Source organism: Cupressus sempervirens, chromosome 9 (genome assembly GCF_028749045.1).
Source record: "Cupressus sempervirens isolate cs-2001-9-10 chromosome 9, ASM2874904v1, whole genome shotgun sequence".
NCBI lineage: Eukaryota > Viridiplantae > Streptophyta > Pinopsida > Cupressales > Cupressaceae > Cupressus > Cupressus sempervirens.
In genome coordinates, this window is record NC_143126.1 from 131,989,590 (window position 1) to 132,133,768 (window position 144,179).

The 144,179-nt window shown below is 36.1% G+C and overlaps 1 protein-coding gene and 1 long non-coding RNA gene across 2 annotated transcripts; one reads left to right on the plus strand and one right to left on the minus strand.

Annotated features, from left to right (window-relative positions):
- The first annotated feature begins 11,221 nt into the window (after positions 1-11,221).
- Positions 11,222-74,786, plus strand: LOC149537878 (uncharacterized). The gene is made up of 2 exons (XR_016356500.1): positions 11,222-11,722; positions 74,456-74,786. It is a non-coding gene; the product is annotated as an uncharacterized LOC149537878 (long non-coding RNA).
- A 63,422-nt stretch (positions 74,787-138,208) lies between these two features.
- Positions 138,209-139,315, minus strand: LOC149537879 (uncharacterized). Its single transcript, XM_089802393.1, has 2 exons — positions 139,202-139,315; positions 138,209-139,018 (listed from the first exon to the last, which is right to left on the minus strand). The coding sequence occupies exons 1-2, from the start codon at positions 139,313-139,315 to the stop codon at positions 138,209-138,211; spliced, it is 924 nt and encodes a 307-aa protein (XP_089658519.1).
- Positions 139,316-144,179: the final 4,864 nt, after the last annotated feature.

Sequence of the window (144,179 nt, forward strand, 5' to 3'; positions counted from 1 at the left end):
TCATAGAATCAAGAGTTACATATTACAACATCTCTCTCTCTCTCTCTCTCTCTCTCACACACACACACACACACACACACACACTCAAACAAGGGGTTTTTCTTTGTTTTTCCCCTTTCGAAACCTCTTGTCTTCTCTTGTTGGCTTTTGGAGGCTTGCTCTTAGTTGTGATTTTTTCATGGAAATAAATATTCTTCATCTAAATCTCTTGGATATATTTTTCCTTTTTCTATTTATTATTCCTTTCATGGTATCAACGCTTGTTGACTATTCTTTGTTTGAGTGAAAGTTGATGAAGGTTGTCATCTTGTGGAGATTACTCTGTTTTGGAAGCATTATTTGAGAAGAGATTTTGGAACCTCATTTCTTTAACTCATTGTGAATCAGAGGTTTTTTAATTTAAATCTATTTTTCTTTTAATCCTCTTTGAAAGACTTGTACAAAGAGTTTATTTCTGATTTAATCTTTTTTGTTTGAATGATTTTCCACCAAACCCATTTTATTTTTCTAGTTTTGGAAGGTTTGCCACCAAAATTGATTTATTATTGCATACTAATCTTCTTTGTGCATGACATTCAAACTTAGTTTGCATTAGTTTTTGGTTTCAATCATCATTAAATTTTGTAAATGGATTAACCTTTGTCATGTCAAGCACAAGATTGCATGTATTTTTAAAAATAATTTTTAGTATTCAGTCACTTTTTACTCACACATTTATGGAAGTTTTAAAAATATTCTAATATTTTTATTTAGTTGATAGATTTATTTGCCAAAAGTGATTTACATTTTGCTTGAGGTTTAGAAAAATCTAACTTCTCATTCAATTCTCTTTACATATAGCTTTGTGCTTGCAGGTTTTTAAAAATGTTATATTAATATATGTATAAGTTTTCAATGAGCTTCTTAAAAAAATAATTAAACAATCTTAGACATTATCTATACTGCTTTCAATTTAATATTTCAATCTACAATGTCTTAATGTTTCAAATTTAATCAGTTTAAAATTAAATTAAAAAAAATTTACTTTATTTTTTTAATATTTGTCTATCAATTTTTTTCAAGTCATTATGTTCCTTCTGCAAGTCCTTCCTATAACCAATCATCATTTTTCCCATTTTTGTTTAAAATCTTCTATACTATTTTTTGGCTTCATTTATCCCCTTTTATTTACACTGCAAGTTTTTCATTTAAATATTTTTTATTTCCTTCTATTATCATGTGGATGTCATAAATTTCATGGAAATATTTTCTTGTCTTAAATCTCTTTCTAATTTTAAGTTGCATTTTAAAATCAGCTTTATAATTTCATCCTTTTTTTATATATCTCTTTCTCATCCGATGTATAATAAATATATGATATTAATTAACATTTTATATTTACATTAATTTTACTCTTAAAATGTTTTTTATTTTTTTTAAAAATAAAAAAAACTCTTTAGTCCTTCATTTCTATATATATATAACCTTCACATTCATTTACCAATTGGTTATTATATACTTTAATTTCCTATTATTATTTTCAATCTTTTGCTCTTTAATTTTGATTTCTTAAGAAGTATTCTAAAACTAACTAATTACATTAAAGAATCTTAACTCTTCTCGCTAAAGAGGGGGATTAATTATTTTTAATTCACATTTCAATTTCATTTTAATAGGGGGATACATTTTTTTGGGTTGTTTTAATTTCTTTGCAATCATGTCAACTTTAGTTACAAAAATAAAATTGAATAGCTTTAACTATCACTCGTAGAAAACCCACATTTCTTTTATTTATTTTTTGCTTTGAACATTTATTAGATGTTGCTACTAACCCATTCATTGAACTAACTGTCTCTACTCCATAAGCTGCCAAAGATCATGGAAGGCTAAAAATGAGAAAGTTTTAGGTTTAATTGGAATCTCTAGCATTCTTGATTTATATGTACTCTTATTGGACAATGCACAAAAGCCATGAAACGTGGGCCATTTAAAGAATACATGTGATAGTACAATTAAATCATTTAAATGCATATTTAAGATCAACTTGAAGATCTCAGGAATACTGAATTTAAAATTATGGATGAATTTTTATCAAAATTTGATTATCTTAAAAGTCAATTAATTGGTAATTGTTCTAAAACAAGTCAATCTTCAAACCTTAAGGAATAACAATAATATATACAATGATAATAATAACATTTTCATAAACACTAAACACATAAGCATCAAAAGTCCAATAACAGAAACTCTAATGGAACAATGTTAAAACACTCCAAACATCAAGCATGTTAAAAGTATTCCTATTTCTCAAACTAAAAAAAGTTAAAATACAAAAGCTCAAAATTCAAATTTAACAGATTTTAATTTACAATTTAGCAACAACCTTATATATATATATATATATATACTCATTGCTAAGTTATGGTTTTCTGGAAACTACAATCTTGGTCAAGATGAGCCATTTTTTGTAGCTAATCTTAAACCAAGCAAAGGATGGAAATGCTTTCTATGGCCACAAATATCTATGTCAAGGAAATAAAGCAGAAAGATATCTTCAAATCTAGAAAATCAATGAAGGATAAAGCAAGAAGGTAAAGGCCTTGTAATGTATAAATATATATCTTGTAAAGGAAGGGATGCCTTCCTGAATAATCCTAAAAGCAAGGGAAGAAATGATGAAAGGGAGGGTATGCCCTCTCAAAGCTCTTTGAGAATAATCAAAGGTGAGTGCACTACAACATATATAGGACATTAAATGTCTCAAGCTACAATGGTGGTTTTCTTCCCCGTTCTTTTTCCCACAGTGCTTGCACTCTGAATGAGGACACAATTTTTGCAAATAAATTTTTAACATAAATAATATATAGGGAAGTATGTCTTTTACTAATAAAAAAAATTCAGTTAATTAGTTTAAGTGTTACATTAGCATATATTTGTTTAATCCATATTGTTCTTTAAAAGTGTCTTCCAAGGTCATTTCAATAATTTATTACTAATTTCATGCTCAACTTTTTATTGCTAGTTTAGCTACTCAATTAATTTATATATGCAATTTTTCAAAATTTGTTACGTCAAAGGAAGCTAAGTTAATTCAGTTTGGTACTCTTAAATGAAATGAATAGGCTTTCAGATCTAAGAATCAAACTAATACTTCTAGATCAAATAATCATCATTGTAGTCATAATAATCATCATAATAACTCTCATATAATAATAATTCATATAAAAAATCTTATTTTAAGTCTTATAATCATAATAACAATAACTTTAATAATCATAAGCATAATTCAAATACAAAGATCCATTGCACATATTATAGGAAAGATGGTCATGTACTGCTACTTGTTTTATAAAGTAATTTATGATAAGAAGCCTATGAATTCAAATAATCACAATAATAAAATTCAATCATAAGAAACATAATGATAATGGTTTTCAATCTCTTCATGCTTTTACATGTAGCTATAATGTTTCTAGACCTTCAGAATGGATGGTTGATAGTGATGCGTCTCAACATATTACATATAATAATGAAGAATCTGATTCTTTGCACCTTATTATATCTAATATTCATATTCAATTAGAAAATAATCATACTTATAAAGTTGAAGGTTTAGGTAATGTGAGTGTTCACGATGGAAAATTGCATGCTATGTTTTATATTTCTAATTTGAAAACTAATCTTATTTCTATGACTAAGTTATGTCAAGATTATAAGATTGAGTTTTCTAAGGATGTGCTATGTTATTAATCCTAAAACTAATCAAGTTATTGCTAATGCCAAAATGGATCATGATAACTTATTTAAATTCTATGAATTTTTTAGTTCAATGTATTATTTATATACACCTATTGGTTTTAATGTATGACATGAAAGAATTATCCATTTGAATTCTGATTATATTACTTTGATGGAAAAGTCACACATAGTTAATGGATTGCTTCATATAATTCCTTCCAACATTGTTTGCAATAGGTATGAGTGATGAGATTCATAGGGAACCCTTTCCACATTGACAATCTTGGAGGCAACTCATAAGTTGCACCTTGTCCATAGTGACCTTTTGGGGCCTATCAAGAACAACACCATCCAAGGATCAATGTATGTTCTCCCCTTTCTTGATGACTTTTCAAGAAGAACTTGGATATATTATTTGTATTCTAAAGATCAAGTTCTTGATAAATTTTTAAATTTTATTTTTTGTTGAGAGGCAATCTAGATTTAGGATTAAGATTCTTAGAAGTGATAATGGGAATGAATTAGTAGGTAAAAGCACATATCCGTGTCATCATTTAGGATACCAAAACCAATTTTGGTCAAATTTCATTTCTCTATCAAAAAACATTTTTTTTTCAAAAACTAAAAATACCCTTTTATAGATCTCAGATTCAATATCATCATTACATAAATTTGTGAGAGTTGTGATTAGTTATAAGATGTTATAATTTCAAAATATTATAAATCGATATTTCAACATTTTAGAAGATGCTCCCTCAAAAAGGGAAAAAAAAATCATATCAAAAAAATTATAAAACTATATTTATCTCTAGAGGAGAGAGTCCTCTTTACGAATATGTAATTTATTTCAAGAAGGTGTAGATTTGATAAGGAAGTTTTAACGAGAGGAATAAACTGTTGGATTATGATAATGTCGAGCTTGAGTACTTATAAAAAAGAAAATATACATAAAAAATAATTATTTCTTTATTTTCCCTATCTATACATGTCATCTATAAGATATTTTCAAATCAGAACAAAAATAGATGATTTGCATATACTTGTTTGATGAGAACTACACCCTATATTTTTTATAGTTAAAAATGAGACTTCAAAATAAAATAAAATGAATAAATTCTTACTCAAAAAATTTATTAAAGTTATAGGCATAAAATATATCCAATTCTTACATCATTTGCAAATTCTAAACACAAATACCATTCTTTTGTCATTAATGTTGAATTGTCATATTTTGATATCCTATTTCTTTATAAAAGGTGACACAAGTTTGTGCTTTAACCCTAGTTAATAATGTTTTTCATTCTTATTTTAAATCATTTGGATTTAAGCATGTGCTTTCCATTCGTTATACACCACAACAAAATGGTGTGGCAAAAAGGAAGCATATAACAATTGTGGAAATGGATAGATGTATGTTATATAGAAAAAATATGGATAATAAGTTTTGGGTTGAGACCATGGGTTGAGACCATGGCTTGTGAAACTTATCTTATTTTTAAGACTCCCAATAAAGCTCTCAAGCATATAACTCTCAAAGAAGCTTGAAAAGACCAATTTCTTGATATATTTGTTGAGAAACCATCTTGATTTAATATTAAGATTCTTAGAAATAATAATCGGAATGATTAATTTAACAATGGTTTTCATTCTTATTTGAAATCATTTGGAACTAAACATGAGCATATAATTCCTTATAAACCACAACAAAATGGCATGGTGGAAAGGAAGCATATAAAAATTGTGGAAATGGCTAGATATATGCTATATGAAAAAAATATGGATTATAATTTTTGGGTTGAGGTCATGACTTGTGCAACTTATCTTATTAATAGAAATCCTAGTAAAGCTCTCAAGGATATAACTCTCAAAGAAGTTTGGTCAAATAGGAAGCCCAATCTTAAGAATTTGAGAATACTTGGTTTCATTGCTTTTGTTCATATACTTAAGCAAAAAAGGCAAAAACTAGATGCTAAATATGTTCTTGATATATTTTTGTTGGGTGTGATAAACACACTAAAGGTTATAAATCTTATAATCATATTTCTAACAAAGTGAAAGCTAAAAGAGATGTGTATTGCAGAAAATGGAATCCATGATTGTTCTAATGTGCAAGATGCAAAATTTAGTGCAATTAACATTGTGGTAGTGAAGGCCCAACTTCCTTCTCTAAACCCTACTGCTAGTGCATTTTCTTTTATTCCTCTTTCTTCTAGTGGTAGTGATGATGAGAATGACAATGGTACTTCCATTCCTAATGACTCTCTTTCTAGTGATGCTTCAGTTCCTCTAAAAGACTTCCTAAATGGTTTAAGGATTTACTGCAAGAAAGTGGTGACTATTTAACTAGAGTGGTTGGAATTCGACCTAGGATATTTAATTATTGCAACTATGCAAAAATGTCTTCTATTATGAATGGTAATGATCTTAAGTCTTTTGAACAAGCTCACTCAACCTCATTAGCAAAAGGTTATGAAAGAGGAATATGATTATTTAATTACTAATCAAACTTGGGATTTAGTTCTGTAGACTCATGGTAAAAATTTGGTTTCATGCAAATGGTTATGCAAAAAAAAATTAAATGCCTATAATGAAATTAGTAAGTTTAAAGCTAGATTGCCTATTAAAGGTTTTTTTTTTCCTAAATTGAAGAATTAGATTACAATGAAACTTTTGCACCCATTGCTAAGATGTTTACTATCAAACTTTTTCTTTATTTAGCTTCTAAAATGAATTGGCCCATTCATGAAATGAATGTTAAAAGTGCATTTAAAAAAAATGGTGATTTCCATGAAGCTACGTATATGGATCAACTACTTAGTTTTGTTAAAGAAGGTAGCAAATAGTTAATTTATAAATTGAAAAAATCTATTTATAGTCTCATACGATCTCCTAGAGAATGGCATTCAAAGATTAATTATTTCATTATAATGTCTCAAGGAAAGATTCATTATTATGTGTTGTGATCAATTATTATTATTATTTGTTAAGCTTGTGTAGACTCGAACTCGAACCCAAGACCTCCCAGATAACAGGGTCACAATTTACCGTTGTGTTGTAGGCTCTTGCCTCATTATTTCTCAAGGTGTTGCTAGAAGTAAGAATGATCCTAATTTATATATTAACCATACTCAAGATGATATTGTCATTATTATTCTCTATGTAGGCAATTTGATTCCCACTTCAAGTTCAAATTCTTAAATTTATGGCATTAAGCTTCAAACTTAATAAAAAAAATCAAATGATTGATTTAGGAATTTTATATTATTTCTTAGCAATGCAAATTTGGCAAACCTCTAAGGATAGTTTTATCTCATGAAGAAACTATGCTAATGATCTTCTAGATAAGTTTAAGATGAATGATGTTAACCATGTGAATTAGGAACCAAGTTAATGGTTCATATGCAAAATCCTTTTATTGATGCTACTTTGAATAGACAACTAGTAGGAAGTTTGAATTATCTCACTCTTACAAGCCCTGATATTGCATATAGTGTTGATTTAGTTCCAAAGTTTATGTCCAAACCTCAACAAACACACTTTCAAGTTCCCAAAAGAATATTACGATATATCAAAGGAACTATCAATGTAGGATTATCTTACAATCCAAAATTCTAATTTTCCTTTAAAATGCATTATTGATTCCCAATGATGGACAACCTATTTGTGGTTATTGTTTCTTTATTTCTTTAGGTGCAATATCTTGGAAAACTAAAACAGAGCATTATATTTCTCTTTTCCCTACTGAAGCTGAATATAAAGGTTATTCTAATGAATCTAAAGAAGCCTTATGACTTACAAGATTTTTAGAAAGTTTCTGGATTCAATTGTGTTAATGCTTTTGCTTCAACAGTTTTGTTCACACTCTATGATCGATCACTAGGCTGAAAGAGAGAGAATATTAATGATGAAAATAGAAGACTTGGCCAATAAAAAGGTTTGGGGAGGGGGAGTTGCTAGAAAGATAAGAGCGAAGAGAGAAAACCAAGTATAGAAAGACAAGTGGCCAAGGAGAGAGAAGACATAAAACAAGGGAAATACATCAAATACAAAAAATAATAATAAGAGAGTTAACAAAAGAGCAATTCAAAGAAAGAGAGATCAAACACTTAAAATAGTAACAACGATAATAAAAAATAATAATAAAAACAAAAATGATGCTAATAATAAAAAGGAAATAACCATAAAATGGAAAATTCAAGCTAATAATTATTAAAGAAATAAAAACCACAAAGGAAAGAATAAAGAGACAAAATGAGAAAAAAGGAATAGAAAAAACAATTTAAAAAAATGAGGAAATAATAATATGATAAAGAAAAAAAAAAGAAATTAAACAAAAGTTCTCCCATGAAGCCATCGACGACTTCTCCAATGAACCAAAAGATCAAAAATAAAATGAATAAATGAATAAAATGAGGAAAAGGAACCTACACAAATACAAAATAACAAAAGCTAAATAAGAAAGCAACCACTTAAATTTTATTTTATTATATATATATATATATATATATATATATATATAGATATATATATATAAAATTAAATAAGAAACTACCTTAATATATACGTAAAGCGAAAACATATAAATAATAATAATGAAATCATAAACTACAAATAAAATAGTCTATAAACAAAATACATTAAACAACAATCCAAAAAGAATATAGAGAAATAAAGAAATATAAATCAATAGCCAGGGTAAGAAAAATAATCTAAAATTAGAAAATAAAAGGCACATCTATATTTGTATATAGATGCCAGTTTATCTAAATTATAGATATTGTTTTATGTGTGTGTGTGTGTGTGTGTGTGTGTGTGTGTGTGTATGTGCACGCCCACACACACACACATATGTATATGTATCTATATATATACACACACGTATGTATATGTATATAAATATACATATACATATGTGTGTGTGTGTGTGTGTAGATTCACACCCACACTAAATGTTAGGACAAAAAGCAAGATCACAATCTAGAGAAGGGGGAAATGCCAATAAGAAAAGGAATAACCTATAAAAAGGACAACATTAATGCATGAAAAGGACCAAGAGAAAGAATAAGGGATGTAAGAATGTCTAAAACATTTCCCTCAAGGTGTCATCTCAATTGATGGAGACTTAAATGTCAAAATTAAAAGGCCAACCCCCTTATTTTGATACCCTTCCTTCATGGAAAATTATTGAATGAAAATACATATTGGTTTATTTAAAACAAATTCTTTGTGATGGACATTTATACTAGGCAAACAAGATTAAACAATGAAACATAATTATATGTTGTTTGGGCCAACCTAGTTGGAAGGTTTCATCTCTTGGTGGAAGAGACATTTTGCAAGGTATATAAAAAGAAGACTTTAGGTTTATTTTCCAAACAACTAAGGGATATATTTCATAATCATAGTCTAGTGAAGAGCATATATATCAAGAGTAGATACAAAACATGCTTATGATTAGATCTAAAGGGATTTTATGAGAAGATTCTCAAAGCATTTTAGAACATATATTTTGGAGCATGTTATAGTATACCTTTAGGCATATTAGAGTATACTTACATGAAAATCTATAGTAAATTTTCAAATTTGATTCAAATACATAATTTGTGAAGATTTTGATTAGATTTATAAGAAGGCTTATGAACATATTCGAGGCAAAATTATGAAGCATTGCTAGTAGGTTTATGAAGCATTTTTTTTACAAACATATGCACCATATTAGAGCACATCAAAATCAAAACTAATCAACAAGTATGAAGAAAAATTACCGTTAGAAATTATAAAAAAATTGTGTGTAGAATGCAAAGAGCAAGAAGAGTTTATGAAGACAAACCAAACACACATAATCCATTAAAGAAGAAACATCTTGAAACATGTGGAACTTACATGTTTGGAAGTTAGTGGTTCCCAAATGAAGAGATTGGTATCTCTTGTTGAGTTGGTGCTCAACAATGGGGATCAATACCTACAAACTATATAAGAGGGAATGCGAGTCTCCTATAGTTAGTTCCTACAAAGATTGTGTTCTTGTTCTTGAGAGATTTATATTAAAAAAATAAAAAAAATTGCTATGGTTTTCCCCTATAATGGTTTCCATATGCATTGTGTTCTTGTGTTACTCTTGTGTTACATAAATTCAATTAATTTCCCTCTTAGTACAATCACTTACTCTTCAAATAGTTGTATGTGACATGTATCCTCTCGTGAGACACCCCATTTGTCAATAAGCTAGATATACAAGTTAGTTACATGTAATATACTATGTTGATAAGTATTTGTAATATATTTGTTAAAGTAGCTATACTTATGAATGAAAAGAATAAAAAGGATTATTTAAGAACATTTATGTAATACTCATACAATATGGAACATAATATAATTTAAAAATAAATTTTTTGGAAAGGGATTTGAGGAATTTAAATTATTCACATGGATTTCTTGAAAGAATAGTTTGCAAAATATATATTATATTTTTAGTGAACCAAAGGGGAATATTTCTTGATAGATGGAGATTCCAAAATATTATCCAATTAGATTAGATTTATACCCAAAGAGAATATCATGTAATTATTACTTCTTCAAGCAAAACATTTTTTTCTTCATGGGTAGATTATATATTTTGTGATACTTTTGACAATGAGATTAGGAGGTGCTTCCACATAGTTTGGGGTATTAATATATGAATATTGTTCCACAAAATGAAGAGGAAGGGCAATATATAAAAGAGAGATTCCCACATAGGTCAAATCAAACACGTGAACAACCATGCAATAAATACTAGATGGAAATGATTTCCTTTACCTTTGTGAGACTCTTCATGTCCAAGCTATCCAAGGGTGGGAAACTCATTGCTAAGGAAGTGAAACCTAGGTGATGCTCAAGAAATAAGTTTATTTTATAGAGATCATGAATAATCTTTATATATCATTAGTTGAGTTGGGAAAACACATAAAACCTCTTAAAAGGCATCTACTTATGAAAAGGGTCACAACCTTGGCTAGTTCTATCACAAACAATTGTTGATTATTTAAGGGTAGAATCTTGAATATTACTAACAATTGCCTTCAATATTGGTCAATTCCTAAACAACCTTAGCTATTATAATGAAAAATAGATAAAAATATCTCAAAATATATATAAGAATGATAAAAAAATATAGAACTAGGAAATTTTATAAATATAAATTAAAAAATACTCCTCATAATTGTAGTGAAGATAAAAACTTGATGTTGGTTCTTATATATTCAATCTCATTTCCTTGCCATAACATTGACCAATTGTTTAAAATATATATTTATCAATTATCCCTAAATAAATTGTTTAAAAAACTAAAACAAAATGATCTATTTGTATATTTTAAAATTGTAGCCGTTGAGAGAACGACAACGACAAAGAAACCAGTTTGGGAAGAAGCAGTTCGGTTAGAGTACGGGAAAAAAAAATTACGTTAGAGACGTCTATAAACAAGTCATTGCTCATTTCAAATTTAAATTGTGTTACAGGATCTTTCTTTTTGTTCTATACTTTCTTGTTGCTTTTTCTTTCCGTTCCAATTTTTTTCAGTGTTTGTTTCGCTTGATTGTGTTTAGCGTCCACGGTGGTCTTTCTGCACATCGCATTCTTGTTCAATCTTCCTTTTCTTCATTTTTTTTGGGGTTTCATGTTACATAATTGTGGTAGGGCAAAGGAAGAAGCCAAACAATCGAGGGCAACTTCTTTCAGATATGTGAAATTTAACATCATTTCTATTCTATCATATATTTCAATATCAAATATTGGAATTATCTATATCTGATTCATATTTTCTAAACCATCACTGAAATTTGTGGTCAGGAGCAGATACATGACTGGTGTGAATGCTTCAATGCAGAGGGCTTCATTTCCTGAGACATTAAATCCCTTTGCAGTGATTACGCTCGCAGGGTCAAAAACAGGGTAATTACACTCGCTGGGTAATAATACATCCAAGATTACACTTGGCATTTCCCAAATCATCAACATGGCTCAGGTGGGTTTCAGTCCTCAGTTAGTCTTTGTATATTTGATGTTTTAAAGTAAGGATTCCTAACAATAATCTTTCATAATGAGGACTTTCATTTCCTGAAACAATGAATTTATTTTTTTCTTTCATTATTTTGTTTTTCTCTGTCAGATCAATTTCTTTTTCTAGTATTTGTTTTGTCTGGTTGTGTTTTTCTCTGTCAATTCAATTTCTTTTTCCAGTGAAAGTTGGGTTTTCTGTCATTCATATTTTTGTTCAATTTTTTCGGTTCGGTTGTTACATTTTTGTGGCAGAGAAAAGAAGAGGCAAATTACACTTGCCCAATATGGATAAGTTTCAGTATTTTATAGTCATGCTAAATCTGTGAACAGAAACTTAGCAAACTACAACATTTGTAATAAAAATTTGGTTTGGCATAATAATAAAAAACCAGGTAAAAGCATTGAAACACATTTACGATGTGACAAGTTTTGACATATAAAGATTTTGGGAATAAAACACATTGGCTCACACCTCACTTGAGGATAAGAGGATTAAATTAGTATAATAATTTCCTCTTCAGACATTTTAGTATTCAACAAACAAATAGTGAATCACAGATCAAACGGGAAAGTATTACAAAGCAACGAGGTTTAAGAAGATACATCCAAAGTTTCCTTCCGAAAAGACATAAAATCATAAATGAGGTTATTGATTTATTTCCATTATTAGTATAACATAGGAAACAAATCTTCAAAACAATTTGTGGAATTTAGTGAGAGGCTTAATTCAACAAACCTCTGTTACTGTTTCAGGTTATTTAACTTAAAAAATAGGAGGTTTTAGATACACGGATGAGCATTAAGAGCTTTGAATCTAGAAAATCCCAGGATTATTAATCCATCAACATATTTTAACTGAAAATCAGACTCAATAAAAGATATTCATTTTATGATGCACAATAGAGAACAGTCTTCCTAGGCTACATAAACTTTAATAATAGAGTTCCAAGGTAAATGAATGCCATGATTAAATATTTCACAGAAAAAAATGAAAAGGTCTTACTGTTGTGCAGAAGATTTGACATCAGAGCAAATTTGCAATCAATATGTTCAACTACCCATGTATAGAACAAAGCAAAGAACAACCATTCTTCTTGACCAAGTGCAAAGTAATGAAATATGAAACATGCAAACACCAAATTGCTTGGGTTCCAAACTGTCTCAGCAAAGAAAGATAACCAACAAAGGGTCATCACTAAAACCCCTAACCATCAGCAGCTGCAATCTTCATCTCAAAATGGCTTGTTCTAAAACCAATTTAATGTGATGTTGCAAAGCCAATACCGAGGATAACCAAGTCCTCAAACAACTCTAGGAACAATAAAAAGGACCAAATAACATACAATAACATACTCATGTTGAAAAAACATAGGAAAACCTAGAGTAAGTTGGACTGGTGATGTAGAGATAAAGTTTGGCTTGATAGCAATAACATCTATGACACCTTCATTTGCCTAATTTGGAAAGATTTCTCTACTTCATTCATTGTATCCTCTATAATCTTTTTTTTTTTTTTTTTGATTAGACTGCAAGAATCGGGTGCAGCATGGCCCCCCCTATAAACTGCAGTGCGCCGGGTAAATTTTTTAACGTGACCGGTAGTGCTAGCGCGACATGCCCACCGGTACCATGGGAACGAGGGAGACTAGAACCCGTGACCAACCCCCTGCAACAGGGAAGATTTAGCCAACCGAGCTAGGGCCCTCGCCCTCCTCTATAATCTATTTACCCAGAATATTTAGTTGTAGTTTCCCACATGTAGTGAACTGGAATATATTATCTATGTTTTTGTCTGAAGTTAAATGTTTGTTAGCATGGAATTGGGGGCATGAACGATGAGAATCCATACCATTGTTGGGTAGAAGCTATTTATTCCCCATTGATTTACTATATGGCTTTCTGTCATTACTATCAGCAAACAGGGTAGTGCTTGCCCTACATTTCACCATCAATCTCCTATGAGATGAAGCTGCCACTCTTGATATCATGAAACCTTATAATGTCACCCATGAGTTTGATCATGCACCAAAAATGAATCAAGCCTTTTACAAGTATCTATCAGGACAATCAAATGCAATGCAGACTCATATTGCATGTAAACAAGATTACATGCATGGATAATAAGACTAGACCACGTATTGACAAAGCAATTCCAAGAATTTCATTAGATTGGTAGTTTCTCAGCCTCACTAGTCAAGGGCAAATTACACTTGCCATTTCCCAAATCATCAACATGGCTCAGGCGGGTTTCAGTCCTCAGTTAGTCTTTGCATATTTGATGTTTTATGGTAATGGTTGATATGATGTCTTTGTTATTATTAGCCAATTGAGATGAGAAATAATGGAAGTTTTCATTGATTGCATATTTCTTTTTGATTTCAATATGACATGTTATCAACTTTCAACAAGGAATGCTCTGTGTCAGATTATTTCTTTGTTCTTGGCATTTACTTGTGTTGGTCCAGCAACAACGGCAACAAAAATCAGGTTCTTATTGCTTACCCTTGTATTGTTGTGCATTGGTTTTATTTTATTTTTGTCCATGGATTTTATTAAAAACTCTTAAAATACACTTAGTAAGTGTAGTTTTTCTAAATAAATTTGAGAAATATTGCACAAGTGAGTTTGTGAAGCCTGGGACAAAGGGCATGTAATTACATGATAAGTAGACTTAGAATTGCTAGAATAAATGAATGAGGAAGTGATACATTTTGTTGGATTTCACCCATATCAACTAGATCTTGTTAGACCACCAGATTTGTCTTGTATGGTCTAGATTTTTCAATTCTTGTAAAAATTTTACCCATTTTTGCTGGATAGATTTCTGAAACGTTTTACCTCCACATTGAATTGAATTTTTTGCACTTGGCAACTATTTACAAACCACAAACATTTGGAGATGTAGGGGATATTGATATAAAGAGTCCAATTTGAAATATGGGATGGGAGTAAATGAATACTGGTAACTGAATAATGATATTAGCTTCATTTATAGTGTGGAAGATAGATAAATATAATAACCAGACATTATTTATTGCTAAACAATGGAGTCTTAATGAATATTAGGGTCAAAAGGCATGAAAGTATGTGATATATAATCTTCCTACATCTCATTTTTTGAATAAAACAATAGTTTGATAGATAAATATAATAACTGCTTGGATTCTTCATGAATATTAGGGTGAAAAGGCATGAAAGTATGTGAACATTTATATAATCCTCCTACATTTCATTTTTGTTATAAAATAATAGTTTGGAACTTGTCATCCATTTTTCAACAATTGACTTTCTTTTATCTTCATTTGTTTAGATGGTATAAAGTTCCATAGACTATTTGAGACCATTTAATAGAGGAATTACCAGAATCCTTACAATAGCATAACAAAGACATGAAAGTTTGACATGGAAAAAGCATATTTTAATTGGAACTATAGATATAGTACAAATTGGGGAACATTTCAAATAGCATTCCTAATTTTATACACGAGAACACAAGTTTAGGGGTACATAGAATATAGGATAACTCTTCGTATGAAATTTTGGGGTTGCAACCTATGACTAGATGCAAGGCTTGAAAAACTATTAGCCCTTGTAAGGGTGAAAATTCCTCACCAGTATCAAGATTAATATATTGCAAAACATGATGTAACATGCAAATCATGAAATAACCTATAAATCATGATTCACACTTTATAGTGATTAAGCCACCTTGTTGGCATATAAGTTGTCACCCCAACTCTAATGTCCCCAATTAGGCTATGCTTGATTTTCGCCTAAAGTAACAACACCACAACATAATTTGTTTACAACTAGCATTCTACGATTATTTATATAATATCTATTTAACTTTTAAAATAAATAAGCAATCTAAGGCATAAACAATCACCTATAGAAGTGGAATAAGTATAAAACTTGGCACACTTCTTACCATACTCTTTTAAGCATAAAACATTCAAAATTTTGAGAATTTTGGCTGCTGAAATCATAAAGTAAGCCCCTGCCTTTATTTGATGCCCTAAACCACAAAAGCAGGCCTAAAAATCACCAGACTAAGTGTAAGGTCCTCAAATAATTTTTTTGGTCTTATTTTTGTCCTTTGGTCAGAGTCTAGAACTTCACAAGGTGAAGGGATTTCTATAGATTGCTTCTGTTCAAATCAAGGTTGCTGTCCTGTAAATCACAACATGACAGTTTTGTGGAAAAATGAACAAAACAGAATAAAATACACCCCAAACTTGACACACTTTATTGTCGTAATACATCTATACATGCACAATTCTTACAAATTAATTAAAAAAGGTTATTTTTTTATTCTAATCTCATCAAAATCCTCTCCTCAATTAACTCATTTGACCCTAAAGAAGCTCGACAACATGATAGAAAGGGAAAAGCTAACTATCACTTCCACATGCCTATCTAACTCCATTTCAACCTTATTTGCATGATGAAAAGGCTTTATGGCCTTATTTAGTTTATAACCATTCAAAACTGAGTTTTGCAACTTGTTTACAAGTCCTTAGTTGCCTCTTCCATGACATTTACACAAATTTGAAATTTGAACTACATACAAATGGAATGAAAACAAACTTAAAACATATCTAGGATCCTAGTCCTTATCAAAATGTTATTACCTATCTCCTAGCTAGTAATAATGCTCTTGCACATACTACCAAGGAGCAAAAAGGGCTTCCATCATTTTTTGTTATTGTGCTTTAGTTCTTCCTCACCTAGACTTAGTTTGATTATTTTACTTGCAGCTATCCATGTGGAATCTTCAGCTGATTAATTCCTCCATTTGATAAAAAATTAGAAGTACCCCTCTCTTGTTTTCTTGATTACTTGCTAGTCCAAGATTGCCTTCGGTTGCTCTTTGGGCAATTGATGCTCAAGTCAGTTATCTATTTTCACCCATTTCAAGAATTTAGACTGTTTACCTTCACCTTTGTAAGGGTAAAGATCAATGGCATTGAAGTTAGGATGAATTACAAAGCCTTTTGGAAGTTCTATCTCAATGCATTGCTAAGAAACCTCCTTAGAACCTTAGAGGGAACAATTTTTTTCCTTTTGAAGACCTTTCCTTAATGAGATGACCAAAAAAAAGATCACCAATATTAAAAATGACCGTTTTCCTCTTTTCATCAGCTCTCATCTTGTACCTGATTTTATTCTCTTCAAACTTGTTTTTCTCTTGTTCATTCATTGTATGCAAATTTTGACCATTAGTCTAAGGATGGGAAGATGAATTGAAACTTAAATTACTGCCCAACCTATTCCTTAGGTCCTCCAATAGTGTGACAAATTTAATGCCACAATTAGAGAAAATGCCCCAAGTTCATTTAGTCCAACTCTCTCCTTCAAGAACAAATTGGCATTGTTGATAGCATCACTTGTGTTTGTATATGATATAAATGATCCATCTTAGAGTATCTATCAGCTACCACAAAGATTGAATGATGCCCTTTCTAAGTTTTTAAAGGTCAAGTACTAAGTCCATACTTATTGAATCTCATAGCATGTTGGGTATCTACAATGATTAATACAATCCTGCATTTTGTTGCTCCCATTGCAATGTTGATGCATTTTACACCTCTCTACAAATATTTGGTTATCATTATGCATACCTAACCAATAATAGTGTGCAATCAAATGAGCGTCTTGTTTTGCTCAAAATGCATTGCCAAGCTGTCACTATGTTTCTCCTTCAAAAAGTTCTCTCATGTTCATCTTAGAGTGCAAAGCTGGCTGCCCTTGAATAATAAATCCTCTTGTATCATCCAAGGACTTCTATCTTGGTTAAAAGGATTCATGCAAGCTTCATATGCCACTATGAAGTCTACATTTTCCTTGTACATTTACCTATGTCATCAAATCCCAATATGCTTTGTTGAGACTCCTAGACAATACAATCAAGCTCCTACTCTAAGAATTTGCAATTTTGTTAGGTTAACCACTCTTATGCTCTAACAAAAATAAATATTTTAAAAAATTCAATCGATTTGACATGTCTTTGGCTCAACTTATGTTGACTACTTGTAAGCTGTTAAGTTCTTTCAAGTTTTCTTCTTTTTTACTGTTGTTCCCTTTCAACACTGTCCCCTAACTATAACTGATTTATCTTCGCAACTCTAACAAAAATAAATATTTTAAATAATTCAATCGATTTGACATGTCTTTGGCTCAACTTATGTTGACTACTTGTAAGCTGTTAAGTTCTTTCAAAATTTCTTCTTTTTTACCGTTGTTCCCTTTCAACATTGTCCCCTAACTATAACTGATTTATCTTCGCAGAACTATACCTTAGTTCTTCTACATTGCAATCCTTTGGACTGTCCAACTATCATTTTCACCTTTCTACTTGGCATTGATGGTCTTGAAAGTGTTTACTATTCTTTTTCCTTCTTCATGCTTTCAAGGGAACTATCACTGTGCATTGCAGGACTCTTTAAACTTCATTCACAGGTTTGTCTTAGTTCATTTCAATGTGTATTCAAAAGCTACCAATATCATTCATTACCCATCTAAATCAAAAGTTTTGGAACTTTCCCATATCTCTTTGGTCATCCCTTTTAGCTAAAAAATGAGACAAAGCACTAGCATAGGACTGCTCTCTTTTTACCTCTCAAACTATTACTCATCTTTTAATTACCATAATTATCCTCTTACATTTTGACCAATTTCTATATTGACCATCATACATGGTTTGAATGGTTACTCTAAATCTTGTTATTTACTGATTTTGGCTGCCTTTAGATGGTAAGCTCAAAATATTTGGAACTTTACCATATCTTTTTTGGTCATCTCATTTAGCTATTATGAATAGACAAAGCACTAGCATAGGTCTGCTCCCCTTTTACCTCTTAAGCTATTACTCATCTTGTAATTACCATAAGTATCCTCTTGCATTTTGACTAATCTCTATACTAACTATCATAAATGGTTTGAATGGTGCCTCTAAATCTTGTTACATTTTGTCTTCCTTTAGCTAGTAAATTATTGTCATGTGTTTGTCTCTTGTACGAGCTTATGATTATCAATTGCATGAAGATTATAAAATCCTCTATTTTGGTTGTCTTCCTGTCATGAATGCCATGACTATAGGGATACAATGTCATAACCATATAAAACCATAGTCAGTCAAAATATGTATTCCACTGCCAATGCTTCAAGCTTAGTATATCATCCTCTCCTCTTCACTGTCACATTCTTCCTCTTCATTATCTTACGTTGTTTGTATGGCCAGCAATATTCAGAACATGATTACACAATTTATTTGATACTTTCTTTTGGTTTTCTTTCATTCTTAATTCCAGAATTCTCAAGTGATACCACAACTGTAAGAGATGCATCTTCTCTTGTTAGTATCTCCCTTGTATTTTCCAATTTTACATGGCCAAATCCAATGGTAGAGCCTTGAATTTGGATCACTCCAACAATTTGATTATAACTGGTCTTATAAACTAAACTGACACCTCCTAAAAATTATGCTCTAACCCATACAGATTTTGCTTCTTGTCCATATGAAATAACCACCTTGAAATTCATGTCTTTTTAATACTATTTTGCTACCTCCATGGGTCTTTCTATCTGCTTTTGTAATTAAACTTGTCATCAAATGTTTTAAGATGCTCTGTCCATTGACATGGAAGCATCATCACTGTCACTTCATCTAACCATCATCTTAAATGTTAATTACCACTTTGATTCAGGCTATTATGATTTCTTTTTCTTTGTAATCCATAAGAGCTTCTCATAGTGGAGTACCTCTCTATAGTCCTTTTGAACTATCCACTCTTGGCTAATATTATGTGCATCTTGATCTCTATTCATGCAATCTTAAACTCTAAAACCATTTGTTACTGTAGATATATGTCTTCTTCCTCACAAAAGATCCTAATCCAAACAAAAAGCTCCTTTGACCTTGTGAATCAAAGGCTATAATGTTGTTAATCTTTCAATCTACACTCTTAGAATGGTAGTGAGCTGAAACACCCTTCTTCTTTGAATGCATGTTAGGATCTCCCTCATGATGCTTAATATTAGAACATTCTGTAGCAAGTCAGCTTCCACTTGGATGGATCCCAAATTGATATTGTACATTTTTTATGAAAGAATCTTCACAAATTTAGCATTGAATAGATGCAATTTCTGCTATCCCCGACTCCTTGGCTTCCAAATTTGCCTTCGATTTTTCAGTTTTGTCTCAAGACAATTTTGACAAACATGGCATATGAGGTCTGATATTGCTTCAAAGTTTTTTTAGATGTTTTGGATACTTTTTTTGAAGAACAAATGCCAGTATAATTCAGGAAAAATTAAAGTACAATGCAACATAATATGAACAGCCAACTAACTTAAGGAAAGACCATTGTATTGCAAGTATTTAGGATTAAAACCAATTTTTATAGTTTTAATAATAGTCATGAATTAGATTGATACAAACTAATGACTATGGCATAGATCTTTATCATACCCTTATTGCAAGCTGATGTAACCAAAATAGATGCCAACTTGTGCCAATAACCTTAATGCGAAAATCAATATAATTTGAAAATGCACCTAAATGCTAGCCATCCCAAGCTTAAAAAATAAAATAAAATCAAAGACTTCTTAGAAAAATCTGAAACCCCCTTTGAAGAGCATCATAATGACCCTAGAAGCTAATCAGCCTATTAAAAAAATGTCCAAAAATACTAGAGAATGCAACCTGTTCCGAAGTGATTGAAAAAATCCTTAAAAGTCTTCTATAACTGAAATCCTCAGCCAGAAAAGAGTAATACCAAGAAAATATTTTCTCTATAATCACCTTTCCATGAGGTGGACATTTTTTTAGATCAGGAATCTGATATAGCACCCCCTATAAATTGGAGTGCATTGGGTAAGCTTTTTAATGTGACTGGTAATGCTAACATGGCATATTCTCTAGTATCACATGGGTTGGGGGGAGACTAGACCTCGTGCTTTAGAAAAATGTCTTGCCAATCAAGCCATGCCCCTAACCCACAAGAGGTGGATTTCAAATCCCATTAGATTATTTTTAATAAGTGGGCCGCCAAAATCTAGAAAATAATATTTTTAATAATATATTTTTTCACTTGATTTTCTCCAAATAAAATCATTTAAATAATTCATTTGATTATTTTGTATTTTAAGTCATTTTATTTTCTATAATACCATTTAATAACAAAATGTGACTTTATCTTATAACATTACTTTAGGAGCTATCTTTTGAACATGTTAATAAGAGGACCAATTTTTTAAAATTTTTTTTTTAATAAGAGTAAAACACAATTCCTACAATACTAAGGAGGCCTTGGCTATTGTTAGACCATTGGATGTCACTGTTGTGAATTTGGCGCACTTTAATTTAAAGAATCAAAATGGGGCTTAGAAGAATGCGTTTATAGGTTAGCCTAGTGGTGTCTTGGATTTTATATATCCTTAGGTATCAATTTACCGGATCGGATTATGGATAACATTGCTATCTCCTTGCATTTATCTTTGGTCAAAAGACTCCTTCCTTTTAGGCCAACCATTAATCTGATGAGAAGATGGATGAATTCCAGATGGAATCTTAAAGGGAATGTTGGAGTCTCAACAATGTCTGGGGGATTATAAAGAAGATCTCACTCATGTCATCTTGAGTTCTTGGAGCAACGGTAAGCACTCTCTAGCCCTATCAAAGTGGAAATTGTGCTTTAAGCCTAATGGTTAACTTAATTGATTGGATCTGGTCTAGGTGTGGCTGCCTAGTCTATAGTTAGAATTTTGGCACGAGAGGCTGTTTAGATAGATTGGTAACTCCTTTAGACACTATGCCTTTGCCAAATTTGTCATGTTGTAGAAGTCTACATTGGTTTATGCACATTTTTGTGTTAATGTAGAACAAATCTCTCCCCAACTTTATTTATCTTAGATTGAAGTGGGCCAAATGATCGAAGCCATTATGTAGGGAAATTCTTCTTTATACTATCAGATGTGTACTAAACATGGTCATGTTGTCTTTGATTGTAGTAAAGTCCCACCTCTAAATAAAATAGAGTTAAAGGATAGTTAATACACCTATTATGGATAAGGAGAAGGATGTCCAAACTAGAATAGACACTTCAGGAGGGTGTAAGCTACAAGTTGTTAACCAAGATAAAATGAGGGAAAGGGCAGTGAGCTCTCTTGTGATGGTTCATGCTCAGATTGATGCCAATAATATTACCTGAATTTGGAAGGAATTATGTACATCATGAAAAATCCTAAAACTAAGGAGAAGGTTGGGTTGAAGGATTCCCGTTCCTATTGGGTCTAGGTGCCCTTGGAAGATGCCTTAGAGAGCTACAAACCACCCCTCCCAAAGATCATTGTTTCTACCCCTCACAGGGAAACTTGCATTGGCCCTTCGTTGTGGGCTACCTCCACTATTGATGATTTTGGCCACAAGGGTTACTAAATCTATTATATGCTGATAAGGTTGTGGCTATAATTCTACTATGACATCCCCTTCAAAGACATATAATGGAGAATAGAAAATTCCAAAGATGAAGACCAAAAATAACTAAGAAGATTGAAATGGGGACAAGTGGTAAACTTGGGGGGCCATTAGAGAGGTCACTAAGAACAAAAGAAATGGGAAGAAAAATTGCTAATGATAGGCAATTGACTCTAGAGGCGATCCAACAAAGAAAGAAATGAAGTTCATTTTTTGGAACTTGAGTACTTGAATAGCCCTCTAAAACAATTTTCCCTAAGTATAAAAGATCTCAAGGTGGATGCCTTGTTGAGTGGTGAAGATTGTGTGGAAAATTGCTAATGATAGGCAATTGACTCTAGAGGCAATCCAACAAAGAAAGAAATGAAGTTATTTTTTGGAACTTGAGTGCTTGAATAGCCCTCTAAAACAATTTTCCCTAAGTATAAAAGATCTCAAGGTGGATGACTTGTTGAGTGGTGAAGATTGTGTTCCAAAATTTTAAAGCTTTGTGGATGGATTATGGCTAGAAGTTGCTTTGTATTATAGTGAAGCTGATGGTGTTTTTGGAGGAAACACCACAATATCTAATCCTACTAGTTTGGATGGTGAGACCATTTTCTCACAACTTCATGGCTAATTTTTTAAAAATGAATAGATTTTCTTGGTATGTGTCTAAAATCTATGCCCCGAATTCTTGAGGAGGTCATGTGCAAGTGTGGAAGGAAATCTCCTCCCTTATATTTGAGAATGGTGAAGCATCGTATATGGTGGCAGGAAACTTCAATTCCATATTGTAACCATTAGGGAAGTTGGTTGGGCTACATGACTATAATGAGAGAATGAAGGACTTGTCTGATTTTATTAGTAGGAATGATCTTTTTGACTTGGATATCCAAGTAATTATTTTACATGGTCTAATAATAGGAAAGCCAACACTTGATTCAAGTTCATGTTACCTAATTTCCTCTACCAACTCAATCAGGTAGAGCCTTTGTATTTCACGCCAATGAGGTACATTCCAATCTATTCTAAATCATTTTCTATGCAGTAATTTGAATTATTATTTGCAAGACTGACTATTGCATTCTATCAAGGAAATAATACAATGAGATAGAGCATATATTGAAGATTTTTTTCTAAAAGTGTAATTTGCTTTATTGGTCAATATATAAATTTTTGTTCATAGAAGCTGTGAAACTAGCTAGAAATGAATTCATCATTTTGAATTCAAAATATACATACACATGTGTAATAGGCTAATGTTTAGTTGGTACTCTTGTAGGTCTGCATCCTCACTTCTTTGGTACTTTGTATCATGAAAGTAAACAACACAAAATGATTAGATTCAATGGATTTAAGCAATGACCGGTCCTGCTTCACAAATATACCCCACACGTGCATCCATACTTCAAAATCAAAATGCAGATTTATTTCTAACATGTTTGCTTCTTGTGTAGTTACAAGTGTTTATCAACAACATGTGAATGCAAATGTGGCTCCCACAAGGGTTTGAGCCTAGCATGCTATTGAGAGACAAGTGCAGTTGAAGAGTTCAAGGAAGAAGGGTAATAAAAATTAAAGGGACATGCAATCACAATACATGCTTATGTTGTACTGCAGTGCAAGATAATGCAAGTAATAAAAAAACAATTTAAGGGACAAATTCATTTAATTTGAAAACTTAATGTTTGACAAGTTCAAAGTCCCATGCAATTAGTATAATCAGCATTCATTTGATCGATGGTAAGAACTAGCAAGAACATGAGGTACAATGTAAGCAATAAAAAGACAATAAGTTTTAGAGGACTTGCTGTTACAAAAGAGATTTTTGCCAAGATGCTACAGAAGACAGGTTTATTACAGTCATGAAAGTGACTATATCAAAGAGCAATCACAAATTTTGTGCCAAGGTTTTATATAAAAGCATGCTATGGGAGCCCAGGATGAAGCCACAGAAGGATGCCAATGTAATCAGAGATGCAATCAGCACTAATGTTTTTTCATAATCATAACACAGTGTTATTACAAAGCAAAATCAATATCATCAAAGGATTCTCATGTATAAAGAAGGGACAAGTACAATGTTGCTGAAGAAACACAAGATAATTGCATTTTAAGATTGTATTGACGAAGGGTGTTAAGGATAATATTGTTGAAGTATGACTTATGAGCCACTTTTATGCCTTTTTGAAGTCATTTGAAGGGCTCAAAAAGGGCTTCTAGATAAAAGAACATAAGTATGAGTTGAAGGCTTATTTGTAGGGAGTTCTTTTTCAGTTTGGCTTCTTGTTTCGGTAACTCATTTTGAGTTCTTGGTAGAGGAAAAGTGTTCTTTGCAGGTTGGAAGTTGTGTTGAATCAGTCTTAAACTATGAGGAAGTTTTCCTCCTTTTAAGGACTGTTATTTTAGCCTTCTTACAAATTGTTGATGCAAGGATTATCTGTTACATAGTTTTTTAGGGAAGCTTTTTTGTTATTGATTCTATTATGTCCCATGAGATCATCCACTCTCTGGACCACAAAAAACTCCCCGAAACATCACACAAGTTAGATATCTCTAAAACTTATGATAAAGTCGATTGGGCTTTTCTCTACAAGGTGCTGGAAACCATTGTGTTCAATCAAAAATTCATCTCCATTATCAAAGAGTGTGGAAACTGTCAGATTTATGGTCATTGTGTTCAATCAGAAATTCATCTCCCTTATCCCCTTACCTCTTCATTCTGGTTGCTTATGTCCTTGGTTGCAACATGACCCACTTGGCCAATATTGGAGCTATCAAGGGAATCAAACCTACTTCCACTTTCCCCTAGGAAGTTATTCAACAATTCATTGATGATACTTTCTTCTTTGGAGCCTCCTCCTTTTTTGAAGCTAGAGAATGGAAAACTCTTCTTTTTAACTACGCCACTGCCTTAGGTCAGTTCATTAACTATCAGAAAAGCATAACTTTCTTGTTTAACATTGACCTTAAACTACAGGGAAAGATTATTGATATCTTGGATTGCCAAGCGGCTACCCTCCTCTCGACATATTTGGGTCTCCCCCTAACGGTTAAAGAGGTTCAGGGGGACTTCTAGAATTCTATCCTTGAAAGGACCCAAAAGAAGCTAACAGGCTGGAAGAGTAAGCTGCTCAGCAATGCTAGCAAGCTTTAGTTAGTTTCTGCTACGCTTCAAGGCATCCCATTTATTTCTTATCTATCTTAAAAATCTCAAGAGCTATGGATGAGAAGCTGGAGAAAATTCAAAGAGATTTCCGTCGGTCGGGTGGAGAAGATTATAAGAGATTATTGTAGGTTAATTAGGACTAGGTTTGTCTGCCTAAGGAGGGGGGTTTGGGTCTATGCAAGTATGCAACTTAAACCATGCTCTTCTGTCCAAGGTTGGCTAGAACCTTCTAACTAAGAGAGCTAGTTGGCATAAAATTATGAAGGCAAAGTATTTGGACCGAGATAATTATTGTAAAATTCTAGTAGAAAATGGGCACCCCCAGGATTCTAAAATATGGAATAACATTATTAAAAGTTGGAGTATTCTGGAGAAAGGTATCCATTGGCAACCGATTTTGGGAGGATGCTTGGCTCCAAAATTATCCTCTCATTAACAGTCAATTTTCCCCAATTTATATTATCGTCCTTCTCTTGATTGATTTGCTAGTGGGTAGTTACATTTCCAATGGTAAGCAGATTGGGCTCAAAGACTTGGTGGGTGACAACCAAGGCATGAAATTACTTGCTGCTGAGCTAGATACCCTTCTTTTGGATTATAGGATTCCCTTTGTTGGCAGCTCGGATAGGGTGCTCCGGGGACTTAATCAAAATGAAAACTTCTTTGGAAAATTTGCTTACAACTTGCTTACCAATGGTGTTATTGATATTGCCTATTGGGGAAAGGTGTGGAGCCACCAACTTCTACCTAAAGTTAATTTTTCTAGTGGCTTGTCCTACAGGGGAAAATTCTCATCTTTGACAATCTTGTCAAATGGGGATTTAGCTTGGCTAATAGATGTTGCTCATGTTTGCAGGCTAAAGAAAGTATCAATCAACTTTTTCTCCATTGTGACTCTCCTAAAGCTATTTGGGGCCATGTTCAAGATAGCTTGAACATATTGTGGGCACTCAGTTCTTCTATCCAACAATTCTTTTTAGATTGGAAGTTCCCCTTTTAAATCCCAGCCTCCACCTACTTTGATAGCAAATCTCACTGCACATTTGTTGGTACATATGAAAGGAAAGAAAGCATGGGATTTTTTAGAGACACTGCTCTTTCCCTTGATATTGTTTTCAAAAAGGGTTTCTCTCTCATAAGGGAAATTTTTTTGGCTTCTCGAAGGAAGACTCCCTATTTCCCCCCTATGGTTGAGGAGCTTCAGATTGCTATGGATCGAAGGATTGAAAAGAATTTTTCTCTATTTGTTGATTCCAAAGCCAAGGCTAGAAAGGCTAGTAAGTGTCCCCTCGACAGTTCCTTAGTGTTTGAAGCTGAATTTAGATGGTGCTATAGAAGGGGGTTTGCAGGATGAAGGAGGTGTTTTGAGAAATTTGGATTGGAAACTTTAGGGTGCCTTTGCAGTCTCCTTAGAGAGCATATTGTTAACTAGGTTGAAGGGATGTCTTTTTTATGGGGTTTAAGGGTGGCTAATGACTTGGGCCATACTAGGCTAGAAATTGAAGGGGACTCAAAAAGTCATTATAGATGGTGGCAAGGATGATATAAATGCGGTATGGAAAGTGGATCTGATCCTTGGTAACATTCATAACTTTTTGAATAGATTCTAGGTTGTCTTGGTTGAACACATCTATAGGGAAGGCAAATCTTTTGCAAACTCAATTGTTGTTATTGGCCTCCAATTGGATAACTTCAAAGTTTGGCATAATGCCATTCAACTACCCCGAACAACCCAACTTCTCATTAACTTGGAGGTGGGAGTATCCTCAAGCAATAACCATGAATGCTAACTCCTATAGATTTGATATTTTGGCTAAGGAAATTAGTGGGTTTACTTGCCTGGGCACCAATTTTTTGAATTTTCAAAATTCTCTTTATATTACCCCCAAGGATGATTAAGTGCCCCGTATGCTTAGCTGGCTCCTCCAACTCATTGTTTATTACTGTTTGCACAATTTCTTTGTGATCTGTTTGTGGAATATGACACAAGACTTGATGGGACCCACGACTTGCCTCTTTATCATGCCTAAAGGTGAAAGATTGACATTTTGAGAAATGTGGCATTTATTTCGATTTCTCGAAGTTGAACATTTTTTGGAAACATGGAGATTTATCGTACAAGATTACCCTCATTTTGAAGGGATATTGTATCATGAAAAGAGAAATTGGGCACGATCGTTTGTGCGATTATAGGCTTCACACATGAACAATATTAATTGTCAAGGATTCCGGCAGATTCCCATTAATAGGAATTATCTCTGATGTGATGTGAGCCATCACTATTATTACTTCCTTCTCATGATTATTCTTTGTTTATCATTTGTGTCCATTTTAATACTTGGGTTTTTTCTGGGTTTATTGTCTTCTTAAAAATTTGCATTTCGGCTCTTGATTACTCTATAAGTTCATCCTGTTCTACTAATATGGTTGGGGATAGATACCATATTGAGCTTGATAGAATTGAAGAGGAATTCAAGAATGACCCAATTGTCATGTATATTTGCAAGGATGGTGGCATTCTATCTTTAATGGAAAGTATGATGGGTCATGAGGAGAATGTGTCGGTCCAATTTGTTAAGTCTTGGAAAGATAGAAAGGTTACGGTGAGAGGGTTTACTTGTGAGATCAAGGGCGAGGTTACAGCCCAGGCTACGAGCCTTGATATTATTGGGTGTAAGTGGAAGAAGACCAACAAGTCTCCAGATGTGGTGGGTCTGGACCAAGTTTTCATTATTTTTAAGGAAAAGCTCATTAAGAAGCATGGTGGCTACAACATGGAGTACCTCCCAGACATATGACTAAAATTTTGTAAAATCATCATCAAGTATTTCACTTTGGAAAGAAGGTATGGGGTTTACTGCTAATATCACCTCCCTTTCTTCAACCATAATAATAACAAGGATCTTATTTCCATTTTGTTCTTCTTATTGCACTCTTTGGAAAATTCTATGTATCTTTGGAAGCCATTAACCTTGGGAAAAAGATGGTTATTCTCCACCAATGTTTAATTTTTCATCTATTCCAGTTTCATCGCACTGTTTTCCCTCCTCCCAACCCTAATGTGCCTCTCATTTCTAACCATACCATTATTACTCCCTTGGCCTCTAGTCAAGCTACTCACTCCAGCCTGATCTCCTCACCTAATTGTTTGGAAACCTTGGGTGTTAAAAGAAAAAGGGAAGAGCTGGAAAACCTTGTGGGGGTTCAGGGAAAAATCCAAGAAGAGCACCATCAACATTGTTGACAGTGATGAAGAGATTGTTTTCCATACCCGTTGCTCGTCCAAGATTGCTAAAGAAAAGTGGAAGCAAGCTATAAGGACTTTGTCTATTGAGGATTCCTCTGAGGACACTACTGCTAAAGAAACCTTGAATCTTACTCCAGTGATTCCTCTTCTAAGGATACCAAAACCCTTGAAAATGCCCCTCTTCGGCTCACAAACCGTCCAATCTCTTTTTCGTCCCCTATCCCCCACTTTACCTTAGTTTTCCATCCCCAATTCTTCCTTGCCCTTCCCTGTTAATGTTTTCTTGGCAGGTGAGAATGTTGATGCTAGAAGTCACACTGGCAATGTGCTCGACTCTCTTAGAACCCAAGTGGACCATCTTGAAAAGATGGTGGATCAGCTGAAAGATGAGATAGGTGGTCTGAACAAAAGATTCAGAGATATCAATAAGTTCACCCTGGAAGTCATGCACGCTAGTGCCACCACCTTATGAACTCTACAGGACAAGATCGCTAGTGTGGATGCTACTTAGGAAAAAGAGGTTAAGTAGCTTTTTCAGTTCCTTAATGAAGAGTGGGCTGGCATTTTGCTGTCCAAGAGGCTTGGTGGTAGCTAGTTTGTTTCAGTATGGTGGTTCTTTTTTTATTTCATAGCCTGTAAGGCTTTGATACTCTTAATATTTTATACATGTTCAAAAACTCTAGCCTTGTGTAGCTTAATAATTTAGTCTAGTATAATATGATGAACTCTCATAGTTTATTTAACTTTCTATTAATTGATCATACTAGAACTCTGATGCTTAAATCTTTTCTTAAGGTAGTCCTTGATAGAGGAAAGTTATTGTGGGGCTCCTTATTTATCCATTCTTTGGGTGTTGTTTATCCTTTGTTAATGTGCATCCAAAGTGTTGCTTGTACCATAGGCTAGGACCCTCTTCCTATTGCTTTTATAAAAAAAACTATAATAAAGTGGAAAATAGTGTGAGAGCATTCTGATTTATCCCAAGTTGTCACGTTATTTAGACTATTTATAAATTAAATATTTATGATAGTTCAAAAAGTATGGTATTTTTTTTAAACCATTAGAGGTTGAAGCCAAGATTAATTATTATTATGTGTTGTGATTAATTATTATTATTTATTAAGCTTGAGTAGACTTGATCCCTAGACCTCCTAAATAAGAGGCTCACAGTTTGCCGTTGTGTTGTAGGCTCTTCCCTAACAAGTATGGTATTTTATTTCAATATGGTGCCAACAATTGTAGTGTTGAAAACGTGTTATTGTTTTAGTTAAAATTTAAACATACATTGTGTTCTTGTAACTAGTTTTCTCTACCAAAACTAATAGATTTCTTCGCAAAATATCCATGTGGCTTGAGCTTGATCCATACTGAGAGTTTTAATTTCAATCATTGAATTTCTCGAAAGACTCAAAATATGCACATACCAAAGCCATGTAAGCTTATAGGGAGTACAAAAATTCCTTGGAGAAAGATTTTTCTATATAGAATAATGTCCCTATTTTTTGGCTCAACATTTGAAGGAAATAATCAAATTAATTATGTTGTCCAAATTAATATTTATAGGCAACATATAATTAATTAATTATGCTTATGATTCTATTGCCTTATTCAAATGCCAATACAACATAAAAAGTATTATAAAGTCACTTTCATAAGGGAAACTTAATTAATTTTTCAAAAAATTATATTATAGTTACTTTTAGAAAATTCTATAGAAGTTATAAAAGGAGGACTTCGAAGAAGAATTTATTTGTTCTTAGATACCCTCTTTGTCTATCCTGGACTCTCTCTATGTGACACAACTACTATTTGCTTGTGTTTTGCTAGACTCATCCTCTTGCTACCCTCGAAATACCTAAATGTAGCTAGTGAAAGATAGGTGGCTGGTCCAGGTGTACACAACCTTGTGGCACCAACTCATGTATGTGGCAAGACACCTATGTACAAACAACCTCGAGGAAGATCCTAATGGCATGGTGAGACATGTAGATTGTCTTGTGTTGTTATGTCATGAACTCCTTCATCTTGTTTGCTAACACAAATGCCCAGTTGTATATGACATCATTACTTAGGCCATTCATCACAGTTATCTGAGTTACAATAATATTAGATATGTGACTAGCTCTTATCAACCAATTCTTCAAAACATCTACCAGGCACCTCCCTTCCCCCTATTGAAGAAATGAATTTTTCACCCCGTGCCTTCTACTTGCCTGTATGAGGATGTCCAATTCGATTAGTGTAAAGTCATCTTGATACATCATCCATAAAAGGGTATCCTTGTTCTTAGGTGTGATTTTCTGCACTTTATCAAACATCTTGTGCATGCCCAAAATGCAAAAGATGGGTGAATTCATTGTTTGTTGCCATTGCAAATCAACTTCGGATTGCCACATGTGGCTATTGTAGCAACTAACCATAGCTCAAAGGGGTACCTCAAAGTCTCTATTGAAAAATATGAACATCTAGATAACTCACTAGACTTGTGCATGCCTAAGGTTTTCTTTTATAGGGTGGTTGTGTAGATTCTCCACCCACCATTTTCTATCATCTATGATATCTAGCCCCTCAAAATTTATTATGTACATCGTGACCTCATCCTTTTGCACCTGAGTTTGAACTCTTGACCATGTACTCTTGCCTTGACATGCTTCCTGGAATCCATTTTTCGTGTAACTCATACTCTCAAAGGCAATGTCATGGTTCCTTTGTCCATTGGTGAAGGTGATACAATTGGTAACTGTAGTAATTGATCTATCTAATTTCCTCGTCCTTTTTTCAAATCCATCAACTTCTTTTTTGTCATTTTTTAATCAATTAAATATATTATGAGTTGGTTGGTTATGATAGCCACGATATAACTAATATCCATGCGCTTCTTTTTATAGTTAATATTTTACGTGGTTGTTTGGGCTTTTGGTAGTAATACAATCTATAGGTTATAGCACAATAACTTCCTTCTCTAGCTTATCTTTCTACCATGTAATGTTCCAGACGACTCCAACTGAACGAGTTGCAGAAACCCAAATGGCCATATGGAGGTGGCCAAGTGTATACCGACTAGGAGGATGTATGGAAAGAATTGGAGGGGAAAAAATAGAACCGTATGGTGGATATTTGCTTGCTGCATGCTAGAATCTAAGTTGTCGTACGGGTTGCCAATGGAGTACGGATGGAAGGGAGATAGAGGTGGTCGTACAGTGGGGAAATATGGTCCGTACAGTGGGAGAGGAGTGTGCCGTACGGTGAGAAAAGGTGGCCTGTATAGTGGGGAGGAATAGGCTGTACGGTGGCTGAGGCAATGATTGGAAGGGCTGTACAGAAGGTTGTACGCCAAACGTGGGAGAATGCTAAGTGCACGGTGAGTGTATGGAGGGTACAAGGCAATTCAATGATACCACTTCAAAATGCAGGATGCAATACACACAATTTGCAAAAGTAGAGTCTAAAAGATATGCCAAATAGTAATGATATTTCCACATACAATTAAGTCTTCAATTTGCTAGATCCAGACCGAGTAGAACACCGACGAAATAGGGTGAAGGTTAAATCCCACCAAAAATGGAATAGCCAAGTAGGGAAGATCTTTCACTTCCGAAATGGCGAACAATCTAGAACTCCAACAAGAATTCGCAGTATAAAGAAAATAATCCAAAAGCATGCTTAAAGACTACCTACAAGCTGTGCTTAAATACCTGTCAGGAAACTTTTCGAGGGTGTACAAAGATAGCCGATGGCAACACAAACTACAAAAACAAAAATAAAAATGGGTCCAAGATACATTAAATTAATCAGCCCATTACAAAAGTTTGATAAATGATTTATTTTATAACGGGAACATTATAGTCCTCTCGTCCCAAAATTTGCTTGTCCTCAAGCAAATGCAATATTGGGTGTTGGAAAATGTGCTCACACTCCCATGTCACGTCGTCCAATGGAAAGTGTTTCCAATGCACCAAATATTCCTTCAATGAGGATTATCGATAGGGCTAAAGTCAGAGGTAGACCAAATCCCCTACTTCGAAACTCCTCTCCATTTTGTGTCTATCAGTGTACATCTTTTGTTGATTTTTTGCCCTCTATAGATTGTCCTTCAAGCATCTCAGAATGTCTTGTCCCTCCTGAAGCCAGTCCTTTGCCCTTGGTGCGCGATTGTCTCCCAGAACTATGTCGATGAAGGAAAGGGGTTCGTACCTGTACAGAGCTTTGAATGGTTCCATTCTAATGGACATGTGGTATGTGGTATTGTACAAATATTCCCCTAGATGGATCTATTTGACGCATGCTCATTGTTGTGCAAAACGTAGTTCCGAAAGTAACCTTCGAGCCATTTGTTCACAATCTCCATTTGTTTGTCTGTCTATGGGTGGTAACTATTACTTGGGGACAATTATAACCCTGCCATCCGAAATAGTTTTGTCCAGAAGATATTGGTGAATCGCCCGTCTCAATCATTGACAATGTTTTGGGGTAACCCCTGCAGACGAAAAACTTCTCTAAAAAATAGCTTGGCAACTTGTGTAGCCTGAAATTTTGAGGGGATGGCAAAGAAATGTGTGTACTTTGTCAACCTGTCAACCACCACAAAAATACAATCCTTCCCGTTCACCTTGGGGAGCCCTGTCATGAAATCCATCGAATACTTTCCCACTTATGTTCTGGAATTGGCAGCGGTTGCAATAACCCGACAGGCAAAGTATGTTTGGATTTGTTTAGCTAGCAGACCGCACACTCTCTTACATACTACAACACGTCCCCTTTTAATCCTTTCCATGAAAACCTCTCCCGTAAACTTCTGTACATTTTGAGGAAGGCTGGGTGTCTTGCCAGGTGTGAGTCATGTAACTCCTTCAGGATTTTCTGCTTCAATTTAGATTCAGGTACTAGGAATATTTGACTCTTATAGTAAATGATGTCATCTACTATTTTGTACCTATCATCCTTGGTGATGCCATCCATTAACTCACAAGAAAATGTGTTTTTGGAATATTCTACCAACAATTGTGCTTTCTAATCATCTGAAATTTGGGTTAATAAGCAAACGGTGAGCTTTCTAGACAAAGCATCTGCAACCACATTGTTCTTTCCTTTTACATATTCAATGTCAAAATCAAAGGCCTGAACCTTGCTTACCCATTTTTGTTGCCTCTTGTTCAAATCCTGTTGCTCTAGAAAATATCTCAAATTATTGTGATCAGTGCACACGACAAACTTGGCACCTACTAGATACTGTCAGAACTTGGTTAATGCATGTACGATGGCCAACATCTCTTTGTCATAGATGGAATAGAGGCATTCTGTCTGCATAAGCTTACTGCTCTCAGAAGCTATAAGGTGTCTATCCTGCATCAATACTACGCCAACGCCTTCTCCAAACGTGTCACACTCCAAAACGAATGGTTGGGTGAAATTAGGTAATGCAAGTATGGGACAAGTGCTCATTGCCTCTTTCAGTTTGTCAAAAGTGAGTTGTGCCTTTTCACTCCACTGGAAAGACCCCTTCTTTGTTAGATCTGTCAAATTTGCGTTTAACTGAGAGAATCCTTTGACAAACCTCTGGTAATAACTGCATAGTCCAAAAAATCCTTGCAAATCTGTGAGTGATTTTGGGGGAGGCCAATCAAGGATAGCCTGAATCTTCTCCTGATGCACTTGAACTTTGTATTTACTAACAACATGCCCTAGGTATAATATTTCTGTCATGTCGAATTCACATTTGGATTGCTTCGCAAGCAAAGATTGCTCCTCCATGATTTTTAGGACTTTATTCAAATGCTCCTCCCATGTCCTACTATAAATAAGATCATCAAAAAATACCAATAAGTACTTACTTGATTGTTTGTTGAAAATGCGATTCATGCATGATTGGAATGTAGTAGGTGCATTTGTCAATTTGAACGGCATGACCAGGAACTCATAATATCCGTAGTGGCAATGGAAGGCTGTCTTTTCTATGTCTTCCTCCCTCACGCGGAGCTGATGGTATCCGGAATGGAGATCTATTTTTGAAAAATAGACTGCACCATGCAACTCATCCAACGACTCATCTATCCTTGGAATGAGATATCTATTCTTTATTTTTTTTTTGTTCAATGCATAGTAGTCCACACACATCCGCATTGTCCCATCCTTCTTTTTGACCAAAACCGCAGATGACGCAAAAGGGCTAGAACTAGGATGGATTCATCCTTTCTCTAGTAGTTCCTGAATCATTTTTTTGATCTCATCTTTGAATTTCTTCGGATGGTGGTAACACACATGCGCATTGTCCCATCCTTCTTTTTGACCAAAACCACAGATGATTGAAAAGGGCTAGAACTGGGACGGATCCATCCTTTCTCTAGCAGTTCCTGAATCGCTTTTTTGATCTCATCTTTGAATTTTTTCGGATGGCGGTACGGTGTGGTTATGACCGGCTTGGCTCCTGCTTCCAACTTGATAGTATGCTCAAACCCTCGATGAGGCGGTATGCCAGGAGGAATGTCAATGAAAACTTTATCATGTTTTTTCAAAATATTCTAGAGTTCATCATCTTGTGGAGGTGTTCGATGCCCTTTTATAGGTTTTGCTGAGATAAAACAATGCGTAGCCCATGCGACGTCATCATGCCAAAAAATTGCCCCCATCCGATGCGCAAAAACTTCTTTTGGATCCTCATTTGCCATTCCACAGAGAAAACATCCTTCTTTCCATCGACAACAAAAGTGAAATCCATCCATTTGAAGCTTTGGGTGTATTCATCAAGTGTTTTCATCCACTGTATGCCCAAAATAACTTTCATGTCATCAAGGTCCACTATGAAGAAATTGTTGATTAGTGTGTGATTCCCTATTATGATACTTAGTTGAGGAAAAAGGTGTGTGCAGGGTAGAAGAGTCCCTCCAGCAACGTTGACCTAAAATCCTGCGTGTGTCTCCATAGGTAGAACCTTTCACTTCACCAAAGATGAGTTTATGAAATTTAGAGTAGTTCCGCTATCTAGCATCACTGTAACCCGTTGTCCTTGGAGGTTTCCTTGTACACAAAAAATTGTGTACCTCAGGCTACCAACTAGGGCAATGGTTCCTTTGCACCGTACCAAAGTTGCAATTCTTTCTATATGGTTTAAACTAACCATGCTAGTGTCGTTGTGAGGTTGGTTGTCTTCGGCAGGCATTTTTTCTTGTTCTTCCTCATCATCAGATATGACCTCAATGTAATGGATCTTCCCTTTTTCGAGGCATCTGTGGCCAGGCTCCCAAGGTCCCTTGCAATTGAAACATAGTTTCTTCCTTCGGAGTTCTTGTCTGGTAGCTTCATCCAACAACGGCTTCTTGGGTGGAGGTTTATTTTCCCTTAGAAATGCTAAAAGTTTGGAATGTGAGTAACTTTGAGAGGATGACGCGGATGATGAAGCCATACTCCATGCCTTAATGGTAGCCTCCGACAGGGTGGCAAGGTTGAACCCCTTTACACAACCTTTCAGAGGTTCTGTTAGCCCATCCATGAAGAGTACTACCTGTCTTCTTTTGGAAATGTTTGTGACCAAAACAGAGAGTTTTTGAAATTTTGCAATGAATTGATTGACCAATCCATTTTGTCTCAGTTGTGCCAAATCTTTGAAATTGAGTTTCGGATCTTTACCATCAAATCGATCTATCAATCTCTTAGTGAATTCTGTGTAAGTATTTATTTGATCATGCCCCAATGTGATAATGTCATGATGCCACCATTCATGTGCGACTTCCTCTAGGTGCAGTGCCGCAAATTTGATTACTTCTTCTTCTGGCATAGGATTCAATAAGTAAGTATTCAACCTTCATTACCCATGCTTGTGTAGATATGGAACCGGATCCGTCAAATGGAGACAGATTTACTTTACTCAACTTTCTTTTCAGATCATTGTTAAAATATCCTCTGTTTTCACCTCTCAAATATCTCATTCTTAGATTCGCGTAATCTTTGTAGGATATATCTTCTTCAAAATTTGCATTCTTCCAATATTCTCTTAGTTGTTCTTGCATCTCTTCAAAGGTTGGTTGTTTCCCTCCATGTTGTGTCTCTGTCTGTGAAGGATAAGTTGGCATGGAAGGTCAAGAGCATGTTGGATGAGAGTTTGATTTACCTGACACCGAGTCCATGCTATGACCATTTTTTTCTCCGGATATTTTATTGTCTGCCAACTTCTTGAGAGTCTCTTCCATGAGTCGTTGCATATCAGTGATCTGTGCCTAGTTCCTGGCAAGTTCCCTCAGTAGTGGCACGAGTTCGACAGTTGTCGATTCCGGTTCAACAACCATTCGATCAATAGAACGTGTCTTTCTTCTCTTTTGGCTATAAACTCTCATTCACTGTCCACAAGCTGGCAGGATTGAAGAGCTCTGATACCACTATAATGTTCCAGACGACTCCAACTGAACGAGTTGTAGAAACTCAAATGGTTGTATGGAGGTGGCCAAGTGTGCACCAACTGGGAGGATGTATGAAAAGAATTTGTAATAACCCCAACAGGTTATAACTCCTTCAAACACCAAAATTCTTTATACTTTAGTTGTTTGAAATTTCGTCAAACACTTTGCAGGCAAGTTCTAATACCACTGTAATAACCCCAACAGGTTATAACTCCTTCAAACACCAAAATTCTTTATACTTTAGTTGTTTGACATTTCGTCAAACACTTTGCAGGAAAGCTCTGATACCACTGCAATGGCCCTTCTCAAATCTGCTCTCAAAAAATGCTGATGAAAGCTCAAGGAATTTCATCAAACAATTCACATGCAAGGGACGTATGACTGATATAGTATTTCAGCTGGCTTTAAATGACTTTTTTCAATTTGCATCAATGAGAATCTTGTGCTAGAAGGCTCCAAATGGACAACACAATGGCCTAACATGAGTGTGCTACTAATTTTGAAAATATTCAGTGCATATATAAGATCTAAGCATGAGAAATGAACACCTACAACCAACTAGCATTTTACAAACAGTTGGTATGCAAACTAACTAGCTGATAAATAGTGATATTGAATTGCTTAAATGACACCAGCAACTATTATCTTCTTAATTTGTAATGAAAATTCTAATACAATGCTCATGAAATATGGCCAAGATTTTTGGCATTTACATGGATTACAAAATGATAATGCTGGTATAATGCACACTTACAGCTGAAACTTATAACACCTAAAAAAACAATATTAATAAAGGAACCTGGTTGTAGATGGTTGTAATAATTTTCTTCAATGCTGCCCCTTCTGCTTTGCTTTTCCGATTTGCTTTTTCGAACTGCTTTTTCAGACTGCTTTTTTTGGCCTACTTTTTCGGTTCCGCTTTTTCGGACTGCTTTTTCAACCTGCTTTTTTGGTTCCGCTTTTTCGGACTGCTTTTTCGTATCTGCTTTTTCAGACTGCTACCCTGTTGAATCTCAAGACCATATCTTTCAATGGCATCAAGATTTTCAGCTCGAAGGGATTTTGTCCTTCAAACTATTGAGACATAATCTCCAGAAAATTTCTCAATTTCTTTGATATTTCCAAGCATGCATAAAAGAAGCTCTTCCATTTCTTTTATAGTGTTCTCACAAGAGCTCCATCCTTCGTTTTCTCAATGTGGGATAAAACATAACTCCCTTTATGTAACTTATGTCTCCAATTTGTTATAAAATAAAGGGGACTCTTCTAATTTAAATATTTCCCACAACTATAGTCTATGCATTAATAAAGTTAAATATTTAAATTTAACTTTATAAAATAGCTTCATCAATGCATAACAAATCTTATCAGTGATAAACAAGTCTTCTTGTCGATTTTAAACAATTACCATCGACATATCGTTGCCACTGGATGTCCGCCCATGCCCAAGATGACTTACTATAAATAGTAAGTATGCCCAAAGTTGCCTCAAAACCCCTTAGAAAGACCTGCAACTGAAACTATCTGGGCCAAATGGCCTCTAAGTCCCTTTAATGTCCTGGTTAGCCTACGGGACCATGGGGAAATAGGCTAACGACAACATCATGCTATGAATGCTAAAAAAGGGGACATTACAGTCCGCCCTTCTCAAAATTTCTTGTCCCCAAGCAATGGTCGAACAACAACCCAATCAATCCACCTGGATCCCAAATATAGTCATGAACTATACTGCTGTCAGTCAACATAGGCTCCTGCAACAACCTTTGAAAATTAACCAAGAGGAATCCATAATCAAATTGGCATATACGACTCACCCAAACTTCAAAGTTAGGAACCCATGAGAAACAAGCTCTCGAAATATCAGAACCCAAGTAGAGTAGATAACCCAAACTGCCAACATAGTAAATACCATCAACACATCCCACTAGCCTATGTGGAATGTACAATACAATTCTGCAACAACGATGAATACTCCCACATGAAATTGCACCAAATACAGAGAATCCACACACTGCACACCTACTGCAATTATCACAACTCTGCAGATCGCTGGTCACTGTCTCATAACCATAACACCCATGCACTACTGATGGTGAATAGTCATTACATGGTAGATAGCAAAAACGAGAGCCTAGACCAAACCTGTCTGCCATCAACTCCTCAACACATGGATCAAAAGAAAACCGATGAACATATCCTACAGTATAATGCCAGTAAAAAGAACCAATCCCAATCAAAGACTCATCCTGCAGACGTGATACAACCAACTGTGATTGATCATCAGCTAAGTCAGAGGATGATATAGCCAAGAGTGCAGAATCAACAACAACATCACTAGTCTCTGTGCCCTCCAAGTCAAACATATCACAATGCTCAGCTGTAGCGCCCAACTCAGTTGAACCTGCCTCCAGTGGAAACAGACCAAATATGCCAATACTAGTGTTGTGGACAGATATATCTTCATCTCCACTACCTCTATCAACCTCGACCATGGACATCTGTGGATCACCAGACACCACGGTCCCTGATTGTACAGAATCTGGTAAAGGCTGAAGTCACTCTAAGTCCATGTTCACCTTAGCCAAATGAAACTGTGACTCCTCGAAAGCCAACTATGTACTCTCAAGAATCTTAGAAGTCACCTCGAGCTGCTGAGTAAGCTCACTCACCTCATCTTCCTTGGCCAATAATGCATCGTATGCTGTACTCCCCCACTCCATAAGATAATCTTTGTCGGCTACCAACTGCATATAATTTTGTTTCAGAATCCGGATAGCCTCCCATAAAGAGTGGATCTCTGTTAAGGATAGATAATTTCCTCCCTATTCATCACTAGTAGGATAACCCCATCCATAAACTACTAACAAATGACAAGCAACATCAAAATGCTCGCAAGCGATAGAAATGTCTTGCTCGCCAACTCTCAGCTGACTAGACACATGATTGTGCCGACTGGTTGAACTCCTATACTCTATCCCTGGTACACTGTCCAAAGGAGTAACCTCGAAATAGCTATCATCTGTAATACTCAGATCCTGAGACTCTTCTGTAAACTCTGTCATATCTGAGAGATCATCAACCCATTCCAACAAGAATGGTTGATTGGATATATGAACAATGCCCAACACAGGTGTGTAAAAACTAATTCCAGCATCAAACAAGTTGTTGGCATGGATGAGAACTACACCTGGAAAACTACTAATCAAGTCCATGATGGTGCAACAGATACTACTACCAAGGAATGATAGATATCTCTGGTCAAAATGATCCCAAGTACTAAGATAAGGATCCCAACATCTAATCCATGAACAGAAACCAGCTGGCAATTCAAGTAAACTTCTCACCTAAGTAATGTGAACAATACCAACTGACTTCACGCACCTGTCTACAATCTCTAAATCCGGAGTGTGAATGCTAGACATACTCATATCATCATCATGTGACCTGACTGTAAAAGAAAACTGAGTCCCTGCTATACGCGCTAACTCCCGAACTGAACAGACAAAGCTCGTCCACGTGTCTCTCAGAATCCTGGAGAGCCAACTGAGTACACACCAAGGAATTTTGAGTATCCTCTAGCTCATGAAAAAGATAGTCAACCTCCTTCTCCTCCACTGCATCTTCCTCGATCTGTTGTAAGTCGTCACAAGAAGAACCTCTTGTACTCCTTTCTGTCTCTCCTGTAGTTAAATCATCCAAATGTGATTCTCAATCAATCCATGTATCTTGTCATGATGAGATAAAGCCATGAGAATATTCTTGTCCCTTGTCTTTAGCTGGCTTGCCAAACCAAGTAAAGAGCTACTAGCCTCTATCTCATGTGAAGAAGCATCCACCTGTGCCTGATACTCATTTTCTGCAAAGTCCTGAATGTTCACTTTCTGATCAACTGTACTATCCTCAAACATGACGGTATCCTCAACTGTTGTAACTTCATCCAACCCAACTGTACTAGAATCACTATCTGTGTCAATCGCTCAATCCAGTGTGCCTGTGATATCACCTTCTGGCTCAACCTACACGTCTGTAACCCCTTCTACCTGTGAAGATGATGCAGATAAACCATTACCTGAAGATGTGCTAATGTCTCCCTGTATTGAATCAGCATGTCTATTAAACTCCTCATAGAAGTTTTTGCTTGTCATAGGGAAGGTACGATCCTTAGGCCTATCAAAACGTTCAATCAGTCTCTCCTTAAACTCCACATAGGAGGTAATGTGTGCATGACCCATAGTGACCATACCATGATGCCACCACTCGTGTGCTAACCCATCCAGGTGAATTGCTACATACTTAATAGCTTCTTCCTCAGGCATAGGGTTCATTTGAAAATATGTGTCAAGCTTTTGAACCCAAGCTCTTGCTGTAGACTTCCCCGAGCCATCATAATATGGTAACTGAAGTTTTTCTACTTTCTTCTGTAGCTCATAGCTTTGGTTCCTATCATGTCCACGTGGCATATGCTTCATCAGCACATCTATATACTCTGTAAGGGTAATTGCAGCTATAAAATTTGGACCTCCGGCTTCCCAATCTCTCCTCAACTGGTCTTGTATATCAGTGATCTGGGGCTCTGGTACGGGCTGCTCTGGAGCTCTAGGAGAAAATGTTGGAACCATGGGCCTCAAACTCACTGTCCTAGTTTGCTAGGGTGCATGACTGAAATTGTTCTCAATTTTTTCGCCTCCATTATGTGCCCCATCCTGATTATTAGCATTCTGATTATTACCATTCTGATTATTTCCTCCAACCACATTAGCATTCGACCCCATTTGACGAGCCATCATCTGCATCATAAGCTCAAATCTCTGACTCTATTCCTGTGCTCTTTGCTCTGCTGATCGCTGTCCCTGTGCTAAGGTGTCTAATAACTGTAGGAATCTTTCCTTTCCCTGATTTGGACCGGCATTCATTTTGTTAAACATTTTTCTCTCTATCTGGCTATTCCAAATTCCCTATAAGACCTCTACAGGATGGCAGGACTTATAGCTCTGATACCACTATAATAACCCCAACAGGTTATAACTCCTTCAAACACCAAAATTATTTATACTTTAGTTGTTTGACATTTCATCAAACACTTTGCAAGCAAGCTCTGATACCACTGTAATAGCCCTCCTCAAATCTGCCCTCAAAAATGCTGATGAAAGCTCAAGGAATTTCATCAAACAATTCACATGCAAGGGACGTATGACTGATATAGTATTTCAGCTAGCTTCAAATGACTTTTTCTTCAATTTGCATCAATGAGAATCTTGTGCTAGAAGACTACAATGGACTACACAATGACCTAACATGAGTGTGCTACTAATTTTGACAATATTCAGTGCATATATATGATCTAAGCATGAGAAATGAACACCTATAGCCAACTGGCATTTTTACAAATAGTTGGTATGCAAACTAACTAACTGATAAATAGTGATATTGAATTGCTTAAATGACACCAACAACTATTATCTTCTTAATTTGCAATGAAATTTCTAATACAATGCTCATGAAATATGGCCAAGACTTTTGGCATTTACATGGATTACAAAATGATAATGCTAGTATAATGCACACCTACAACTGAAACTTATAACACCTAAAAAAACAATATTAATAAAGGAACCTGGTTGTAGATGGCTATAATAATTTTCTTCAATGCTACCCCTTCTGCTTTGCTTTTCCAATTTGCTTTTTCGAATTGCTTTTTCGGACTGATTTTTTGGGCTTGCTTTTTTGGTTCCGCGTTTTCGGACTACTTTTTCGGCCTGCTTTTTTGGTTTTGATTTTTCGGACTGCTTTTTCATATCTACTTTTTCAGACTGCTACCTTGTTGAATCTCAAGATCATATCTTTCAATGGCGTCAAGATTTCCAGCTTGAAGATTTCGTCCTTCAAACTATTGAGACATAATCTCTAGAAAATTTCCCAATTTCTTTGATATTTCCAAGCATGCATAAAAGAAGCTCTTCCATTCCTTTTATAGTGTTCTCACAAGAGCTCCATCCTTCGTTTTCTCAATGTGGGATAAAACATAACTCCCTTTATGTAACTTATGTCTCTAATTTGTTATAAAATAAAGGGGACTCTTCTAATTTAAATATTTCCCACAACTATAGTCTATGCATTAATAAAGTTAAATATTTAAATTTAACATTATAAAATAGCTTTATCAATGCATAACAAATCTTATCAGTGATAAAAAAGTCTTCTTGTCAATTTTAAACAATTACCATCGACATATCGTTGCCACTGGATGTCCGCCCATGCTCAAGATGACTTACTATAAATAGTAAGAATGCCCAAAGTTGCCTCAAAACCCCTCAGAAAGACCTGCAACTGAAACTATCTGGGCCAAATGGCCTCTAAGTCCCTTTAATGTCCTGGTTAGCCTACGGGACTATGGGGAAATAGGCTAACGACAACATCATGCTATGAATGCTAAAAAAGGGTACATTATAGAATTGGAGGGGAAAAAATAGAACCATACGGTGGATATTTGCTGCTCGTACACTAGAATCTACGTTGCCGTACAGGGTGCCAATGGAGTATAGATAGAAGGGAGATAGAGGTGGTCGTATGGTGGGGAAATATGGTCCGTACGATGGGAGAGGAGTGAGATGTATGGTGAGAAAAGGTGGCCCATACGGTGGGGAGGAATAGGCCGTACGGTGGTTGAGGCAATGATTGGAAGGGCCATACGCCAAATGTGGGAGGATGCTAAGTGCACGGTGAGTGTATGGAGGGTACAAGGGAATTTGATGATACCACTTTAAAATGCAGAATACAACACACAATTTGTAGAAGCATTCTGAAAGATACACGAAATAGTAATGATATTTTCACATATACTTAAGTCTTCAATTTGCCAGATCCAAACCGAGCAGAACATCGATGGAATAGGGTGAGGGTTAAATCCCACTGAAACTGGAATAGCCAAGTAGGGAAGATCTTTCACTTCTGAAATGGCAAACAATCTAGAACTCCAACAGGAATTCACAGTATAAAAAAAATAATCCAAAAGCATGCTTAAAGGCTACCTACAAGCCATGCTTAAATACTCGTCGGGAAACTTTCAAAGGGTGTACAAAGATAGTTAACGGTGACACAAACTATGGAATCAAAAATAAAAATGGGTCCGAGATACTTTAAATCAATCGGCCCATTACAAAAGTTTGATAAATGATTTATTTTATAACGAGAACATTACATACCATATGGTTTTGTTGGCATGGATGCCTTAGGGAGATTCGTAAGAAGATTTTTGGAGATGATTGAGTGCCTATGAGTTGCATTCATGAATTGGTTTGTCATTGATGTCAATATATCATCTTTCTGGACTATTCTAGAAGAATTGCAAAGATAGTGTTGTTTGATGCTTTTTGAGGTTACTGAGTTGCTTTTAGCAAGGTTAGTAGTATGTTCTTGGATGACTATAGATGCTATATCTATGTTTGATGAAAGTGTTATGAAGTTTTTCATTGAGTTACAAAAGATTTGCAAAGGATTGATTGTAGGACAATTTATAGGAAACTATATGATGTTGTTCATGTTGTATCTTTTTGGTGAGGTTAAAGCTAGTTTAACGGATTGCTATGTGGAGGCCGACTATGTTATGTAATTGATGTAATTTTCAATGTAGAGTATAAAATCTAATTGTAATATCTTATGATGGTCCTATACCATTCATTGTACATTGGGAAAACCACAAGGTTGAGTCAACTGGTTATTAGGACTTTGTATAAAGGAAAGATGTTTAAACCCTTAGTTGTATGTGTTTGTGATCAGTAAGATCATATGTGGTCATATGCTACATGATGTAATGTTGTGCAAGCTTTGGATGCAAATTTGAGAAGGTTAGAGCACTGATTGATGTTGAGGATAAGTTGTGAACTTCAAAGGATTTGTATTGGCAAGATAAGTTGTTGTTTCAGTCAGTTCATTTTCTTGGATATGTTATCCTGAATAGTTCTGAAGAAATTTGGACAGTGGTTTTAACTATCCTCTTATCAACTACTAACGGGGTTGGAACAACTCCAAATAGGGTTGGAAATTCTTGACAGAGATTCAAAGTCTCCAAACAGAGACTCATATGTATTAATTGTATTCATTCTACTCATGATAGGGTGACATCATTTCACAAGGAAATTTCTATATTAGTACATTATCTTGTGGGCATCATTCCCACTGGGGGTTTCCCTCTATTCAATGGTTTCCCTATTTAACATATCTTGTGTCACTTTGCATGGTTATCATTTTGTGGTCATTTTATCTTTTAGTTATATATTTCAGAATTGTTAAAGTTGATAAAAGTTGTTAAGACTTATAACTAATTCAACCCCTCTCACCCTAGTTATATTCGTGGTCTTTACTTTTTGATAGGTTTCCTTTCTTCGTGCCCTTGTTATGGCTTGTGCAATTTGTGCAATAAGTGGTGTAATGCCCTACCCGGCAATCCGTGGAAAACAAGGATTAAACAAGTCCACATACTTTTTTTGTTAAAGTAAAGTATGATAACATCAATATGTGACAACATAAGAAATGGTAGACTAACAATATATAATCATTCTAAGAATCCCAAGTGCCATTACTTACAAACACACTCAGTTACCAAAACATAAACCATCTAAGTGTGCTTAACCTACATTGTTCATTTCATCTCTAACATAAGATTACAAGATTCTTTTAAAAGCACAAGATTAGTTCCTAAACATGCTGAAATGACGAATGACTAAACATCACTATGAGCATAAATGAATATTGAAACATTAACCTCCACATAGGGGAGTACCGGAATAATAATGACGAGGCTAAGACACTCTTAAGCATAAATACATCCAAGATATAATTGTTAAAGTTTGTAGCTGCTATAGAGATCTTTATCTCTTGAAATCCAGACGTTATTACCATTATTGTCATCTTCAGCTGAAAAGGACACTTAAGTTTAATTGGTAATATTAAATGTAAATGACATGTGTCATTCACATGCATTGAGGCATGAATATTTGAAGAGTCATAATTAATTCTAGGAGTTATGAGAATCTTAAGAGACCTGTGGTTATAATATGAAGAGTCTCTCCTATTGTTATATATTCGCATCAAGCAAACTATATTATACACTTGAACTTTTATTATCAATAAAATGATCTTTCATTGTGTGGCTGGGTTTTTCCCTTCATTCTAGAAGGGTTTTCCCAGGATATCTTCTGATATTGATTTTATCTTCAATGATTTCTTTATTTCTGTATTTCATCATTATTTTCTTGGCTCTAATTTCAACATGGTATCAGAGCTTGGTGGAAAATACCAGTCTTTTGTTCATATATTGCTCAGAACATTTGTTGGCATCATGATTTATCTGTCGTGATCATTGTCTTGGCCATGGATCTTGATTCCTATTATATACATCTAATTGCCGTACGAGAGGAAAAAATTTCTGGGACTATTTTACCAATCGGGTAAACCAGAGCATTGGATTTGACTGTACAAAAATGGCGAAGGGTTCTGGAATGCGCATGAAGGCGGTGATTTACTCTCTATCTCCCTTCGAGCAAAGGATCATGTCTGATCTTTGGTGTCATTCACCACACAAAGTGGAGAAGAAAATCATCGATTATTGGCTTAATGCCCTCTACCTTCTTGCCTTATTGTAGGCAATGTGCAAGCTAGGTTGAAGACCCAGATTGCCCAAGCACATGTCGAAGAATTAATTGGGTCAGAGAGATTGAGGTCTCAGGATTCAATCATGGGTTGTGTCTCAAAGAGAAAGAAGTTTAGAAAGAATAATATCGATACTTCTCCCAATCATTTTTTATAGCATTGGAGCCATGCTCAAATACATTGTTTTTTTTCTCATCCATTAAAGTTTGCAGGATATATTTTCTTTGATCAATTTAATTGATATTGTTTTATTATATTTGATATGCATTTCTTCACTGGCATATTCATTATGACATGCTTTTGCATGAGTATCAGAGAACCAACACCTCCTTGGAAATGCATGCATGGGTTTTCAAGTCAAGATGAAATAGTCTCGTGGATGCAACTTCTACTGATCATTCTTCTAATCATATGTTGATGTTGGTTAAGGTGATTGCATACTTGATTAGGGGTCTTAAGAGTATCTTTCTTTATCACCATCACGAACGAAAGGAAGTTAGTGGTGACAACCATGTATATGCAATTCAATTGCATAAGTCTAAGTGCTAGATGCTCTCTAGGTAAACATTTTCAAATACTCGCATTTGTTTTCAAACCATCATTCCATGTTTAGTTGAGTATGTTTGCAAAGTGATCAGTTATAAGTGGGATGAGTGTTTCATACTTCAATTCACCACATAATCATGCCCTCTTCTGAGGTAGTTTTAAAGAAACTCCTTGACCCACATGATGAAAGAAGATAGTAGTTGGTTGTCATAGTTTTTTTTTTTTTTTCCTATAATCGTTGATAGACTCTCGTGATCACATTTGTGTATATGCTCATCATAAAGAATATGATAAAGGGATTAAGAAGTGTCATTTTTTTTAATTCTTTATTTTTTATTGTTAAAGGAAGGAGTAGGGTTATAATACAGGGGATTATTATTTTGGTGTCAGAAGTGGGGTCTTACCTTGTCCTCCTGAAAGGAAAATTGGCAGGCAAAGAAAGTTTCTCCATCTCCACTATTGAAATATAAATTGTTTCGGTGGTTTATCTAGCTCTTATTATGACATCAATTTTTTTTATGGTTCATGTTCTATGTCATATCATACTTGCATGCTATGTTAGTCTTATTTGTTGACTTCAATGCCTTGGAAATTGCCATCGAACTCTTCTTGGTGAATAAAATTGTGATATGGAGATAAATAAATCAGGATAAAATGAAGTCGGCTGGTTTTCATGTTTTGGAGGTCAAAGATAGTGGCATCAGTTATTTTGAAAATTAGTTATGATGGTAGGAGATATGATTGCAAAGGTTGTTGAGTAGATTATGATTTGGGACCATCATAAAGATAAGTATTCTATTTATAATCAAAAACTGGTATTGCATCTTTATATATTGGGTATTGATCATTATTTTAACTTTAGAATGTATATATGCTATCATTCAATTGAGATTGTGAAATATCATAAGAAAAACTTTCACACTATATGAGATTCATTAGGTTATATATTTTGGAGATAATTGTAAAGAAAAGGATACACAACTGCAATTTTATGGTGGTAAAAAGGATAGGATTGCATGAGTCCAGTACATGTCTGAAGGGACATTTAGATTTATCTATAGTTTGGTTTTATGAGTTATTTGATTGCAGGAAGCAATGAGGTGATTGTGTAGAACGCAAATTGCATGAGGATGTTGCTTACTAAATTGAATTAATTTGCATGTGAGATTCAGAGGGAGCTTGGTTTTTACAGGGAGGTGACCAACCTCAGAGGGAGGCTACATTCTCTTCCTATTATTGTGATCAAAATAATTCTTAATTAAGAGGCAATACTTATGGAATCCTCTTCATTATCGTATATACTTGTGATGCTTGTGGTATTTGAAATTTTTTAGACTTAAATGGAACTAAGTCTTGTTATACCTATTTCTATTCTTGTGTGAATAAATGAGATTGTAAGATCAGCTATGATAACTCTTTCACTACATGATAGTGAACATCATGTTGAGAGAATCCATGATGTCATCACATTGAGAGATTCCGTGATGGGAGTTAGATGCCATGTTGAGAGATTCCATGATAGTTCACGTTGAGAGAGTTCGTGAACAAAGGCTTAGCTTATGGTTTGAATTCATATGATCAAAATTTATCATTGACATATTTTTTAGGTTGTAGCTTTGTGTGACTGTTCAGCTAAAGATCTCTCTCTTGCTAAGAGGGAGTGTTAAAGTTTGTAGCTGCGATAGAGATCTTTATCTCTCAAAATCTGGACTTTATTACCGTTATTATCATCTTCAGCTAAAAAGGACACTTAAGTCTAATGGGTAATATTAAATGTAAATGACGTGTCATTCACATGCATTGAGACATGAATATTTGAAGAGTCATAATTAATTCTATGAGTTATGAGAATCTCAAGAGACCTTTGGTTATAATGTGAAGAGTCTCTCCTATTGTTATATATTTGCATCAAGCAAAGGATATTGTACGCATGAACTTTTATTATCAATAAAATGATCTTTCATTGTGTGGCTAATAGGAAATCCACACAACCTATCTAAGTGCTCATTTCCTCCCAAAACAGTCACACTCACAGCTTCATAAGACATTAGGTCCTTAGCCAGCCCCTGGGCATAGGGTATTCCATACCACCCAATTTGTGGCCCTAAGCTGAAATTCCCACTGTACTAATGCAGTAATCAAAAGAACCCTAAAGGTCTAATATACTACAATAATACAAAAGCATCTATGAAAGTGTGTGTACAAAATCACTATGGTGTAACATACAACATAATGAAACATACATGTATGACACACCTCTCAAGTAGTGCATCACGTAGAACAAGCAACATCTACCAAGAAAGAAATCACATGCAACCAAGTAGATAAATAATAATCAAGAGAGAAATCACAGTGCCCAAGCACAAGGTGTTAAGTGAACAAACAACACCAAGGAAAACCTATATGTCGGTCCAATGCAGTGATGAAGATAATTGCGAGTTGAAGGGATAGAGATCTGACCAAGTAGAGAATAGTCACACATGGCTCACACACATGTCAAGTAGTAACAAGGACTAAAAACAATCTAATACAATGCAATAGATTGGGTCCTAGTCAAAACCTCTAAAGATACTATGATGGGGCTGTAGTGGAGTGTGGGCATGGTAATACACAAAACAATGATTTGAACATCCTTGGGCATGGTGACATGCCAAACAACGATCCAAACATCCCAAATATATTGTGTGTTGATTAAGTGACCATATTTTATTTACTTTGATCTTATTAAGTAACAACCTCAGGTATGCAGTCGTCCCAGCCACTTCGTGCCGGTTCTTGTAGTAAAGGCAGCTCCACATCTTTACCCATACATACCCAACTATCTCACCAAGTGATATGAAATAATAACATAATGGTCATCATTAGAGTATCTCAAGCATCTTCAAGAACAAAGTGGAAAACTGTAGCAGAATGACAACATGAGAGGCACTATAAGCGGCAAGTACTTTCAACTCTGGTGTATCTCTCCTATGCTAGGTACACCATTTAATAGAATCTCTCTATGCCAAAACCATTCTATCCAAACTTGCTTTTGGCTTACTCGAGTTTCATAACTGCCCAAGCATTTCTCCTTGTCTAGCCACAACTGACCCATATGCTCTGGGATTTATATAGCTGGGGCTGCAAATTGATTGTGTGGGGCATGATGGTTCAAACTGGGGCTGTAGAGATTGGACGTCACATTACTAGCAACAGGGTGATTGCAGATTGAAGATTTCAAGCCAATCCCTTGACTTGCAATAATTTTTTTTGGGCTTGTGATTCACTTTATAAGTTCAACGTTTTGTGTTGGATCCATTAGTTCATGGTTTGGGAGGCAACATTCAATCTATTAGGAAATTAATACAAATAGGTGGTTTGCATTTGGAATGATGTTGGTTTAATCAAGCTGCCAAACTTAGTTGATTGTAAATTTGTGGGACTGGCGGGTTGAGCATTGCAACTATAATCAGGTTCCTAAATCATTTTTTGTAGTTTCCTTCCTCTATGAAAATAAGCAATCAATTTTATTTGGCAATATAATTTAGTTGTGTGAATCTATGTTTTCATTTCCATTCCTCTCATTAGAGAAATTTAGTCATACAAAAACATATATCCCAAAGAATTACATCAAATTCAGAGATACATCAAAATACAAAAAAATATCAGCTGGTGCATCAACATTTCTATTCAGGACCAGATAGGGGTTATTAGATCCTTCAAGATGAAGTATGTGCAATACCTATAGAGACAATTATAAATTAAAACAAAGTTAAATATTGAACACATCACATGTAAGTTTGTAACAATTATAAATTAAAATAAATTTAAAGCAAACTATAATTAATATTATAGAAGTGGCTTGAGGAACTCTTTAGAGAAGTTTTCAGCATCAACATATCTAATGACATCTACAATGGGGCTATGATGGAGAAAATATATCTGAAAGATGCAAACAAAAATTAAATGCAGAATTAGAAATTTAAGTTAGTATGAAAATCAGCAAGCAAAAGACTAACTTTTAATTTAAAAATTGGCAACTTACCTCATTGTGGACCACTAGTTGCTATCAAGGATCCTTTGTTGCACTACTTTTCCTCTAGTGGACTTAGAATTGGATCATCATCCCAACTTTGGATTCACCACCATCAATTGGAGGGCCTCATGCACCTCAATCATCCTTTCCTTCAAGATAAAGTATATGTAATATCTATAGAGATAATTATAAATTAAAACAAAACTAAACATTGAACACATCACATGTAAGTTTTACAATTATAAATTAAAAGAAACTTAAAGCAAACTATAATTAATAATGACATATCTTGGCTCGAGTGGCTTGAGGAACTCCTTAGAGAAGTTTTCAAATATCCAATGGCAATTAGTAGTGCAAAATATAGAGACTTCCAATTTGGTGATCATTTATGTTTCTATCACCAAGTACAAAGGCTTTGGTTGATAATCTACATGATTTATTGAATAGTTCCAATTTTTTCTTTGTATTGTTGTTGCAGAAGATGACTTGCATGTGATGCAATTAAATGTAATCTTATTGTGTTTCCTCATGACATGTAGTGCAATAATTCTTCTCACCTAGTTTAACCGTGTCAAAGTGGTTGAGTTGCTCCCATTTTTTTCTCCTTTCTCTAACTTCTTTTCCTATATAACAAGGCCTCCCCCTCATTGTAAAATCATTTTTTATTGTATGCAAGAAAGCTCTGCCAAACTTGTGTAAGCATAACTTTCTTTTTGTAGTTCCAATTTGGAAGAAAATTGAATAAAAATAAGCAATTTGATTTGAAGCAATTGTGATAGCACAAATCAAAAACTTTGATTGTAATTTGTTTCTATTGTCTTTGATTAATGCTTAATCGTATTTTTAAATAATAGAGCATAGTGAGCTAAGAAAAATTTGGAGCCAAACTGGGAGTGATTTTGGTGATACATAGACTAGAAGCTTTGATTGTATCTTGTATTACCATCTTATATTCATAAAATATAGTTAATAATTTCCCTAATTGTGAAGTTTTTAGCACCCCAATAGTAGAGGTTTTTCTTATAGAATAAATTGAAACTAAAAATAAGTTATAGAATAGACATTATCTACTTTTGCAATTCTTTGTGCCCTAATTTTAGTGATTTTTCTTATAAACTAAACCAACAAGATTTAGAGCCAAATTGGTATGCTTTTAACCAGCCTTTGAGTTCATGCTAGTTTAAAGGTATCACCATTTCCAGCTATATAGCAGTGTAGTTTAGAAATTTAATATTTTCCTTTGCACTATGGGTATGTGGATTCTTTCCTAAAAGCTAAGAGGAAAGAACATTGGTAACATAGGTTAGAAAAATCTCACAACTTCTTTCTTACCTTGAGTTGATGCAAGGAATAGTGAGAAGGGGGAACCTTCCCATAAAGATAAGAGAAAGATTGTCTCGTATGTTACAGTTGGTCTACCTATTTTGTGACTAGATTTGATCAAATAGATGGTTAAAAAATATCAACCCAATAGATAGTGGTGGAATGATTGTCATTAATGTCAAAGGATTTCATGACCATGAACAAAACTACAGGTGTCAGCATCATCAATATCAAAGGCATTCATAAGATAACAATGTAATGATCCAACCTAGAAGTGCAAAGGCTGTACAACCAACTAGTGAATTGTCTAGTGCAAATTATCATTCGTATGTTGCAGTGTGGGATCCATACAGTGCAAGGGTTATGATAAAACAGGCCATATGGTGGAGATGTTGAAGGGAGTAGTAGGATGGAGTCCATATAGGAGATGTGAAGGCCATACAACAATACAAGGAGATGCCATACAATGGTAGGTAGAATGTAGGAGGCATATGGTGGAGATAAAATGGAGGGCCGTACGGAGAGTAGACAACTACTGGGAGTGGTAGGAGGCCATACGGCAGTCTTGAGAAGGTCATACAGTGTAGGAGTGGTGGTCGTACAGAATGATATGAAGTTTTCTGCCTAGTGGAAGCCGAATGGTGGGTGTGTGTGGTGTTTGGATTGAATGTATGGATGGTGTGTTAACAGATTTAGTGCGAAAGAAAACACAATTCATTGCTAGAGATTGAATTTTCCCAACACAAGAGAGTAGATTAAATTAATCACAGTGATTTCTTCAATTCGCAATATGATGGTGCTCTAACTTGCCAGATCTGAGGAAAGTATTACAGATGACGGAATAAGGTGAGGGTTGAATCCCACTAAAACTAGACAAACCAAATAGGGAAGCTCTTTCATTTTTGAAATGGTGAACACAAAGAACTCCAACAGGAATTTGTAGTACATAGAAAATAATCTAAATTGCATACCTAATGACTACCTACAAGCTATGCTTAAATACCTGTCAGGAAAACTTTTCGAGGGTGTACAAAGATAGCCGATGGCAACACAAACAATAGAAACAAAACAAAAATGGGTTTGAGATATACTAAATCAATTGGCCCATTAACAATAATTTGATTAATAATCTATTTTATGACAGGGATATTACAATCCTCCCATCCCAAAATTTGCTTGTCCTCAAGAAAATGCAATGCTGGATGCTGTAGAATGTGCTCGCCTTCCCAAGTTGTTTCGTTCAACAGCAAGTGTTTCAAGCATACCAAATATTCCTTCACCATTCTGTTCCACAAGGTCTTCTCACATACTTCAATAATCTTTGTTAGTTCCAATATGAGCTTCCCTTCTTCATTGAGTGGCGGAAGGTCTATAGCTACCATGACGTTTTGTCCCACAACTTTTTTCAGGCACGAAATGTGAAAAATGTTATGAATACGGTTTCCCTCTAGAAGTTCTAGCTTGTAGGTGACTTCACTGATGCAGCGGACTACACAACAAGGGCCATAAAATTGTGGCTTCAATTTTTTTCTCCTTTTCTTTCAATAAGGATTATCGGTATGGCTGGAGGCTGAGGTAGACCAAGTCTGCTACTTCGAAACTCCTTTCTATTTGGTGTCTGTCAACAAACATCTTTTGTTGATTCTATGCCTGTTGTAATTTTTCCTTCAGGTATCTTAGGATGTTCTGTCCCTCTTGAAGCCAATCCCTCACCCTAGTTGTACCACCGGCTCCCAGAACTTTGTCTATGAAGGAAAGGGGTTCGTACCTATATAGAGCTTTGAATGGTGCCATCCCAATGGACATGTGGTATGTGCTATGGTAACAATATTCCCCTAGGTGTATCTGTTTGACCTACACCCATTGTTGTGTTGAAACGTAGTTCCCGAAGGTAATTTTCAAGCCACTTGTTCACAATTTCCATTTGTCCATCTGTTTGAGAGTAGTAATTAGTACTTGGTGAAAATTTTGTTCTTTCCAACCGAAACAATTCTATCCAGAACATACTGATGAATTTCCCATCTTGATCATTGACAATGTTTCGGAGTAACCCGTACAGACGAAAGACTTCTCTAAAAAATAGATTGACAACTTGTGCGGCCTAAAAATCTATGGGGATGAACAAGAAATGTGTGCGCTTTGTTAGTTTGTCAACCACCACGAAGATACAATCCTTTTCATTCACCTTGGGAAGTCCGGTTATGAAATCCAACAAGATACTTTCCCACTTATGTTCTCGAATTGGCAGAGGTTGCATTAATTCGACAAGTAGAGTATGTTCATATTTGTTCTACTGGCAGACCACACATTCTCTTACATATTGCAATACATCTCCTTTAAGTCCTTTCCATGAAAACCTCTCACTGAGACATCTAAAAGTTTTGAGGAAGCCCGAGTGTCCTACCATGGGTGAGTTGTGTACCTCCTTCAAGATTTTTTGCTTCAATTTGGATTCTGACACTAAAAAATCTGATTCTTATAGTAAATGATGTCATCCAACACTTTGTATCGATCATCCTGGGTGTTGCCATCCATTAGCTCATAGGCAAATGTGTTTTTGGAATATTCTATCAACAAATGTGCTTTTCTGTCAGCTAAAATTTGGTTTAGTAAACAGATGGCAGGTTTCTTGGACAAAGCATCTACAACCACATTGTTCTTTCCTTTCACATTTTCAATGTCAAAACCAAAAGCCTGAACCTTGCTTACCCATTTTTGTTGCCTCTTGTTCAAGTCTCGTTGCTCCAGAAAATATCTCAAACTATTGTGATCCATACGAACGACAAACTTGGCACCCACCAAATACTGCCAAAACTTGGTTAGTGCATGTACAATGGTCAACATCTATTTATCGTAGATGGAATATAAGCATTTTGTTTGCATAAGCTTCCTTCCCTCATAGGCTATGGGTTGTCTATCTTGCATCAGTACCTCGCCAATGCCTTTTCTGGATGCTTCACACTCCAAAATAAATAGTCGAGTGAAATCAGGTAATGAAAGTACGAGACAAGCACTCATTGCCTCTTTCAACTTATCAAAAGTGAGTTGTACCTTTTCATTCCACTGGAAAGAACCCTTTTCAGATCCATTAAGGGTGCACTAAGTTGAGAGAATCCTTTAACAAACCTCTGGTAATAACTGCACAGTTTGAAAAACCCTCGCAATTCCGTGAGTGATTTTGGGGGAGGCCAATCAAGGATAGCTTGAATCTTCTCCTGATGAACTTGAACTCCATATTTATTGACAACATGCTCCAGGTACAATATTTCTATCATATCAATCCTTACGACTTCATCTAGATGCTTCAAATGCTCTTCCCATGTCCTGCTATAAATAAGAATATCATCAAAAAGTAAGTACTCATGCAATTGTTTGTTGAAAATGTTAGTCATGCATGATTGGAATGTAGCAGGTGCATTTGTTAATCTAAATGGCATGACCAGGAACTCATAATGCCCGTAGTGACAACAAAAGGCCATCTTTTTCACCTCTCTCTCCCTCATGTAGATCTGATGGTATTTGGAATAGAGATCTATTTTTGAAAAATAGACTGTTCCATGTAATTCATCCAACAACTCATCTATCTTTGGAATGGGATATCTATTCTTTATTGTTTCTTTGTTCAACACGGTAGTCCACACACATGCGCATCGCCCCGTCTTTCTTTTTGACCAATATCACTGATGATGCGAATGGGCTAGAACCGAGATGGATCCATCCTTCCTCTAGTAGTTCTTGAATCATATTTTTGTTCTCATCTTTAAATTTTTTGGGATGGCAGTAAGGTGTGGTATGACTGGCTTGGCTCCTGCTTCCAACTCAATAGTTTTTTCAAACCCTTGATGAGGCGATATGCCATGAGGAATGTCTATAAAAACTTTCTCATGTTCACTCAAAATATTCTAGAGATCATCATCCTAGGGAGGTGTCCATTGCCTTTTTATAGGTTCTGTTGAGACAAAACAATGTGCAACCCAAGCAACGTCATCATGCTGAAAAATTGCCTCCATCCAATGTGCAAAAACTTCCTTGGGACCCTCATTCGCCATTCCACAGAGAACAACTTTCTTTCCATCAACAACAAAAGTGAAGTCCATCCATTTGAAACTCTGAGTGTATTCATCAAGTGTCTCCATCCACTGTATGCCCAAAATAATCTCTATGTCATCAAGGTCCACTATAAAGAAATCCTCAGTCACCCTATGATTCGCCATTGTGATACTTAGTTGAGGAACAAGGTGTGTGCAGGGCAGAAGAGTCCCTCCAACAATCTTGACCTAGAATCCTGCCTGCATTTCCGTAGGTAGACCTCTTCACTTCACCAAAGATGAGTTTATGAAGTTTAGAGTAGCCTTGCTATTGAGCATCACCATAACCCTTTCTCCTTGAAGGGTTCCCCATACATGAAACATCGTGCACTATGGGCTACCAGCAAGGATGATAGTTCCTCTGTGCCATACCAAAGTTGCAATTCTTTCCGTATGGTTCAAAGTAACCATTTTGTTGTCCTCGTGGGGTTGATTGTCTTTGGAGGGTATATCTTTTCATTCATCCTTATCATCGGACACGACCTCAATGTAGTGGATTTTTCCTTTTCTGAGGCATCTGTGCTCAGGTTCCCATGGTCCTTTGTAGTTGAAACATAGTTTCTTGCTTCGGAGCTCCTATCTGGTAGCTTCATCCATGTACGACTTTCTTGGTGAGGGTTTGTTATCTTTGTCCCTTAGAAACACCAATGGTTTCTAATGTGAATAACTTCATGAGGATGATGTCGTTGATGATGCCATACTCTTTGCTTTCTTAATGACCTTTGAAAGGGTGGCAAGATTGAGCCCTTTTACCCAACCTTTTAGTGGTTCTGTTAGTCCATCCGTGAAGAGCACTATCCTCTTCTTTCAGAAATGTTCATGACCAAAATAGAGAGTTTCTAGAATTTTGCAATGTATTGGTCAATCGATCTAGTTTGCTTCAATTGTGCCAAATCTTTGAAATTGAGTTCCGAGTCTTTACCGTCAAATCAATCTATGAATCTCTTAGTGAATTTTGCATAGGTATTTATTTGATCATGCTCGAGTGTGATGGTGTTGTGATGCCACCATTCATGCGAAACTCCTCCTAGCATAGGATTAAGTTGGAAGTAAGTATTTTCCTTCATTACCCATGCTTGTGCAGATATGGATCCAGATCCATCAAATGGTGACAAATTTACTTTACTTAGCTTTCTCCTAAGATCATCATTAAAATATCCTTTTTTTTCGCCTCTCAAATATCTCATTCTTAGATCTGCATAATCTTTGTTGGATATATCTTCCTCCAAATCCACATTCTTCCAGTCTTCTCTCAGTTGTTCTTGTATTTTTTCAAAGGTTAGCTGCTTCCCTTCAAGTAGTGCCTCCATCCGTGAGGGAAAAGACGGCATGGAAGGTCGAGAGCATGTTGGATGAGGGTTTTCTTTACTTGACATCGAGTCTGTGAAGTGACCATTTTGTTCTCTAGATATTTTATTGTCTACCGACTTCTTGAGAGTCTCTTTCATGAGTCATTGAGTATCATTGATCTGTGCCTCATTCCTTGCAAGTTCTCTCAGTAGCGCCATAAGTTCGGCAGTTGTGGGTTCTGATTCAGCAACCATTTTATCAATAGAATGAGTTCCTCTTCTCTTCTTGCTATAAACTATCATTCATTATCCACAGGCTAGCAGGATCGAAGCTCCGATACCACTGTAATGATCCAACCTAGAAGTATGAAGGTTGTACAACTGACTGGTGAATTTTTTGGTGCAAATTATCATCTGTATATTGCAGTGTGGGATTTGTACAGTGCAGTGGTTATGGTAAGACAGGTTGTACGATTGAGATGTTGAAGGGAGTAGCACATTGGAGTTCATATAGGAGATGCAAAGGCCACACAATTGCACAAGGAGATGCCTTAGGGTTGTAGGTGGAATGTAGGAGGCATACGGTGGAGATGAAATAGAGGTTGTATGGAGGGTAGACAACTATTGGGAGTGTCAAGAGGTCATATGGTCGATCTAGGGGGTTGTACGTGTTAGAAATATTCAAGACTATACTAAGTTACTAAGAGGGGAGGGGTGAATTAGTAACTTCTAAAACTTTAACAATTCTTAATCCAATAAATCAATTAGTACTTAATTCATCACATCTGATCTAATTGCATGCATGAGAAACTGAAAAAATGAAAGCATCCACAACACTTGAACACAAAGATTTGGTGACCCTGAAACCTTCCAAATAGAAAGTAAAACTAGGGTGGGGTTGATACCCACAAACTTTAGTACTGCAACATAAAGTTGGCCTGTTAAGGCTTACATTGATCACTTCTGATGATCTATCCTGTTAGGAGCAAATAGGACTGCTACGTCCACCTTGTGAGAGGATTTACAAACATATAATGAAGTATGCACTCGGTAAAGAGATTTAGAAAAGGTTGTTAGGTCTACCTTGTTAGAGGATTTTGAATGGTTCACCTGTTAGGATGAACCAATAGATCTCTGGTTCGTAGTTGAGTTTACTGATAGAGATTCCTTAGTGTACTGATCACCTTTTTTTGATAGATTTGTCACTGCTGCTCCTTGTATTGATATGACTTTTATAATTCTTTATCTGCTACATTCACAATACATATGCTTACACATTCACATTCTTGCACTTTCTTGCTCTTGCTTACATTTTCCATACATTGGATATGATACAATACATCACATATATATACCAATCCAATTTGCAAAATTACAAAGTAGCCATGACACAAGTTAACACAAATATTACAAAGTCGGACCACATGAAGATACTCGGTTTTTGAAGATTGACTCGGTGAGGTTCTGATACTCGGCACCCACTGTCACTGCTTGGCATCATCATGCTCTTGGTAGACATAGAAGCTTGGTTCATACTGATCACTTTTAGGTAGTCTTGAACTCGGTCTACACTGATGACTCGGAAGATATTGTGCAACTCACCAAACACTGAATCACTTGGTTACCATGGAGTAGCTCGGTTAACACTTGATAGATACTGCAATGCTCGGTAAACATAGGCTTTGCATCACATGAACTACAAACTCGGTAAATACTGATAAACTTGGTATACACTGAAATGCTCGGTTTGAACTGTAGGACTTCACATTAATTGAATCTTCTCGGTTACCATTGGAATTAGTCCAAAAGACTCAGTAGCAAGTGTAGAACTTGGTGGCTACTAAATTACGTGGCAAACACTATAAACTGTTCAATGAGCTTGGTAGTTGCACAGAATCTGAACAAGTGTGTGTCACTAATAACAAACTTGACTGATTTGTCAGCAATCTCCCCCTTTGGCGTTAATGACAAAAACACTTATTAGCCCAAAACTGAATACCTTGTATTCATCACCATGTGATACTAGCTCAGTCTATTTTGAGATTTTTCAAAATTGATCTTTGTAAGTATATACAAAGTATTTCTTCACCATAGCATATTTCTCACCCATACTATGTGTTCTACTATGTACATGTAACTTTTCTCTCATATAATAACATATCTCCCCCTATAGCTTTTTCTCCCATATCTCATCTCCCCCTTTTTGACAGAAATGCCAAAGATTTATTCTAACATATTTACATGGAGACACCAAAATGAGATAAGAATTTAGAGTGTACCTTGAGAGTAAATGCCAAAGTTTTATCCCAATTTTCTTGCAATACCTTGCATGTATGAATGGCAATTTGCACTTCTGCTGATAATTCAATCATGTGGTCAGCAACAAAGAAGTTGTTATCATGGATCAGTGTTTTTGAATATACAATGTGTTTCTACATAGTATCCATGACTAGAAGGATCATGTTTTGTATGTCAACCAATGTTGAACGGATCCTTGCTTCTTCTCTTAACAATTCAGCTTGCATGTTTGTCAAAAATCTGATCTTCTTAAAATGTGCAGAGCTTGAACTAGGGTCAAGTTGCAGCTGCTGAGAACTTGCTTTAAGATCAGTATCAATTTTGGACAATTTGTCCTTTACTTCCTTGGTATACTTAGTGACATCACATAGTTTTGCAAAAAGTAATGACACATTTAAAGAAGACGCCTCAAGATTAACCAAAATTGTTGAAAGCTCAACTTGATGAATAGCTATTTGCTGAGCAATGTGCTCCAGCACTTTATTATTGAATTTCTTTTTAGCCTTTTCAACCAGTTTTTCTTGTCCTTTGGTGTCCTCTTTGAACTTTTGGACTGCCTCTCCAAGCTGAAACAAAATAGGTTGAGAAGAATCAACCTCAATTTCAATAGCCTCAGTCAAAATATTCTTGGCATCATCTATAATCTTGTACTCTCTGTCTCTTTCCTCTCTCAATCTTTGTTGCTTGGCCTTTTTTTGGAGGAGTTCACCAAATATGTGCATTTGGTCTGCAGAAAGATTGTAGATATCCCATTTGGGAATTTCTATTTCCTCATCCAAATCTATATCTTCCTCTATCTCCTTTCCTTTCAAAAATTTTGTACTCGGTTGAGCCTTAGGTTCAACTTTCCTTGTACTTATTGCTTTTGTGCCCAGAATGGAAACAATAGTGGACATACTCGGGCTTGCAGTAAAAACTGATATAGCACTGACTCGTGGAATACTTATAGAGATGCTAGAAGAATCCAAAGTTGATGAAGTCAAAATTGTAGAATCCAAAATTGAAGTTGATAAAATTGGAGAGCTTACCATAGATGCACTCAAAATTGAAGAAGTCAAAATTGGAGAGGTGATGATTGAAGAACTTAACTTGGCAGATAAAGAGGGAGTTTGCAGCTTGGTTGATGTTGTGGAAGTCACTTCTATCAATGATATGCTAAGTTGAGTTGGGGCAAAGAGTGATTGGACATTTGATGTATTTGTAGCAATCACAACTAAACTTTCTGAAGTTGTCTCCATACCTGATGTAGTCAAAGGTTTGCTCGAGGAGTGAGGAAGTGAGGCAATGACTATAGCAACTATCTTTACTGGGTCAGTCTCCTCATCATCTTGCTTATCTTCCTCGGTAGCTTCTTCACCTTGATCCTCTTCATCTTCCTCATTATCAAAATGAGTCAGTTCTTCAACATTTTCCTTCTCATCTTTCTCCTTATCCTCTTATTCATCAACATCCTTTGTTTCAATTGGATATTCACTTGGTTTATGAAGATGATAAATGTTCTTCCAAGTGTTTGTAGCATTCAAAACTAAACAAGTATTAAAAATTAGAGTCAATTTTTCTTCATTTTTCTTTAAAGACTCTTTAACCTCAGCATCTAATATGATCGGTAGTAACTGCCTCAATGTTTGTGCATAAATGTCTTTTACTGTTTGCATGGAAAAATCCCATCTTGGCTTTAATTTCTCTAGCAATTCACTACTTGAGAGGCGATCTGGTCTAGTGAGTACTTCCATTTACCCATTTTGCTTAGCACCAATTCTTCTACTTGTTTTTGCTCTGCCTCTGTCCTAGTCTCATATTTCAAAGATTTGAAATTTGTTATTCTAGCTTCTTCCATTTGCTTCAATTTTTCTTGAAAGGTGGGTGGAGGTTTGCTGAAAACAATGTCACTTCCTTTCTTCTTTGACCTCCTTGTAAATACTGTAGTGGATGATTTTGTAGGCTTGGTGATGATCACCTTGCCCTTTTTCTTCAAAGGTTCTTCTTTCTCTAATTCTTCTTCATCCTTTGCCTGTTCCTCATCTTCACCTTTACCCTCGGTTAACATGAGAGGTTCACTACATTTCAGTTTGGTTATCCGCCTCCTTTGTTAACCACCTATGGGAGCTTTATTTCTAGCTCTATTCTTTCCTTAGCTTCATGATAAGTACCCAAATAAGGGGCCTTGGGATCAACAGGTTCATTGACAAGGGCTTCAATGACATCCTTGGTCTCATCAATGTTTACCTCATAGCCAAGAGGTTTGACCCACACAACTCTAGGCTTAACTGCCTGGATGTAACCTTGTCACAATCCACAATGAAGCACACATCATCCTTGTAGTCCTCAACTAACTTCTTTGGAATTCTGAACCTATTCTTCATTTTATCTTTCAACACATTGAAGTAGTTGTCCATGATGTTTCCATAATTCTCACCCATTTCTACAATATATTCATTTATTTGGTATTGTACAGGCACATCTTTTCTCCAGATTACAGTGCCTTTGGAAGGGAAGAACTTTTGGACATAAAAGAATAAATAGGTTAACAGAGAACCAAATTTGCATGGGTTATTCTTGGAAGTTCTAAAACTTTCCATATTCTTATTGAATTGTCTCAATAATAACTCGGCAAGGTCATAAGATAAGTTGTTCTTCACCACTTTATATGCCAAATCCATAGCTTCACATGACACATTACAATGGCTTGAACTATATATCTTATGGGCTATAACATGAATACCAAACTTCAACTCTGCATCAATAACATTGCTTATTTTCATACCTCTGCCATCCCACTCGGATAGGGTTTTCTTTTCCAAATCTACTCGACCTAGGGTTTTAGTTGTCTTGGCTTTGGTGAGCATGGGAAGGCCAGTGATTTGATGAATCATTTTCTTGGTTATCAATATTGGCTGCTCTAACCACAGTTGTTCGCTATGCACCCGACTAAGGATATACCTAATCCATTTTATTTGAAACTCTCGGGGCATATGGGGAATGTGAGTTAATTCTTTTGCTTCCAAATGTTGATGTTCAAGTTTTAGGGTTCTATCAACACATAACTGACCTAGGGCATCATCCATCTCCAAAGTACCAATTTCTTGAATTTCACATTTAAAATGAGTTCGAATGTCATTAACAAGAAGTACCTTAGGAGGGATTTAAGATTGAGCTCCACTTGGGTCTAGGGTTTCAGCGACCATAGGCACGAGCTTGAAATCCGGTGCTTTCCATTCAACACCTCAAACCAACATGTCAGAACCTTTCTTGACCTTGCTGCTGTTGGATGCCATTTTCACTTGGTAGCTTTAGAGAACTTCGAAAACTTTTGCAGGAAATTTGCTCAAGTCGCTTGATCGCACAGAGAATAGCTCTTCACAATAGCACTCAAAAATTCATGATGAGAAATGAATTCGATTCCATGCCTTTTGTTAAAATTTTTCCATTAATGCTCAGTAAAGTGGTAGACGAGTTGACATTATTCTTGATAGACTATCATCCACTATTCTGTATTGATCACTCGGCGAAGTCTCCATGATTCAATAACTATAAGTGCCTTTGTTACTCTTGACCTTGCTCGATAGAGTCTATGACCTGACCTTACTCGATAGAGAAGGTAACTCAGTAATAACTGATACAGATCTTCCTTAGTGATCCCTTTGTATCTTGCATACGAATTTGGATCTTTGTCACCTTTTAACTAGAATTGATTCAGATGTCTCCTTTGATAGCCTGGTTCCAGTTCTTCCTTGAGAACTTAATTAGAAATGGTAGAGTCACCCAATTCTTGAGTGACGTGACCATCATTACTTGGACCAATATCCTCGGTAGACTTAGGAATGCATTGCTATCTCATCTATTTTTGAATGTTATCGACCTTTGCCTTCTAATCTTCAATTTTACCAGTATTCATACAATTCTTGGCAAGATGACCAAGTTTTGTACAAATAAAACATCTTTTAGTGGTATCTCTTTTCCTCATATGATGTTTAACACAATTCATACCAATGTGTCCAAATTCTCGACAGTAATGACATTTACACCAAGTATTGTAATTCCAACCAAATATTGCTTTCACAATCTGTTCTACAGGATTCAATGTCTTTGTTTTGCAGTCTGATGCCTTTTGTCCATGTTTCTTACATTTATGACAGTTGCCTTCAAATTTAGGTTTCTCTTTGCATTCATTGGCCTTGTGATCATGCTGATTGCAATTGTAGCATTTTCCATTGAACTTTGCTTTTCATTACTCCAACATTTGTTTGATGTATGACTTGTCTTACCACAGTAATTGCAAGTAGGTCTTTGATTCTTTTGAGCACCTTGTTTGGAGGATTCATCTTCTTCTTTGTATCCAATTCCTGCTTTTCCTTTTTGCCTATAAAGGTTTTGCTCATTCAGTTGACCCATGTTTGCTTGAGATTTCATCATTTTTTCATTGATTTGCTTCTTAGCATTTAGGTCATTTCTCAATCTTTCATTGATTTTTTTTTTTGATCTTAGCTCATTTGTTATTCTTTCATTGATTTTTCTTTCAAAATTTAGACCATTCCCTATTCTTTCATTTTCAAGTCTTAGGGTTCCTCATTTGCATTAGAGATTTGATCAATAAGGTATGCTTGTTGAAGGGATTGGTTTTGGATCTCATTGTTCCTTCCATCCATCTCTTCTTTTATCTTGTTTCTCGGTTCCAAAACTTCACATAACCTTACTAACTGAATTTCTTGTTCTCTTTTTGACTTTCTTACTTCATCTTGTAGGGAACCATTCTTTTCTAAGAGTTCTTTGATTGCATCATTTGCTTCATCTGAACTGCTTGAAGGGTGAAAGTCTTCAATTCTTTCTTCAATGTAAAGATGATTATCCATTTGATTTACAAGTTCCTTTCTTCTTTTTAGGGATTGGGAAAGTTGCTCCTTAGCTTTCTTGAGTTGGGCAATGGCCATTTCCAGATCCAACTTTTCATTGTCAATAGCTTTGTCAAGTCTGAATATCTCCATATTTTTGATCTTTGCTCAAGCTATTAAACTTTGCTCTGATACCAATTGTTGAAAATATTCAATACTATGCTAATTTATTGAGAGGGGAGGGGTGAATCAGTAACTTCTAAAATTTTAACAATTCTTAATCCAATAAACCAATTAGTACTTAATTCATCACATCTTATCTAATTGCATGCATGAGAAATTGAAAATATGAAAGCATCCACAACATTTGAACACAAAAATTTGGTGACCCAGAAAACTTCCAAATAGAAAGTAAAACTGGGATGGGGATGATACCTACAAACTTTAGTACTGCAGCATAAAGCTGGCCTGTTAAGGCTTACATTAATCACTTCTGATGATCTGCCCTGTTAGGAGCAAACAGGACTGCTATGTCCACCTTGTGAGAGGATTTACAAACATACAATGAAATATGTGCTCGGTAAAGAGATTTAGAAAAGACTATTAGGTCTACCTTGTTAAAGGATTTTGACTGGTTCACCTATTAGGATGAAGCAGTAGATCTTTGATTTGCAACTGAGTTTGCTGATAGAGATTCCTTAGTATATTGATCACCTTTCTATGATAGATTTGTCACTAACACTCCTTGTACTGATATGGCCTTTATAATTCTTTATCTATTGCACTCACAATACATATGCTTACACATTTGCATTCTTGCACTTTCTTGCTCTTGCTTACATTTTCCATACATTGGATATGATACAATATATCACATATATATATCAATCCAATTTTCAAAATTACAAACTTGATCATGACACAAGTTAACACAAATATTACAAAGTCGGCCGACATGAAGATACTCAAGTTCTGAAGACTGACTCAGTGAGGTTCTGATACTCGACATCCACTGTCATTGCTTGGCATTGTCATGCTTTTGGAAGATGTAGAAGCTTGGTTCATACTGATCACTTTTAGGTAGTCTTGAACTAGGTCTGCACTGGTGACTCAGTGGATATTGTGCAACTCGACAAACACTAAATCACTTGGTTACCATGAAGTCGCTCGGTTAACATTGGTTTTGCATCACCTGAACTGCGAACTTGGTAGTTACTACAATGCTTGGTAAACATAGGCTTTGCATGACATGAACTACGAACTTGGTAACCACTGATAAACTTCGTATACACTGAAATGCTTGGTTTGAACTGCAGGACTTCACACTAACTGAATTTGCTCAGTAACCACTAGAATTAGTCCAAAAGACTCAGTAGCAATCGTAGAACTCAGCGGCTACTGAATTACATGAAAAACATTGTAAACTATTCAATGAGCTCAGTAGCTGTACAAAATTTGAATAAGTGTGTGTCACTAATAACAAACTTGATTGATATGTCAACAATACGGTGGTCTTGGAAAGGCCGTACAGTGTAGGAGTGGTGGTCGAACAGAAATTCTAAGCACATTTGGGCAGTGATCTTCCAACACTCATAACTCGGAGCTCATGAGGCCTATTGTCAAATTGTTAGATGCTATTGTTAAGGCCTAAAATTTGCACCAAGCCAGACTCAACGAAAAGAATTGAAAATTTCAGGTAACATTGAACCACTCATTGGCAGTGGGATTTTCCTATGAAACTAAATGGATCTCTAGGTTATAGGCTAGCTCCTTGGGATAATCACCTAAGCTCTTGTAAATAAAATGAATTGAACTTGATAGGAAAAGGGAGAAAGATGCAGAAATAAACCTAAAACTAAACCTAGCTAATAGGTGATGCACCAAAAACTTACGAATACTGAAGACATGACTGTTAACAAAACAATGAAACTTCCCCTATTGATCAATGCATAAATCCTATACTGACTTGCATTGATAATGAGAGTTACGAAATATGAGAACATTCACAAAACAATCCCAAAACAGAAGACACAAATTACAACCTACAAGTAAAAGCACAAACTGCAACTAGGTGATAATCGAGACAAAATGATAAGGAATCCTAAAAATTCACTTAACACTTCATCAATCAGATATTACTCACACACAATAACAGAAAGGATTAAGGCTAGACTTTTAATCAGAAAAATATCACTAAATGATTCAATACATGTAATGTCCCCATTTTTTGCTAGTCTGTGCAGTTGATTGGGTTAGCTCATCATAGTGACCCTCTGGAACTGATAGGGTGTTTTAGGGATCTCAGTTGATTAATTACTATTTTTAGTAAGTCTATTATGGGCAGTTGCTATTTTTGGTAGGATAGTGGATGGCTTGGAAGATGGTTGTCACCTATAGTTAATCAGGATAATAATTGCACGAGCTCTTATTTATTTATTCATTGAGTTGCATTATTATAATAATGTTAGTATAATAATGACTTTAAGTGATATTTCTAAAAAGAAAGTTGGAAAGTTTCTAGTATTGAGTTCTTTTGAGAAACTTCCACATTTTCTGAAGTGGATTTTTATGGAAAAATTTTGCCAACAAAAGCTTATAAATAAGAGCTCATTTCATTAGGAAAGGCATGCTTGATTATATATTTGATTTTGTGCCTTTTTGGCTTTTTCGTGGGTTCTTAACTATATGCCCTTGTTGATATATAAGGGTGGAAATTCTTTTGCAATTTAGTTGCTGAGGTATAGCTAAGTTTGCCCAACTTCTCTACTGTTCATTACTATATCTGAGAAGTGTTTTCATTCCACTACTGAAGTATACTAGATTTGATATTTGTTGGATTCTCCTACTATGTTCACTATGGCTAAGGAGACCAACATCATGGAGGTTAATTAATTGCTGCTGTTTGGCAATTAAGAAGGGATCGAACTAGTTATTGTGATAGTTGGAAGTGTCATTTTGGAAATACATGTGGTATTGGAGATTTCAGTTTGGACATTAGTGAGGTATTGCAAGTGATTGGCAACATTGAAATATGGCTAGCAAGTGGCCAAGTAAATCTCCTGCAATCACGTGGGTAACCCGTGAAGTGACATTGACATCAGACGTCCTTTATAATTTTGCTGTTGTTGTAATTGGGACCAGAACTCACCATTTAGATATTGGGCATGAAGTTTGGTTGCATTTGAAATTTGAGGTGGCAGCCGCCAAATATTGAAGCCATGTGAATGCATTCTAGACGTCCTTGCTAATTGGAGGCAAATTGCAAATGTATTCAGCAAACATGTTCTTGCAAAATATTGTAATTTGATAATAAGTTTTCTCATAAAAACCAAGGGTTTTTACAATACATGTATCAAATATCCTCTAAAGCCAATTACAAAATATGCAGAAAATGCTTAAGGACACAAAACTGTCATGAAATAATCTCTTCTGCATAATTAGAACTCATTTTATAATATTAGTCCAAAAGACTAAGTAACCATCCTTTTGGGTCGAATCAATGAAAGAAGGCTCCAAAAAGGGGCCAATGCTCATAAAAAATGATGACAACTGACTGGTAAACTACACTAAGTCATAAAAGAACCTAAGACTCACTCCTAACCATCCACAAAATGCTCTAACAGATCATAAAGACCCTAAAGATGTTTGGTCAAAGTCCAAGTTCGACCCAAACCAACCCGTAAAATTATTCCTTAATCCCAACTGATCCATAATACTAGGTACTCTCTTAACATCTAGATAACTTCTAAGACCAAGTATTATGGCACATGCCAAATTATTACTTTTCCCTCCATTTTCATTTTGAAATAATCAAACATACTAAATGACTTATAAATATGTCATTAAATACATTTGTCTTACAATATTGAATAAATGCAAGTGTTATAAATCAAATAACTTCTAAAAACCAATTCCACCCCACAACATGTGTAATTTTTGAAGAGGGAAACAATAATTAAATTCCCTTGGATTCCATACTTTATAAAAATGAATTTGGGATATTACCCACATCATAACTCTAAAATTCCTTCATTTCACATATCGCATTTGTTTGGAGAGCTTGAGAGGAAATGCGGCTAGGGTTTGAAGAAGCCTTTTTGTAGCTGCCATGACTGAATTTTGGACATTTTCTCCTGTGTGTTCTAGAGTTTGACGTCAAAGATAATCTGCCTATGTTAATACATTTTCCTTTGCCATTTGACTCAAAGGTGAAGTTTTTTGTTACATTTTGAATATGTTTTCATGATGTTGAAGCTACCATTTTCTGTTGTTTCTTTGAGCCCGAAATGGTTTTTTTGCTTTACTCTATCATTACTGCTGCTATTGCTAGGGTTGCAATTCTTCATTTTGGTTCCTCATATGCCTTTTACACCCATGATTCAACACTTCAAGAAAACAATATCTGAAAGTTCTAGAAAGATGCTTCACAGGAGCTTGTTGTTGATGTTTTTCCCTTTCCTATAGATGCAAATATCTTGTGGGTTTTCAAATTTTTGCAATTTGGTGTTGGCATTATTTGGAAGGATTCAAGTTTCTGCAGTTTACTTGCAATTACTCCAAATTGTATAAGTAAGAAAATGCTTCTTTTATGCTTGTGAATCCTGGTGACACCACCTTTTTATCTACGGAGAGCCTAGAATGTTTGCAGGAAGCCTAAACTAGATCATCTCCAAGGTGCCCTAAGCACATTTGGGCAGCAATCTTTTGACACTTGTAACTTGAGCTCGTGAGGCCTATCTATGAATTGTTAGGTACTATAGGATCGTAATATCCATGTTTATAATATCCTCTCAGTTTTGGGATATTCAATTTTGTTTGAAATTGGCAGAGTGATCTCGATCAATGCCAAACCTTGCAGTGTTCCTTAATAATTGGTGCATCACAATTCAATTTCAAACCATTCATTGTGGCATCATTTTGTTGGAACTGTTAGCTCTAGATGGCCGTGGGAACCCTAGTGAATCTCTTAGTTCCAAGAGATTCAATTTTGCTTGAAATTGGCACAACAATCTTGGTCGATGCCACTTATCGAATCGGTGTACCACTGCAAAAATTTGAACCATTTGTTGTGCCATCATTTTGTTAGCGCCATAAGCTCTAGATGGCCTAGTGAACTATAGTGACACCACTATTTCATCCATGGAGAGCCTATAATGTTCATGAGCATGCCAAACTAAAATGTCGCCAAGGTGCCCTAAGCATGTTTGGGCAGCAATCTTCCGACGCTTGTAACTCAAAACTCGTGAGGCCTGTTGACAAATTTTTAGATGGTAAAGGACTGTGATATCGATGTCTACAATAACCTCTCTTTTTTCTAGGAGATTCAACTTCATTTGAAATTGGCACAACAATCTTAGTCGATGTCAAACCTCATAGTGTGCCTTAGTGGATTGGTTAGATAATTGCACAGGTCAATTCAAGAATGCTCACATGTTTTATTGGTTATGTAGAATGCTTGTAAAGATGGGTGTACCTCATATTTTCATCAGTGTCATTAGCTCCATCAATGTTGTTAGCTCTAGATTTCTAGGTGAACCCCAACAACATTATTGTTTTGTCCACAGAGATCCTAGAACATTCATGATAACCCCGAACCAAAATGTCTCCAAGGTGCCCTAAGCATGTTTTTGCAGCAATCTTCTGATTGTTGTAACTCTAAACTCGTGAAGCCTATAAACAAACTTTTAGATGGTATAGGAGTGTGATAACGATGTATACAATAACCTCTCTTAACTCAGGAAGATTCAATTTCATTTGAAATTGGTACAATGATCTTGATCAATGCCAAGCCTTGTAGTGTGCCTTAGTGAATTGGTGGACTATTGCACAACTTTCAAACCATTCATTGTAGCTGTTAAGTTTCAGGATTTGCACCCTTTACTGAACTGGAAAAACATTCAGTAACCCTTACTTAACATGGGATTCACTTCACTATATGGGACTGGACATTGAGATGAAACCTTCGGATTCTAGGCCGGCTCCTATTGAATCTCTCCATGATAACCTCTTGAAACTTAAAGAAAACTTGAGGGAAAAGGGGAAGAAGATACTGAAAACCAAAACCTAAACCTTAAGTCTGAACTAAGGAAGTGATACACCAAAGAGGGATATGGAAATGTAACCCACATGTGATAGAGAGGATAATATAGCTTTATGAAACACAGATGAAGCACAACTTCCTATAAAGGCTTGCACAAATGATTTATAATAAGGTTTTCCACTGAAACTACAAAAAGAAAGACAAACTAATACCTCCTTTTGACTAATTTCACCCAAAAACACATGTTATAACCTACAAAAAAACTTACTGTTCTACACAAAGGTGCTGAAATGAGACAGAAAAACAAGGAATAATGAAACACTCACAAGTTAACGTATCTAATCATTTAAAAAGCACATAGAAATTGTAGAAAAGAAAAGGGGCTCACTGATAACTTCACCAAGCATAATCACACTACTGTAACCTGTATTACATCTCCAGAAATGAATTACAAACTTTGTAGAATGAAGTCCAGGACTCAGAGAATAGCCACAAAACTTCCATCCACACAAATCAGAACCTCTAAAATGAGTTGAAAAACTCATACTTAACATCTTTTTTCAACTGCATTTTACCAAAAGCCATAAATGCTGGGTCGGATTCAACCCCAAAGGCCAACTGAGTCCTTGACAAGACTTCAAAAAGGGGTACAAAATAGCCCAAAAGGCATGGTCTGATAATATCACCAACTGCCCCTCATAAATGTAGCCCCAAAACTCCTGCCAGACCCCAAAAGTCTCAAAAATGCAATAACTCTCCTAGACCAGACCAATAACTCTGCCAAAGTATCTTGTTTTGAATTTTAAAGCTAAAGAAAATATTTTAATCCTTTATCACATTTATTTAGTAATTCATTTATCTAGTCAGCATTAAATATTAATTAGATAAATGAATCATAAAAGCCTTTGATACTTATATCAATTAATAATAATACATAATCCACAATTCTTTATTCATTTATTTATTTATAATATATATGATTATTGTATTAATGGTATTATTAAGTGATGAGTTAAATCGCTCAATAACATTATTAATACAATTGATAATATATATTATAAATAAATAAATTATGGACTATGTAATTTTATTAATAAGTGATATAAGTGTCAAAGGATAAAAATATTTATTATGTTATTTATTATTATTATTATTTTAAATATTGATTAGATTAATGATATTATTAAAGCGACTCTAAAAACATCACTTAATAATCTCATTAATACAGTCAATACGTAAAAATAAAGATAATGAATAATATAATAGACAATTAAAAGTGACAGAATTAAAACACTTGTTCTACCTTGATAAGCAAAGGGCAAGAATGTTCAGCAGAGTTATATACCTTATAAAAGGTACACTTTGAAAGGCCATGTTTGGCATTAGTAAGGAACACCCACGGGATAGGAAAAGAAGACTTAGGAAATATTATAACAAAAAATTTCTCACAAATGCCAACCAAAAGAAGAAGCTTCTATGAGCATATGAAACCTAAAAAGACATTAAAGCATTTCATTTTCACACTTTCATTATTTAGAGAAGGCTCTGTTGTCGCCATGAGGAAAACGAGGGTTTGTTGGAGCCTGTGTGATGACATTCTGTAGCTCGAATCTGGACTTTCTAGGCACTTTCATGTGATATCACTACTTTTGGAGGTCAAGCCATTCATTTCTTCCATTGTCTTTATCTGTTGGGCTACTATAACAGAAGAAAATGAGAGAAAGGTGATCTGTTGTGCGTTTTTTGCTCCTTTCTTTCAAATTTGTTCTTTTTTTTTTAATTTGTTGGCTGCCATAGAAGGAAAGAGAACAAGTTGCTGAAGCTTTTTTGAAGCTTTTGGGGTTTGAGTCTGAGCATTTTCTGGGCATTTTTGTCATCCAGAATTGTTGAGTCTTCTGATTATGACCACCATGAAATTATTTTGCTTGCTGTTTGGGCGCCATTTCACTTCTATTTGCTGCTGTTATATGGGTTCTAGACCCCATTTCCACCCCATCTCTGCTGTAGTTAAACACCAGACACCTCAACTCATAGCACAAAAATGCACTCAGTAAGCATTGTTTTATCTTGGCATGCTTAAAAAAAACTGAAAATGTTTTATTTATTTATTTCCTTTCATGTGGGTTTTTCATTGCTGCATTCAGTAATTCTCTCTATGCATGCTAAATATATGCAATTTTCCTTTTAAAATGCCAGTCCATAAAAAAAAAAAAACGGGCTTGTTCTGGTTCTCTTTTGAGAACTTGCCTGTAACTGCTCATCTCCCTTCCAAGCCTTCTGCCCAGATTTTCTTTCTTCAGCTTCCTCCTCCTTACATTGCTTCTGCAGTTTGACTTCAATCTCATTTAGTTTTCTCTGCTGCTCACAAAAATGAAAACTCTGTTGGCATCTTGAACTTAATTTTGGGAATCTTGTGCTGTTCCATCAAACTTACATTTTCGGTCTTCTGAACATCTGGATGAGCATTGTTGCTTGTTGCAGGGGTTTGACAGGAGCTTTCTTGTGTGCGCTTTACATATGCTACTATAGGTGTATGTTTCAGCATTTATCATTTTTTAAAGGTTGTGCTGGAAGATTAATTCTGAAAGTCATATTTATTTCCATATTCAAAGACAAAAACAAAATGGGGTTTCTCCTGTAGCATCAGCTTCTGTTTGATAGCAATATCCTGCTGCCTTTAAAGTATGAGATGAATATTTGGAAACCACACTTCCTTTTCCCGATTTCATTTAATCCTGCTAATGAATTTATAGGAGAAGATTCTTTTTCATTTACAAAAATTGGTGTTCTAGCTCCTATGCCTTGTTCACACCATGTCTTCATGGCCTTGTAGCTCTATATTGACAATGTTTATGAAGGCGAATCTTATGCTGAAAAATCTAAAAAACCTGAAGTCAGCCACCTCATGATGTAAAAATGTCAGCACCAGTGAAAGAAAAATCGTATTTTCCTTTCTCAATGAATTCAGCCAGCTCTTCTATTCCATTTTTGTCTATAAAACAGTCATTGTTGCCATTATATCACTGTTTTTTCGTTTGATATGCATGTTTAAAAGATGCAAACAACATTCCTCGGTATCCCTGTTTGCTTGTTGCACATGTCTATAAATAATTTCATAATACAGATTTGTTAGTCTGTTCATCTTCTCAATCTCGTAGCATATCTTATGAGGTTCAAGCATGGGCTCGTGACACTCACGAATGGTTTTATTTCTTTTAGCATTAAATGCCAATATCACTGTTTGTTTTCTTTCATGACGGGATGCATTGACAGGTAGAATATGTAGTCGTAGAGGTAGGTAGTCATTGCTTAGATCCCTCGGGATCTAACATCAGTTCCCTTATGTTTTTTTTGCAGCTGTTGGGGAGCGTGGAGCTTGGAGCTGGACAAGTGCGGCAGGAAAAGAAACCATAACCAATCAAAACTGGTTATCTCTATTCCTATTTCTTTCATGTATATATTTATCTGTTAATGTATTTCTTGATGAAAGAAAATTAATCAATTATCCTCATAGCTTGTGTGAGATTTTCTCCATTCAGCATGTTAATTCATTTCATATTGAAAAAATGAAAATTGTACGTATCAGTGATGATCTATACAATGAACATTTGTATCTCTTTTGCGCATGGTTTCATAAATGATTGCAAAATGATAAAAATGAATAGAAAATGAATACTTTCTTTTGCAATGTTTTCTGCAACGTCACTTGAAGTAAAAATTCAGCATGTGTGAAATTTTGGTAATAGTAGCATCATTTTGTCGGCCTCATTAGCTCGAGATGGTTGAGTGAACCATAGTGACACCACTTGTTGGTCTACAGAGAGCCTAGAATGTTTGAGAGTGCCCCAAGCTTGAGCATCTCCAAGGTGCCCTAAGCATGTTTGGGCAGCAATCTTCTAATGCTTGTAACTCGAAGCTCGTAAGGCTTATCGACAAACTATCAGATGCTTTAGGATTGTGATATCAATGTCCACAATAAGCTCTCTCAGTTATGGGAGATTTAATTTCATTTGAAATTGGCTCTGCGATCTCAATCGGCACCAAACCTCATAGTGTTGCTTAGTAAATAGGTGCACCACTGTGCAACTTTTGAACCATTTGCTGTGGCATCATTTTGTCAATGCCGTTAGCTCCAAATGGCCTAGTGAACTTGAGTGACACCACTATTTTGTCAACAAAGAGCCTAGAATGTTTATGAGCACCCTGAACCGGAACATCTCCAAGGTGCCCTAAGCATGTTTGGGTAGCAATCTTCTAATGCTTGTAACTCAAAAATCATGAGGCCTATTAACAAAGTGTCAGATGGTACATGACCATGATATCAATGTCTACAATAATCTCTCTTAATTTTGGGAGATTAAAGTCCATTTGAAATTAGTACAATGATCTCAGTAGATGCCAAACCTTGCAGTGTTCCTTAGTGAATTAGTGCACCACTATGCAACTTTTGAACCATTTCTTGTGGCATCCTTTTGTCAGGGCTGTTATCTCTGGATGGTTGTGTCAACCCTAGTGACACTACTATTTCATCCATAGAGAGCCTTGAAAGTTTGCAAGCACTCCAAATCAGAACGTTTCCAAGATGCCCTAAGCATGTATGGGTAGTGATCTTCCAATGCCTATAACTTGAAACTCGTGAGGCCTATCGATGAATTATCAAACGATACATGACTGTAATGTCAATGTCTAAAATACACTCTCTCATTTCTAGGAGCTTCAATTTTGTATAAAATTGGCACATGATCACAGTCTGCAAACCTCGCAGTGTTCCTTAGTGAATTGGTGCACCACTATTCAACTTTTCAACTGTTCATCATGGTATTGTTTTGTTAGCCTTTGTTAGCTCTAGATGGCTGGTTGAACCCTAGTGATACCATTATTTTTTTATACGGAGAGCCTAGAATATTTGTGAGCACCCTGAACGGTGTGTGTCTAAGGTTCCCTAAGTACGTTCGGGAGCTATCTTCTGACACTTGTAACTCAGAGTTCGTGATGTCTATCGACAAACTGTCTGATGCTATAGGACAATGATATCGATGTCTACAAAAACCTCTCATTTATGAGAGATTCAATTTCATTTGAAATTGGCACAGTGATCTTGGTCAATGCCAAACCTCATAGTGTTCATTAGAAAATTGGTGCACCATTGTACAACTTTCAAACTGTTCATCATGGCATTGTTTCATTGGTATCGTTAGCTCTGAATGGGCGGGTGAACCTTGATGACACTACTGTTTCACCCATAGAGAGCCTATAAATTTTGAGAGAACCTCAAACCAGAGCATCTCCAAAGTGCCCTAAGCATGTTTGGGCAGAAAATGTTTGACGCTAGCAACTCAAAACTCGTGAGGTGTATCGATAAATTGCAAGATATTAATGGTCTGCAATATTGATGTCTACAATAACCTCTCAATTTTGGGAGATTCAATTTATTTGAAATTTCCACAATGATCTTAGTTGATGCAAAACCTCCTAGTGTTGATCTGTGAATTGGCGCACCATTGCGCAAGTTTCGAACCATTCAACCTGGCATCATTTTATTAGCATCATTAGCTCTAGAAAGTCAGGTGAACCCTAGTGACACCACTTTCTTGTCTATAGAGAGCCTAGAACATACACAAGCAACTCGATCTGTAACATCTCCAAGGTGTCCTAAGCATATTTGGTCAATGACCTTCTGACGCTTGCAATTGGAGCTCGTGGGGCCTATCAACAAACTATCATATTCTACAATATCATTATATCGATGTCTACAATAACCTCTCAATTCTGGGAGATTCAATTTCATTTGATATTGGCAAACCAATCTCGATCAATGCCAAATCTTGCACTGTTCCTTAGTAATTAGTGAACCACTATGCAACTTTTGAACCGTTTGTCATGGCATCATTTTGTTAGTGTCTTTAGCTCTGGATGGTCGAGGAAACCCTAGTGATTCCATTATTACATCCATAGAGAGCCTCAAACATTTACGAGCACCACAAATCAGAGCGTCTCTAAGGTTCGCTAAGCACGTTTGGGCAATAATCTTCCGACGCTTGTAAGTCAAAGCTTGTGAGGCCTATGGACAAACTGCTAGATGCTACTAGACTATGATATTGATTGCTACAATAACCTCTCTTAGTTCTACAAGATTCAATTTGATTTAAAATTGGTATAACTATCTCAATCAATGCCAAACGTTGTAATGTTCCTTAGTAAATTGGTGCACCATTGCACAACTTTTGAACTGTTCATTGTGACATTGTTACATCCACTCTGTTAGCTCTAGATGGCTGGAAAACCCTAATGACACCACTATTTCATGCGCGGAGATCCTAGAATGTTCGTGAGCATCTTGAATCAGAGTATCTCCAGGGTTCCCTAAGCATGTTTGGGTAGTGATCTTCCAATGCTTGTAACTCAAAGCTTGTAAGGCCTATCAAAAATTTTTTAGATGTTACAGAACTATGATATTGATGTCTACAATAATCCTTCTTAGTTCTCAAAGTTTCAATTTCCTTTTGAAATTGGCACAACAATTTTGGTCGATGCCAAACCTGGCAATGTTCCTTAGTGAACAGGTGCACCACTGCACAACTTTTGAACTATTCATCGTGGCATCATTTTGTCAGTGTCATTAGCTCTAGATGGCCGAGTAAACCCTAGTGACACTGCTATTTCATCCATGAACAATTGATTACTCCACAAATTATTACAAAGACAATTTATAAATATTATAAATTAATTATTCATTCCTTGTACAATTGATTAATCAATTGTCTATAAATTAAATGGTCCTCATCTAAATTGATAAATTATATAATCATCCTAATATACAAATACTAATTACTACATTATATGATATTTAAATATCAATATCTAATAATAACCAATATCTTATAATAATAAACCTAACCACAAAATCGCTAATAAGTGAAACTCATAAATGAAGGGATCCTTATGGGGTCATGTCACCTCGACCCATGCATATAAGAGTGGGGAGGGACAGGTACAATCAGGCACATTTTATTTTACCAATACATGGGGATAGATATAGACCTTTAAAGAAAATTCCATCGAAACATTTTTATAATTAGTGCCTGCAAAAGTCAACAACCACATTTGCGGGACCCAAACAAGGAAGGCACATGTGTGGCAAAGGAGATTTCAAGGACAAGAGAAAGTAAAACTAAACATTGTAAATAATTAAGGTACCTTATAAGGAAATCAAATCCGTGCAAGAAAGGTTATGCGGTAGAAGGTGGGGTCAAACCCATTGACACATTCACTTGCTAAACAATCCCATATTAGCCAGTAAGGGAATCCGTGTTAGTAATTAGTGAGGGAATGGGGTTTGGAAGAAGGGAATGAGAGTGCAAAAACACATCCCATACACTGCTAACAGTTCCCCCAATCATTAAACGTGACAAGGAGATAGGGGTCATTAGACCTTATGGAAAAGAAAGAACACATACATGTTAGTGACAAGAAGAATGACTAAAAGGAATGACCCTAGCAAGTATTAAAGCATCAGGTTCCACAAAGGTAGGTAGAATATTTAAAGTTATTAATAAACTAACAAAATATTTGTATATGTTACCATAATGATTATGTAATTCATTTAAAGTTTCTTTATTCTAATGGGACAATGAACATGGATATAAGTTCTATTTATATTACCACACAATCTGATATCCATATATATGTATATATATAAAGTATCAAAAGTAGTGAAAGAAAGAAAGAAAATAATATTATGATCCAAGCGCGTCTTGGTGGAGGTCATTCATTATGAATGTCATGATCGAGGTATATGCCTGGTGGAGGAGATCTCTTTAAAATGTCATATTATGATCCAAGTGCAGTTGGTGGAGAACATTCATTGTGAATGTCATGGAATGATCTGAGTATAATGTGGTGGAGGGCATTCGTTGTGAATGTCATAGAACAATCTTAGTATAACTTGGTGGAGAGCATTCATTACAAATGTTAATTATTTCAATTGAGATAACTTATTTAAAAGATGAAATATTCAATTAAATTTATTATAAAATTACTGAATTTTTATATTTATTATGTGTCCCAAACTAACCCTAATAGTGAGGACATTACACAGTTTTGGTAGTTTCAATTTTGTTTGAAATTGGTACAAAATTTTTAATCTATGCCAAACCTGGCAATGTTCCTTAGTGAACATGTGCACCACTGCATAACTTTTGAACCATTCATTGTGGAATCATTTTGCTAGTTTTGTTAGCTCCGGATGGCCAGGTGAACCTCAGTGGCATTGTTGTTTCATTCGTTGAGGGCCTACAATGTTCGCGAGCACCCCGAACCATAAAGTCTCCAAGGTGCCCTAAGCACATTTGAGCAGAAATATTCTGACGCTTGTGACTCAAAAATCGTGAGTGTTAGAAATATAAGAGTAATTAAGAGGGGAGGGGTGAATTAGTTACCACATAAAAAATCCAAGATCCCTTAAGATGTCAATACAATTCAAAATCAAACTTTGCTGAAATTGAAATACCTTTGTAAGTCGATTAGCACTGAATCACTCGATTAATACTAAACTTGCAAATCTTATGATATTAAACGTGATTACCCTTAATTAACTTAGTTGCAGAAACATAAAGCAAATAACATGCACACATATGACACCAAGATTTAATGTGGAAACCCAATTTGGAAAAAACCACCAATTGCAACTAGTTACTATTTTTCACTCTTCTAAAGTGAGCCATGTTAGGAGCCAATGCTGTTAAAGATTACAAAACACACTATTAGGTGTCACCCTGTTAAAGAATTTAAGTCATCCTATTAGGAGTGGCCTTGTTAGAGGTCTTTAGACACTTCAATCTAGAAATGCCACCTTGTTAGAGGATTTGGCAAATAGCTGTTAAGATAACTCTGTTAAGAGATTTGATACACTGCTACAATTATTAGAGAGTAACAATGATATGACTGTTGTCAATCAGGATTTGCACCTTTAGCGAGATGTAAAATCAAGCTATCCTATGAAACAACAGAAACTCTCTCAGGTGGTGGGTTGTCCTAAAACGAGAGAAGAATCTCTGAAAGCTAGGCCGGTTCCTAAGTTGTGATCACCTAATCCTAAATTGTACTCGAGATAAAGGTAAGAAATGAATGAATGAATGATTAAAACTAATCTAAGTGAGGTGATACACCAATGGTTATTAATGTAATCTTGATTACTTCAGCACAAACTACGAAAAAGACAATTGTTTCACAATATCAGACAATCACGTGATTACAACAGTGTTTCTATATAAGGATTGGGATCTCCTGCTTTAAAAGGGATACCTAAGTTTCACCAATTTTTTGCAAGAAAACAATAATCACAAACATAGACCTACAATCACATGTATCACGATTCAAATCTGCAACTAGGAATGTAACTATAATGAAGGCGAACACAACATTAAAGCAAGGAATTCACAAAATTGCACAAGAATCTATGATAAGGAGCCACTGTATCTCTATAATCAATGCTGAAAAATCTCTATAACAAGTGCCCTTACAATCAACTCAAAATCTGCAATCTGCAATCTGCAAAAAATCTGAATCCGAAAGAAGGTCCCTCATAATGAGGTGAAAGTACAATATATAGAAGAATAACCCTAACTCGGATTCCAAAATCATGCTTAGGAAAAATCACCAAAAAATGGTGAAAACTATGAAGGAGCCTCTGAAAACTGCACTCAACCACTTGCCCAACTGATTGATAACTCAAAAATGCCTCTAACTGTCCAAAATCATGCACAAAAAGCTCAAACTCGGATATACTAAATAGCCCTCAAAAATAGCATGTGAAAATGCTCCAAATTATGCAATATATGCATAAAATAAGCCCTCAATCTGAACTGCATGCATAACTGATCTCAACTACCCCATAAGATGCTAAAAATATCATCAAATAACTCACAAATCTGTATATGCAACTGAAACTGAACCTAACCCCATAATACCCCCTGTTAACTGAATGTTCCTTCTAAAAATATCCTTCCAATCTTTTCTCCTTGCATTTAGGCATTAAACTCATATAATTCCCTTTAAATAATAAAATCAATGATTTTATAATCATAATCATTTGATTTATCATTTTTACAATTAAATCTTTTATTACATTTGATATTATTGTGTTTATATTATATTTTATTTTTATTTTATCAATAGACACATTAATATTAAATATAATAAGGGGAATTAATTATTTTATTTTTATTAATATTAATATGAATATGTTATGTCAGATTAATATTAATAAAAATAAAATAATATATATATATTATATAACCTTGTTAGTTTAATATACATGACATGATAATTAATTCATTTCATACACACAAAACTTAATAAAGTTTATTCTTCTAAAAAACGCATGACCACAGATTGTGGTATGGACTTGAAATTTTATGTAATATAGCAAAGGAAAAATATAAAATACGTCCAAAGACCAAAAGAGGGTAATTACTTTGTTTTGTCTTCATTTTTGATCTCACGTATGGAGGAGGAAAGGGTTTTAAAAACCCTAGCCGCAGGCATGGATATTTTGCAAATTTATGGGCGCCATTTTTGCTCCTACTGTGGGCTCTTTCTTGTCTTGCTTCTATACTGTAGACTCGACTCCATACTTGTTGTGACAGCGAATTCACTTGGTTCTATTTTTGGACGGCTTGCTGTGATGCCATATTCTTATATTTGACAGTAGATTTTAGTTGATACTGAGCAATATTGAGATGCCATGTGTTCTTTTGTTGGGCGTATCTTCATTTCTGGGCGTTCATACTTGGCATGCGCTCTATTGTTGTTGTTGGGGGTTTCATCCTTGGCACAAGTTATTGCTTCTATGGACACCATTTCTTGCTGTTACAGGGTAGAAGTTTCTTGCTTGTAAATGGCTCGAATTTGAGCTTTCACTTACGGGTTTTATTTTGTTGATACCTGTCATATTTTTGGATAGCTGCTATTAAGGTTGTGATGCCATATTTACTAGTTGTATGGAGTTCTTTCGCTGGTATGTACTGGTCTCACTTTTACTACTGATTATGTGAGAGTTTTCTCTCCATTTCACCATAGCTACTGTTGAAATTTTCTTCATTGCATAATTGTTTCCTTTGCTGTATATAAACATTGCACATGAACCCGTAATTTTTTCCTTGTGGGTTTTGTTTTGTTGATACCATGAAAGTTTTCCTGTTCTTCTTTATCATGCTGTAGCTTTTATTATGACTTTTGATTCTGATATTTCTTTTAATTCATGGCACTTATTAAGCTTGCTACTGTTGATAACATAAACAATGATTTTCTTCCATTATGTGCTCACTGTAAATGTATGATAGACTTCTTCTTTTCACAAATTGTAGAAAAAATGAAATTATAAAACTAAATCTATACCTGGATTTGCATATTCTATACTAAATTTTTTCGCCAAATAAGGGTTTCCTTCTGTTGGATATGCACAATGTTGCTCATTAATTTGTTTATCTGCTAGCTGTTATTTATGAACACCTTATTTCTTGTGTCTTATGAATATGGAGAAATAAAAACTAATATTACCAAATCTTTGTATAAACATTGCATATTTTTCAGCAGATTTGTACCAGAGATTTTTCTTTACCTTTCTTATTACCTATCTGAGATTAAAAACTGGTTAGGCCGAATAATAACTTATTTATCTGACCTGGATGATGAACCTGTTGTAATGTGCTTGTTTAAAAAAAAAATCAACATCCTTGGTTGCTGCAAATTCTTATGACTATACTTGTATTATAAAAAAGTGATCAATTCTCTTTCTTATGCTTCCTGTACTTTGTTTGCTGCATTCTTTTCATTTTATACTGTATACTCTCAACTGCTAAACATACTTAGTTAGCAGATAACACCTAATCAGTTTAGCGTGAAACATAACAATTTAAAAGGCATGTTAAATTGGTAACAATGACCTGATTTCAGATCTCTATTCTGGCTTGAATACCTGATCATCCTTGATCAAATAAAACTTTACAGCTTGGTCAACTCAGGATACTATGATATCCTTCCAATTCGCTTCCTTGATTTATCTTTTCAATCCCACGCTTCTCTTTATTCAATCCCACAACTTGACCTTATACTTATATCATTTACCTTGTCAAGTTGGCTTAAATACACTTTCAAATATTCAATATTCATCCTTTAAGTCGGCTAGGCTTAACAAATAAATTCATCAAACTAAATATGCTGACTCAAGAAAATCCTTCGTTAGCCAACCCAACTCAGTCAACACTAACTTAGAAAAGACTTTCTTTATTAACCATGTGAACTCAGTTAACACTACATCTTGAACTGAATTCCCTTTGTTAACCAAGTGAGCTTGGTTAACGCTGGTTCTTTGCCAACTTCTCTTTGGTGCCTGAGTGAACTCGACAAACACTGTCTTCTTGCAAACTTCCTTTGGTGCCCGAGTGAACTTAGCAAACATTGACTCTGGACTTGATTATCTCTGAAATGCTCGACAGACACTGGAAACTGTCTTCATCGCCCAAGTGAGTTTGGCAGACATTGACTAGTAAAGACTCAACATTTTGTGTAACATCAAAGACAATATACAATTGAACAATTGTTTTCAACAATGAGGCCTATTGACAAACTATCAGATGGTATACGACCATGCTATAGATGTCTACAATAACCTCTCTTAGTAATGGGAGATTCAATTTTGTTTTAAATTGGCACAGTGATCTAGGTAGATGCCAAACATCATAGTGTTCCTTAGTGAATCAATGCACTACTGTGCAACATTTAAACCATTCATCGTGGCATCATTTTGTTAGCACCGTTAGCTCTGGATGGTCAGGTGAACCCCAGTGACACCACTGTTTCGTCGATGGAGAGCTTAGAACATTCACAAGCACCCCAAACCAGAACGTGTCCAAGGTGCCCTAAGCACATTTGGGCATTAATCTTTCGATGCCTATAGCTCAAAATTTGTGAGGCCTATTGATGAAGTATTACATGGTACATGACCGTGATATCGACATCTACAATAACCTCTTAGTTCTGGGAGATTCAATTTTGTTTGGAATTGGCACAACGATTTTGGTTGATGCCAAGCCTCCAAGTGTTCCTTAGTAAATTGGTGCACCATTGTGCAACTTTTGAACCATTCCGTGATATCGACATCTACAATAACCTCTTAGTTCTACGAGATTCAATTTTGTTTGGAATTGGCACAACGATTTTGGTCGATGCCAAGCCTCCAAGTGTTCCTTAGTAAATCGGTGCACCATTGTGCAACTTTTGAACCATTCCTCGTGGCATGTTAGCTTTGAATTGTTGAGTAAACCCTAGTGAACCCACTGTTTTGTCTATGGAGAGCCTAGAACATTTGCTAGCACCCCAAACCAAAGTGTCTCCAAGGTGTTGTAAGCATGTTTGGGCATGATATTCTGACACTTGTAACTAGGAGCTTGTAATGCCTATTGATGAACTATTTGATGCTCCAGGATTGTGATATCAATCTCTACAACAACCTCTCAATTTTGGGAGATTCTATTTGAAATTGACAGGGTGATCTCGGTTGATGCCAAATCTCATAGTGTTTCTTTAAAAATTGGTGCACCACTGTGCAACTTTCAAACCATTTGTCGTGGCATTGTTGTGTCGGTGTATTAGCTTTGGATGGGCAGGTAAACCCTAATCACACCACTACTTTATCCATGGAGAGCCTAGAACATTTGAGAGCACCCCAAACTAGAATGTTGCCAAGGTGGCCTAAGCACGTTTGGGCAGCAATGTTTTGTCACCTATAACTTGGATCTCGTGAGGCCTATTGGGGAAGCGTAAGATGAGAAAGTTCTTTTATTAATGTCTAGAATAACCTCTCTCAGTTCTAAGAGATTCAATTTCATTTCAAATTGGCACAACGATCTCAGTTGATACAAAATCTTGCAATGTTCCTCAGTGAATAGGTGCACCACTACATAAGTTTTGAACTGTTCATCTTGGCATCATTTATTTTGCATCATTAGTCATGGATGGTTGGGTGAACCCTAGTGACACCACTAGTTTATCTACGAAGAACATAGAATGTTCGCAAGAAGTCTAAACTAGATCGTCTCCAAGGTGCCCTAAGCACGTTTGGGCAACAATCTTCTCACATCTATAACTCAGAGCTCGTGAGGCCTATCGACGAACTGTAAGTTGTAAATGATCTTTTATTGGTGTCTACAATAACCTGTTTGAGTTCTAGGAGATTCAATTTCGTTTTAAATTAGCATAGTGATCTTGGTCGATGCCAAACCTCACAATGTTCCTTAGTAATTGGTGCTCCATAATGCAACTTTTGAAATGTTCATTGTGGCATCATTTCATTAGTGTCATTAGCTCTAGGTGGCCAAGGGAACCCTAGTGACACCACTTTTTTGTCCACGGAGAACCTGGAACATTCGAGAGCAACTCAAACTGGAGTGTCTCCAAGATGGCCTAAGCACAGTTGGATAGTAATCTTCTGACTCTTGTAACTTAGAGCTCGTGAAGCCTATCGACGAACTTTCAAATGCTATAGGATCATGATATCGATGTCTACAATAATGTCTCTTAGTTGTGAGATATTCAATTTCATTAGAAATTGGCACAACGATCTTGATCAACGCCAAACTTCGCAGTGTTCCTTAGCGAATCGGTGCACCACTGAAATTTTTTTGAACCATTTGTCAAGGCATCATTTTTCAGTGCCATTAGATCTAGATGGATGGATGAACCCCAATGACACCATTATTTCATCCATGAAGAGCCTAAAATGTTTGTGAGCTCCCCGAACTGGAACATCGCCAAGGTGCCCTAAGGATGTTTGAGTAGCAATCTTTCGATGCTTGTAACTCAAAACTTGTGAGGCTTATTGATGAATTGTTAGATGGTCAAGGACCGTGATATAGATGTCTACAATAACATCTTTCAATTATGGGACATTCAATTTTGTTTGAAATTGGCACAACGATCTCGATCGATACCAAACCTCACAGTGTGCCTTAGTAAATTGGTGTACTACTACACAACTTTTGAGCCATTCGTCATGGCATCATTTCATCAGTGTCATTATCTCTTGATGGCCTAGTGAACCCTGGTGACACCACTATTTCATCCATGAAGAGCCTAGAAAATTCAAGAGCACCTCAACCTTGACCGTCTCCAAGGTGCCCAAAGCACGTTTGGGTAGTGACCTTCCGACGCTTGTAACTTGGAGCTCATGAGGCCTATCAAAAAATGTTCAGATGCTTTAGGATTGTGGTATCGATGTCTAGAATAATCTCTCTCATTTATGGGAGATTCAATTTTATTTGAAATTGGCACAGTGATCTTAGTTGATGCCAAACCTCACAGTGAATAGGTGCACCACTGAGCAACTTTTGGAACCATTCGTCATGACATTGTTTCATCAATTCTATTAGCTCCAAATGGCCAGGTGAACTTGACGTACACCATTGTTTTGTCCACAGAGAGCCTAGAATGTTCGCAAGCACCCTAAACAAATATTCACCAATCAACACTTTCAATCTCATACCGTGCTTTGACTACTATGCTACGGGTTGTGCAAAATATTCATTTCAGTTATTTCATGAATCATTGTAGCTTTTATCAACATGCAATGATTAACACTCAACTTTACTCACCAAGAGTATATATTCGCAAGAAAGCAAGATATCTAACATTAAAAATATGATAAGGGACGTGGTCAACTTTCAAACCAAACCAATTCTAGTGCATTTACAACAAACAAATTTCTCTTCTATAATTATGTTTCTCATCAGTGCATTTATGATGCAGAGAAAAGGGTGATGTACCTTTTACACAAGTTGAGTTATTCAAATTTGGCTTAGAAACCCACACTTTTCCCAAAGGTGCACAATGGCTTTATAAGACTCCATCCAAACAAGACTCTTCACAATGCAAACTAATGATAGATTTGAAGTGTTTCATGTATATAAGGAAGGATTAAGATGGTTTTAAAGTTCATAGGCTTATCTTCCACTCGCAATAGCAAAAAGACTCTAAACTAGCCTAAAGAGGCATAAAAATCAGCATTTCCCCCTTCTTGCCCCCTAACACAAAATTTTTCCAAAGGATGGAAAAAATAAATGGTATATTTGGATTCCCTTTTGGCCCTACCACAGCATGCTACAAGATTATTATGGGCTCCTTTGGACCATGTATGACTGTCCTCACTATGTGACCCCCAAATGCACCAAAATAGGGTGATTTAACAAAGCATCACCTAGTTAATTGTACCCCCAAGACTCCAAGATTTCAGAAGTGCCTCAATATGTTACCAAACCCCTAGACCCAAACTCCTTGGAACATCAACAGCCTCAAAACGATGCCTTTAAACCCTTGATTTGAGGGTTTCTCCAAATCTCCCTTCTCCATACACTTCCAAACCTATTTGGTGGTTGATTCACAATTAGTAAACCAAACTAAGATCATCCCAATCATTAAAATCCAAGCTATGAAGCCCGATTTATTACTGCTGCTCCCTAGCCACCAAATTCCTTGAGGAACACACTGTTCCAGCCAGTGATCACTTACCTCTTCAAAATCTCTGCAAACATAACCATTAGATTTATGGTACATGGTTAGTCTCCCTCCTTCCATGGGTCCTAGGCCTTTGGGTCCATGGAAAGATTACTTAATACAAAAAACCTACAAAATGGAGAACAAAATTTGAATTACTTAGACTATGGCGCCTCCGAAGAAGGTACAATCATGCCCAAATGACTATCAAACCACTACAACATGAAAATGGAATCTTCTAATAACTTGTTTCAACTTTCAAAACATTACTCCAATTGATTACATGAAGGATATAATGCAGATTCAAAGTATTGAATGGATCTCAGTCACAGTCACTGATTTTCACCAGTCCCTAACACATGAAACCAGACTTGAAAATAACTCACAATACATTCAACAGTGAAATGAATGATTGGGAATCGCTTGCTACTTCATCCCAGTTTTGAAAAACAAAACCATAAGTATTGAACCTTTCCACAATACAAAACAATGGATTGTAAAATTAAGACTTTTTCTTTCATTGAATGACTCTTGTTCTCCGTACACTCCAGGCATCAAAATTTGTCGTACATGACTTCAAAATGGATACATATAACTTCAATTTAACTTCCTCGACCATCCTCAACCAGTTAGAGGGATTGGTTGGATTTTTAAACATTAAAATACTAATTTCCCCCTAAATGGCTAACTAGCCGTTTGAGTTTGAATATTTAAACTTTTAAACTTTAAAAATGCTTAAAACCTTATTAAATTGGAAACCTTATTACTTAATCACTTCATGCTTATACTCCTTACTACCCTAAAGCACCCTTGGACACTATCGGTCCATATTACATCCAAATTAAAATGGCTAACTAGCCGTCTGAGTTTGAATATTTAAACTTTTAAACTTTAAAAATGCTTAAAACCTTATTACTTAATCACTTCATGCTTATACTCCTTACTACCCAAAAGCACCCTTGGATACTATTAGTCCATATTACATCCAAATTTTGAATTTTAAAACATATAAATGAAATCTATTTATTTGAATGCCATTGCATGATATTAAACATCAAAGGTGCCAATTTACTATAATTTATTGCATTTGCATTGTTTAAGATCCCTTTAACCTCTTGGATCCTTTGATATTCATTAGGTGACTTGATTGTCTTCATAATCGTCTTGTGTACTTTAAATGGCTTCATCAATTGGTTGTTGGTCCTTGGTGCCCCTGCACCATACTCCTCACCTGAAAGAAAACTCTTGTCCCAAGAGTTGTGTAGCTTGAAGGTTGTCTTCAAAGTAGGGGTGAAGTAATCCACCTATGTAAGCTTCTTTCTTCCACCTGCTTTCATACACCAATTATCAAAAGAAAAACATAAGTTGGCTGACTGTCTTTGGGAAGGACAGTGAGAAGGTTGTAAGGCCTCCATCTTCCCTGATTCCTTGCATGGATTAGATCTCTGGTCCAACATCTTTGCCCCTTTGCTAATCTTTGGCTTCCTGATAGGACACTTGACTGTCCCAACTTCCACAAAGGCTAAGTCCCAAAGCTCTCCTCTTCTAGAACCATCATGGCTGACTTTGGACTATACTTTTTCTCCATTTTACCATCCAGTATCATACTTAACACGTAATTTGCCTTGCTATCTCCTACCCAAAACACATAAGTATAGGTGCTTCTTGACCCCTCACTAAAGGCTGCAACTCAAACTTCTTGCCTTCATGGTGAACCAAATAATTATTAGTGAATCCATCATGGATTAGTTTCCCTGACTATTGCCAAGACCTCCCTAATATAAGATGTCCACAACTCATATCCATAACATCACATAACACTTTATCTCTATATTTACCAATTGAAAATTGAATCATAACTTCAGTACTAACCAACAAATCCTGATTTTCATTAACCCAACTAGCACAATATGGCTTAGGATGTACAAATGCTTGCAAATTCAACTTCTGAACAACTTCATGAGACACAACATTATGACTTGCACCTGAGTCTATAATGAGTCTACATACTATACCTTGAATCAAACAATTGGACCTAAAAATGCTTGGATTGTAGGATATCTGATTTCTCCCCATGAATAAGTGCTCTACCTCTTCTAGTAAAATCACAATGTTTCTAGACTCTTCTTCTTCCTTGTTTGTCTCTTCTTCTACCAACTTCATTCTTCTTTCTTTACCTTTATCTTCAATCCACTTAGGACACATGTATGACTAATGGCCCAATTCATTACGAGTGAAGCATCTCCCTTTGTATACTCCATTGCCTCCTCCTCCACTTCTTCCACCTCTATACCCACCTCTTTTATCAGATGAGTAAGTCTTGTCCTTATCTTTATCATGCTGATTCAGAAAATTAGTATTTCCTCTTCCTCTTCCTCTCATGGAACATCCACCTCTATTGCTGGCTTGTCTCTCATGTCCCCTTTTAATCTTTTCCTTAGCATTGATGGCTAGCTTATAGCATTCCTCAATAGACCTAGAGGTAGCAAGACTAAGTTCATCTTGTATATTGAACCTCAGTCCTCCCATGTACCTTGCAATTTTCTCATCCATATACTCGCAATGACTTACTCTTATGTCATGTTTTTTGGAACTCTTTAGTGTATCTTTGCACCTCCATCTCTTTTTGTTTCAGACTTTGCATCTTCTCATACAACTGAACTCTATAATCATTTGGAAAAATGTTTTCCTTCATCCTATCCATCATGGTGTACCAAGAAGTAATCTTGGGTTTACCATTCTTCCATCTTTCCGCTTGCACACAATCCCACCATAACAATGCATGTCCTTTAAACTTGGACTTTGGTATCTTCAACTTTGTATTCTCTTCCACATTTCACAGTCAAAGAAATTTTCCATGGCATTGAACCAATCTATTAGTTCCTCATCATCCATCTTTCCTCCACATGTAGGCAAGTTAGCTCTTGCCCTTATATCACCACTCTTGATGACTTTAGCAAACTTAACCATCTTTAGTTCATCAAGACATTACTCTAGGGATAAAGAGATTAGCATGTGGAAAAGCTCAAGATATTGATGGGCTGCAAGCTGAATTTCTAAAGTGGGGGACAGATCTATTGACTCCACACATTAGGAACATTTTTAACATGGTCACACAACGCTGCTTTCACGCGGAGTGGACCACCAGTGTTGTTATTCCTCTCCATAAGAGCGGGGATGTCAACAACCCTTCCAACTACCGCACCATCATGATAAACCCACTATTAAGCAAACTCTATGGGAGTATGGTAGAACAGAGAATTAGGGGATGGGCAGAAAAAGAAGGGAGAAGAGCTATGGGATAGGCGGGTTTCAAACCAAAACACTCCACCATTGATCACTACATTACCCTAAGGTTCCTCATATAAAAAATGTGGGATAAACAAGGGGACAAGGCTTTTTACTGCTTTGTTGACTTTAAGAAGGCTTTCGACACTGTCCCTAGGTATAAGTTATGGAATAGGATGGAAGAATTAGAGGTCCCAACAGAATATAGAGCTGTTGTTTATAAACTTTACGAACAGGTTAAAGCGAAAATTAGAACAAAAGAGAGCATGTCAAAATGCTTTGGCAATGACATAGGAGTCAAACAGGGATGCCCGTTGTCACCTACATTGTTTGGCCTCTATATTGATAAGTTAGAAGAGTGGCTAAACAAAGCCAATGGAGAGGGAATTCAACTGGCTGACTATGTGATCAGATTGCTTTTATATGCCGATGACCTGATTCTCATTGCTAAAATAGCACAAGGGCTGAGAGAACATTTGAAGAACTTAGAAACCTTTTGCATGGAGGTAGGGATGGAGGTCAACACTTCTAAGATCAAGATCATGGTATTCTCCTTGAGGAAGAGAAAACAACAATGCACTTTCATATTTAATGACAAAGCACTAGAAATTGTAGAAGAATACAAATACTTGGGGATAGATTTTCACTACCAACTCAGTTGGGAAACATTCAGATAAAAAAGGATACAAGGGGGATGGAAGGCATCTTATCTTCTTCAAAATAGGTGTAGGACAGAAGAGTTATGGGACTGGAAGACTAAGAAAACCCTCTTTGGGTCGCTGGTGATACCAGTTATTTTATATGGTAGCGAGGTAAGGGGGAGCAGCGTATCAAACCATAAGTGGTGACAAATTGAAAGGATTCAGAAACATTTCATTAAAACTTATCTCAAAATCAAATCCACAGTCCCATATGAGATTATTTAAGCAGAGGCGGGCATGTTCCCAATGGAGACCTTGGCAATGGAGGCGAGCATGTTCCCAATGGAGACCTCGGCAATTGTTAGATTGTTGAGCTATCTAAAGAAGGTGAATAAAATGGATGAACATCGCTAGCCTAGTAGGATGGTTGACAGAGAACTAGCTCATCAGAAGAAGACATGGAAGAAACAAAATGATAAATGGTTCAATAAGTGGAACATTAACTACCAAGAATGCCCGAAAAACAATTTTGAAATAAAAAAGTGGGTGGCGGGAAAATTCAAATCTGTCATGTGGGCAAATTAGTTAGGTAGAAAAAAAGCCTATTATGTCAAAGAATTTAATCCCACATGCGAACATGACGACAAAGAATATTTAGGAGAAGAGATCAAAGGAAAGGAAAGAATCCTAATTGCTCAATTGAGATCTGGTTCCCATCGTTTGGGATGTGAAATCGGTAGATGGAAGGTCCCTAAGGAAGAATGGGAGGACAAAATTTGTAGATTTTGCAATGAGGGTGTTATGGAAACAGAGTGGCACTATCTGAACGATTGTACGACATACGAGGACATTCACAGCCAACATAAAGAAACGTTAAAAGTGAACAACATAAAAGACCCTTTCGAAGGACCAAGGCTCCTCAAAGGGGCCATTTTACTTATGCAGATTCACAACAAAAGAGATAGGCTGGAGAAATCACATCAGACTGACTAGGAGTTCTATGCAGGTCCCTTAGTCTTATCCCTTAGTCTTATAGCCTCGTGGATGTCATTAAAAATCTTTCATTTCATTTCATTCATGATCTAACTCTTCTTCCTCTTGGAGTTCCTCTTCTTCTGCTTCATCAACAACTTCTTCATCTTGTCCAATGCTCTTGTCTCTTTTCTCTAAGGCCAATATTCTCTCCATCATGATCTTCATCTCCTTCTCTTTCTCAACTTTCTCCTTCTTCTCTTGCTCAAGGGCTGCCTTAAGCTTTTTGTTATCAGCCAATTGTTTTTTCACAATCCTTGCCAACTCCATGTTGGTCATTTTGGTAGGAAAATCTCCATTCTCTCCTTGAGCCATGTTTCCTGATCAACTTGGTACAAGAATCAACTTAGGGCTACTCCTTAAAGCATGATTCAACTTCAAGTGCTTACCTAAGGATTCAAAAAACCAAATGTCTCAAGACCAATAAAAAAACTCCACAAGAGCTTTCTCTAGTCTATGATACAAGTTGATGTGGAGGAAAGGGTGATGGACCTTTAACACAAGTTAAGTTATTCAGATTTGACTTAGAAACCCACACTTTTCCCAAAAGGTGCACAATGGCTTTATAAGACTCCACCCAACCAAGAGTCTTCACAATACAAAATAATGATAGATTTGAAGTTTTTCATGTATATAAGGATTAAATAAGGTGGTTTTAAAGTTCCTAAACTTATCTTCCACTCACAATAGCAAAAAGACTCTAAACTAGCCTAAAGAGCCCTAAAAATCAGCATTTCGCCCTTTTTACCCCCTAACACAAAACTTTTCCAAAGGATGGAACAAATAAATGGTATATTTGAATACCATTTTGGCCCTACCACAATATACTGCACGATTATTATGGTCTACTTTGGACCATGTATGACTGTCCTCACTATGTGACCCCAAAATGCACCAAAATAGAGTGGTTTAACAAAGCAACACCTAGTTACTTATACCCCCAAGATTCCACACTTTTAGAAGTGTCTCAATGTGTTACCAAAACCCTAATTCCAAGAGGAATTAGACCCAAACTCCTTGGAACATCAACAACCCCAAAATGATACCTTTAAACCCTTGATTTGAGGGTTTCTCCAATCTCCCTTCCCCACACACTTCCAGACCTATTTGGGGTTGATTCATCATTAGTAAAAAAAACTAAGATCATCCCAATCATAAAAATTCCATGCTATGAAGCACAATCTCTTACTACTGCTCCCTAGCCACCAAATTCATTAAGGAACACACTGTTCCAGCCAGTGATCACTTACCTCTTCAAAATCTCTGCAAATGTAACCATTAGATTTATGGTACATGGTTAGTCTTCCTCCTTCCATGGGTCCCAGGCCTTTGGGTCCATGGAAAGATTACAAAATACAAAAAACCTACAAAATGGAGAAAAAAATCTGAACTACTTAGTTTATGGCGCTGCCTAAGAGGGTACAGTCATGCCCAAATCACTCTCAAACCAGTCCAACATGAAAATGGAATCTTCTAATAACTTGTTTCAACTTTCAAAACATTACTCCAATTGATTACATGAAGGATATAATGCAGATTCAAAGTATTGAATGGATCTCAATCACAGTCCCTGATTTTCACCAGTCCCTAACTCATGAAATCAGACTTGAAAATAACTCACAATGCATTCAAAAGTGAAATGAATGATTGGTAATTGCTTGCTACTTCATCCCAGGTTTGAAAGACAAAACCATAAGTATTGAACCTTTCCACAATACAAAACAATGGATTGTAAAATTATGACTTTTTATTTCATTGAATGACTCTTGCTGTCTGTACACTCCTGGCATCAAAATCTGTCGTACATGACTTAAAAATGGATACATAGAACTTCAATTTGGCTTCCCCAGCCATCGTCAACTGGTTAGAGGGATTGGTTGGATATTTAAACATTAAAATACTAGTTTCCACCCTAAATAGCTAACTAGCTGTTTGAGTTTGAATATTGAAACTTTTAAACATTAAAAATGCTTAAAACCTTATTAAATTGGAAACCTTATTCCTTAATCACTTCATGCTTATACTCCTTACTACCCAAAAGAACCCTTGGACACCATTGGTCTATATTACATCCAAATTTTGACTTTTAAAACATATAAATGAAATCTATTTATTTGAATGCCATTGCATGGAATTAAACATCAAAGGTCCCAATATACTATAATTTATTGGATTTACATTGTTTAAGATCCCGTTAACCTCTTTGATTCTTTGATATTCATTAGGTGACTCGATTGTCTTCATATCCTTCTTGTGTACTTTAAATGGCTTCATGAATTGGTTGTTGAGCCTTGGTGCCCCTGCACCATACTCCCTACCTGCAAGAAAACTCTTGTCCCAAGAGTTGTGGAGCTTGAAGGATGTCTTCAAAGTAGGGGTGAAGTAGTCCCCCAATGTAAACTTCTTTCTTCCACCTGCATTCATACACCAATTGTCAAAAGAAAATCATACGTTGGATGACTGTCCTTGGGAATGATAGTGGGAAGGCTGTAAGGCCTCCATCTTCCCTGATTCCTTCCATGGATTAGACCTCTGGTCCAACTTCTCTATCCCTTTGCTAATCTCTGGCTACTTGATAGGACACTTGACTGTCCCAACTTCCACAAAGGCCAAGTCCCAAAGCTCTCCTCTTCTAGGACCGTCATGGCTGCCTTTCGACTGTACTTTTCCTCCATTATACCAGCTAGTCTGATACTTAACTTGCTTTGCTATCTTCTACCCAACACACATAAGTATAGGTCCTTCTTGACCCCTCACTAAAGGCTGCAACTCAGACTTCTTGCCTTCATGTTGAACCAAATACTTATTAGTGAATCCATCATGGATTACTTCCTTGACCATTGCCAAGACCTGCCTAATATCAAATGTCCACAACTCATAACCATAACATCACATAACACTTTATCTCTATATTTACCGATGGAAAATTCAATCATAATTTGAGTACTAACCAACAAATTCTGATTTTCATTAACCTAAGTAGCATAATATGGTTTAGCTTGTACAAATGTTTACAAATTCAACTTCTGAACTTCATGAATCACAACATTATGACTTGAAATTGGGTCTATAATGAGTCTATGTACTTTACCTTGAATCAATTGATTGGATTTGAAAATGCTTGGACTGTAGGATATCTGATTTCTCCCCATGAATAAGTGCTCTCCCTCTTCTGGTAAAATCACAATGTTTCTAGACTCTTCTTCTTTCTTGTTTGTCTCTTCTTTCTTTACCTTTATCTTCAATCCACTTAGGACACCTATATGACTAATGGCCCAATTCATTACAAGTGAAGCATCTCCTTGTGAATACTCCATTGCCTCTTCCTCCACTTCTTCCACCTCTATACCCATCTCTTGTATCAGATGCGTAAGTCTTGTCCTTATCTTTATCATGCTGATTTATAAAATTAGTATTTCCTCTTCCTCCTCTTCCTCTCATGGAAGATCCACCTCTATTGTTGTGAAAAAATAAATCACAACTCAAAAATTTTGCTCAGCACTAACTATTGCTGAGTGCCAGTTTTGCTCGGCACCAATAGATGTTGAGTGATAGGAGAAGGTGCTGAGCTAGCTTGGCACAAGAAGATGTCGAGTGAACTTGGCACACAAAGAAATTCAACAAGTATATGCCAAGTGAGCTCGGCAATGTGGATGCTGAGTGAGCTCAATCACCACTGTAGGGTGGAGCTCGGTAGAAGTGGATGCCGAGCGAGCTAGGTAATAACTAAAAAATTATAACTTAGACAAAGACTAGGTCTTCAACGTGAGTGTTTCAGCTATTAAAACCAGAGAGTCAAAGATTGAAGCATACAACAATAAACTTCTCGAATGTAATGAATAGAGGAAGATTAGTAGATTTAAGTATGCCTGCTTGCTTTCTTTTCAACTTTGGTTGAAACTTGATCTGATTACAGGACCAAGGCAATGTTATACTAAGTGGAAAATTGCAGAATAAGTGTACAGAAGCTTAATGCCTAATGTTTCACCGAAAATACATTAAACATTAAGAAATGACATAAAGCAGATGGAAGGTAATTACAAAGAACTGATTATTCTGGGAACCCCTGATGTGCTAGTGCAATGTATAAATGAAAGTTAGTAAAAACTTCAAAGCACATTAAAGCACATGAAATAGAGAAAAAGAGAGAGAGAACCGGTTTGATCTCGGAGTTCGTCCGGCTGAACGGACTACGTCTTCGGGTCTATCTCAACTGAGTGACCGATGCATAAATTATGTTCAGAAAGTTGATAACAACGCGCTACAGTCTATCCACAAAGTCGTACAAAATTCAGACTCGAAATCGTCTTGTAACAAGCACCAAGGCGCAAGACCGATTTCTGAAGAGTCAGAATGACTTTGCCTAAAACAAGGTCTGACTATAGACTCAGAACAACAGCATCATATAGCGGCTCTCAAAAATTCTCTCCAACAATTTCCTCTAAAATTCTTTCCTCCTCCTTGGAATGCCCACCAAATAGAAATGAATGGGAAAAATTGGGATCCCTTCTAAGCCTACATCCCCCCCTTTATATACAAAAAAAATGCCAAAATTAGGCTAAAACGAATATAGGGTTTATTAAATAACCCCATATCCGAAATCCCCCTTTGGATATTTTACAACTTCAGCTTAAAACCAAATTGGGTATAAAATCCCAACCATATAACAAAACCCTTATTTTAACAAAGGGTTGGCGGGTTTGTTAATGTTTAAAAATAACATTCACCATTTATAGTTCAAATCCCTTAAATGGCGCAACGGCCCGTCATATGCTTTGATAAGCCGCCGGCCGGGGGTTCCAACCCCGTCGGAGGTCTTCCTTTTCTTTGAAATTGCGCTAAGGAATCCGTAAAACTATATTCCGCCAATCTATTTTAAAAGCCATGCATGGTCTAATGGTTAATGGGGCTTTTTTAGAAGTCATTGGTCATGAGTTCAAATTCGACTATGAACTCTTTTTAAAAGGAAAAACAAACCTTCCTTCGAGATGCCATGTGTCGAAGACGTCATGATGACATCATCAATATTCATCTTTTATTTCGAACTTTAAAATGGCGTGACTTTCACATACGAACTTCTTTTCTGATGAAACAAACACCGTCGGAAAGCTCTCGACAAGCTCTTTGATTTGAAATCCATTGTTGACCACTTTGGAGATGATTATTTTTTTCACGTTTTTGGTTGACCTCTATTCTCGATTCACTGAGTTGACCAGCCTTTGACCAAGCTTTGACCGACAATATCTTGCACAAACGGACTCCTTTTTCATCCGTTCCAGTTGTGCCAGATTCAGAATTCTGTGCTCTATGCGATGGCACTACTTCTGAGAGAAATTGGAACACTTCAATTTTAGGTCTTGAAGATCCTCCTGGATCAAACCTCCCCACTGAAGAACTTTTGGTCCTCCAAAAGTGTATAATTCCTTCAAAACATCTCGCACTCAGCATCTTGCCACTTGCCACAATCTGAACCTCTCGAACACACTGCCGCATCTACCTGGTGTGGCCTTACACATTGGGAATGTAGGAATTTACAACTTCTCATGATGCAGTTCAAAAATGGAACTTAAAATACCCAAAGCGAGAAGGAAAAACTGGGTATGATGAACCTATCCCCCAATGCTTCTCACAGGTAGTTCACATTCTGCATCTCTCGCCATCTTCAGACATGCTTCTGTTGCTCCTCCAACTACTCGAACATGGTATCTGTGCCTCAGCCTAAAATATTCCTTCACCTTTGTACGTCGGAATAGCTGATTCAAGGCTCCACCATATAGCTCAGGTCACGTTCATCTGAAACAACGAGGTCATTGATAACATCCTTCAAGAACTTCAACTGAGTTCAGACGTATCTTCAAAATGGCCTCAACTGAGTCTTCAAGTTGAAAACATACAAGGTCACTGTTGACCGTTCTCAACAACTCTGTCTAAAAAGTGCTCTTCAATTGAAGCTTCGCACTGAAAGAAACTACAAAGACAAATTGCTATCCTGCAGTAAGAAGTTTTCAAGTATCTCTTTCCACTGATTACAGAGACATGGCTTCCAAGAGCCTTACAAATTCTCAATCAGGAAGAAATACAACTTCATAAATAACCTATTACAAACAATTTTAATGAGTTTTATTCTCAAAAACATACTAGCTTATAGTCAACATTACCCTAAAAAAAAAAAGGTAATACTCAAAAAGTTGATACCACTAGTTGGTAGAAAACTATTCCCAACTCTTTCGGAGTTGTTCAACGGAACTTCCCTTCTGGGGTTTCTCACTCCTCTGTTGCGCTTCCACTAGGACTGCTTCAGGAGTGGTAGAGACTACTGGTGCTGCCTGTGCCCTAGTCTCTTGCTTGGTGGTGTCAGGTACCACCTTTATCCCTTCCCTGCCTGGTCCAGGCTGACAGGATTCTGCAACGAACTTAGGGAAGTGTCGAAGTTCTGGGTGCAACTTCCAACACTTTTCTACCCAATGGCCGCTTATCTGGCAATGGTTGCAGAAATTCTGGATCTTCCCATGTGACTTGACCTTCTTCTTCATAGAAGACTCAACCTCTACATGGTCTAGAGAATTCGTCTTCGACAAGGCTTCAAAGTTCTTGTCAATTTCTCCAAATCCCAATCCTAGCTTTTGAGGCCTCTGCTTTGCCTCAATAAGATGGGTGATGCCCTGCTCCTGAATGCCCAAGCCTTTGCCACTGTATCCCATCTTGGACATTAGCTTCCCACCGATGCCCTTCGTGTGCTTTTCAAAACTTCCAATGGAGTGATGTTCAGGTTCTTGCTTCTGTTCTAATGCAGAAGATGCTTCTATCCAACCACTATGGTTGGTAGGAGCTTGAAACTGTCTCAAGTACTCCAGTTGTTCGCAAAAAGCACAGTGGCTGGCATTCTCCTCTGAGCCAAAATTAGCCCATGTGCCATGGCCACAAGGGAATCCTTGCTTCGGCAAAGACTTCACAACTGATGAAGCAGACATACTTCCAGGAGGGGTGAGTGGAGAGTATGAGGAACTTCCAGGGGGAGTGAGTGGAGAGTATGAGGAACTTCCTTCTACTCGTGGGCTTGGCACATACATGCCCACACTCTCCGAACGAAGAGGACTCTTTACAATGTTCTCCCTTCGGAACATCTCATGCAAGCTCTGCTTCTCACGATTAGCTTCTTCTAGAAGCCTTCAGAGATTTGCATTCTCCAGTCGAAGTTGATGATTGGCCTCCTCCAATTCTTGGATTCGATCATCTTCTTCTCGACGGTCTTGGATGAGTAGTTCCACTTTCTCTGTGATGGAGTGAATACTCGCCATCATAGCTGGAGTTACTTCCTGTCTTTCTGATGTCATTATACATACACTTGCAATCACTTATATACAATCTACCAAATTGGGCTCTGATACCAAACTTGATCTGATTACAGGACCAAGGCAATGTTATACTAAGTGGAAAATTGCAGAATAAGTGTATAGAAGCTTAATGCCTAATGTTTCACCGAAAATACATTAAACATTAAGAAATGACATAAAGCAGATGGAAGGTAATTACAGAGAATTGATTATTCTGGGAACCCCTGATGTGCTAATGCAATGTATAAATGAAAGTTAGTAAAAACTTCAAAGCACATTAAAGCACATGAAACAGAGAAAAAGAGAGAGAGAACCGGTTTGATCTCGGAGTTCGTCCGGCTGAACGGACTACGTCTCTGGGTCTATCTCAACTGAGTGACCGATGCATAAATTATGTTCAGAAAGTTGATAACAACGCGCTACAGTCTATCCACAAAGTCGTACAAAATTCAAACTCGAAATCGTCTTGTAACAAGCACCAAGGCACAAGACCGATTTCTGAAGAGTCAGAATGACTTTGCCTAAAACAAGGTCTGACTATAGACTCAGAACAACAGCATCATATAGCGGCTCTCAAAAATTCTCTCCAACAATTTCCTCTAAAATTCTTTCCTCCTCCTTGGAATGCCCACCAAATAGAAATGAATGGGAAAAATCGGGATCCCTTCTAAGCCTACATCCCCCCCTTTATATACAAAAAAAATGCCAAAATTAGGCTAAAACAAATATAGGGTTTATTAAATAACCCCATATCCGAAATCCCCCTTTGGATATTTTACAACTTCAGCTTAAAACCAAATTGGGTATAAAATCCCAACCATATAACAAAACCCTTATTTTAACAAAGGGTTGGCAGGTTTGTTAATGTTTAAAAATAACATTCACCATTTATAGTTCAAATCCCTTAAATGGCGCAACGGCCTGTCATATGCTTTGATAAGCCGTCGGCCGAGGGTTCCAACCTCGCCGGTGGTCTTCCTTTTCTTTGAAATTGCGCTAAGGAATCCGTAAAACTATATTGCCGCCAATCTATTTTAAAAGCCATGCATGGTCTAATGGTTAATGGGGCTTTTTTAGAAGTCATTGGTCATGAGTTCAAATTCGACTATGAACTCTTTTTAAAAGGAAAAACAAACCTTCCTTCGAGATGCCATGTGTCGAAGACGTCATGATGACATCATCAATATTCATCTTTTATTTCGAACTTTAAAATGGCGTGACTTTCACATACGAATTTCTTTTCTGATGAAACAAACACCATCGAAAAGCTCTCGACAAGCTCTTTGATTTGAAATCCATTGTTGACCACTTTGAAGATGATTATTTTTTTCACCTTTTTTGTTGACCTCTATTCCTGGTTTGCTGAGTTGACCAGCCTTTGACCAAGCTTTGACCGGCAATATCTTGCACAAACAGACTCCTTTTTTATCCGTTCCAGTTGTGCCAGATTCAGAATTCTGTGCTCTATGCGATGGCACTACTTCCGAGAGAAATTGGAACACTTCAATTTTAGGTCCTGAAGATCCTCCTGGATCAAAAACATTACAAAATCTAGGAGCATTTGGCTTCAACTAGAAAAACCTAAAATAACCCTAAAACTTCTGTAATGTTCCCACTATGTAATGATTCAATCTGCAAGCAGATTACTGCAACCTTTCCCTTGCAATGAAGTATGTATAGTGAGAAATGAGTCTACAGGATGTTCGTACAGTGTGGGGGAGAGAGAGAGTCTCTGTGATGGCCATACAATAGTGTAGTGGTGTGCAGGTGTACAAAAGAGATGACCGTACGGTGTGGGAAATCCCACATGAATAGGCTGTATGGAGGAAAGTATTTGGATTGCCATACGGTGGAGCAAGCTTGGTGTATGGTATTCTAAAGAAGCTGTACAATGGAACAAGCTTGGTGTATGGTATTCTAAAGAAGTCATACGGTGCTTAGAATGATCGTACAGTGGTTGGTCAAGGCCGTACGGGCATAGGAAATGTCGTACGGATGTGTATGCACAAATATGGTGTACAAAAATGATGAATGCCATAAGAAATGAATGGTAACAAGTTGTATGGAAAGAAAAAACACCAAGCCGTACAACTAGAATGAGTGTCCCAGATTGCACAGGGGGCTCTGATAGAGATATCTATATAATTAATTCTTCAAATTGCCAAATACAGATCAAGGCAGACACCAAGGGAATAGGGTGAGGATTGAATCCCACCGAAATCGCGCAAGACAAATAGGGAAGGTCTTTCACTTCCGAAATGGCGAACAATGCTAAACTCCAACAGGAATTCGCAGTACAGAGAGATAAAATCCAAAAGCATACCTATCGACTACTAGGAGTCATGCTTAAATACCCATCAGGCAAAGCTTTTCAAGGGTGTACAAAGATTAGTCGACGGCGACACAAATTACTATGACAAAATTAAATTTGGGTCCGAGTTAAATTAAACAATCAGCCCGTTACACAAAAATAATTAAATACATTTATTTTTGTTCAAGAACATTACAGTCCTCTCGTCTCAAAATTTGCTTGTCCTCAAACAAATGCAGTGCCGGATGCTGAAGGATGTGTTCGCCTTCCCACGTTGCATCGTCCAGCGATAGATGTCGCCAATGTACCAGGTATTCTCTCACCGTTTGGTTACGCAAGACTTTTTTTCGTACTTCGAGAATCTTAGCAAGTTGCAAGATGAGTTTCCCTTCCTCATTGAGTGGTGGAAGATCTATAGTGATGGAGATGTTTTGCCTGATAGCCTTCTTTAGACAAGAAATGTGGAAGACATTATGAATGCGACTACCTTCGGGAAGCTCTAGTTCATACGCTACCTCACCAATGCGACGGATCACGCGGTAGGGACCATAAAATCGGGGCTTTAGTTTCTCCTTCCCTGTTCCCTTCAATGAGGACTGTCGATAAGGCTGTAGTCGGAGATTGACCAAATCCCCCACTTCAAAACTCCTCTCTAATTGATGTCTATCGGCATATACCTTTTGTTGGTTTTGTGCCTGCTGCAAGTTTTCTTTCAAACTCTTCAGAATGCCCTATGCTTCTTGAAGCCAATCCTTCACCTTTGCAGCGTGACTGTCACTCAACACTATATCAAGGAAGTAGAGTGGTTCATGCCTGTACAGAGCCTTGAATGGCATCATTCCGATCGACATGTGATAAGTGGTATTGTAGTAGTATTCGTTGAGGTGGATCCATTTCACCCATGCGCGTTGTTGTGCCGAGATGTAGTTCCGTAAATAACCTTCGAGCCATTTGTTCACAATTTCAATTTGGCCATCTGTCTGTGGGTGGTAACTTGTGCTCGGTGATAGTTCAGTTCTTGCCATCCGAAACAGTTTTGTCCAGAAGATACTGATGAAGTGTCTATCCCAATCGCTAACGATGTTTTGGAGTAACCCGTGTAGGTGGAAGACTTCTTTGAAAAATAGATCGGCGATCTGTGCAGCCTGAAGGTCTGAAGGGATGGCAAAGAAGTGAGCGTACTTTGTCAATCAATCAACTACCATGAAGATGCAATCCCTTTCGTTCACCTTGGGAAGACCTGTTATGAAATCCATTGATATACTTTCCCACTTATGTTCGAGAATCGACAGAGGCTGTAGCAGTCCAGCAGGAAGAGTGTGTTTGGATTTGTTTTGTTGGCAAATAGTACATTCTCTGACATGCTACAATACATCCCCTTTCAATCCCTTCCATGAGAACCTCTCCCGCATACTTCTGTAAGTTTTTAGGAAGTCGAGATGACCAGCTAGAGGGGAGTCGTGCACGTGCTTCAAGATCTTTTTCTTCAACTTTGATTTAGGCACTAGGTAGATCCAATCTTTATAACGATCATCGTGGATGTGACCATCCATTATCTCACGGGCGAAAGTATTCTTGGAATATTCCACTAGCAATTGTGCCTTCCAATCGGCTGAGATCTGCTCTAGTGAGCAGATGGTGGGTCTTCGAGACAAGGCATCTGCAACAACATTGTTTTTCCCCTTTACATATTCAATATCAAAATCAAAAGATTGAACCTTGCTTACCCATTTTTGTTGCCGTTCGTTTAGATCCTGCTGCTCCAGGAAATATTTCAGACTGTTGTGATCCATACGGACAACAAACTTGGCACCAACTAGGTACTGCCGAAACTTGGTCAATGCATAAAAAATGGCCAACATTTCCTTATCATAGATGGAATACAGGCGCTCGGCTGGTGTAAGCTTCTTGCTCTCATAGGCGATGGGGTGTCTGTCCTGCACCAAAATTGCTCCAATGCCTTCCCCTGATGCGTCGCATTCTAAAATGAATGGTCAAGTGAAGTCGGGCAATGCCAACATCGGACAAGTGCTCATGGCCTCTTTTAACCTATCAAATGTGAGTTGTGCTTCTTCATTCCATTGGAAAGCCCCTTTCTTCGTTAGATCTGCTAAAGGTACACTGAGCTGAGAAAAACCCTTGACAAATCTCCTGTAGTAGCTGCATAATCCGAAGAACCCTCGCAGATCCGTGAGTGATTTCGGGGGAGGCCAATCGAGGACAGCCTAGATCTTCTCCTAATGCACTTGAACCCCATATTGATTGACAACATGCCCCAAGTACAATATCTCTGTCATTTCGAACTCACATTTGGATTTTTTGGTGAACAAGGACTATTCTTCCATGATACTCAGAACCTCGTTCAAATGTTTCAGGTGCTCCTCCCACGTCCTACTATAAATGAGAAGATCATCAAAGAAAACCAACAAATACTTACACAACTGCTTGTTAAAGATGTGGTTCATGCATGACTGGAATGTAGCAGGTGCGTTGGTCAGACCGAATGGCATGACCAAGAACTCATAGTGTCTGTAATGGCAACGGAAGGCTTTTGTCTCCACATCCTCTTCCCTCATTTAGATCTGATGGTATCCGGAACAGAGATCTATTTTTGAGAAATATACCGCACCATATAGTTCATCCAACAGCTCATCTATCCTCGGAATGGGGTACCTATTCTTTATTGTCCTCTTGTTCAGTGCATGATAGTCCACACACATACACAACGTTTCATCCTTCTTCTTCACCAACACCACTGATGATGAAAATGGGCTAGAACTAGGACAGATCCATCCCTTATCAAGTAACTCCTGGATCATCCGTTTGATTTCATCCTTGAACTTCTTCGAGTGGTGGTATAGTGTGGTTATAATAGGTTTTGCTCCTGGTTCCAACTCTATTGTATGTTCAAATCCTCGATGCGGCGGTATGCCAGGAGGAATATCCATGAAAACCCTTTCATGCTTACTTAAAACATCCTGAAGCTCTTTATCTTGTGGAGGTGTTTGGTGCCCCTTAATAGGTTTTGTCGAGATGAAACATTGTGTAGCCCACGCAACATCATCATGCCGTAAGATTGCCTCCATCCGATGCGTAGACACGTCCTTCGGTCCTTCATTTTCCATCCCTCGGAGGACCACCTTCTTCTCGTTAGCCATGAAAGTGAAGTTCGTCTGCATAGGAGAAGGTGCTAAGCTAGCTTGGCACAAGAAAATGTCGAGTGAACTCGGCACACAAAGCAATTCAGCAAGTATATGCCAAGTGAGCTCGGTAGTGTGGATGCTGAGTGAGCTCAGTCACCACTACAGGGTGGAGCTCGGTAGAAGTGGATGCCGAGCGAGCTCGATAATAACTGAAAAATTATAACTTAGACAAAGACTAGGTTTTCAACGTGAGTGTTTCCACTATTAAAACCAGAGAGCCAAAGCTTGAAGCATACAACAATAAACTTCTCGAATGTAATGAATAGAGGAAGATTAATAGATTTAAGTATGCCTGCTTGCTTTCTATTCAACTTTGATTGAAAACATTACAAAATCTGGGAGCATTCAGCTTCAATTAGGAAAACCTAAAATAACCCTAAAACTTCTGTAATGTTCCCGCTATGTAACGATTCAATCTACAAGTAGATTACTGCAACCTTTCCCTTGGAATGAAGTACGTATAATGAGCAATGAGTCTACAAGATGTCTGTACAGTGTGGGGGAGAGAGTCTCTATGATGGCTGTACGATCGTGTAGTGGTGTGCAGGCGTATGAAAGAGATTACCGTACAGTGTGGGATTGCCCACATGAATAGACTGTACAGAGGAAAGTATTTGGATTGCCGTATGGTGGAGCAAGCTTGGTGTACAGTATTCTAAAGAAGTCATATGGTGGAACAAGCTTGGCGTACGGTATTCTAAAGAAGCCATACGATGCTTAGAATGACCGTACGGTGGTTGGTCAAGGCCGTACGGGCATAGGAAAATGCTATACGGATGTGTATGCACAGATATGGTGTACACAAATGATGAATACCATAGGAAATGAATGGTAACGAGTTGTATGGAAAGAAAAAACACCAAGCCATACAACTAGAATGAGTGTCCCGGATTGCACAGGGGGCTCCAATAGAGATATCTATATAATTAATTCTTCAAATTGCTGAATACAGATCGAGGAAGACACCAACGGAATAGGGTGAGGATTGAATCCCACCGAAACCGCACAAGCCAAATAGGGGAGGTCTTTCACTTCCAAAATGGCGAACAATGCCGAACTTCAACAAGAATCCGTAGTACAAAGAGATAAAATCCAAAAACATACCTATCAACTACTACAAGCCATGCTTAAATACCCATCGGGCAAAGCTTTTCGAGGGTGTACAAAGATTAGCTGATGGCGACACAAACTACTATGACAAAATTAAATTTGGGTCTAAGTTAAATTAAAAAATTGGCCCATTACACAAAAATAATTAAATACATTTATTTCTGTTCAGGAACATTACAACTTCAAATAGGTAAAATTTCAAACTTTAAACTTAAACTTACAGCTCTAATGGTTGCATACAATAGTGCCTAGAGAAATCACTACTTCATAGGACGAATTCAACAAACAAAAAACTTACAATGACTAGAGAAGAAACACGTGCAACTGCAGGCACGAAACAAACTTCTTTCTGTCTCTGCAAATTGATCTGTTGATCGACTTCCTTTTCTTCTCCCTTCTTTGCTTTGCTCTACAACTTCTGATCTCTTCAACTCTTCTAATCGAATGAATGTGAGACATTCCTTTTGTCTTCTGCCAAAAATATTTTCCCCCTCATTTCCAAATTTGAAAACTCACCAACCTACATTCAATTTTTTGATCGTTCTGCAATTCATTAGGTGGTAGGTGGGTGTTTGGCTCCAGGGGAAAACAACTACAACATTAAATATTTCAACAATTGTTGCCTTGTCTCTCTTGTCTCCTTTTGATCTTTTCCTTAGCCTTGATGGCTAGCCTATAGCATTGCTTAATAGACCTATGGGTAGCAAAACTAAGTTCATCTTGTATGTTGAACCTCAGTCCCCCCATGTACCTTGCAATTTTTTCATCCACATCCTTGTCATGACTTAATCTTATGTCAAGTTTATGGAACTCTTCAGTATATCTTTGCTCCTCCATGTCTTTTTGTTTCAGAATTTTGATTCTCTTCAACATCTTCACATTCAAAGAAATTTTCCATGGCACTGAACCAATCTATTAGTTCCTCATCATCTAGCTTTCCTCCATACGTAGGCAAATGATCTCTTGCCCTTATATCACCACTCTTGTTGACTTTAGAGAACTTAACCATCTTTAGTTCATCAGGATCTAACTCTTCTTCCTCTTGGAGTTCCTCTTCTTCTTCATCAGAAACTTCTTCATCCTATTTGATGCTCTTATCTCTTTTCTCTAAGGCCAATATTCTCTCCATCATGATCCTGATCTCCTTGTCTTTCTTAGCTTTCTCCTTCTTCTCTTGCTCAAGGGTTGCCTTAAGCTTTTTGTTATCAGCCAATTGTTCTTTCACAATCCTTGCCAACTCCATGTTGGTCATTCTAGTAGGAAAATCTCCATCCTCTCCTTGAGCTATGGTTCCTGATCAACTTGGTACAAGAATCAACTCAGGGCTACTCCTTAAAGGATGATTCAACATCAAGGGCTTATCTAAGGATTCAAGAAACCAAACCTCTCAAGACTAATACAAAACCTCCAGAAGACCTTTCCCTAGTCTCTAATACCACTTGATGTAGAGGAAAGGGTGATGAACCTTTTACATAAGTTAAGTTATTCAAATTTGGCTTAGAAACCCACACTTTTCCCAGAGGTGCACAATGGCTTTATAAGACTCCACCCAACAAAGACTCTTCACAATGCAAACTAATGATAGTTTTGAAGTGTTACATGAATATAAGGATGTATTAAGGTGGTTTTAAAGTTCGTAGACTTATCTTCCACTCACAATAGCAAAAGGACTCTAAACTAGCTTAAAGAGGCCTAAAAATCACCATTTTACCCTTTTTGCCCCCTAACACAAAACTTTTCCCAAGGCTAGAACAAATAAATGGCACCGGCTACAGTACAACTTATTTGCACCGTGCCATTTATTTTCTGTCAGTCTCTCTGCATTCTCTGTCGTACAGTCAACCATCTCCTCCTCTGACATGCATGCTTCCTCTCTCTCGTAGTACTGTCAGGGTTTAATCTTATTGTGAAATTTTTTGTATTTATTATCATCTGTATAAATTTAAAGTTTTTGCTTTTAACAACATAAAAGTATTATAGTTTATAAATTGTTTAAAGGTTCAATATATATTTTTTTATTATTTTAAATATTTTTTTATAATTAATTATTGTAATAGGTCATTATTATTATTATTAAATGATAAATTATTCTGATTATTTTGTTTTAAAAAAAATTAAAACTAAAAATGAAATATTTATTATTGATTAGAAATCATAGATTTTATTTAGTTAAAAGGTTTTATGTTTGAAGTTATCATTTGTAAATTTTGAGATTAATCGTAGTGTAATTTTAATATCACAGGTCAATGAAACCAAACACATTAATTTTAATTGAATCCAAGTTAATAAATTTAAAAGTAAAATAATATAAATAATAATAATTATCTAACATTTAAAAATAAAAGTGATTATCTACAATGATTTAAAAAAATATTATTTCTATTATTTTTTTATAAATAATTAATATCATTTAGTTTGATAATAATATTATGAAAGTTATTATTTTATAAAAAATAGTATATAAAGTTTAAATTAAAAGTGTAATTAGAAAATTTATTTACTCAAAAATCAAGCCATCACCTGGTGCTTATCATTGTTCCTTCTAACCTTACAAACATCTCACATCCCCACCACCTCATTACACAATATCATGGAATTGATGTGCACAAACTTGTAATTGCAGGAGACTATTCATAGTACCTCAATTTGAACAAGGTCAAATCTATTATATTATAAAATTGCTTTAAGTTATATACAAATGGGTACTAAAAGTATGATCAAATGGATACACACATGAACAAAGTCAATATATCTTTTGTTTGGTTAGTGACAAGTCATGGTGCTTGTATGTGGTTTAATTAATGGTGTAAGCATTTAGGTCTAAACTAAATTGATCTTTTTGAATATGCAAGCATTACTTATCAAGGTAATGGCTCTAAACAACTATGGTTTTATTAAACATGTAGGTTTGAACTAAAATGATCTTAGCATTTTTTTTTATCAATGTGGACACAATGGTTGTAAAAATTAATTATATTTTATTCAATGAATCTATCAATATATTTATCAAATGTATATACATTTAGACAAAGTTAATATAAGGTTTATTTGGTCAAGTTATTAAAACATAAGAAGACAGTAGTTAAGGTTATTATTTAATTGTTTTTAGATTTGATTGTGTATTTTTTAGGCATTAATGTTCTGAGTCACACTTCATAATCTATCATCGTAATGTTGAAGAGTTTAGAAATTATTAATAATCTATAATTTCTTGGAGTATTAATAAAGTATTATAAATAATTATAATAATCTAACATTTAAAATTATATCATTGTAAATAAAATTTACACATGATAATTTCAAATAAAAAACCTTTTAACTAAATAAAATCTATGATTTCTAATCAATAATAAATATTTCATTTTTAGTTTTAAATTTAAAAAATAAAATAAAAATAATCATAATAATTTAACATTTACTAATAATAATGACCTATTACAATAATTAATTATAAAAAATTTGATAAAAATTAAAAATTAAACCTTCAAACAATTTATAAACTATAATACTTTTATATTGTTAAAGCAAAAACTTTAAATTTATACAGATGATAATATATATAAAAAATTTCACAATAAGATTAAACCCTGATAGTACTATGAGAGAGAGGAAGCATGCATGTCAGAGGAGGACATGGCTGACAGTACGACAGAGAATGCAAGGAGACTGACGAGAAATAAACGGCACGGTGCAAATAAGTTGCACTGTAGCCAGTGCCCAAATAAATGATATATTTGGATACCCTTTTGGCCCTACCACAACATACTACAAGATTATTATGGGCTCCTTTGGACCATGTATTACTGTCCTCACTATGTGAACCCAAAATGCACCAAAATAGGGTGATTTAAGAAAGAAACACCTAGTTACTTGTACCCCCAAGACTTCAAGCTTTCACAAGTGTCTCAATATGTTACCAAACCCCTAATTCCAAGAGGAATTAGACCCAAACTCCTTGGAACATCAACAACCCCAAAATGATGCCTTTAAACCCTTGATTTGACGGTTTCTCCAATCTCCCTTCCCCAGACACTTCTAGACCTATTTGGTGGTTGGTTCACCATTAGTAAACCAAACTAAGATCATCCCAATCATAACAATGCCATTCTAGAAGCCTGATCTCTTACTGCTGCTCCCTAACCACCAAATTCCTTAAGGAACACAATGTTCCAACCAATGATCACTTACCTCTTCAAAATCTCTCCAAACATAACCATTAGTATTTATGGTACATGGTTAGTCTCCCTCCTTCCATGGGTCCTAGGCCTTTGGGTTCATGGAAAGATTTCTAAATACAAAAAAGCTACAAAATGGAGAACAAAATCTGAACTACTTAGTCTATGGCACCGCTTAAGAGGGTACAGTCATGACCAAATAACTCAAACCACTCCAACATGAAAATGGAATCTTCTAATAACTTGTTTAAACTATCAAAATATTACTCCAATTGATTACATGAAGGATATAATGAAGATTCAAAGTATTGAATGGATCTCAGTCACAGTCATTGATTTTTACTAGTCGCTAATAAATGAAATCAGACTTGAAAATAACTCACAATGCATTCAATAGTGAAACGAGTGATTGGAAATATCTCGCTACTTCATCCTAGGTTTGAAAAACAAAACTATCAGTATTGAACCTTTCCACAATACAAGACATTGGATCGTAAAATTAAGACTTTTTATTTCATTAAATGACTCTTGTTGTCCGTACACTCCAGGCATCAAAATCTGCCATACATGACTTCAAAATGGATACATATAACTTCATTTTAACTTCCCCAACCATCCTGAACCAGTTATAGGGATTGGTTGGATGTTTAAACATCAAAATACTAGTTTCCCCCCTAAATGGCTAACTAGCTGTTTGAGTTTGAATATTTAAACTTTTAAACTTTAAAATTGCTTAAAACCTTATTAAATTGGAAACCTTATTACTTAATCACTTCATGGTTATACTCCTTACTACCCAAAATAACCCTTGGACACTATTGGTCCATATTACATCCAAGTTTTGACTTTTAAAACATATAAATTAAATCTATTTATTTGAATGCTATTGCATGGCATTAAACATCAAAGGTCCCAATATACTATAATTTATTGGATTTACATTTTTTAAGATCTCTTTAACCTCTTTGATCCTTTGATATTCATTAGGTGACTCGATTGTCTTCATAGCCTTCTTGTGTACTTGAAATGGCTTCATGAATTGGTTGTTGATCCTTGGTGCCGCTATACCAATTTACAAAAATAAATTTCTGCGCTATAATTATGTTTCCCATTTGATAACCTTTTTCAATTCTAAGAGAATCAATTTCATTTGAAATTGTCATAACAATCTCGATTAATGCCAAACCTCGTAGTGTTCCTTAGTGAAACGGTGCACCACTATACAACTTTTGAATCAGTTCTTGTGGCATCATTTCTTCAACCCCATTAGCCTCCAGATGGCTAGGTGAACCCCAATGACACCATTGTGTTATCCATGGAGAACCTTGAACATTTGTGAGCACCCCGAACTAGAATGTCTCCAAGTTGCCCTAAGCATGTTTGGGCAGTAATATTGTGACACTTGTAACATAGTACTCGTGAGGCCTATTGACAAACTATTAGATGGTAAAGGACCGTAATATCGATGTCTACAATAACCTCTCTCAGTTTTGGGAGATTCAATTTTTTTTGAAACTGCCACAACGATCTTAGTTGATGTCAAACCTTGCAGTGTGCCTTAGTGACTTGGTGCACTACTATGCAACTTTCAAACCATTCATCATGGCATCATTTTGTCGGTGTCATTAGCTCTGGATGGTCTAGTGAACCATAGTGACACCACTCTTTTGTCTACAACCTAGAATGTTTAAGAGCACCTCGAGCCTAAGTGTCTCCAAGGTGCTTGAAGTGCATTTGGGTAGCAATCTTCCAATGCTTGTAACTTAGAGCTCGTGAGGCCTATCGACAAACTGTCTATTTTTGGATCATGTTATCAATGTCTACAATAAACTTTGTCTTTTATGGGAGATTCAATTTCATTTGAAATTGGTATAGTGATCTCGGTCGTTGCCAAACCTCTCAGTGTTCCTTAATGAATAGGTGCACCACTGCACAACTTTTGAAACCATTCATCATGGCATCATTTCATTAGTGTTGTTAACTCCAAATGGTTGGGCGAACTTTAGTGACACCACTGTTTCATCCATGGAGAGCCTAGAACATTCATGAGCACCCTAAACTAGAACATCTCCAAGGTGCCCTAAGCATGTTTGGGCAGAAATCTTTCGACGGTTGTAACTTGTAATTCATGAGGTTTATTGACAAAGTGTTAGATGGTGCAAGATCATGATATTTGTGTCTTCTATAACCTCTCTTAGTTCTATGAGATTAAATTTCATTTCAAATTAGTACAATGATCTCGAAGATGTTAAACCTCCTAGTGTTCCCTAGTGAATCAATGCACTACTGCACAACTTTTAAACTATTCATCCTGGCATATTTTTGTTTTCACGATTAGCTCCAGATGGTTGGGTGAGCCCTAGTGACACTACTATTTTGTCCATGGAGAGCCTAGAATAGTTGTGAGCACCCTGAACCGAAGTGTCTCTAAGGTGCCCTAACCACATTTGGGCAATGATCGTTTGATGCTTCTAACATAGGCATTTTGATGCATATCGACAAACTATTAGATGCTATAGAGCAGTGTTATCGATGTCTACAAAAACCTCTCTTAGTTCTTAGAGATTCAATTTTATTTGAAATTGGCAAAGTGATCTCAGCCGATGTCAAACCTAATAGTATTCCTTATAAAAGTATTGTACTACTGCACAAATTTTAGACCATTCATTGTGTCATCATTTTGTTGGAACTATTAGATTTGGATGGGAGGGTGAATCCTAATGACACCATTATTTCATCCATAGAGAGCCTAGAACATTCGAAAGAACCTCAAAGTGGAGCATCTCCAAGGTGCAATAAGAATGTTTGGACAACGATCTTCTGACACTTTTAACTCAGAGCTAATAAGACCTATTGAAAAACTATAAAATGCTCTAGGTCTATAATATTAATGTCTATAATAACCTCTCTTAGTTCTTGGAGATTCAATTTCATTTGAAATTGGCACAACACTCTCAGTTGATGTGAAATCTCATAGTGTTCCTCAATGAATTGGTGCACCACTGCACAACTTTTGAACTGTTCGTCTTGGCATCATTTTGTTAGCATTGTTAGTTCTAGATGGATGGGTAAAGTATAGTGACACCACCATTTCATCCACAAGATCCTAGAACATTTGCAAGCATCCTAAACCTAAGTCTTTAAGGTGCCCTAAGCATATTTGGGCAAAGATCTTTTGATGCTTGTAACTCAAGCTCATGAGGCTCATCGATGAATTGTTAGATGCTACAAGACTCTGATATCAATGTCTACAATAACCTCTCTCATTTCTTGGAGATTTAATTTTGTTTGAAATTGGCATAGTGATCTCGGTTGATGCCAAACCTCGCAGTGTTCCTTAGTAAATTGGTGCACCGCTGCGCAACTTTTGAACCATTCATCATTACATCTTTTTGTTGGCGTCATTAGCTTTGGATGGCTAGGGGAACCTTAGTGACATCACTATTTCATCTACAAAAAACCTCGAATGCTCACGAGCACCTCAAATTAGAGTGTCTCCAAGGTGCCCTTATCATGTTTGTGTAGCGATCTTTTGATTCTTGTAACTGGGAGTTCATGAGGCCTATTGACAAATTGTCAGATGCTAGAGGACCATGCTATTGAGATCTACAATAGCCTCTCTCAGTTTTGGGAGATTCAATTTGGTTTGAAATTGGCACAATGATCTCAATTTATACCAAACCTCGTAGTGTTCCTTAGTAAATTGGTGCACCACTAAGCAACTTTCGAACCATTCGTCGTGGTATCAATTTGTTGGCACTGTTATCTCTAGATGGTAGGGTGAACACTAGTGACAATATTATTTTTTCCACAAAGAGCTTAGAACGTTCACGAACACCCCTAATTGGAGTGTCTCCAAAGTGCCTTTAGCAGGTTTGTATAGCAATCTTCTAACACTATTAGCTTGGAGCTCATGATGCCTATCAACAAACTATTAGATGTTATAGGATAGTGATATCGATGTCTACAACAACCTCTCTTAGTTCTAGGAGATTAAATTTCATTTGAAATTGGAACAGTGATCTCAATTGATGCCAAACCTTCTAGTTTTCCTTAAAATGTTAGTGTACTAATGTACAACTTTCAAACCATTCATTATGGCATCTTTTTGTTAGCGTCGTTAGCTCTGGATGAGCAGGTGAACCTCAATAACACCATTGTTTCATCCATAGAGAGCCTAGAACATTCAAGAGCACCCTGAACCAAAGCACCTCCAAGGTGTCCTAAGCACATTTGGGCAGTGATCTTTTGACACTTATAAATAAGAGATAATGAGACCTATCAACAAATTGTAGGATGCTAAAGGTCTGTAATATTGATGTCTACAATAACCTCTTTCATTTCTGGGAGATTCAATTTCATTTGAAATTAGAACAATGATCTTAGTTGATGTGATATCTCATAGTGTTCCTTAGTGAATTGGTGCACCACTACATAATTTTTTAACTGTTTGTCCTGACATTATTTTAGTGGTGCCAATAGCTCCAAATGGTTGGGTGAACCCTAGTGACTCCACTATTTCGTTGACAAAGAGCTTAGAGCATTTGTGAGTAGCCCAAATCAGAGCGTCTCCAAGGTGTTCTAAGTACATTTGCACAACAATATTCCAACGCTTGTAACTCAAGCTTGTGAGGCCTATTGACAAACTATCATATGCTACAAGACCATGATATCAAGATCTACAATATCTTTTCTCAATTCTGGGAGATTTAATTTGGTTTGAAATTGGCATAGTGATCTCAAATGATGCCAAACCTCATAGTGTTCCTTAGTGAATTGGTACACCACTACGCAACTTTTGAACCATTCATCGTGGCATTGTTTCGTTAGTGTCATTAGCTTCAAATGACTAGGCGAACCCTTGTGAAACTAGTGTTTCATCCATAGAGATCCTAGAACATTCATGAGCACCCCAAATTGAAGCATCTCCAAGGTTCACTAAGCACATTTGGGCAGCGATCTTTCGACACTTATAAATTGGATCTTGTGAGGCCTATCAACAAATTGTCAAATGCTACAGGACCATGATATTGATGTCTACAATAACCTTTCTCAGTTATGGAAGTTTCAATTTCATTTGAAATTGGCACACCAATCTTGGTTGTTGCCAAGCTTGATAGTGTTCTTTAGTGAATAGGTACACCACTATGCAACTTTTGAACCATTCATCATGGAATATTTTTGTCAGTGATGTTAGCTCTAGATGGTTAGCTGAATTCCAGTGACATCATTGTTTCATCCATGGAGAGCATAAAACATTCAAAAGCATCCTAATTCAAAATGTCTTCAAGGAGTCCTAAGCAAATTTGGGCAGAGATCTTCTGACACCTATAACTCAAAACTCATAAGGCCTATAAACAAATTGTGAGATGGTTCATGACTATGATATCAATGTGTACAACGACCTCTCTTAGTTATGAGAGATTCAATTTCATTTGAAATAGACACAACGGTTTCAGTCGATGCTAAACCTCACGATGTTCCTTAGTGAATTAGTACACACCACTGCACAACTTTTGAACCGTTCTTCGTGGCATCATTTCATTGGCACCATTAGCTCTGGATGGTGAAGTGAGCCCTAATGATACCACTATTTTGTTCATAGAGAGCCTAGACTTTTTGTAAGAACCCCAAACTAGAGAGTGTCCAAGGTGCCCTAAGCACATTTGGGCAACAATGTTCTGATGCTTGTAACTCGGAGCTCATGACACCTATCGATGAATTTTCATATGCTATATGGTAATGATATCAATGTCTACAACAAGCCCTCTCAGTTTTGAGAGATTCAATTTAGTTTGAAGTTGGCACAATGATCTCGATCGATGCCAAACCTCGTAGTATTCCTTAAAAAATTGGTCCACCACTATGCAACTTTTGAAACATTCGTATTGGCATCATTTCGTCAGTTTTGTTAGCTTTAGATGGAAAGGTGAACCCTAATGACACAATTGTTTCGTCCATAGAGAGTCTAGAACATTCAAGTGCACCTCGAACTAGAGCACTTCCAAGGTGTTGGCATAGTGACCTCAGTTGATACCAAACCTCGTAGTGTTCCTTACAAAATTGGTTCACCACTGTGCAACTTTTGAACCATTCATCATGGCATCATTTTGTCAGTGTCATTAGCTTTGGATGGATAGATGAACCCAGAGCTTGTGAGGCCTATTGACAAAATGTAAGATGTGAAAGGTCTGTTATTGATGTCTAAAATAACCTCTTTCAGTTATGGGAGATTCAATTTCATTTGAAATTGGCATAGTGATCTCAGATGATGAAGAATCTTGAAGTGTTCCTCAATGAATTGGTCCACCACTGCCTAACACCATTCGTCTTGCCATCATTTTGTCAGCATCATTAGCTCTGAATGGCCAGGTGATCCCTAGTGACACTACTATTCCATCCACAAAGAGCCTAGAACATTTGCAAGTTGCCTGAACCAAAGCATCTCCAAGGTGCCTAAGAACATTTAGTCAACGATATTTCAACACTTGTAACTCGAGCTTGTGAAGCCTATCTATGAACTATCAAATGATATAGGACTATAATATTGATGTCTACAATTACCTCTCTCAGTTCCAGGAGATTCAATTTCTTTGAAAATTGACACAACGATCTCAGTTGATGCCAAACCTCATAGTGTTCCTTAGTAATTGGTGCACCACTACACAAATTTCAAACTATTTATCATGGCATTATTTCATTGGCATCATTAGCTCTGGATGGTCGAGGGAATTCCAATGACCACTATTTCATCTACAAAGAGGCTCGAGCATTCACAAGCACCTTGAATCAGAGTGCCTCCAAGAAGCCCTAAGAACATTTGGGCAACAATCTTTTGAGCCTTGTAACTAGGGCTTGTGAGGCCTATCAAAAAAATGTTAGATGCTACAAGACAATGATATCGATGTCTACAATAACCTCTCTTAGTTTTAGGAGATTCAATTTGGTTTGAAATTGGCACAACTATCTAGATCGATGCCAAACCTCAGAGTGTTCTTTAGTGACTTGATGCACCATTGCTCAACTTTCAAACCATTCATTGTGGTATTGTTTCATTAGCATCATTAGTTCTAGATGCCTAGTTGAAACCTAATGAAACCCCTATTTCTTTCACAGAGAGCCTAGACCATTCGTGAGCATCTCTAAGGTGCTCTTAGTACGTTAGTGCACTGTTCTTCTAAGACTTGTAACTCAGAGCTTGTAAGGCCTATTGCCAACTTTTCATATGCCTTAACTTTTCATATGCCTTAGGACCATGATATCGATCTCTACAATAACATCTCTCCATTCTAGGAGATTGTATTTTGTTTGAAATTGGCACAGTGATCTCGGTCGATGCCAAACCTTGCACTATTCCTTAGTGAATAGGTACACCACTGCGAAACTCCCACACCATTTTTTGTGGCATCATTTTGTCAGTGCCGTTAGCTTTAGATGATTGGGTGAATCCTAGTGAGACCACAGTTACACCCACTAAGAGCCTAGAATGTTCATGAACACCTTGAATTAGAATGTCTCCAAGGTGCCCTAAGCACGTTTGGGCAGAAATCTTCCAATGCTTGTAACTCAAAACTTGTGTGGCCTATTGACGAAATATTAGATGGTACAAGACCTTGATATCGATGTCTTTCAATAACCTCTCTTAGTTCTGGGAGACTCAATTTTGTTTGAAATTGACACAGTGATCTCGCTAGATGCCAAACCTCATAGTGTTTTCCTTAGTGAATTGGTGCACCACTATGCAACTTTTGAATTGTTTGTCATGGCATTATTTTGTTAGCACCATTATCTCTAGATGGCCAGGTGAACTCTAAAAATGCCACTGTTCCAAAGAAAGCCTAAAATATTTATAACTAGCTTGAATCAGAACATCTCCAAGGTGCCCTAAGCATATTTGGGCAGAAATTTTTTGACACTCTTAACTTGGAGCTCATGACGCATGTCGATGAACTGTTAGATGCTATAGGACAATGATATCAATGTCTACAACAACCTCTCTCAGTTCTGGGAGATTCAATTTCATTTGAAATTGGCACAGTGATCTTGGTCAATGTCAAAGCTCATAGTGTTCCTTAAAAAAATGGTGCACCACTGTATATTTTTTAAACCATTCGTCATGGAATCATTTCATCTGTTTTGTTAGCTTTGGATGGGCACATGTTCCCTAAGGACACCATTGTTTCATCCACAGAGAGCCTAGAACGTTCAAAAGCACCCCAGAGCAAAAGCATCTCCAAGGTGCCCTAAGCATTTTTGGACAACGATCTTCTGACACTTGTAACTCAAAGTTTGTGAGGCCTATCGATGAACTATAAAATGCTAAAGATCTATAATAATGATGTCTACAATAATCTCTCTTAGTTTTGGGAGATTGAATTTTGTTTGAAATTGGCATAGCCATCTTGGTTGATGCAAAATCTCGTAGTGTTCCTTAGTGAATTGGTGCACCACTATGCAACTTTCGAACCATTCATCCTAGCATTATTTCATCACAATCGTTAGCTCCAAATAGCCAGGTGAACCCTAGTGATTCTATTGTTTTGTCCACGGAGAGCCTAGAACGTTCATGAGCAGCACAAATTGGAGTGTCTCCAAGGTGCCCTAAGCACATTTGGGAAGCAATATTTTATCAACGAATAGTCAGATACTACAAGATTGTGATATTGATGTCTACAATAACCTATCTCTATTCTGGGATATTCAATTTTGTTTAAAATCGACACAATGATCTCAGTCGATGCCAAACCAAGCAGTGTTCCTTAGTGAATAGGTGCACCACTTCACAACTTTCAAACCGCTCATCATGACATCATTTTGGTAGTGCCATTAGCTCTGGATAGCCAAGTGAACCCTAGTAATACCACTTTTCTATCCACAAAGAGAGTAGAATGTTTGCAAGCACCCCAAATTGGAATGTCCCCAAAGCACTCTATGCACATTTGGAAAGTAATCTTCCAATGATTGTTTTAATTTTCTTTTTCTTTTTTAATGCATGTATTTGAAAATGTATTCAATATAAAATAAATTTAACAGGTTTATCTATGTATTTATTAAAATATTAATTTTTTTATTTAGGTCTTTTCATATATATTTTATTTATTGGTTTATTTTCAAATTGAAGATATATTTATTTCTTTTTCATTTTTAAAATTTCTTTCCTTAAAGTGAGAAATTTTTAGGGCTCGTTTGGCTATTGAAAATAGCAAATACAACATGTGTCTAATATTGGAATCTATCAAATGATGGATTTATTAATTCAGATTTGGGACCCATTTGGTTAACCTAAAATTTGATGGGGGAGATGTTTTTCATATGTTTAGTTGTACAAAGCTAGAATTGGAGAAAATACCCAATTGTGGAAATTCATCTTAATGATGACATGACTTTTCCTTATTCCTCTGGTATCAATGGTCTTCTAAAGGGCATTAGCTCACACACTAAACTATTAATTTCAATTCCACCTCTTCAGGTGGAATCAACAAATCATCATTGGTCAAAAGAGAAATACAAAACCCAAATACTAATTTTGATTTGATGCATCCAAATAACTAATTATTTAAAAAATAAAAATACTAATTCTGGTTCAATTATGACAAATAAACAAACACTTAGTGATTAAAACATATGAAATAAGTTTAAATCTTTTTAAAAATCAATATATAATAAATATAACATAATAATAACAACTAGCATAATATGAATCTTTAATTTTGATTTAAGATTATTTATAAGTTGATTGTTAAGTTATATAATTGTGTGAGTCTCTCATGGAGGGATGTCTTGCAATGTAATTTATTAGTATATATATGGATGAGAGTTTTAATTTATTAGTCTATCTATAGAGATGGTAGTTTTAGTTTATTACTGTATCTTAACGGATGGTAGTTTTAATTTATTAGTGTATCTTTATGAATTATAGTTTTAATTTATTAGTCTATATGCATAGATGATAGTTTTAATTTAAAGTTTTAATTTATTAGTGTATATATGAATCGCACTTTTAATTTATTAGCATATTTATATGGCTAACAATTTTAATTTATTAATAAATCTACATATGAATGATAGTTTTAGCATATTTATATGGATAACAATTTTACTTTATTAATAAATATATATTGATGGTAGTTTTAATTAACAGTTTCAATTTATTAATGAATCTAAATAGATGTTATTAGTGTATTAATGTATCTATATGGATAATAGTTTTGATTTATGTAAATATATATTGATATAATTTTAATTTATAGATGGATGATAGTTTTAATTTATTATTGTATAAATAGCTTTAATTTATTATTGTATCTATATGAATGACAATTTTAATTGAAAATTTTAATTTATTAGTGTATCCATATAGATGGTAGTTTTAAATTATATACTACCTTATTAGTGTATATATGAATGACGATTTTAATTGTAAATTTTAATTTATTAGTATATCTATATGAGTGGTAATTTTAATTGAAAGTTTTAATTTGTAATGTATTTATATGGACGATAATTTTAATTTATTAATGTATTTATATAAATGAGAATTTAAATTTATTTGTGTGTGTGTGTGTGTGTGTGTATATATATATATATCTGTGTGTGTGTGTGTGTGTGTGTGTGTGTGTGTGTGATAGTTTTAATTTATTAGTGTATTTAAATACATGATAGTTTTAATTTTTTTGTGTATTTTTATGAATGATAATTTTAATTTATTAGTCCAATTATATGGATGATAGTTTAAATTAGTGTATCTATATAGATGACAATTTTAATTTATTAGTGTATTTATATGTATGCTAGTTTTTAGTAGTATATGTATATAATTGATAGTTTTGATTGAGAGTTTTAATTGATTAGTGTATTTATATGAACACTAATTTGTAGTTTTAGTTTATTAGTGTATTAGTGTATTGATAGTTTTAATTGAGAATTTTAATTTATTAATGTATTTATATGAATGCTAGTTTTACTTTATTAGTAAATCTATATAGATCATAATTTTAAGTAAGAGTTTCAATTTATTAGTATATCTATCTGTATGCTAGTTTTAATTTTCAATTGAAAGTTTTAATTTAAGTGGATCTATAAGTAGTTTTAATTTAGAATTCTAATAGATTGTACTTCTAATTTATTAGTGTATCTATATGAATGACATTTTTAATTAATTTGTGTATTTATATAGATAATTATTTTAATTTATTATTGTATCTATATGGATTGATAGTTTTAATTTATTGGTGTGTTTTTAAGGATAAAAGTTTTACTTGAGAGTATTAATTTATTAATGTATATGTATGGATGGTAGTTTTATTTTATTTGTTTATATTTGGATGATATTTTTATTTATTAGTGTATATAGATGGATTGTAGTTTTAATTTATTAGTATATTGATGATAGTTTTAAATTATTAGTTAATCTATATATGTATGACAATTTTAATTGAGAGTTTTAATTTATTAGTGTATTTATAGGTAGTTTTAATTTAGAATTTTAATGAATTGTAAATTTAATTGAAAGTTTTAATTTATTAATGTATCTATATGAATGATAGTTTTAATTTATTTGTGTATTTATATAGATGGTTTTGTTTTGCAAAAAGAGGGGTAAAAATTTATTAAGACAGAAAGGAATACAACAAGGAGAGCTCAACAAGGAGCTCGATCCTGAGCAACAAGATCATCAAATTCTTGCACCATCTCAAAGGACAGTTGCCCCCTATCCCTAATATTCCAACCCAGATCATGACTAGAAGCCCATTTGGCTAAACAATCAGCAGGTCTATTCCATTCTCGCGGAATATACTTGAACCTAATGAACTGAAAAGAGGAAGAGAAGAAAAGAATCTGCTTAACAACAGTGGCCAGATGCCAACTAACATCCTCAAGCTCTTGCGAAGAAAGCATGTTCACCACCACCTAGGAATCAGACTCACAAATAATCTTACTCCATCCCCACAAGCAACACTGTTCCACAGCATATAAAATAGCCTGAGCTTCCATGAGATTGTTAGTATAATCACCCTTATGAATTGAGAAGAAAAATTTAACATTCCCAGAACTACAACGAGCCACTCTGCCAATACCAGCCGGACTAGGATTCCCACGAGAAGAACCATCAGTGTTAATTTTCAGAACTCCACAGGGAGGAGGAGTCCAGTGCCCATCCCGGTTAACCCGACCCTTCCTCTGATGGTGAAGCTGCCTGGACATAGAAGGAAACCTATGAGCCGCAATCCCATCCTGCAAATGAAAATTGAGGCGATTACAGATAGCAAGATCAACCAGATCCATACCCCCATCAAGCTCACACTTCACAAGAATAGTTTCCTGGAGAGAATGTGATATTTTCCACCAAAGATGCAAAACACCAAGCCGAACATCTTGGAATATGCGACGATTCCTCTCCAACCAGATATGCCAAAGCATGAAAGATGGGCCAGGAATCCAAGCAACATGGAGAGAAGAAGACTTGGAGGGAGCACTACCCAAGTGAGCCCAGAACTCAGGCAAAGAGGAAGCATGCCGACAAGAGCAATCCCAAACGCTCCACCAAAGGTGCCATATCTGAGTAGAATAGGAGCAATGGAAGAACAGATGGGAGACAAACTCCTCTCCATTACCACACAAAACACAATAAGAGGGGCCCTGAAATCCACGTTTACAAAGATTATCCCAGGTAAGACAACGGTTGTGAGCCACTAGCCACATGAAAAAATTGCACTTGGACCAAGAAACTTTATTCCAGACTTGCTTCCACCAAGGGACCTCAGCATCCCCAAATAATTGTCTAGTTATCTCCTGATACCCAGCAGAGACATGATATTTACCAGACAAGGTATCGCCCCAAGCCAATACATTTGGACCAAGCAAAGAGGAACACTCTCTAGAGGCCAAAATTTGAGAAAGCTCCTGACGATCCATGTCTATACCTCCAAGAGGCCAATCAGAGGAATGCTTCCATCTATAACCAACAACAGGTCCCAATTGATAAGGAGTCTTGTAATGAGCCACTTTATCCCATCCAGCGGCCAGAAAAGAGTCACAAAGAGGCTGAAGATGAGGGTATATGGATAAAATGGAAGGGAATCCATCCCAAGCATCAGACCAAAACAAAGCCTGAGAACCTCCTTTACATATCTAGAACATACCCCTCTTCACCAACATCGCACCTGTCTTCAAAGTATGCCAAACCATTGAGCCACGACCTTCAAGAGGAAGTGCAGAAATAGAGCAAGGATCAGCACCATGAAAATATTTATGAGTGATAATATGAGCCCAAAGTTGATGCTGTCCAGAGCACCATCGCTAATAAAGTTTAGCAGCCAAAGCTTGTCTACTCAATAGAGCAGAACGAAGACCAAGACCACCCTCCTTTTTAGGCCTACAAACAGTTGCCCAATTAACCAAGCTCCATTTAGTACTATGCAAATTACCACTCCAAAGGAATTGTCGAGAAAGAGCATCAAACTCCTTGAGAAAGTAAATAGGTGCAGCATGAACCATGCTTCTATAAGTAGGAAGAGCTTGGATAACAGCTTGAAGAAGAGTAACCCGGGCAACAGTAGAAAGCCATCTATGAGTCCAATGATTTACCTTATCCTGAAGCTTGGTAATCAAATTTTGCTAGAAGAGACGTGGCTGCCTAGAAACAGCAATAGGAATGCCAAGATAAGTCAAAGGAAGTGAACCTATCTGAAATCGTAGGATACCAACAATCCTGTGCTGAATAGAATCAGGAGTGTTAAAAAAGTAAATGAAAGATTTGTGCTCATTAACTTTCTGGCCTGAAGCTGCCAAATAAACGTCCAAAGTATGTCGAAAGGCTTCAGCTTCCTTGATCCTAGCAAGACCGGCAAGAGCAGAAACATCAACAAATTGAAGATGGGAAAGAGAAGGTAAGCCATTACCCCACCGCCAGCATTGAATAGAATTCTGGGACACCTAATGCTTAATGAATCTGCCCAAGCCTTCATCCATGATGATGAATAGATATGGGGAGAGAGGGTCACCCTGGCGGAGGCCTCTAGAAGCACCAAATAGTTGTGAAGGTTGACCATTAATAAGAATAGAAAAAGAGGCAGAAGTGACGCAACTCATAATCCAACTCACCCAGTCAGAGCTAAATCCAAAAGAAAGAAGAATACTCCTTAGGAAGCTCCATTTAACTCTATCGTAGGCCTTAGCCATATCCAGCTTAACAAACATGGCTCTCTCTCTTGAAGTAGCCATAGAGTGAATAGCCTCAGTAGCAATAACCACCCCATCCAAAATTTGTCTTCCAGCAACAAAACCACCTTGTTCTTCTGAGATAATAATGGGAAGCCACCTTTTCAGTCTCTCAGCAATCAGCTTAGTAATAACTTTGTAGACCACATTACATAAGGCAATTGGTCTAAAAAACTTCAATTGATTAGCACCCTCTCTCTTAGGAATAAGAGTCAAGAATGTAGAGTTCAAAGCTCGAAGCATCTGCTTGCTAGCATAGGATTCTTTAACCACCTCCAACAAATCATGATTAATGATGTCCCAAAATTCTTGAAAGAATTCAACTGGAAAACCATCAGGACCAGGAGCCTTCCCCTTAGGCATGCCAAAGACCACCGCCTCCAGCTCTTCCAAAGAGATAGGACACATGAGATAATCATTCATTTCCTGAGTGATAAGGGAAGGAATACGGGACAAAATAATATTTTTTTCATTATCAGCAGGAGGAGAGTCCTCAGAGAAGAGGGTAGAGAAGTACGGAATAGCCTCCTGGAACAAAGCTGGCAAGGAATTCAGTTGGATACCTTGAGAATTAACCAAAGAAGAGATAGTGCTCTGATTCTGGTGAGATTGCACTGTTTTATGGAAAAAGGCAGTGTTTCGATCACCTTCCTGGAGCCAATCAACTCGAGCCTTTTGCTTCCAAAAAATTTCCTCTCGAAGTTCCCATTCTTCTAGAGCTCTAGAAGCAAGGGATTCAGCCTGGCCAAGATCCTCCGAGAAACCTCGATCTCAAATCTCCCTTGTGATGACATCAAGATTTTCTTGAGCAAGCCTCTTCATAAAGTGAAGATTCCCAAAGCATTCCCTATTCCATATCTTGAGCTGCCTTTTAACATATTGAAGCCTTTTAGAAAATAAGAACATTGCAGTACCATATGCAGGGGCACCATCTTTCCACCAACAAAAAAAAAAATCATGAAGAGAGGAATCACGAAGCCACATCAACTGGAACTTAAAAGGAGGATGCTTCGAAACATAAGCCCCTATAGTGGAAAATTTGATTGGCCAATGATCTGAACCCCTCCAATCAAGGATTTTTGAAGAGATAGTAAGGGTGCCACTAAGCCAGAAGCAAGAAACAAGAAATCTATCCAGGCGTTCTGAGATAGCAACAACACCAGTCCTGCGATTATTCCAGGTATAGAGGCCATTAGAAGGCTTAACATCAGAGAGATGCAAAAGAGATATGTGTTTGTTGCCGAAGAAGAGTAGAAGAAGGCCCCAATCTAGCCAAACCACCATGCTTCTCTTCTAGACTTAAAACTGAATTGAAGTCCCCTGCTAAGACCCAAGGATGATAAGGATGACAATTTCTAACATATTGAATATGTTCCCAAAGTTCCTCCTTTCCCACAAGATCAACAGGTGCATACACATTAGTAACCATGATTACCTCTCCTGAGTCTAGAGCAGAAGCTACCATAGAGAGAGCTGAGCAAGAAGACATCCAGCCAAGAGGAGAAATTTTTTGAGGATCCCAAAATATAGCTAAACCACTAGCACTGCCTGTTGCCCCAACACACTGGCATTGGCCACGAGACCAAATACTAGAGGCATGTTGGACCATAGACTCCATAGAGAGCTTAGTCTCTTGGATACAAAAAACATCAAGACTATGATCAACCACCAAGTTATGAATAGCCTTTTGTCTAGGGATGCTATTCAACCCCCTTACATTCCATGAGAGAATAATCATCATTGGGTAGATTTGGGAAAATGAGAATCCAAAGGTTTCACTGAACCAGACTCAATCAATATATCTCCTGTGAGTTTAATCTTCTCTTGGTCTGTTTTGCACCCACTCCTTAGAGGGGGAGAAGAAGAAGCCCGCTTAAAGGGTCGAGGCAGCAACCCCAAGGGGAGAGGAGATCCCTTGCCCTTACCTAATGGTAGGACATCCTTAACCAAGTCAGCTAAAACAACATCATCATCTTCCAACACTGCAGGAGTCACTAGAGCCACTGTCACAGGAGCTACAGGAACCTCACAATTCTGATATACTACAACTTGAGATGCCCGACAAGCATCATTAGGAATAGATCTCTCATCTGGGCAAGCTGGATCAAAAGAGATAGGAAGAGGAATACCCTCCTCTAGAACCATACTATCCAGCACCTCAAAACGGTTAAAACTTGAATCAGATAATCTTTCTTTCAAAGGCCTCTTTTGACCACGTCCCTTAGCTCGAGGACGAACAGGGGTAAATCCATCCTTATCCTGCATTGGAGCCTTACCCTTACTTGTAGCATCTTGTGGATTCATCCCCTTGGTAGTATTAACCATTTGAGATTGTCCTTTCCCAATCGTATCTGCCAAACCACCAACATTTCCAGCTGTAGATCGATCCACTCCTTTGAAACTCGAGTTACGGGGGCACTGCCATAGTAAATGACCATACTCATGACAAATCCGGCAACGAAAAGGGAGGGATTCATAATCTAACTGCTGCACCTAAGAAGAATCCCCCAGACAAATTTCCAAAGAATCTAGTAATGGGTTATTCAAATTAATTTCAACACAAATTCTAGCAAAAGAAATAACCTTTTTATCGAGGGTTTGATGTGCGATCGCAGCTGGCTTTCCCAACAAAGCAGCAATTTGTCAAAGGATGTCTTCACGCCAAAATTCCAAGGGAAGACGAGGCAAGTGAACCCAAACTGGCACTGTTGAAGGGAGATCCTCAGCACAATTAAAACTTGAATGCCAAGGTTTGACAAATAAGCCCACATTGTTGTAGAAATAAGGGCCTCCTTCAAAAACATGATCACGATCAGACATGCAAGAGAATACAACAAAAAAATAACTATTCCTTGCCAACATAATCTCCATATCGCCTTCCACCTTTCAAGAGAGGTGGATCCATGCCTCAAGAGCGGATAGGGAAATCCGGATTTCAAAAAATTTGCATATCAAAGCATGCTTGGTCCAATAATCAATGTCCTCCATTACAGCTGTTGGAGGAATAACCAGAACAGGGCGATCATGGCTACGCGGAAGACAACCATTAACTTTTTTCAGCTTGGAGCTCTCCCCTAAATAAAATGATTCAGATCGCATTGCATGCATAGTTGGAGAAGAACCATCTGTTCTCACCAACGGAGAAGAAATCCCAGGCCCTGCCATGCAAACAATAAAACCCCCAATCCAAAATTGACTGCAGAAGATCTCCAAAAACACCGACGCAAATTATGTCCAGTAGCTAACAATCCAAACAGAATAGAAAAATAGTAAAGATCAAACACCAAGAACAGGCTAGGGGAAAAACCCTAGCCCAGCCGGCAGCCAACGCTTCTCAAAATTAATAGTTTTAATTTATTAATGTATCTATTTGTATGATAGTTTTAATTTGTTAGTCTATGTGTGTGTGTGTTTAATTTATTAGTGTATCTTTATTAATGGTAGTTTTAATTTTTTATTGAGTGTTTTAATTTATTTGTCTATCTTTATGGATGGTAGTTTTAATTTATTAGTATATTTATATGGATAGTAGTTTTAATTTATTAGTGTGTATATATAAATGAGAGTTTTAATTTATTAGTGAATCTATAGAGATGATAATTTTAATTTATTAGTGTATCTTTATGTATAATAGTTTTAATTAATTAATCTATCTATATGGATAATAGATTTAATTGAGAGTTTTAATTTATCATGTATCATAAATGGTAGATCTAATTTATTAGTGTATATAAATGAATTGTAGTTTTAATTTATTAATGTATTAAATGATATTTTTAATTTTTTTGTGTATTTATATGAATGGTTGATTTTATTTTTTATTGTATCTATATGAATGGTAGGCTTAATCTTTAATTGTGTTAATTTATTAGTGTATATTTATGGATGATAGTTTTAATTTATTAGTGTATCTATATGGATGGTAGATTTAATTTATTAGTGTATATAGATGAATTGTAGTTTTAATTTATTAGTGTATAGATAGTTTGTAGTTTTAATTTATTAGTGTATCTATATGAATGACATTTTAAATTTATCTATGTATTTATATGAATGGTTGTTTTAATTTATAATTGTATACATATGAATGATAGTTTTAATTTATTAGTATATTTTTATATAGTAAAATTTTACTTAAGAGTATTAATTTATTAATTTATATATATATAGATAGTAGTCTTATTTTATTAGTGTATATATAGATGATATTTTTAATTTAGTAGCGTATATAAATGAATTGTAGTTTTAATTTATTAGTGCATTTGTATCAATGGTAGTTTTAATTTAGTAGTCTATCTATATGAATGACATTTTTAATTTATTTGTATATTTATATGAATGGTTGTTTTAATTTATTATTATATTTATATGAATGGTAGGTTTAATTTATTAGTGTATTTTTATGCATTAAAGTTTTACTTGACAGTATTAATTTATTCATGTATATATATAAATGGTAAATTTATTTATTTATTAGTGTATATATATGAATGATATTTTTAACATATTAGTGTATATAAATGAATTCTAATTTTAATTAGTCTATCTATATAGATGACAATTTTAATTGAGAGTTTTAATTTATTAATGTATATTTATGGATGGTAGTTTTAATTTTTAATTAAGTGTTTTAATTTATTAGTTTATCTTTATGTATAGTAGTTTTAATTTATAAGTGTATCTATATGAATGATAAATTTAATTGAGAGTTTTAATTTATCATGTAATTTTAATTTATTAGTTTATCTATATGAATGACGTTTTTAATTTGTATGTGTATTATATGAATGGTTATTTTTATTTATTATTGTATCTATATAAATGATAGGTTTAATTTATTAGTGTATTTTTATGAATGCTAGTTTTAATTTTTAATTGTGTTAATTTATTAGTCTATCTATATGGATGGTAGATTTAATTGAGAGTTTTATCTTATCAACGTATCATAAATGGTAGATTTAATTTATTACTGTATATAGATGGATTGTAGTTTTAATTTATTAGTGTATTTATATGAATCGCATTTTTAAAATTGTATATATATGAATGATAGTTATAATTTATTAGTATATTTTTATGTATTAAAATTTTACTTCAAAGTATTAATGTATATATGGATTGTAGTTTTAATTTATTAGTGCATTTGTACCGATGTTAGTTTTAACTTATTAGTCTATCTATATGAGTGACATTTTAAATTTATTTGTATATTTATATGAATGGTTGTTTTAATTTATTATTGTATTTATATGAATAGGAAGTTTAATTTATTAGTGTATTTTTATGTATTACAATTTTACTTAAAAGTATTAATTTATTAATGTATATATGGATGGTAGTTTTATTTTATTAGTGTATATATATGAATGGTATTTTTAATTTATTAGTGTATATAAATGGATTGTAGTTTTAATCAGTCTATCTATATGGATGACAATTTTATTTGAGAGTTCTAATTTATTAGTGTATATTTATGTACAATAGTTTTAATTTATTAGTGTATGATTTAATTAAGAGTTTTAATTTATCATGTATCACAAATGGTAGATTTAATTTATTAGTGTATCTATATGAATGAAATTTTTAATTTGTTTGTGTATTTATATGAATGGTTGTTTTTATTTATTATTGTATTTACAAGAATCCTGCCAGAATAACACACTTGACCCCTCATTACAGATCTAGAAAAGACCATCCTTAATTAGAGGAGCGCCCCTTTTAAGGGTGTCTCAAATAAAGGACCCCTTACCATCAAGCTCAAGTCTGAGAATATCCTAGACCTCCACTCCTGGGAAATACTTATGGGTCAAAATCTTGGCCCAATCTCGATCTTGATTCTTGCACCATCTCCAGTATAACTTTGCAGTAAGAGCTTTGACACCAAGAGCCATACATTTAAGGCCTAGACCCCCAGCAAACTTAGGCAAGCAAACAGTGTCCCAGTTGACTAAGCTCCATTTAGAGGATTGAAGGTTGCCTAACCAAAGGAATTGTCATGACAAAGCATCAAAATCTGTCATAACTCCCACGGGAGGGGTTTGCACTAAACACCAGTAAATAGGGAGGGCTTGAATCATAGTCTTGAGCAGGGTAACCCTCCCAGCTGATGAGAGCCACCTATGTGTCCAATGCCTCACTTTGCTACGAAATTTGTCAACAAGACCTTGCAAATATTCTTTCTGTTGAGTCCCCAAAGCTAAAGGAACTCTAAGATAGATCAAAGGGAGGGATCCAACTTGAAACCTGAGAATTCTAGCAATCCTGAGCTGAATCGACTGAGGAGTATTAAAGAAATAAATAGAAGATTTACCTTCATTAATTTTCTGTCCAGAAGCTTTTAAATAAATATCCAAAATCTTTCTGAAGTTCCTTGCCTCATTAGCAGTAGCCAAGACCATCAGGCCAGTATCATCCACAAATTGGAGGTGCGTGTATGCAGGAATATCATTGCACCACTTCCACCCTTGAATAAGTCCCAGATGTGCTTGAGATTTTATAAATCTACCTAAGCCCTCTGCCATAATGATAAATAGATAAGGAGAGATAGGATCCCCCTGGCGACGTCCTCGAGAAGTAGAGAAAAGGTCGGTAGGTTTTCCATTGATAAGAACTAAAAAGAATGGGGAAGACACAGTTGAGAACCCAATCCACCCATTCCATAGTAAATCCAAAAGCTAGAAGCACACGACCCAGAAAGTCCCAACTAACTCGGTCATACGCTTTAGCTAAGTCCAACTTAATCAACATAGTCTTTTCCTTGGATAGGGCCATAGAGTGAATAGCTTCTGTAGCAATAACCACCCCATCAAGAATCTGTCTCCCACTAACAAAACCTCCTTGTTCCTCAGAAATCAGAGTGGTAAGGAAAGGCTTGAGCCTTTCAGCAATTAATTTGGTGATGATTTTGTACGTGACATTACATAGAGCAATGGGTCTGAACTGGTCCAACTTGTTAGCCCCATCAATCTTGGGAATGAGAGCCAGAAAAGTAGCATTCATAGACTTGAGCATTTGCTTATTTTGATATGACTCCTGGACCACATCTAGAAGATCAAATTTAATAATCTCCCAAAACTCCTAGAAAAATTCAATGGGAAACCCATCTAGGCCCGGGGCTTTACCTTTCGGCATACCAAAAACCACTTTCTCCAGTTCCTCAATCATAATAGGTTTTAAAAGATCTCTGTTCATACTGCTAGAAACAAGATGAGGAATGCAGTCTAAAATAGACCTAGTCTCCTCCAAGGAAGCAGGGTCTTCCTTAGAGAAGAGTTGAGAAAAGTATCTGATGGCCTTTGAAGCAATCGCCTCCTTGGAACATAGCTGATCACCAGAAGTAGAGACAAGAGAAGTGATAGAATTCCCAAACCTGCGGGCCTTGACAGTGTTGTGGAAGAAAGTTGTGTTTCTATCTCCCTCTTGCAACCAGTCTACCCGAGACTTTTGCTTCCAAAATATTTCCTCCTGAAGCTCCCATTCTTCAACTTCCTTCAGAGCTGAGGATTCTTGAGACATCAAATCTGGAGTCATGCCTAGGTCCCTAATCTGGTGAGTGACATTATCCAACCTAGCTTGAGCATCATTCAAATGCTCTTGCAGGTTTCCAAAGCACTATTTGTTCCACTTCTTCAACTTGAACTTAAAAATGCTGAAGTCTCTTCTCAAAGGTGTACATGGAAGTTCCATGCGGAGGCTTACCCTCATACCACCAGGCAATCATAAGATCCTGCAGGGAGTGATCCCTCAATCACATCAGCTGAAACTTGAAAGAGGGATTCTTGGAGGTCTTGAAAGGGTTGACAAAGAGCCTAATAGGCCAGTGATTAGAGCCTCTCCAATCAAGAATTTTTGAATTGGTAGTCGATCTACTATGCATCCAATAACAGGATACTAGGAATCTATGGAGCCTTTCAGAAATAGCCTCCGTCCCACTCCTTCTATTGTTCCAAGTGAATATACCAGAGTTGGTTTTAACATCAATAAGATTCAAAGAACCAATATTATCTCTAAGCATACTAGAAGAAGGACCCAAACGGGAATGTCCGCCCCTCTTCTCCTCTAGACTCGTAACAGCATTAAAATCTGCAGCCACAATCTATGGAAGAAATGGGTCCAGAGAATGGACACACATAATATGAGACCACATATGAGATTTACCAACCAAGTCACTAGGAGCATAAATATTAGAGAATAAGCACCTTTCACCTGTCTCAAAATGAGAAGCCAGGAAGGAGATAGAAGACTTGCTCGCAATCCACCACAAAGGAGTCACCTTCGTAGGATTCCAGAGACAAGCAAGGCCCCTTGAGTTCCCTTGAGCACTTACTCCCTGCCAGCAACCTTGGGGCCAAATCTTTGGTCCACAGTTATTCAATTCATCAACTGAAAACTTAGTTTCCTGAATGAACAAAACATCTGGAGAATGAGACTCTATCAATCTACGAACAACTTTTTGTCTAGGGATGCTGCTCAACCCCCTCACATTCCAAGATAGAATAATCATTTAGAGGACTGTGATAAGTGGGAGTCAATGGGCATCACTAACCGCGCCTCAACCAAAGTCTCGCCCATCATCTTAACCTTCTCCTGATCCGTCTTCCTTCCACTCTTAACAGACTTCTCTACAGTCCCCTTTTTAAAAGGCTTCTATTGTAAACCTAAAGTGGAAGCAGCTTTAGCGCCTTTTGTATTGTCAGGCACCCCTTTCTTGCTAGGAAGATTTGCAACTGTGATACCTAGAGTGTCACCGAGATGCGACCCTCCAGGAATATCACAACTAATCTCCTGAACCACTCCATTTAATCCAACTGGCTGGCCTTGTTCTTTCTTAGCAACCTGGACCAGAACCCCATCCTCCTGGAGTTGGGGAGCAGAAAAGGACCCATCACCCAGAGGTAACTCAATAGGGATTCCTTCCTCTTGTATCAAATTCTCTAGAACATAAACTTGTTAAAAGTACCATCATTTTGTCTATCTGTCCAAGTTCTCTTCTGCACCTTTCCTTTATTACGCGGCTTAACTGGGATAAAACCCTCCTTATCCGCAGAGGGACCATTTGGCATCTGGGCCTTACCCTTGTCTTCCTTAGGAGTCGAAACAGTAGCCGTAGATGACTGAGAAGTTTTATACTTGGGGCATTTGCACTGTAGGTGCCCATACTCACGACAAATCCTGCATCTGAAGGGTAAAGTCTCGTAGTCCAACTGCTGAACCCATGAAGAAGTGCCCATACAAATTTCCATAGAATCAGGAAGCCGATTATTTAGATCCACTTCCACACAAATTCAAGCATATGAAATTACCTTTCGATCTTGGGTTAGTGTGGCCGACCCAACCGGTTTCTCTAGCAGAAGCGATATCGAATGAAGGATGTCCTCTCTCCAAAATTCCAGAGGCAATTGAGGAATCCTAATCCACACAGGGACTCGAGATGAGATCTCCTCAGCGGAGTTAAATCCAAGAGGAAAAGCCCAACCTGGTTAAAGAAATATGGGCCTCCCTCAAAGACCTTGTTCCTGTTTGACATACTTGAAAAAATGACCAAAAAATAGTTGTTGGCCACCAGAAGAATTTCCATATCCCCTTCCAGGTTCCATATCTGATGCGCCCACGATTCCAGCATAGGAAGGGAGAGCCGGAGACCCAGAAACTTACAAATGAGCGCATGCTTGCCCCAATACTCCACATCCTTTGAAATTTGTTCTAGTTGAATGATTAACACTGGTCGATCATCAGATCACTCCAAACATCCATTCTTCTTCTTGATACAGACAGAATCTTTCATTGATGATGCATGCATCCCAGATGGAGTATTGAAAACTTTACCTTCAGGCCCTCCCCGCAACAAAAGAGAGGACTCAGCCATCACCAAATCCTCAGATAAAATTTGAGATGGGACCTCCAATTGCCCCATGAGCGAGGACCAAAACCCAATCCCCAATCAATTAGAAGAGCCACAAAAACTTGCCCCTAGCTGTTTGCCCCACACCGGCTACCCCAGAACAAGAAGGCAACGAACGCAGGCAATATATATATGGATGATAATTTTATTTTATTAGTGTATATATATGTATGATATTTTTAATTTATTAGTGTATATAAATATATTGTAGCTTTAATTAGTCTATTTATATGGATGACAATTTTAATTGAGAGTTTTAATTTACTAGTGCATATTTATGGATGATAGTTTTAATTTTGAATTGAGTGTTTTAATTTATTAGTGTATCTTTATGTATAGCAGTTTTAATTTATTAGTGTATATATATGTATGATAGATTTGATTGAGAGTTTTAATTTATCATGTATTATAAATAGTAGATTTAATTTATTATTGTATATAGATAAATTGTAATTTTAATTTATTAGTGTATCTATATGAATGCCATTTTAAATTTGCTTGTGTATTTATATGAATGACTGTTTTTATTTATTATTGTATTTATATGAATGATTTTTTAAATATATTAGTGTATCTTTATGAATGGTAGTTTTAATTTTTAATTGTGTTAATTTATTAGTGTATATTTATGTATAATAATTTTAATTTATTATCTGTATGGATGGTAGATTTAATTGAGAGTTTTAATTTATTAGCATATTATAAATGGTAGATTTAATTTATTAGTGTATATAGATGGATTGCAGTTTTAATTTATTAGTGTATAGATAGTTTGTAGTTTTAATTTATTAGTGTATCTATATAAATGATATTTTTAATTTATTTGTGTATTTATATGAATGGTTGTTTTAATTTATAATTATATATATGAATGATAGTTTTAATTTATTAGTATATTTTTATGCATTAAAATTTTGCTTTAGAGTGTACACATACATACATACATATATAGTAGATATATTTTGTTAGTGTATATAGATGATATTTTTAATTTGTTAGTGTATATAAAGGGATTGTAGTTTTAATTTATTAGTGTATTTATATCGATGGTAATTTCAATTTATTAGTCTATCTATATAAATGACATTTTAAATTTGTTTGTGTATTTATATGAATGGTTGTTTTAATTTATTATTGTATCTATATGAATGGTAGGATTAGTTTATTAGTGTATTTTAATGAATTAAAGTTTTACTTGAGAGTATTAATTTATTAATCTATATATATGGACGATAGTTTTATTTTATTAGTGTATATAAATGGATGGTATTTTTAATTTATTAGTGTATATAAATAAATTATAGTTTTAATTAGTCTATCTATATGAATGACAATTTTAATTGAGAATTTTAATTTATTAGTATATCTTTATGTATGGTAGTTTTAATTTATTAATGTATCTATATAGATGATAGATTTAATTTAAAGTTTTAATTTATCATGTATTATAAATGGTAGATTTAATTTATTATTGTATATAGATAAATTATAATTTTAATTTATTAGTATATCTATATGAATGACATTTTAAATTTGTTTGTGTATTTATATGAATGGTTCTTTTTATTTATTATTGTATCTATATGAATAGTAGTTTTAATTTATTAGTGTATCATTATGTATGGTAGTTTTAATTATTAATTGTGTTAATTTTTTAGTGTACATTTATAGATGATAGTTTTAATTTATTAGTGTATCTATATGGATGATAGATTTAATTGAGAGTTTTAATTTATCAACGTATCATAAATGATAGATTTAATTTATTAGTGTATATAGATGGATTGTAATTTTAATTTATTAGTGTATTTATATAAATGACTTTTAAATTTATCTGTGTATTTATATGAACGGTTGTTTTAATTTATAATTATATTTGTATGCATTAAAATTTTACTTTGGAATATGTGTGTGTGTGTGTGTGTGTGTGTGGATGGTGGTTTTATTTTGTTAGTGTATATATAGATGGTATTTTTAATTTATTAATGTATATAAAAAAATTGTAGTTTTAATTTATTAATGCATTTTTATCATGGCAATTTCAATTTATTAGTTTATTTATATAAATGACATTTTTAATTTGTTTGTATATTTATATGAATAGTTGTTTTAATTTTTTATTGTATCTATATGAATGATAGGTTTAATTTATTAGTGTATTTTTATGCATTAAAGTTTTAGTTGAGAGTATTAATTTATTAATGTATATATATAGATGATAGTTTTATTTTATTAATGTATATATATGAATGATATTTTTAATTTATTAGTGTATATAAATAAATTATAATTTTAATTAGTCTATTTATATGGATGACAATTTTAATTGAGAGTTTTAATTTATTAGTGTATTTTTATGTATGGTAATTTTAGTTTATTAGTGTATCTATATGGATGATAGATTTAATTGAGAGTTTTAATTTATCATGTATTATAAATTTTAGATTTAATTTATTATTGTATATAGATGAATTGTAGTTTTAATTTATTAGTGTATCTATATGAATGATATTTTTAATTTGTTTGTGTATTTATATGAATAGTTGTTTTTATTTATTATTGTATCTATATGAATGGTAGTTTTAATTTATTAGTGTATTATTATATATGGTGGTTTTAATTATTAATTGTCTTAATTTGTTAGTGTACATTTATAGATGATAGTTTTAATTTATTAGTGTATCTATATGGATGGTAGATTTAATTGACAGTTTTAATTTATCAGCGTATCATAAATGGTAGATTTAATTCATTAGTGTATATAGATGGATTGTAGTTTTAATTTATTAGTGTATAAATAGTTTGTAGTTTTAATTTATTAGTGCATCTATATGAATGACATTTTGAATTTATCTGTGTATTTATATAAATGGTTGTTTTAATTTATAATTATATTTTTATGCATTAAAATTTTACTTCAAAGTATATATATATATATGGTAGTTTTATTTTGTTAGTGTATATATATATATGGTATTTTTAATTTTTAATTTTTAATTTAATTTTATTTTTTATTTTTTAAAAAGGGGGTAAAAACTTTATTCAAAAATAGAAAACACTAATACATAGAGATCAAGGACCAAAGGTCTCGAGAAAGAACAAAAGAATAGATCCAGACAAAGGTAAAATGACCAAAATCATCATCTGCCACCATTCTCCACCCTATCCTCATCAATAATGCTCCTTAAGTCTAGGCATAACTCTTGAGGAACTAGCTCCCATTCCTCAATTCTCCATCCATCAGCATGCTCAAAAGCCCATTTCGCCAAGCAATCAGCTGCCCTATTCCACTCCCTTGGAATATGTGCAAAAGTCACCATGTCCATCAAAGAACTAACATGCAAAATTTATTGCACAATCCTAGCCAATTGCCAATTAACATCAGTCACTCTCCGTTCATTAAGCAAGTTGATCAAAACCTGAGAGTCAGACTCGTAAACTAATTTTCTCCATCCTAAAGCAAAAGCTTTCTCAAGAGTAGCAAGAATAGCCAAACCCTCCACTAGGTTAATGGTCTGAATCCCATCATAGATGGAAAAGATAAAAATCACTGAACCCATAGCATCTCTACCAATTCTACCAATACCAGTGGGACCTGGATTACCCTTTGAAGAACCATCAGTATTAATCTTCAAGATACCCATGGGGGGCAGCTGCCATCTACCAACCCCGTCAATTTTTTGCTTCTCACGATGCCGCCTCTTAGCTTTGGTTAAGATTAAAGAAGAACCCAATGTCCCCAATCTCTCCACCAACTCTGTATCTTGTTTCCCCAAAGGAAAGTCCACTTCGCACTTAGCCTCCACTGTCTCTTGAATCATGCCTAATAACCTCTGCCAAATTTGTTGTACAAGCCTTTGCTCTCCCTGAAAAATCCTACAATTGTGCTCCAGCCAAATCTGCCAAAAGAAGAAGATAGGCCCCACAATCCACACCTCTTGTAGAAAAGGAGCCATAGAAGGGGGACGTCCCATCTTTTGCCAAAACTCAATCAAAGAGGACGCATGGACACACGAAACTGCCCAAACTCCCCACCAGAAATGCCAAAGTTGCAGAGCAAAGGAGCAAAGAAAAAAAAAAGGAGAAGAATCCTCCTCATTCGCCCCACACATGACACAAATAGAAGGGCCGTGAAACCCTCTCTTCCGAATATTATCCTAAGTCAAACACTTATTCCAGGCCAGCATCCAAATAAAACAATTGCATTTTGGCCAAGAAAGCTTGTTCCAGACCTTCTTCCACCACTGCACTTCAGGAAGAACCATCCTATGAGACACCAATCTGCTATATCTAGAGGCAACCATATAGATCCCCTTAGAATTGGTAGACTAGGCAAGAACATCAGCCTCCCGAAGAGCACAACATCTTCTACTGGAGAGGATAGTTTGCAACGTAGCACATTCCTCCTGTAAATCAACAACTGGCCATTCATCTAGAGACTTCCATTTAGCCATTTCCAACTGCCCAAAAGGGAAAAAAGACTTAAAATCACTTACGCGAGACCACCCGACATCTTGAAACTGCTAACAAAGATACCTTAGGTTGGGGAACTGAGAAATGATTGGGGGATAGTCATCCCAAGAGTCGAACCAGAATTGAGCCTCCGCCCCATTATTGCAAATCTAGAACAATCCATCCTTAATAAGCTTGGCCCCTTTCTTTAGAGTATCCCAGATCACAGAGCCCTTCCCTCCAAGTGGGTACCTAGAAATATCAAGATGAGGAATCCCCGGAAGATGCTTTTGAGAAAGAACCATCGCCCAGCTCTTATCCTGCTCATTGCACCACCTCCAGTAAAGTTTGGCAGCCAACGCCTCACCAGCCAGAGCTGACTGCCTCAAACCTAATCCCCCGTAGTGTTTCAGGCTGCATACCACTTCCCATCTAACCAAACTCCATTTGGAAGCCTCCAAGTAGCCCGCCCAAAGAAATTGACGCATCACAGAATCAAGGTCCTTAAGAAAGCCCTTAGGAGCAACTTGCAGCATGCATCTGTAAATGGGCAGAGCCTGCACAACTGACTTAATCAACTGGACATGACCAGCAAAGGATAACCAGTGGTGGGTCCAATGATTAACTTTCACCCTAAATTTGTCCAAAATAACCTGCCAAGACTCCGTGGGAAGCCTACTCATAGAGATGGGAATGCCCAGATACTTCAAAGGAAGACTCCTAATCTGAAACCTCAAAGTGTGGGCAATCCTCTGTTGAATAGAACTCGGAGTATTGAAGAAGTAGATATAAGATTTTCCCTCATTAATCTGCTGACCTGAAGTAGCCAAGTACACATCCAAGACCCTGTAGAGACTAGATGCCTCCCTCATTATAGCCAACCCCATCAAAGCAGTGTCATCCACAAATTGCAAGTGAGTTTGCGGGGGTAACGCTCCTCCCCACCTCCAGCCTTGAATAAAACCAGACTCCACATTTTGCTTAATCCATCTCCCCAGGCCCTCTGCTAAAAGAATAAACAAATAAGGGGAGAGAGGGTCTCCCTGATGAAGCCCCCGTGAAGCCCCAAAAAGCTCATAATGGCTCCCATTAATAAGCACCGAGAAAGAGACTGAAGTAACACAACTCCAAACCCATTGAATCCAATCTTCTGCAAAGCCAAAAGCACTAAGAGCCCGCCACAAGAAGGACCACCTTACTCTGTCATATGCCTTTGCCATATCCAATTTGATAAACATTGTTTTTTCTTTTGAACTAGCCATAGAATGGATGACCTCAGATGCAATAACAATCCCATCCAGAATTTGTCTGCCAGCCACAAAACCACTTTGCTCCTCAGAGATTAAATCAGCCAACCCCTTCTTTAACCTATCTGCAATAAGTTTGGAAATGATTTTGTAGATAACATTGCATAATGAGATGGGTCAAAAATGACACCCTATCAATGCCCTCTTGCTTGGGAATAAGAGCAAGGAAAGTAGCATTTAGAGCCTTTAACATCTGTTTATTATGTTGAGACTTGTGAACCACAACCAAGAGATCAAATTTGATGATATCCCAGAACTCTTGGAAAAATTCTATAGGAAATCCATCTGGACCAGGTGCCTTCCCTCTCTTCATGTTAAAAACAACCCCTTCAAGCTCCTCAAGCGAGATATCCCTCATGAGCTACTGATTCATATCCTCAGTCACAAGAGCAGAGATGCACGAAAGAACTTGCGCTTCCTCAGGAGACCCTCCTTGCAAGTCCTCTCTAAAGAGGGATTCAAAGTATTGGATTTCCTCCCTAAACATTTCGGGAGAGGAAGAAAGAAGCTCTCCCCTATCATTCACCAATCCCATGATAGAGTTACAATGTCTCCTAGCTTTCACAGAGTTGAAGAAAAAAGCTGTATTTTTGTCCCCTTCCTGGAGCCACTCAATTCATGCCTTTTGCTTCTAGTACATTTCCTCACGCAGTTCCCATTCTTCAAGAAATTCTAGAGCTCGAGCCTCATCCTGAAGCAATTCATCAGTTACCCCTTCCTCTCTTATCCTTCTAGTGATACCATCCAAATCTACCTGAGCTCCTGCCTTTTCATGAAATAAATTCCCAAAGTGCAAATGATTCCATCGTTTGAGCTCAAATTTAACATGTTGAAGTAGCTTGGCAAAAATATACATTAAAGTGCCATAGGCTGGTCTACCTTTCTTCCACCAATCAGAGACCAAATCATGCAAAGATGAGTCCCGAAGCCACATAAGTTGGAACCTAAAGGAAGGCTTCTGTAGCACCCGAGATGATTCCAAAGTAAGTTTGATAGGGCAATGGTTAGATCCCCTCCAATCCAAAATCTCTGAGAAAGATGACCACATCCCACCAATCCAATAACAAGAAACCAAGAACCGATCTAACCTTTCTGCAATACAAAACTCGCCACTCTGTCGGTTGTTCTAGGTAAACTGTCCATTATTCGATTTAATATCCACAAGATTTAGGGATTTGATATTGGCTTGAAGTAGCAGTGCAGAAGGCTCCAATCTACCAATACCACCCTGCTTCTCAGCCAACTCACAGATAGCATTGAAATCTGCAACCAAAATCCAAGGATGAAAGGGTAGCATACTACAAACCAGCTTGATGTGGGACCACAAAGCATGTTTACCCTAGATATCGATAGGCGCAGAGATATTGGAGAATAAAATGACCTCACCTGTCTCTAGGCTAGTAGCAACCATGGATAAAGAGGATTTGGAGGAAATCCACCAAAGGGGTTGGATTTTTCTAGGATTCCATAAGCAAGCCAAACCTCTAGAAGCACCATGGGCACCAATGCATTGGCACTCCCCACTTCTCCACACCCTAGATTTTAGACCTTGCATACTCTCCATAGGTAACTTGGTTTCCTGTAGGAACAAAACATCAAGACCTTGTCTTCTAACTAACTCAAGAACAACTTTTTGTCTGGGGCCACTATTCAAGCCCCTCACGTTCCATGACAAAACAATCATTTCAAGGAGCTTGAAAAAATAGCATCTAGGGGCTTAACTGCCCCCGACTCCACCAAATTTTCACCAGCCAATTTAATCTTTTCCACATCCTTTTTTCTACCAGGTTTACCCAATTTTTCTGTCCCACCCTTCTTAATATCTTTCTGCAAAATACCAAGCTTGGGAGGAGGCCTATTCTTCACCGCTGAACATGAACCAATGTGATGTCCAAGAGCTGAAGAGTCCATACCTGTAGTGGAAACAATAGCTAGGGGTTCTTGCATCTCAGAAGTCCCCTTTTGCTGATCAACATCCAATTGCTGACACTCCTCCCCTAGAGGATCCATAGTAGACTCAATAATAGGATCATCTTGAGCTAAGTCCACAAGCCCTTGATCCAAATTGATCAAACCCGGGTTCACTTCTTGTTAGCTAAGCTCATCCAAAACTTCAAACCTATTAAAAGTATCATCCTACCTTTCTTTAAAGGACCTCTTCAGACCCCTGTTCCTATTCTGAGCCCTAACCAGAACGAAGCCATCAGAAGCCCCTGCCTCTACAGAAGTAATGCTCTTCCCTTTATCTACCTCAGGAGGCTTGATCTCAGGTTGTGACGAATGGGATTCCCGAGGATGATTCCTTGGGCATCTTTGCTACAAGTGACCATATTCTCGACAAAGGTGGCAATGAAACAGAAGAGTTTCATAATCCAATTGCTGCACCCAAGAATAAGAACCCACACACATCTCTATTGCATCTGGTAAGGGTCTACTAAGATCAATTTCAACACAAATGCGAGCAAAAGACATTACCTTTTTACCCAAGGTCTGCGAAGATGTCCTTACAGGTTTTCCAAGCATGGAGGCCAAAAGATGAAGCACATCCTCTCGACAACATTCAATCAGCAACCTCGATAGGCGAACCCATACTGGGACACAATTAGGTAGCTCCTCTGCAGGGTTGAAGCCAGCATGCCATGGCTTGATAAATAACCCGACCTTATTGTGGAAATAGGGACCTCCCTCAAACACCCTATTACGATCGGCAATATAGTTGAAAGTAACCATGAAATAACTGTTCGCTAGCAACATTATTTCCATTTCCCCTTTCGGTTCCCAGGTCCTCCGAGCCCAAACCTCCAAGAATTGTAAGGACACCCTCATCCCTAAGAACTTACAATAAATGGAATGATGTGAGAAATATTCAACATCATCCGCAATCATTTCAACCAGGACCACCAATTTTGGCCTCTCCTTGCACCTCTCAAGACAACCATTGGTCTTCATGATCCTCAAACTGTTAGATAATCCCAAATCAACATTCGCAGTGTTCAGAGTGAACAGATTGTTATCAAAGGTTTTCATCCCTTGATTTGAAAACCTAAAGCCTAAAGCCGCCCTAAAATCCATTCAAGGGCTCAACATCGTTGTTTCTCCCCTAACATCCACCATTTGTCTAAGCCAAGAGTGGGAAGGGTAAACCCTCCACCCTCAAACCAACTCCACCCAATCTTCAGTGCTACCCTAAGACTCCTCCTTGCTTCCCAACAACAAACAAAACAGAGGCATGGGAAAACAAATCCCAAACGGCCTCGTCCACTGGCCACGCACAGCAGAGAACATAAAGGATGTAGAAAATTGTCCCCATGCACAGCAAAAATACTCTTCCCCTGCAGCACGACCTAGACCTTGTCTCAGCAGGAAGAGCCGCCCAAAACAACACCCTTCAATCCTCCAAACACCCACCTACGCAGCAACCAGAAGCAGCAACAGAACAGAGCTAGGGCACGGGTGCCCTAGCTCGCGACCTAGACCTCACGCGAGCCATCATTCAATTTTTAACTACGTTCAATTTTGTTCATGGTATTTTTAATTTATTAGTATATATTAATTATAT

Coding starts and splice junctions, on each gene's coding strand:
- LOC149537879 (XM_089802393.1), bottom strand. CDS start 139,315: ATGGCTAAATGGAAGTCTCTAGATGAATGGCCAGTTGTTGATTTACAG. Junction 139,019..139,201: donor GTGCTCTTCGGGAGGCTGAT/GTTCTTGCCTAG, acceptor TGTTTGACTTAG/GATAATATTCGGAAGAGAGG.